The sequence below is a fragment of the Fringilla coelebs genome (assembly GCF_963513975.1).
Source record: "Fringilla coelebs genome assembly, chromosome: 1".
Taxonomy (NCBI): domain Eukaryota; kingdom Metazoa; phylum Chordata; class Aves; order Passeriformes; family Fringillidae; genus Fringilla; species Fringilla coelebs.
In genome coordinates this window covers 87,011,828-87,156,006 of record NC_140028.1, presented here as the reverse complement: position 1 = coordinate 87,156,006, position 144,179 = coordinate 87,011,828, and the positions used below count along the sequence as shown (strand labels likewise).

Below are 144,179 nucleotides of genomic sequence, written 5' to 3'. Positions count from 1 at the left end.
CACAAACAGATAGAAATTATGTGATAAAGCTGTCTAATTATTGCCTTCTGTTTCTTAGCCAGATGTTGAGGTGGGGAGGAAATGGACAATGCAGCCCAGCCCACTACATCAGGTTGGTGTGCAGTTTGTATTTGTCACTGAGGTGGTCACCATCAGCACACGGTCACTAAATGCAAAAATCTTCCTTGAGTTTGTTTTTAGAGGATGCAAAGTCCTCAAGAAAAGTGTGGTGGTCAATCTGGAGCATGGAGAGCCATAGCAGAGTTCCTGCGTACTGTCCCTTAGTCCTTAAACCACTCTCCCTTAGAAGAAATAGTACACCCTTTCCAGGCTCAATAAAAAATTAAATTGAAATTGAAAAATGGTGAAAATTTAACTGTGCTACCTTTTCTTTTTCTCTTTTGAAGTTTAACTGTGTTAAATTTTCACCATTATCTTCAGTCAAAATAAAGAAAGAGGCTCAAACTGAGCCCTTGTTCTTACAAGTTTCAGTCCTCGTTATACTTTCCCTGTTGGCACGTAACTGGACTAGGACCACATACCTCTGTGAGGAGGTTATCCAGCAGCCATTGTATCAGTGCTACTGTAGGTCATTGCCTCAGTGTGCTCCCTTTGAAAACGCTGCCAGAAAGAGAAACTTTAGCTGAAAACTATTTCCAAATAATTTTCACACGGTAAGGAATTATTCTTCATATATGATGTGATTTCCACGTGCACCTTCCTTCTGCTTTCAAGTTCCCAGGCTGGTTTGTCCCACAGAATCCAATAAAGAAAGTGTAATTTCTCCCTAGGGTCTTTTCTGGTCATGCTTGATATCACTTAACATAATGAGCTTTTTACTCTCACATCATAAAAGGTTTTGTTTGAAATTTCTCTTTTTTTTTGTACTTCAACAAAAAGTGTTGCTTACATCCCTTCTAAAGAATGCTCTGAGTTATGTGAAATGTGGACATGTTGTCTGGGCCAACCCCTTATCTCTGCCAGATTCAAAAAGTCTGGTTCAGTACAGTGGCTTAGACTTCATGTTTTTATTGTGTTTTGTTTCTTTTAAAAATATGTATGTGTGTGTCTTGTTAAAAAACATTGCTGCCCCCGTCTAGGAACAATGCAACACTCACATCATTTCCTGAAAGAATAGAGTTGGAAGGCAATTATCTACTCACCAAACAGGCTAAAACAACAGTTCCTGATATTCTTCTCAAATATTTCAACTTCCCAGGAATCCGGAAAAAATAATTCCATGAGACGGTGTTGTGAATGAAGGTATGACATTTCAGTTTCCTTCACTTGGAATCAGACATCCAGAGGTAATAAATTACCATGGGCTTGGCACTGCTGGGAGGGGGGTCTGGCTCTGGCAAATTATTTTCCTTCACAGCAGTAACAATGAAGTGCTTTTACATCCTCCTTTTTCCAGTGACAGGCAAAGGCTTCTTTCTTAATCAGCTTTCATTAGCAATCACATGAATTGCACACAGAAGGAACAGGAACCTGATGGCAAAGCACCTTTATCAAATCAAATTTATTTAGAGATAGAAAGGTACAATAAAGACATTGTTTTCCCATTTTATCTCTGTGAAGTGAAGCCAGTGACCTGGTCTCAGAAATGTGCTGTTCCAGGAAAATACATGGGGGAAAAAAATGAGTGGTGACAAAGCATTTTCACCTCTCTCTTTTGCATCTCAGTGTCATTTTTAGCAGCATTATCTGCTATTTATTATCCAGTTTCTGTCACTCAGAAATGACTGCATCTGCTTTCTGTGTTCATTTTATGTCTCTTCTTTTTGTTTTGTTTCATAAATGATTTTAATAATAATAATTGCTTTTGCAGGTTAATCTTCAGCTTACTCATTAATTTGTGCTTGAGTAGGTTTTAGAGGGGATTGCAATTTGGATTGTATGATAAAAGTTATATTGGCATATAAAAAAATGAAACGCTGCTCCTGGGAAAAGAGTTGATGCTCTTGATCTTTGAAGAGCTCCCTTTACATGTTTAATAATCAAGCAAATGGAAAATACTTCTGAAAAATGTGTATTTGGTTCCAAAAATGAAGAATCTTAGCAGGGCAGCACAGGGTACCTTGCACTATTAAATTTGTGAAGTGATAACAAGGAAACTGCAAGTCAATGCACATTAAAAATCAAATAACATTAAACCAGAAGCCCTTAATTGAATTTACTCTCATTCTTACATCTGGATGGAGTATGAAGAAAATATTCTTGAAAGGTGAAGGTATCAATTCCATTTAGTTAAGAAGGGAGATATTTCTGATTTAATGAGAAGGTATAGATATCATATAACCTTCCTTATAGTTGCTTTAGTTTTCTTATTTCTTTGAGAGGATTTGACAGAACTCTACCAGCCCCAGGGCTGTGTGGGATGACTTGTAGCACGGCAGCAGAGGCTGCAGAGTCTGTCTGGACTCAGCATCTGGAAGCACATTCAGCATTTACAAGGGATCCCTTGGCCAGAAAGACCTGAACTCAGCAGAGGGCTTTGCATGTCTCCACATTGTGTTGTGTTTGTGCCAGGGAAAACAGGACAAAATCCTGCTCCTGCTGAAATCTTTAGCAAAATTCATATCAATCTCACTGTAGCTAGAATTTATCTGGGGGTTTTGTAAACAGGCATGACTTCTTGAGGACAGAAGCAAGTAGTCCCTTTTTCAATAATGACCCTGAACTCTGGTGAGGAAGTCTGATTAATGTAATCACTGTTCTCATGCCACTGAACTTTCATGCCCCTGCTATTTAGACCTTTGTCAAATTGAATCTATTGTTGGAGGTTTTCAACTTATCTATTTATTTCTGCTTTATGAAATAGTGAAGATGTGATCCCGTTTGCTGTATCAAGATTTCATTAATTCATCACAACTCAAAACTACATTTTCCAAGCATTTAAAGTTGGAAGGCATCTCATGAGTAATGAGGTGAAATGCATGTTTTAGCACGTTTCATGCCATGTTTTATGAATAGTAGGCTGGTTGTTGGTACCTGTGAAGGGTAGGTAATAGGAGTACTTTGTCTTTTACCCAAAATGTCACAGTGGCTTTTACATGAACCAAAAAAGAATAGAGGGTAAATTTAGTTTATTGTTAAGTAGATCTTTCTTTTCCTACCTGATAGCCCTGGATGCATAAGCAGGCACGTATGAAGGTGAACTTCTTATTTCCATTTTGCCTTCTCTACTCTTGCTCATAGTGAAGAGCTGACAAGCTAATAGTTTCCACAATTGTTTTGGTAGAGCCCTACTGGCTTTACCTCCCGTCCTTTTTCACATGGCCTCATAGCTGGGACTGCCACTGGACCTGATGTTCTGCTTTCCACCAGTGCTGTCCCCTTGGCTTCACTTCAGCTCGCTGCTGAGTTGGCAGTAAAGGAGTAAAAAGGAGTAAAAGGCAGTAAATTATTTCTGCTCCTGGAACACCGTCAGTGCCATTAAGCCAGTTACAGATGTTTAACCGGAAGGTCAGATAATTTACAATGTGAAACATTATTTTGCTTGCCACCTTTCACAATTGGAAGTGTGTAGTTTACCTGCCTAATACTCAAAGGGTTTGTGCCCCTGTGCAATTAGCTAAAACCTGGGCTGAGAATCAGACCATCACTCCATTACGGGATCATAAGGAAGAAAAAGGAGGGGAGAAACAGTCCCAGAGAGCTGAGTGAAGCAAGTGAAGAGTCATTATGTCTTGGTATTCTATAACATCTATTCTGGTATTTTGCTAAGCCCTTTGATCAGAAGAAATTGAATGTAGCAATAAACAACTGAAGTTTAAATTAGAACACTCAAGTGTCAGCTTGCTTGGAAGCAAAGTATATTTTAGAATGTGTTGTCTAGAAACCTTAGGCAATCTATTAGATATATATTTTTTTTAAAATGTGGAATTTATTAGAGAGGAGTGAAGTTTTTCTTCATTATTTTAATAATGAAAAAACAGGATTGTCACCTTTTCTTAGTGTGCACGTAATTGAGTCATGAAGGCTCCAAATTTATTTTCTATAAAATTGAAAGAGAAAGAAAAGGTCTCAAGTTGTGTTTTTGTCTAACAGGTGACTTTACTGTGCATCCAAGCGTAATAGCAGGGGGAGTTGTAGGGCTTTTTTTGGGTTTTTTGTGGGGAGTGGTTCCTGAATATACTAGCTGTGTTTTGTGCTCTTGCTCCTGGGATCTGTGTAACTAAGAAAAGGAGAAAACCCAGACCATAGAGACAGAAATACTCCATAGATAAGGCATTGGCAGTTATGTTATTTTTATATATTTCTTACTATTAAATGCTACAAACAGAGAAGGGATGAAAGCTAATGCAAATTCAGAACAAAACCCATTGATTTTGCGTATTAAACGGATATCCATTTAATTTTTAGATTGGTGGTTGAGCCAGCGTTTAAGATAATTATTAAAAAATGAAAATGGACTTTCTGGGGGCTGCTGTGCTGCCAGCCCGTGGCCGGATGCTGGGGCAGACTTTCCCCAATTAGCAGGTCGCGTGCCCGTTCTGCTTGGCCAACTCCACAGTTTATGCATCCTACACGTTACCGCAGTCGAGACTCAAAACAGTAAACACCTCAGAACACCAAAAGTGCCAAAAGCCAACTTATTTTTGTTGTTATTTTCTGTAATTGTACCTGGGAGGACTGGAGAGTTTTAGCACATTTCTTCCCTCCTTTTTTTTTTTTTCTTTTTTATGACTTGGTTTTTGCATCCCATAAACCCTTGGCAATGGGTACAACAGCTGCCTTTGGACTCGCAGGAGATGAGGTCCTCGAGGACGTGCATGTTTCAGCGATGACCAGTCCCTTCTTTGACCATGCCAGGTGTTGTTGGTCTGACCAAGAGAGCGGCCATCGTTTGTATGGCCTCCTTGAGTGGTGTGGGACTCGCCCTCAGGGGTCCCAGAGGTTCACTCCTGTCATTTCTCTCCTCTCCTTTCTATTTTGTGCTTGGCTTCCTAGTGAGCAATGATGCCCTCTGAGCTCTAACTTCTTTCTTTTACCGACTTTTCTCCTCAACGAGCCTGTATCAGGGATTGCACAGTTTTGGGTTTTTTTTTTTCCTCTTTTTTTTTCTCTTTCTTTAACATGAAAAGGTCAGTTTGGTTTACTTTATGGTAGAAAGTATGAGGCTCAGCAGCGGAAAAGGTGGATGCAAGTTGTTTTCATAGAGTTTAATTAAGGTTGAGTGGAGTTCCCCCAAAGTTTGTGCTGGTGCTCTCCAATGTTTGATTTGGAGGAAGGCGCAAGCAGTGGGATCGTAAAATCAACACGTGCCCCAAAGAAATTACTCAGTCACATTTAGAAAGGAGGAGAAGGAAATGTGGAAGGACCTGCCAAAGATCAGGCAATCTGACATGATGATGAAGCTGCTATTGCAGTGTAATGTGATTTAGAGAACAATGTTGACTATTTGTAGATACTGGATTTTAATTCACTGAACACAGATGTGGCTGTGAAGAGCTGAGAGAAAGGATCTTTGCATCACACCACATTGGCTGAAAAACAAAGAGATACATGGGAAATGAGGTAGTATTAAGAGAAGAATAAAGAACAGTCCTAAAAAGAAAATAATGTAAAACCTCGAAATATAGGATGTACTTGGACTACTAAATACAGTCTGCTCTGCCTCAGAAGGAAAATGACTGAAAAGGGAAAAGGAGAGCAAAAATCTAATGAAGTTTTGAGAGGTGTGTATGCAGGGAGAAAGTTTTGGAGGCGTGGTGTGGAGTCTGAAGTTTTTAATACAGTTAACAGCACAAAGTAAATCATAGATTTATTCAAATTCCTTTATTATCCAAGAGTAGAGAGAAAATGGATTGAATCTATTTGACTGTTACAACTGATTAGAGAAATTGAGTTTTTTATATAACACAATTGATTTTATATAATAGCAATTGATTTGTTGTCCACACTATAGGTTGTCATTGGCCGACTGCTTTGTTGAACTTTCTGGGAAAATTGTCCACCCTAAGTGAACAATTTTAATGGAAAGTCAGGAAACTTTCCATTGGCTTTCTTGGCCTAATTTCACTGTGACCTTTCCTAGCTCTTGTACACTATCCTTTGCACAACAATTTTTAACACAGATGAAGGCATCTCATCAGACACCTGTCTTAAGGTATGTGGTTTTTATGTATTTTAGTTGTTCAAACAATTTATTTTACAATGTATACTGTGCAACAGTTGCTATCTAACTCTTAGGGAACTCTAGGAATGAATTAACAAAAAAATCTCACATTTTACTAGATGTGTGATGTATCCTTTTTCCTTTAAGATTCCCACATCCTACTGCACCTCGCTGTTTTCCTGGGTTGATAAACTTTCACGTGCATTTCACAAAATTCTTGAAGAGGAGAATGTACATATCTGGTGATATCTGGTTTATTTTCAGTGTTAAACTTGTCAGTGAATTTTGGGCAGGAAAAATGAGCAAAGCAGTTGGATGGGAATACCTTGTTGGAGGAGGGGTGACATTGTATCCTGCATGGCTTTGATAGGTCCCCTGGGGGGAAACTAAATGGCACATTGACTTGGGGGAGAGAGAGGACATGCTTCTGCTAGGAAAATACAAAGAATCCCATTTAATTTTTTTCCCTGTAAAGCAAAGGCATCCATGCCCTTAGAATTAATTTCTGGGCTTTCAAATAAATTTAACCATGCAAAGGTATTGAAAGGCAAGGTGGAGGCAGTCTGTGCCAAACTTGTAATACTTTGTTGCTCCTATTTATTAAGAGTTTGCTGCAAATAAGCTTTCTATCTGTGTGCCCATATTTGCTCTATGTGGAGTTAATAGTCCAGCAGCACGTTTGCCTACAGCTCCTTCTGCTCCCAGCCTCTCTGAAGTGTCACGTACCTGTCTTGCTCTGTTTTAGCACCACTGGAATAGTTGTGCCCTTCAGTGGGGACTGACTCCAGTGTCTGCTGGAGATCAAGACTGGCTTCTAAAGGTGGGAGAAGGGCATCTTGTAGATGAGGAAACTGTGAGGTTTTCCCAGGGCTGGCACAAGGTTGCTGTCCTTAAGGGTGGCATAAGGAGCATCGAGAAAGCTGAGCCAGGCTTTCCTTTCACCACTAAAATGGTGTTGCTGAATGAAAAGTAAGGCCCCATCCAAATGAAATTTTTCCTAGTCAACAGTGGGCTATGGACAAGGAGAAAATCCAAACATCCTCTCCTTGGAAAAAAAAATAAACTAACACAAACTAAACCCCATCAACCCCATCCACCAAAAAGCTGCAATCCCCCATCCTCCAAGTCCCATGGTCCTGAATCTGATCACATACTTCTGCTTCAGCAAAGAAGAGAACTCCCTGAGAATTTAATACTTCAGTTCTGAGCTTCCCACAGAGCAGCTGGCTTGGGTTCCTTCGCAGAGATAGGGTAAGCAGTAGGTGATGGAAAGTTTTCCAGTTAGCACTGGCATATTCCACAAAGCAGGAAAGGTATAGAAACAGATATATATTATTAATTAAAAATGACCCACTTTCACCACCAACAACAGAGAAAATACTTTCCATGCTATGTAAGTAATACATCAACATTTAAGCTGATTAAAATTTGATAAACTACTAACTTCCCCATTTTCTGATAGGAAGGCTGGGGCCCAAGATAAAGCAGTGTCATGCTGGGGAGGACAAATACCTTAGCATCCAAACTTTCAAAGCATTTATTTTGTTAAGACCGATCCCTGCTTCCTTTGTAACTCTTTGTTTATTAATGAGTTGACTCATCCAAAGTCCAGCAGCTTGTTTCCACACCAGACATGGATTTGCACCTCTGCCAAATGGAGTCAGAGGCAGAGATAACAGCCAGCAACAACAAAAGTCTTCCCTGGTCCCTTTGCCAAGAACAATTGGCAGAAAGGACTTGAGGAGTAACTTATCACCAGCACAGGGAGAGGCTGGAGCTCTGGAAGCAGAGGGGCTGCTGCTTGCCTGCCACAGATAAACAGCAGGCTGCAGCCCAGAGCCAGCACGCACTGCAGGCTTCACCTGGTGGAGGAGGAGGAGGAGGAGGAGGAGGAGGCAGAGGCACCCAGCAGTTGCTGGGACACTCTGGGAGAGCCAGCCAGTTATTTTAAGTGGCCTACTGTTAGCACCAGCCTGATGCAGTAGGCTTTCCTTGAGGTGCCAAAGCCACACTGACAAAACCCTGGAGATAACTGGGTCCTGAGGTAAGTGTTATCCACAAATGCACACACATCCTTCAGATGGTTGAGGTGTTCTCAGGTGCAGCGCTGGGTTTTTCACATGTGAGCAGCAGTCAGGTCCTGCAGTAAGGGTGCTGTGAAACAAGGTCACAGCAGTTCACATTCAACCTGTTTCTTTCCAGTGTTATTCTACAAAATAGTGATCACCTGTTCATATCAGTGCTTCTGTGTTTGGTCTGGATGACTCTTTTGCTCAAGGGTAAAAATATAGCAACACCTGAGGCAAATTCTCTTACAAAAGCTATATCAGAATTTGAGCTTGTGACTGCGTTACAGTTCTCGCTGAGAGGAGATCCATCTGCCAGCTAATCAGAGAAACTCAGGCTTCACCAAAATGCTAACTCTAAACTGCAGCTCTGCAGCTGATATTTGCATGGCTTTTTGGACAAAAGACTCATCTTACCAAACAGCATGTTGAATGTAACTGGAGCACTGATGGAGATAAAAGTTCCGTTACACAAATCTCATCATGATTAATGAAATACGACTCGATATGTTTAATTTTAAAAAAGGATTTAGAAAATCTGGGGGTTTAGAGTGGGCAGAAGTGGGAAATGGTGTGTTGTGGATTGTCTACTACAGCTGGCCTTCATACTGCTAAACCCATTTCTGATTAAGGAGAAACTGGAGCATGCAATTCTTTCTGCACCTCTTTTATATGCCTTAAATTAAATTTACTTCTTGATGTGACTCAATGTCAGAAACCATCTTTCCAATCTGGCTTGGTAGAGATTATTTTTTGTTATTATTCCCTCTTCCCTGTCAATACAGCTAGATTGTATTGAGATCCTTCCACTTTTTTTTTTTTTCTGAGGAGTGTTTATTTCCACAACTTCATCCAGCTTTCTCATTTGAGCTTTTATTGTAGCATGTGTTAGTCTTCAGCTTGCAACATGCTCTTTGCAACATGCTCTTTGCAAGGGTCACAGGGACACATGCTTCCCCCCCAAACAAGTATTCAATTCCAGCTCCACTTATATTTATTTGATCATGCTACTTCTCACTTCAGGTCTCAGATTTGGCTTCCATGAAGCGTCATATCTAATTTAGGACTCTAGTTCCTTCAACACAGGACAGAAAAATTGCTATCAATTTTTAAACTTTAAATTTCCTGGTATTTTGAGTTCTGAAGTTAGGCTTTACCGAACTATTAACAATATTTTTGTTTCACAGCAGAAATAACAGAGGTAAAAAAACAGCATGAAGATGGTTTGCAATGAAATTTTCATAACCACTAGACCAAGAGATGAGAAAGTTACTGATTTCTGAGGTATGAGTTCAGGATGGCAAAATAATGATTTCCTGTGAATCACCAAAATTATTATAAAAACTCAACGTCCAAAATGTACTTATGCTGTAATCTTGGTTCATGAGCCCATCTCAACCTCCAGCCTTCTCACTCCCACTTTACTCCATAAAGTCAGATTTTTAGCACCAGAGACCACGCCTTTCCCATATCTATTTTTTAAAGAGTTTATCCCATTTTTGCTTGCTCTATAAATAACTAATAACTAGTGTGGTGCCAAGGAAGGAAAGAAGAAAACAGGTACATTAGATCACAAGGCAAAATAATTTTAACAAATATAAATATTTTCCTTTCAAAATGCAACTGCTCTTGGGAGAAATCAACCCAGCCAGTGTTATGAATGAAATTCATCTCTTCATTGCTCCTGACTAAAGACACTGCCATGCCATCCAAGGACATTTGGGACCCCTAAATGGCCAGGCAGACCAGCACTGTGGGCTGGTGACTGAGCCACCTTGCAGGGCACTGTCAGGCAGTGGCTGCAGAGCCAAGGGCAGAGATGCCCCATGAGCTGCCAGAGCCCCTGAGGGGGCTCAGCAGTGCTCCCCACCTTGTGGCTGTGGTGCCCTTCCCTTGTGCCAGGTGCTTGGAGCAGGATTGGTGCCCCAATGGGCTCAGCCAGGTGAAGCTGTGCACAGCTGTGCCAGAGCAAGAGGGAAGGGATGAGCAGGGGGAAGGAGTGGTGGGGCCAGGAGCTGCTCATGCCATCAAGACTTTCTACTTACATCAGCCAGGTGAGTGGGGGCTGAGTGTCCCTTTGTTCCCAGCATTACCCCAGAGTCAACAGGTCAACCATGGCTTTAAAAACCCTTTGGTATTCATTCCTCTGAAGGTGTTGGGGGGTTCACCCCGTTACCTTATCTCATGTGTTTCTAAGCAATCAGCCATACAAGCATTAGCAATGCTGCAACCTGTTTGTAAGTTGATGTCCTTTTTTTTGACCTACTTTTTTTTTTCTTAGTGATGTGTTATAAATTCCATTTGCCTGTTGGGCTTTCACTGTTCCCCTTTCCTTCCTATCTAATATCTCTTTAAGTTTCTTTTTTGTGGCATCATCTTAACTTTGCCGAAGATTCAGTTCTGCTTTTCATTTGAATTCTAAGGCTTTTCACAAGAATTTGAGGAAGCTGGAATGCAGTTCTCCATCTTGAATGGATGCTATGTAATTCTACAGAGTGTTGTAGATTTCTTGTCTTATCAGTAGCAAAATATGGATGAGGAGCATGAACTGCACTTGATTCCCAAGAGAATGTAGGAAGAGAAGAAGCTGAACACCTTCCCATGTGATCAGAAGGGAGCATTGTGTTGAGACCCTCAGCTTTTTCTTTTAGAATTTCTTATTCATACACAGCAGTAACATTGGCTCAGAAGACTCTAAGCAGGCATCTCATCCTTATTCATGCCCTTTCTTACCACAAATGTTAACAAACTTAAAGACAACACCCAAAATGTGTAGCTGGTAGCTGCACCAGGTAGTAGCCTTCTATTTGTTGACAGAGTAAAGGACTCTAGAAGCTGGGTAACCCCTACAGCTGCTATCTCACATTCTACATGGGCAGATACAGCTGTTTGTGGTTTTACCCCCTCCCTGGAGTGTTATTTTGTTAGCACCTGGCAAATGCACCTGGTAGGGGACTCTGGGACTGAGGAACAAACAGCACCAAACATGCTCACTGTGCTGGCTGAGAAAGAGCCCATGATGTTACTCCAAAATTGCATTTGAAAGTGGCAAAGGCAAATAACCCTTCCTCCAGCTACAGGTTAAGGTGAGAACTATTCAAATTTAATCCAGATCTATAGGTTTTGCAGAATCTGTCCCCCAAAAGGATCCAAACAGATCAGAAATCTAGATATCTAAAAGATTGCTTAACTTTTCAACAGATACTTCTGAGCTGGACAATTCCTTCCTACTAATAATTAAATACACTCATGGACAAGCAATTTTCTTTCTTCTTTAAGAAGACACCAAGCGCTTTCCCAGAGTTTGAGACATGGTGCAGGCACAGCACCAGGACAGCCCCCACCAAAAGAAAGGCATGTGTGAGGTGACAGCTTGGTTTGGAGGTTTCAGTTCAGAAGGCGGAATCTGGAAGCTGCTGTCAAAGCCTTTGTCAGAATCTTAGTGTATTTTGTGAACTGATTCCTTTCCCATTTCCCTTTCTCTTTCTTTGACAAAGTTAGAAAATGCAATGTCTTAAGGTACTGGGCATGTCAGAGGTGCCTTGTAAGAATGGTTATAAACATGCAATGTTGTACAATATTGCCACGTGAAATTAATAGTTTACAAATTAAAACCAGGTCCATTTGTTTCAGCAGGACTTCAGGCATGTCCATGTGAGAAATGTGACACATAAACCCCCACGTCCTTCTCCACAGCATCTCATTTTCTACAACTGCTGGAGATTTAAGCAGCTGGAGGCAGTGAGGAGCCACTGAAGATGGGAGTGAGGCAAAGCCCTGGGTGTCAATGTGCCCTCCAACCTTGTGAAAGCTTGGGTAAGTATCTCACATTGATGACTGGGATTCCAACGAGCTGTAATTGCTGCAATTATAGTCCAAGAGCAGTAGTTGCTGTGCTGGAGTACCTGAAATGGTGAAGTGCCCTTTCACTGGCAGGTGCTGAGCATGCAGGGGCTTGGAGGGGTGACTCACTGCAATAAAGTTGGTGACAGGTGTTGACTTTTGGAGCTCTGTCAAGGAACTGCACTTCCTTCTTCTGCTGCCTGAACTTTATCTGCAAACAGAGGCCCCAAGCCAGGTGTCTCTGTGGCAAGAGATGTTAAGAGTGACAGCAGATATTACAAAGCTTATTTCTTAGCATGATTTCTCATAATCACATTGTAAAATCCATGTTTTCCTATTTTGCTACACAGTAGGAATGTCCAAGTGGAGTTAAGAGGTGTAACCTCACCCTAATTCCAGTGACTATGAAGAACAGGAAACAACAAACTTAAAGGAAGAATGAAGCAAAAGTTAACCATATGCTGGAAGGTGTTCCTGCATTTGCTAGCTAGAGTGCTCAATAAAACTTGTTTGTTATTTATATCTTTTTTCCAAAGTAATTTGCAAGTATTCATAAATCAATCCTTACAACACTCTTGTGGATTGAGCGCAAATTTCTTTTCAAACAAGCGAAAGTACAGACTTGTCACTGTACAGTGGCTCATTGGGAAGATGTTGAGCTGATTGTGCCACTCCAGACCTGGTAGCACTGGAGTCTCTGGTTTGGAAGCTTTGGCTGATGGCCACTGAGGTAGCTTTGCACAGACAGGGCCTGTGTGCCAGGAGTGCCAGAGGCTCGAGCCAGCTGCCTGTCAGTCATACGCTGCCGATAAAAGATCAGCTTTAAATGCAGGATCTGCCATTAAAAAATAACTTCCACGTCCAAACAAGCCTTATGTACACAGCCTTATCTAGAGAACCCTAGATTGCCTCCACTCTGAGATAACAGAGAAAGAAACCTTAGCCAGGACCACATCTCAGTGGATGAAACAAGTGCCTGTGTCATAGGTGCTGCTGCTCAAGGAGGATCTGCTCCGTATCAAACAGGATCCAGAGCCTGTAAACCCCTGGATAGCTCCTGCATGCCTTGAGGCACAGCCAAAATGTCTTTCTCTTCTCATGCTATGGTGAAAATGTTTTTTCCAGGCAGCATTCATGCAGATCCACCTCATTCACACATAGAGGAAAAAGGTGGTTTCGTGAATTTTTTTATGCCCTCTCATTTTAAGGTGGGTAGTTCAAAGTCTGAGATTCTTTTTTTTTGCTGAAAGCTTCTTCAGGTCCTAGAACCGGGTAGATATTTCCAATCAAAGGAAGTCCATCACATGAATCTCTAAATAGAAACATTCCTTGGCACATAAGCCTTAATGGTGAATGTTTAAAATTTCTTTGTGGTTGTTTTCACTGCAATACCTCGAAGCAGGGGTACTCTGTAGGCAGGACACACAACCCTGTTCTTTGCTTGAGCAATTTCAGATTTACACTAGAATTCATTCAACCTTATGTAGAATGGATTCATTATATCTGAATGAAGAGTCTAACTGTCAAGTGGACAAGTGTTTCACGTTAACCCTGGGCTTCCTCTCTCTCTCCTGGCCCTATCATACAAAACATGCTTAGCCCTTGCCTGTTATTTTCCTAATGTTTGTGGAGCACAGTGCAAAACTGAGATAGTGATTCAAAGCTGAGTCAATATTCCTGAAGAATTTAATATTCATTGAACTTAACTTAGTAATTGAACAAAAAATGTATCCACTGTGTAGGGTGTCTTGCTGGTGTGAGGGTAAAGGTGCTTTCCTTCCTTTCCAGTGTGAGAAGGGCACTTGGTTTATGGTTGCCTCATGTGCCCCATGCCAGCAGGAATGGCTGTTAAATGCCTACATTGTGTTGTTGACTTAGTGATAGGATCTGTTTGCCAACAGGGACTCCACGTAGTGCTTTGTACACATGAAAAGCAAGCAGTCATGGCTTCATTTCTTCTGTTTGCAGAGGTTGAGAGTTCTTTAGTGTGACAGACTAAATCAGACCCTGAGGCAATTGCTGGGTTTGAGTACATGAAATCATTGATCAGCATATAGAATACAAGTTCAGTAAGTGATATGTGAGGATACATGAATTTTTAATGTTGTAAAACAGAGCGAGATTCTCCACCCCCCCCCCCCCCTTTTTTTCAAACAGAAAGTTGAATAGCGGAATAGGTGGGGGAAAAGGCACTTTATTTACCTGGAAGGCTTTTAGAGAATGAAACTTTAGAGAGCCTTTTGCTGGTGACCTACTGTCTTTGAGAGGAATGTTATGACCTTTGACAGAGCATGAGGAACCGGCAGGACTCCCTGCTGAAGGGTTTTCAGTTATGGTGACTTCACAGGAACAGGAATTTTGGTGGGTTTATGCCACTGGTTGAATGTACCCAGACTACTCTTGGTACCTCCTTGTTTCTGATCAAATGGAATGTTGTTCTGCTTGAGATGGAGAGGAAAATATAGATTAAATTTTTCAAAGGTTGGTGGTAGGATGTCCTAAGTCATCAGTAACTTCTGTTGCTCCAGCCTCTTTGCAAGCTACTGCTGTTTTCCTCTAGGATGCCATATTGGAGTCCATCTGCCTCAGTGATGACTTCAGCATTATGCATGAATAATTGAATGTCTTTCCTTCATTTTCAGAATCTAAGTGGGAAGAGAAAGAAGAGTTAACTCTGCAATTTCAGAGTAACTGCCCTTGTGTGGTTGGTTGCATAAGAGTTTCTGTAAAATCTAAGTTCAAAATGTATAGAGCAGAAACTGTGTCATTATAAAACTGTGTAATTATAATATTTTAATTTTTCTACATGCAGAGCTTTAAGTGTGCTCGAGCTTACACCAATTGAAAATACTTATTTAATATTTAGTGTTTTCTAGTAGTAGGCACACATACAGTCTATGTGTCTTGGCAAGATGGCAATCCAGGGAGGGTTTGCTTTTTATCACATAGTCTGAGCTCTCACAGAAAAAGCAGCAGGTTTAGTTTTGTTAAACTGCTTGAGGTACCTCAGATTTACATTGAGAACATCAGCTCAGAAAATTAATTTCTCCCTAGCTGAGCGCCTAAAGCTACAGTCACTGATTTAGTAGTATTTACCCAAGGATTAGGTCAGAAATATAGACACCTAATACTTTTCTAGCAAACCAAATGTACTAGAAATATGGTCCCATTTCATGAAATAAGATAAGATTAAATTCTGTCTACAAAAAAAGCAATTTTTTCATTAAGAATAATGATTCCAAATTTGCTGATAGCTAAAGCAGTTTAGAGCAAACTGAAAAGGCAGGGACACAGCCAATGTTCCTAAAAGAGAAGTCTCTGCTTAGGAACAATTTAGACACACAGGAGAATGACAGAAAAGCTGATGAAACTGTACTGGTCACAAAGCATCTGAAAAAACTTCCAAAGATCCTACCACAGCCCCTCTTCCCATCTTGTAAAGGAGTAGTAGTAAAAAATCTGTTGAGGACAGTGCTTAACCTGCATCATGTTTTGATGTTCTTCTCACCAAGCAGGAGTTGAACAGATCCCTCAGAGTAAGCTAGAAGGACCTAATTTGGCTAAATCATTGTCTAGCCAAATGATTTATGTCTAATCACTGTTATCTGCCAACATCTCATGTTTTCTCTTTCTTAGAAATACAGTTATACCCATTTCCAAAGGGTTTGTGGACATCTCTCTGTGTTCAGGGCAATGATGGCAGGATTTTCTGTCACGTTTGGCCTGCTTGATGACTTCATCTTGTATAAAGATTTGCCTTTTCTTGAGTTTTGTGACGTTATTATTTCCCATTTCAACTCTCTTCTCCTGCCTTCTTTTCCCGTGAGTGCTCTCCCTTCCCTTCTTTCATTTCTAGGGAAAAGTCCCACCATGTTCTGTCTTTGGCCATCTCACTGTGTAGCCAAACGCTCCCCAAGTGCCTTGTGAAGCTCTTGCCTCCTGAACACCATCCTTTCCTCTCTAGATTAGGGCATGATCCCTTATTTTAAAGCACAAGACTTTTAATTTGCCTTTGCTAAAGTGTCCAGCTTACCAAGACATTAGCATCCTCTATAGTATTTGCCCCTTTGGTGAGTTTTTCCTTACCTGCCATGAGTAAATCTATCAGCAAAAAGGTGTAAATATTGAGAGCTTCTCAATATTTACTGAGAGCTCCTCTCCCTGCAGCCTGGTTGCTCCTGGTGGGTAACACTTTGCAGTGCTGAATGTGGTGTGTGCTCTGTGGTCCCTGATTCACTCAGCAGGCTCAGGTGGGATCTGCCAGCAGAGCAGGTTACAGCTGCTCTCATGCTCTTAAGAACAGCCAGCTTTGAAGGGAGTGACGTGCACTTAATGAAGGCATTTGTGTTTAGATCCAAAGCAGCTAGCTCCCATTTAAAAGGTTGGGTGTTTGTTTTATTTTTCTAATGTCTGTATATCCCTCTTTGCTCCTCTGAAGCTGTGAAGACTGCATTTGACATCAGCTGTTGCAGGGAAAAGAAGTTCATTAGTGCTCCAAAACTTCCAAATTAGATTATGTGACACACTGCAAGTATAAAACAAACATTAAGTAATGGCAGCCCTGTCAGTTAGGATTACAGTCCTTCCCAGTCCAGTCCTTACAGTTTTAGGTCTTCTTTACTAAAGAGAGGTGGTGTCAATGTTCAAATGAGTAAAACTAAGGGAAAAAAATTGTTCTTATTGGTCCCCTTAATTGCAGCTGGCTTTCAAGGGGTAACATCAGAGTCCAAATTTTCTTTGGGTGGATATTGGAGTATGCTGGTTATGAGCCACCAGAAGAGTGCAGGGCAGATCAGGGAGAAACTGCTGATTAAAAAATAATTAAAACCAGTTTTCTTGCTTTACAGCATGTGGAGCTGGCCAAAAACTATGAGTGAGTAAGTCTGTCTACAGATGTGCCTTTTGGGTTTTTTCCCCCTAATCTTCACTCACCTTCTCAATATGTCAGAGCATTTTAAAATTCTTCTCATGCCTGCAGCCACCACTTCTTGTGCTTCAGATTGGTTTTATTTAGGGTATGTGGAGAAATCACAGGGGCTCTGTAATGTGTCAAATATCACAATGGATCAGCATTTGTACTGGCAGATAAAAGCAGCTGCAGGTTACTTAAGAGGGTGTGTGCAGTGTAATGGAAGAGAATTCAACCATGGAAAAAAAATAGCCTCCAGTATTCCGTCATTAAGAGGAATACATTAAAGCAGCTGCAGAATTAATAGCAGGAAATTCCTTCTTTATGATCCATGAAATTTTCAATCTATATTATACTATTCTTCCTAACAACTTCTAATTGCAAACGCAAATTTCTCCCTTTATTAATTTTGCCACATAGTGACTTACAATTGAGAGTAAATTGCCTGAAAACAAAATTCAGTTTCATTTGACTGAACCATAAAAATCAGAGGACTATGGAGTGAGCAGCATTTCCAGCAATTATATATTATTTTCTTCAGACAATGAAGAGAGCAACCATTGAAACTGGGGTTTGTGGCCACGGTGGTCAGAGTCCCACAGAGACAGTGGTTGGACAGCACAATGAGAATATGTTTCCTCCAGAGAGAAGAGCCCTCACTTGCCATGAGACTGCTCTTTCCTTGCTGCCGTGCCATTTGCTAGGCTGACAAACTCGTAACATTTTGTGGGTGGCAAAGTGATGTCATTTTACTCAACAGCTTGTAGTAATTTCCACTCCTAACCCTTCATGAGAGGTACAAATTACCAAAGAAAAAGGTCTATAAGCTTACAGATGGCAGTATCGCTTTTCTTTTCCATTGAGATCACAACATCCTTCTTTCTAGCTGAATGACAATTGGGCTGCCACTAAAATTACATAATGCTGTGTCCCCTGAGGGGCTATAGTTTGGGATTCAAAGGACAGCTGTCAAAATACAAGTTGCTCTATTTTGAGCTTTAAAAGTCTCTTAGCAGGCTGCATATAAGAGTTTGTCTTTTTGTCTCTGTGTGTGAATTAGAGGCAGAGTTAACAATGGAATGTTAATGAAAAAACTACACTTACATGGTAAGTTAAATGATACACACAAGATACAAATGACACATTAAAATAACTAGCGTTTGCTGTAAATCATTGGCAGCACCATAACGACCCAGTGGATTTTCTCTTTGCTTTGTATACTATCACATCATACAATATGTAGTGAAATCTGCTCTGATTTTCCAGTTTTTTCCCAGTGTTTTGAAGTCAGCTGTGCTCTAATAGCATTTACTGCTGTACACTGAGTTGTCTGCAAATTACTGTGAACAAGCATTAAATCGAAGTTTCTCAGTACAGCCTTTGACAGTGACTGGAAGGTACAGCTTGGGTAGTTTTAGAAAACTTCTCCAAAATTTTCCCAAACAAGAAGGGGAGAAAAAAATAAAAAGGAAAAAGATTGGAAAAGGTTTCTTGGTTTGGGTAAACATTCTGGTTTGGCTCCAGTGGGGGCCTCCCTCTAAACACCTTCATGCCCACTCCCTCTGAGCGGGATGGAAGCGAAAATCAGAAGGCTCACGGTGTGAAAACTCATGGATTGAGATAAAGGCAGTTTAATATGTGAAACAAATATGTGTTCACAAGCAATGCAAAATATGGGATTCATTCACACTTTGCAATTGGCAGGAAAATATTCAGTTGTCTCTAAAAGCGTTGGGCTCCATCTACCATAACAGTGACTTAGGAAGAAAAATTACAGAACTCTGAACTTCCCTTTTTCTCCTTCTTTCACCCAGCTTTTATTGATGAGTACAACATCCTGTGGTGGATCATATCCCTCTGATCAGTTGGGCTCAGCTGACTGAACCTGGCATCCTACAGTGGGCAGGTCTACATTCCCCCAGTCCCCACCTTTGCCTTCTGTGACTCGAACAGTGTCACTGGACCCCTTGCAGGTGAGGACCAAGACAAAAATGTCTTCTGCTCCCTCAGCCTTCTCCATCTTTCTGGTAACAAGGTCTCTTGCTTCCTTCTGAAGAAATCCCACATTTTCCCTACTCTTCCTTTTATCACCAACATACCTATAAAAGCTTTTTTTCTTTTTGTTGCCCCTGATGTCCCTGGACAGCTTTAATTCTCTCAGAACTTGTTTTCCTAACCTGATCCCTGCTTGCTTGGAGAACTTCTCTGTACTTCTCCCAGACTACCTGTTCCTGCTTCCACTCTTTGTAGGCTTTGTGTTAGTGTTTTAGTTGGTCCAGGAGCTCCTTGTTCATCATGGAGCCCTCCTGGAATTTTTGCCTGACTTACTCTTTGTTGTGATGCATCATCCCTGAACTTGGAGGAGGGGATGTTAACTAGCTTTCTTGGGCCCCTTGCAGGGTTTTATCTCATGATATACTATCAAGCAGATCCCTGAAGAGGCCAAAGTCTGCTCTGCTGAAGCCCAGAGTAGTGAGCTTGCTGTTCGCCCTCCTTGGTGCTCTAAGGAGCTCCACGATGTCATGGTCATTGCAGCCCCGGGGGGTGGGGATGTGTCAGAGTGCCTTTTTCTGGACTCTATCAAGCAGGGCAGTCTTTTGCTGTATATTGCTTTAGCTGACAGCAAGAAAATGACATTTAAAAAACCCTGAAACAAAATGAATGCATACATAATATCACCTTTTCAGGTCTGAGTCACTGAGAGGAAGTAGTCGTCTGTGACATGAATGGAAAGGGAAACATCTGCAAAATAGTCAAACTCTTAGATTAGATGTTAGTCCCATTTCTGAAATGCATTTAACACTGGGGCTAAGACAACTGAGATGTGCAAGTGTTAGAACACACATTTGCTGCTCAGCTGTGTGGAAATGAATGAGAGGATGAAGATTGTTTTTATTCACCAGTCTGATTTGTGCAGGAGATTTGTGGGATGGTACTCAGGCATGAATGGAATGGGAGCTGTTGGCATTCCATATAGTATGTTTAGTATAGCAGAACAAAAGAGAGAAAGGATGTCATTGCTACCTGTAAATACTGTCAGAGGGGAAAAGAATATCTCATTGAAAAGACAATGCTGGCAGAGAAATGCCCTGGTATGAATGAGCTGTGAGTAAATATAGGCCAACTATGAAAAAGTTCATGATCCGAGGCAAGGGACTAACTTTCAGAGAGGGGTAAGCAAAAAAACCTCCAACCTTTTGCTTGTTTTAAAGAAGAGCTGAGACAGTTTACAAATAGGATTGTATGATGCTATTATCAGGCAGAATGAGGACTAAAATCCATCCACTCTGAGGTCTTTTTCAGTCCTAGGCTCCTTGGTTCTACAGAATATTTACATCAGACCTATGCATTGCACAGCCTCCCTGAGCACATACTACCCACCAAGGACTATCTTTGGCCCAGCACATGTGGATAAATAATTTGTTTTTCCTGTTTGACCTCTGCAGGTCAAAGTTTCCAGGAATAAGGTGGTACCTCTTAGCCAGAGGGAGCTGGCTGCATGAGGAGTTAAGAGGCAGCGGGCCAGGTTTGAGGTATCAGGATTATTTCTCTGCAAAATTTTGAGATTGTGCTTCCAGAACTGAGATCAAGAGAACGTTGGAAGGACGCTGGGAGATGGCATATGTGCACAGGGGCTGTAGGATTCACTGGGAGTCATAATCAGCAATGACTGTGACATCCCAACATCCCTGATTGCTGCGTACTGACAATTTCCTCTCCATTAGGACTTAGTTTAGATCAGTCTTTGTAACCATCAGCTACCATCTGTAGCTTTGTCTTTCCTCATGTTTTTTTACCTCCTGATGCATGTTCTCACCCAAAATGAGTTGCTGTGAGCTGCTGACCAGTGAGAAGCAATTGCAGCAAGCCCAAGTGGTTGATGTTGGTGGTTCTTCATCCTTTGGGCTCTTTGCCCTAAGTCTTACCTTCTCAACTGTTCCATAACATTTACACTGGGACAGGCAGAGGGAGCAGGGAGCTGGAGTGAGGTGTTGGACAAAGTAATTGAGTTTTAATCAAAATGCAAATCAGCAAGCAGGAAACACTAACTTACTTCATCAATATTAAACTAATTAGCATTTTATGGGGAGGAAAGAGGCATTCTCAGAGAAAGAATTATTCTAATTATTCTTATTGGCAGTTCTAACCTAGCAGTAGTTCTGGCTAATTCACAAGAGTTTAACTATAATCTGTACCTGTTCCTCTAGGGAATGTTATTACATATTACACATTTCTACTGAAAGTGGTGATGTATTGCTGTCCCTTTCTCTGTGGTATGTACCATAGATGGAAGCCTTAATTCCACACGTTCATTAAAAAAAAATTCTAAAATAGCTTTTAATTAGTCCATTTTTAATTAAGGTAAGAGGATCTGTAATTTAAAAGTCTATTTTTAAGTACGGTAAATGTACAGAGAAAAAGCTGATCAAAAATACACTCTTGGGGAAAAGAAACAGCTCTCTTAACAACAGGAGGTGCTTTCTGTGGTTAGACAACTCACCTGGTTGTATCGACACTTGTATTCCAAAAGGTCTGAGAAGTAGTCATTCTCACCCTTTCTGATACTGCCTTTTCCTTTAGGGGATTTGTTGACTTTTTTCATATGCTGAAGAGGGAAATAATCTGCACTTGTCTTTTTCTTTTTTTTTCTTTTTTTTTAATGCATAATTAGTCAGTCACTTAATTCGAACACCACAGAAAGAAACTTTGTTTAAAAAAGGGCTGCTGCTTTGTATTTAATCTCAGTGATTTGAAATTAAATTTTGATTCAGGTAATTAGCTACTTTTCTGGAGACTCTAAGTTTGTCCTTTCTTCTAGCTTGGCAATAAATGTAGTTTGAATCTTTTGTAGTTGTTTCATGTATACATAATAAAGAATTTTGGAAGAGTAATTTTGAGGCAGATAATAGCTTTAGAAAGCAATTTAAAATTTTCAAAGAGAAGACATCTCTGATTTTAATTTCTATTTTTTTGGGGGGTGGGAGGGGTTAAGAAGTGATTCTTGTTAGCTCTAAGGATGGCCTTTGCAGCATAAAATTGAGCTGAGCAACCAGTCAGCACAGGCTCTAAGCAAAAACTAGCCCAGGAAATGAAATGGATGTTACACAAGCACACGGGCAGCGCAGCCAGGTCCTTCCTTGTGTTAGTCCTGTGGGAGAGGTGGTGTTAGAGTGAAGCATTCAGTGATGGGATGATGAGGGGAAGAAGGAGTCTGGAGATAAAATCTGAAGTGAGCTCTGCCTGTCCGGGCACTTGACTGCAAGCAGCAGCTTGTCAGCGAGCAGAGCAGCGCCAGGATGAGCCTGTCTTGCTGGTTTTGAGTCCTGGCATTACACCAGCACAGACCACTGCAGGTACAAAGGTCAGATATGTGTCTGTGTGCTCATGTGCATGAGGAATTACTTAGTTTTTCATGGAAATGTACAAGGTGAGTCCCTGATCATCACCCACTTCACTATCCCAAGCTCAAGGACTTGAAGTTCAAACCTAAACTGAAAATAATTAAAATTGAAGCACATATAGGAATGCTCTGGGACTTCCAACACAAGAAAGTTATGGACCTATTGCAACAAGCCCCCAGCAGGGCCACAAAGATGCTGAGAGGGCTGGAGCATCTCTCCTATGAAGGCAGGCTGAGAGGGTTGGGACTGATCATCCTGGAGAAAAGTAGGGTCTGGAGACACCTTGGAACAGCATTCCAGTACCCAAAGGGGGCCTGCAAGAGAGCTGGAGAGGGACTTTTTACAGGGTATAGAATGATAAGACAAGGGTCATGGCTTTAAGGTGAAGGAGGGTAGGTTTAGATTAGATTAGATATTGAGAAGAATTTCTTTACTGTGAGAGTGGAGAGGCCTTGGAGCAGGTTGCCTGGAGAAACTGTGGATGCTCCATCCCTGGAAGTGTTTAAGGCCAGGTTGGATGGGACTTTTCTAGTGGGAGGTATCCCTGCTCATGGCAGATGATCTAGATGATCTTTACGGTCCCTTTGACTCCAAATCATTCTGTGATTCCATGAAATACAACCCCCTTCTCCCATGTTACATCAGTTTGCAGCTACCTCATACTGATCTCCTCCTCCTATTATTTGCTGCTACTATTATTACTGTTTATTGATTATCATTACTCTGTTGCAGCTCAAAAACCCTCAAGCAATGTGAAGACCCATTTATTCCCTTCCCTCAGAAGTAAGGGAACCAAGCCAAGGGAATGGAGACCTCTTTCCAGTTGGGCATGGAGCTGGGATTAAGAGCCTCAGGGGCCAGGCTTTCTCCCAGAGGCACAGCACCATTACTGACCTGGCTGGTACCACCACACCTGCCTTCTCATCACTCATCTATTGCAGAAAAAGCTTCATTGCATACGTGTGCACGTGTGCAAATATATATACCCAAAATTATTGTTTGAAATTTTAATATAAATAAATATAATTATAATTAATATAATTAATACCACTACCAATATACATAATATAATATGTAATAATTAATAGAAATATGATATATAGTTCTATATAATATAATTATATGTATATAATTAATGTATACTATAAAACAGATATTATATGTTATAAAAATAATATAAATAGAATATAAAGACATATTGTATTAATTATAGTATAGTATAGTATATTATATATATTTATAAATAATATAAAAAATTAATATTGTTTTAAATTCCAATATAGATTTAAGGATCAATATAATAAAAATAGAATATAAAAATAGATATTATATGGTATTTAAATAATTTTATAAAATTAAGGACTTCCAGAAATGAACATGTTTCAATATTTAAAAAGTATAAAATCTGCAATTATTTTAGACTTTAATATGGATGCGTAGAGCAATTTAATTAATGAGGGACATAAAAAATAGGTGTCGGGCGCTATACAGACAGCACTTTTCCGGAGCGGTGTATTTCCAGACGGGAGGTCCGGCTGTGCGTGCGGGGGTGCCCGGGGAGGCGGAGGGCGGGAGGCGGGCGGGGGCGGGGGCCGCGGGCGGGGCGGGGCGGAGGCGGCAGCGGCCGCCCGGGGCTTTGCCCGCTCTCTCTCCGGCGCTGCCATGGCTCCGTTCCGCTCCGGCCCGGCGTGGTGGCGCCTCCTGTCCCTGGCCGTGCTCGGCCCCGTGCTCTGCGGCCGCCCGGCGCGGGCCGAGCCGGAGCCGGAGCCGGGGCCGGGCCCGGCGGCAGCGGGGGACCCGCACGGGCGGCACCTCTACAGCGCGGAGATGCTGCGGCACGGCGCCGCCGCCGCCCCCCACTTCGTCATGTTCTTCGCCCCGTGGTGGGTACCGAGCGCGGCGCGGCCCGGCCCGCGCCCTCCGCCCGCCTCTTCCCCGTTGACGTGGCGGGGGAGGCGGCGGGGCCGGGCCGGGCCGGGCCGGCGGGGAGGCCGCGGGGTCGCGCTGCCCCGAGCCCCGCGGGGGGACTGGCGGGGAAGGGCAGCCCCGGGGGCCGGGAAGGGCTGGGACGGGGAGCGGGACCCCCGCGTGTGCGTGGCGCTGGCCGCGGCGGCCCCCCCGTCACGGAGCCGCGGGCTCGGTCCGGTTGGAAAAGACCTCTGAGATCATCAGGTCCGACCTATCGGCGCACGAAGCCGCCCCCGGCCGGGGCTGCCGGGCAGTCGCTCCGGCGTGCCTGAGAGAGACCGAGAGCAGGCGCAGCTTGGCCGCCGTCACTTGCTCACCCCGGGTCCCCCAGCCTAAGCTCGCAGATGCTTTCATTGCAGAATCTGTGTTCTCTTTGCATACGCGAAATTTAAGGGTAAATTTGCTTTGTTAACCTACCTGCTGTGTCCCCGAGGCCACAGGTATCCGTAGGAGAGCTGGAGAGTTACTGGGTTTGTGAGAGACCCACTGGGCTTTTGTTCTGGACTGGTACTTTTGGCTCGAAAATGGTTGAGACGAATGAGGGAGCAGTGCTTTACTGGCTATTCCTAGTCAAGAGCACAGTACTTCTCATCCCTGGGTCTTTCTCATGGTTGTTCATATTCTTCTCTTTTCTTTGCCTCTTCCCCTACCCTTTTTTATCTTACTGATATCGAGTAGATGTTATTGGGAGTTCTATTGTTAGGGTTGTTAGGTTTCTTTTTTTACTTTTTTTTTTTATTCCCCTCCCAAGTTTTCTTTAATCTAGATAAAATAAAGTTAAGGGAACAATGTGCAAAAGTTATGTTTTGATCCAAAGTTATCCATTGCTACGTGGTGCCATTTAAGAGTATGAGAGTCTTTGAAATCCATAGCAGGAAAGCATTTCCTTTGAAAACTTTTTTTTTGTTATTAACATTGACTTATTTATGCCATGTGAAAATGTTAAGTAAAAGCTTGAAAGAGCAGTTGCCTTTGTTCTCTGAAGATCACAACAGTGGATGACGCCTGACTTGCTGGTGAAGGACTTTTGCCTGAAAGTGCAGTAAGGCCTGAGAAGTGCCCGTGCAGAGCAGGAGTGCTGCTGTTCTCTTCTATACTCAGGTGGTGATATCTGGGTCTGTTCACGCTTTGACTGACTCTCTCATAGGCATCCCTAAAACCAGACGAGTTTTCTCTTATCCCAAGACACTGTTTGTAGGAGACCCTCTACCAAAAGGGCTGTTGCAGCATCCAGTGTATGCTGCGCATCCTCAGCACAGATCAAAGGGAGTGCTGGCCTTGCAGACCTGGATCACACTGTGCCCTTGGGAGGGCTGAGGATCTCTGCTCAACTCAAGTGTGAGGGAACTGTGTTGTTTACCAGATTTGTTGCAGCTTCTCTGGGTGTTCTCCTCATCCTTAGCAAATCTCTTCCAGATCTCTGGTTCATTGGCTTCGGGGCCCTTGGTCTGGATGTCTGCCTCCTGACAGGTGGCAATAGGGCCAGGGGGCAGGTGCAAGGGAAGAGAAGAACAAAAGGAGCATCCAACTGCCCGAGAGAGGTGCTTATACCACTACACCAGTAGTTTAATTGTCAGTGGGATCAGGGTGGGCTGCCTGACAGTCCTGGAGTCCGTGTTAGAGCCTCTTGTCCTGTTCTGAGGTGATGTGCTAGTCTCCCAATGCTTCCCACAGGCTGTTGTCTGTAGTTCCAAGGCAAACAGCAAACATCCCAGTGTTGTGCTGGGACTGTCTTTCACATCTAGGTGAGTGCTGCTAATGTTGCACCGTCAATGCTGCCAGTAAGAGCTGGGTTAGAGCCTGCACCACCCTTCTCTTCCAGATTCTTGAAACAAATGTAGCCGAGGGCCTCACTCAGAAACAGTGGTGGTACAGGTGGCGTTCTACATTTGTTTCAAAGATGGCAGACTACTCCAAGAAGAGAGCATTCCCAATCACTTGCCATCAGATGTCATAAGATCTTTGTTCAGAAGGCTGTCCCACTTGGTAGGTACACTTGGGACAGAACAGGACAGAACTCTTGGTGGCAGAAAGTATTCTTGTTTGCCATACCAGTTCCATTTCTGCAGAGGAGGGAGGTTCCCCTGTTTCCTTAGCTGGAAATCATCTCAACTGAATAGTTTTACTTCATTATTTTGACTCTTACAGGTCTTTTCAACACATGTTCTTACTTGGTAAACCTGGCAAGTCCACTGAGCTGCAGCAGAATTGATCACCAGAGTTTGTTGTTGTTGAATAGAACTCTGTTGGCTGGATTTTACTTCAGTTGTATTCTTCTGTGCAGAGCAAGACTAGTCCTGGGCTGCTTAAACCATGTTTGTGTTTTTAACTGGATAAGGATTTGAGCTATACCTTATTGTGGAGCTGCCCTTGCTGGCTGCAGATCTCAAGCTCTACTAGTGGACCCCAGAAATATCTGTGTTAGTCTCTTTTGGATCTTCATTTGTGCTTGCCAGTGGAGGTTGCGGATCCTTACAACAAGGGATAATAGAGCAGAACTCATCATTGACACCCAGGTCTCCACTGTCCCCAGCAGCTCCTCCAGCCCCACTGATGTGTCGTAGAGTAGAAGCAGTGAAGGACTGTGTAGCTGCATGGGGTTGAGGGATATTGCATGGTCTTGTTCTTTGATTTTGCCCTCCTAGGTTTTATATATATACTTCCTTGGAAACATCAGAAAAAATATTTTTGGGACTGTCCTGTATTTCCTTCTATATAATACTGTTTTGGTTTTTTTTCAAACTGGGAATGACTAACTAGTCAATTACTGACTCAGGCACATTTTTCCTGCTTTATTCCCAGTTTTACCTTCCATAATCCAAAGAAGAAGGAAAGGGGTGTGTATAGCAGAGATCACAGTGTTAAGTAGGGACAAGGCAGCTCTGTTCTGCTTAAAAAACAGGAGGTTAATTAATTGGGATTCCCTTACCTAGTTTTCCATGTTCTGTCCTCTAACACCAGCCAGTATTCATTTGGTGTTTTGAATCACTGCATCCACTAGGGGAAGGGATCAGGGTATCCAAAATTCTCCTCTTAATTCAAGCTCTGAAGGAGTTGACCATGGAGGGATGTCAGTCAGGAGTTAAATATTTAAGGAATACTTGATTTTAATAGAAACGCATTGTATCCCTTCACCAGGACAATTCAGAATAAGGTCACGTAGGAGATTGTATTTGGCCACATCATGCGAGCGTGTGCGACCCACTGTGCCTCAATGTTACTTATTAAGATCAGAAAAAATTCTTTATCTATCTTAAAGTAAATCTCAAGGGGGTTTTTTTGTTTGTTTGGTTGTTTTTTTCTCGCATTGATCTCAGGAGAGAAAGGTGTGAATCCATGCAACTTTTCTACAAGTGTACTCAAAATCATTTGTATGACTGAAACTATTTTAAGTCCAAGCAAAGTTCTCCAAAGTCCTACTGGTGATTTAATTGTTACTTACAAAGTAGATGTTGTAGGTCATGCCAAGCAATAGCTGCTTTCGTACTGTCAGTCTGAGAATGTTTTCTGTTACTCCAGCTTTGTATTTCTTAGATGTCTTTGAGGGTTGGCAAAAGCAGCCATTAAAGAGAAATTAAAATCCATTCCTTAAAACTTTCCATCATACTTTGAGGAATAGAGTATTGCTATAATGATTTGAAAGACTAGGAAAACAGTGAGAAGAATAATAGCTATTTTTTGCTTTTGGGGAGGTGCTGTTGTAGGAACTGTGTATGAGGCCAGTTTTCTGTGTGTATGCAGATATAAAGAGTTGATGGTGTCCTGCTGGGGCAGAGCATAGGATGGTAGGATTTTTACAGAATATTCTGAGCTGGAAATCACCCACAAGGGTCATCAAAATTTTGGGAAACTGTATCACGAAATTGCATATGACGTTTCTTGACTTGTGCGTTACAATTCCTCTGAAGCATGGAAGTGCAAGTGGCATTACAAAGAGGCTAGCAACTATTATTTTCTTACTACTTGCTCAAAAAAAAAGGAATTTTGAAATATTAGAATGTAAAGCAAGCTGGGCAATCTTGCAGGATTGTTCTAGAAAGCTGGAAGACTGACAGGGCTTTGTTTAATAGCCTTACTAAGTTTGGGGCGTATTTATAGGATTTGTACTGTAAAAGGAGAGTAGTGAGGGGTTCTCAAATCTTGATGATTTTTACACTAGATGTGTTTGCAGCATGCTGCAGTTCTTAACAGCATTTGCTGTTGCTTAGTATAATAGTGCTTGAGTATGGAAGATTTCTGATGTAACTGATTTTACTTTTGATTTAAAGATTTGTTTAAATTTATCAAAATCACCATTCTGCATATGACTTTTCCATGGGCTCATTCCCCTCTGAGTGGGAGCAGCTATTAAACAGTATCTTGTCCCTTCTGTCACAGGTGTGGACATTGTCAGCGCCTCCAGCCAACTTGGAATGATTTGGGAGATAAATACAACAACATGGAAAACCCACAGGTCTATGTTGTTAAAGTGGATTGCACTGTAGATATTCCACTGTGCTCTGAATTTGGCGTGCGAGGATACCCTACGTAAGTATAGAAAGAAGTCTGCTCCTATTTTTCTCTTTTAGTTTTCCATGATCCTCTGCCAATTTCTTGAAGCTGACTTCTAAGCTATATTTTTGCTGGATTTCTTTGTAGCCCTTTGGACCTGCTATGTTCATTTTAAGCCTTTTTGCAATGTTGCCAAGTATCATGTGATACACAGTACTCTTAGGCTTTTTCTTTTTTTTTTTTTTTTTTCAAGAAGCTGTTTTATGTCTTGGAAGGTGGCTGTGTTTAACTGAAGTCCAGAGTTTTCCTGTTCTTTTGTGTGGGATTACCTCTTTCTGAAGCAACAGTGCATTGTGCAGCTGTGATATGCATGACAGAGCTGGTTTCTACTAACAGTGCTTTTGAAAGTAACTTGCCACAAGTTTTTCAGTACACTGCATCCTTCATAATTACATGATAGGTGGTGTCTTAGATTTTTAGTGAGCTAAGGGCTCATAAAGCAATAAATGAATAGTATCACTTAGCATAGCAGTGGTGATACTGTGTGGATTTTTTTCTAGCTAAATTTGCTTAGATTGGTCTAGTATTTTAAGGTTGCTATGTTTATGCTGTTATCAAGGATGTATGTCTTACTACCTCAGCTTTGGTAGGCAGAGTATGGTCTAGAGTATACATGAGAGCTCAGTGCCTTTGGGTTAGATGTGTGTCCCTTTTAGACTGACAGAAAAGGAGCAAAAGGATTTATTTTTCACTCATCTTCTTTAAAGCTTCTTGCAAATATGGATGGATCCTTTCAGCTGCTTTATTAATTATTCATCTTAGTGGGGATAATTGGAGATTGTATCAATGATTATCTATAGCCCTTCCACAGCCTGTATTTTTCAGTTTCCTTCCCTTTGCTCACTTGGTCTGGTGTTTTTGCCAACCCCAGCAACAGCCTGAACTTTTCTTTCACTCCTGGCTGCACCCACTTGGATGCAAATGAGTGTGACTGAGTAGAAGTTGAGAGTTATAAATAGCACAGTCCTTGTTGAGGTAGGAATTGTCCTTAAGGGCAGTGTGTGTCTTGCTTCCACTACAAATAGCAAGAAAGAATTAATATTACAGTTCTGTTTTCATACCTCCAGAAGTGAGCATTGGCTGTCATTTCCTGTTTGCATAGATTATATTATGGTGCTGTTCCTCTTAAAATAGAATGGCAGAGATTTTTGCATAGGAAAAAATCAATGAATGTGTAATTGCTGGAGGGTTTTTTCCCCTCCCTCCTCTTTAAGGCCATTGAGTATATAGGAATAGTTAGTGCTTGCTTTTTTATCTGTTTGAAAAGTTAAAAATAATAAGGCAGTCATCTGCTAGGTATAGAAATATAGCAATGAAGGGGAATTCATGGTAACAGTTCTCTTTCTATTTGAGTCAGGTTTGAACTAGCTTGTTTCTAAAAACCTCCAGCAAGGGAAATTTCACAGTTTCCCCAGGCAGAGGTATTGTTGCAAGTCCAGGTTATGCTGATCCCTACGCTGCCTTCCTAAACACCTGTCAGAAAAAAGGCTGGATCCCCTTTTCATCCCCTCAGAGAAAAAGTGGCTGAGCAGGTCCCTGCACTTCCTATCACAGTTGACTCAGGTTTACTTGGTGGTGCAAAATAAATACTCTCTCAAGTGAACTGGAGAAAATTTACCCTTGTTTGCAGAAAATAAAGGTGCAGCTAGCTTTTTTTAAGATGTTACCTGAATTTGTTTTGTTACTTTTCAAAAAGTCTTGCCAGGATGTGTGCCTTAGATATTCTTCTTTTTCATTTTTTTCCCTTCCTTATTATTCTGACTTTCTGTCATCACAAGGAACATTCAAGAGTACCTTGAAAAGAAAAAACAGTGGGAGCTCCTATCTCTTTTGAATGTTTTTTGCATTATGTGGTTTTTAAACACTTTTATACGTTCATTTCTTCCAACTGTGGAACAAGAAGAGAGATAAAAACATTTCAAGAAATTAAAGAAGCAGTACAAAATGACAGCTTGTCAAGGGGAACTGAGAGCTAGGTGACAGTAGTAACTGAAACTCTGATTTGCTTTAAAAAATAAGACTAGGTCAGAATTCAGTGTCACACCTTTATTAAATCTACTTCCAATTTTAACTTAAAATTTAGTAGTAGAAGCTTTACGTAGTCTATGAAAATGTTTTGATAGCAATTAATGAATGTTGCAATCATGAAGTCTGGATGTCTACAAGAAGTCACTTATCCTCTTGTCTTATTGACTTGTCTCAGTGTGTTTTTAATCAGTTTAATACCACATGACAAGCCCTACACTACAACAGTAGTCAGGGAACAAAAGGTGAGAAAGAAATTTCTGGGAATTAAGTACTAGATATTTTTCCTTTGGTGATGGAGACAGGTGAACAAAACAAAATTGATGCTCTTTGAAAACTGAAATAGGATTCCTAGAACTGAATGCTGCAATTTTTAAATTGTTTTTTCTTATTGATCAAAGTAATATTACACTATGCTGATTTTTAACTTGGTATGTCTTATTTTCTCTTTTAAAAATCTCCTTAAAGCTTACATGGGAAAGAAAAAGGGTCCTAAGTTCTAGCCATGACACTTCAATCTGAAAGGGTTGCCTGATGCTGATGTTAATAGTCAAGAGATCTGGTACTGCAGCCTGAGATGCATTGCCATGGATTAGCAAAGCACATTACCTTTCTGAGAATGTTTCCTGTGTGAAAATGTTTGCGTCACTCTTCTCTCAATTTTGACCCTTTAGGCTAAAGTTACTTAAACCAGGACAAGAACCTCTGAAATACCAAGGCCCTAGGGACTTCCAGGCACTGGAAAACTGGATGTTGGAGAAACTAAATGAGGAACCATCTGTAAGTGAAAAGGAAATAATCTTTTCTGCTGGTTTACTTATCTATCATTTCTCTAAGTTAGGTTTCAATTTCCAGGAGGAAATCTGCTCCTGAGAATAAAAGTCAGGTTGCAGTATCAATCTGAAACAGCTTACATGTAAGTCAGAGTAGTAATTAAAACTGTCATCCTGTGACCTGCTCTCTGTTTCCTGCTTTTAAAATTACAGTACATAATGCAATTTTAATGCTTATACATTTGACATTTTAAGATACAGTCCTTGCTGTCAATTCATTTGACACCTGTAGGCCATAATGTTTCTGGAGTAAGAAAAGCAATTTAGCTCTAATACATTATAAATTGCATTTGTGTTGAATTTAATTACCTCTTTAAACATAGATACCATCTTTAGCTGAGTTACCTTCTGATAATATTGTGCCTAAAGAAAAGGTTTAAAATTGTCAGTTAAGTAAGATACGCTAATACCATCACTAGGAAAATCCTTAAGTTTAGGGGTATCATTCACATACAAGAGCCAAGCCTTGCCTAAAATTAAATTTTTGATTGCTGTTTCTCATCAAGAGAAAGCTGTAGTGATTGCTGAACCACAGTTAGAATGTGATTACATTTAAACAAACATGGTATTTTTAATAATTGAACATTAAATGCTAAATTATTTTAAGAAATACACTTTGAGGTTCCTAAAAAATTCTTTTCAGCTCTAGGGTTAGAGTCTAGAAAGTATCCACTTGCTTTTGCTGAACTGCTCGTAAGTTTCTTGCAAGTTACATATATTAAGTTTGCTCTATTTCCATAGTTGCTGTTTTCATGGCGCCATGAGGTGTACAGCGTTCCTTCCAGCACTAAGGGAGCAGAAAATAGCTTTTGCACTATTTTTAAATAGCCCAGAGACCACTGAAATGGGTGCGATGGCAGTCCTGGCTGATGTGTGATGCTCTGGAGGCACTATATATAATTTAAATGTGTTAATAGATGGTGATGCAATGAATGCTACAGCAATTCCTGTGCCCTGTGACTGTACTAGAGCACAGTGAAAGACTGGTATTCCACAGACTCTGCTAACTCTCTTTTATGTGGCAGTCCTTTTCACCTTTTGCTTTCATGTAGTTGTTTTTTAGGAAACATTAGGTACCTAAATCAAGCTAAATAAGGACATTGCTTTAGGAATTTAAAATTTCAGAGTCTATGGCACTATCACACAACGGTGTGATACAAGAAAAAATATTGTGTATTTGCTGTAGAAGAGAAATAAAAGTTAATTTTTCTCCTGAATAGGACCCTGAATCTGATGTGGAACCACCAAAAGCCCCTGAACCTAAGCAGGGAATGTATGAACTCTCAGCAGACAATTTCAAGATGCACATAGCAGAAGGTAACTGTTTTTTCCAAACAAGAGAAACTTGGCTACAAACACATTAGTAGTGGGAAGTCTACACCAGAAATGTTTGTTTTGAGGACACCTCCTTCTTACTTTTATTTTCCAATAACACCTAGTGAAAGGGGCAACTACATAGCAAACTATGTAAAAAGGCACTGGGTAAATTACTTATTGCAGACTATAAGAATGTTGAAGTACAGCACTCAGAAGGCAGTAAAATTATGGCTCCTCACCCCAGGGAAGAAGCTAGTGGGGCGTGCTCAGCTAAACTGTCTCTTTTCCTGAGCTCCTTGCTCACTCACAGCCTTGCCTCTGTGTTTTTGCAAGTCCCATATCCTCCTTCCCTAGGTGCTGGTTTGTTCTTCCTCCCAGGTTGTTATTCTGGATAAGGGTAATCCACCCGCTTCCTCCTGCCAGCCCCCATCCCACTCCAGTCTGGCCTTTATTTGATATTGTTTAGCTTCCTTCCTCCAGAATTAATGTGGGTAAAACACTTTGTCTCTTTGGCTATTTTAAAAAATATTTTGTCTGGAAGCTTTAAAATTAATGCCAGGAGGGATACCTAATAAGGGAAATTTCACCACTCACATGATGTTTTTTAGACAATGAGCAAAGTCTTAGAATACAAACATTGGACTGGCATGACAACAGAGGATCCTACTTTCTCCATCTGTTATCTGAAAAAGAAAGGCTGGATAAATTTAAATGTTTGCCCGTTTGAAATCAGTAGGGAGGTCAAACCAGAACTTCTTAAAGTAACTATTAGCTCATTAGAAATATTTTCATGTGTAAAACAGCACTTTGTGCAGCTAGCTTAAAATTTCCCAGCATGTCTGGCTTAATGTGGAATTCAATCAAAATTCTCAATTAATTTTCCTCTGAGCCATCCGGGATATGCTAAGCATTTGTCAGCTTAACTACCTTCTCAGACTGTAAAGTTCAGTGCATTGTAAGTGTTTTAAGTGTTTTTATTATGTATCCATTGGCCTTCACAGAGGAGACATTCTCATGGTCATATCTGATGGTTAAACAGGTTTATGATCATTTGTAAATGTGTTTTCCTTTCTTGACTTCAGTTACGAGAAGTTCAGTGCTTAAATTTAATGTGAGCCTTAGCAGTTACACCAGCAAAGTTGACCTCTGTTCTTAAATAGCCTCCTTTTACCTTTTTGCTGCTCTGGGACAAAAATAAATGATGTTATTTTCTATTGAGGAGAGTATGTCAGAGTACGTGGTAAAGAATAGCTGATTTTGACTAGTATTCTTATTAATTCATGGGAAATTTGATTTTGCAGTTTACTTGACCAATACAGAGTGTGTCTATCAGTTTGAAAGTCTTCCACATGCAGACCAGTTAAGTTAGAGTACACTATTACTGCAGTTTGTTTCCTGGTTGTTTTTTATTGCCTTTCCTCTGACCTTCCTTTGTGAACGAGCCTTCAAACTAGAAATTAATTCAAGTAATATAAGACCCAAAGCAGTCTTCAAAGGATTATGAATAATTCTACTAAAGCTGGTGTTTCCTGCAAATTAATTTTTTTCCCTTATTTTAATTAAGTTCACTTTTATTTCATTTAACAGAGCCTTGCCTTGATGTATGCAAAAATGTGCAGCAATTTGAATTAATTAATCTTAATTTAAAGAAATTGCACATTCTGGAACTCTGCAATCAATGATATATACTTTTAAACTAAACCTTAGGAGATAGCACAGGGACTGTCCTCTGCATAAAATGCCATGAACATCTAATAAAAGCAGAAATTTCTGAGTAGTTGACATGAAAATCCAAAGAGCAGGGCAGAAAAAGAAAAATGGAAAACCGAACAACATTTTTCAGGTAATTAATGGACTTAATAATTTCTTAGGAAACACCATTGCACGAAGTTGAAATTTAATACTTCAATTTGTGCTGTTATCAACATATATTCCTTGGTAGTTCTTTCTACTCTGTAACAGAGCAATTGGTAGAATTAAACACTAAGGTAAATGGTTAGGTTAAAAGTATCAGTTTTAATAGCTCACTTCTTGGCTTGAGATTGTGAAGCTGTTTGAATTTTCAGGAAATTTGGCAACGCTTTGGGACTGCATACAGTATTGAAAACCTAATTGCTGAAGTATTTTGTCCTGGCCTTTGATTCACAGTGTTTCCTATCTTTAACTCAGGAAATACCATGATAAATTTGCAGGCTGAGATTAGTGCCTCGGCTTTAATTGCAGCCAAGTTCATTCCAAATTAGCTAAATATTTTTTTTTTTTTTTAACTTAAAGGTAATCACTTCATCAAGTTCTTTGCCCCTTGGTGTGGTCACTGCAAGGCTTTGGCCCCAACCTGGGAACAGCTGGCTCAAGTCTTTGAGCATTCGGAAACTGTCAAAATTGGTAAGGTAGGTGAAGCGTTCTTAGTTTGAAAATATGGTTTGTGTCAACATATGTTTCAGCCAAGAATCATGCCTTTTGTGCTATGATTTGCAAATCACAATTGTTTTGTTTCTTACCTCTTAAATCCTTTTATAGTCACATTTTTTTTTTTGTTTTGAGATGGTCATGGCTTTTTTCGCACACATCCACAGTTTAACAGGACCTCCCCAGTTTTAAGCAAAGCCTTGTTGCAAAGAGAGCTGCCTCGCTGCATTTCAGAGGGCTGGGAATAAGTCTGATACTTCAGATGCAGGGAATAATATTTTGAGACTTGTTTTTTGTTATTCATTTGCTTTGTCACAACTTGATAGACTTCAGTATTTATCTTGAGTGGGAAAGTGACTTCCGATTTGTTCTTTGCAGCATTGGATTCCTTAGCAACCTTTAGCCCTGCTAGGTATTTATGATGAGTTATTTCTGTGCTGGTTTTGGGTTTTTTCCTCTTTTTCCCCATAAAATTTTAAAAGGTTTCGGGGGGGGCTTATACCTTTAAAATTGATATCTTGTCCTGCTTTACTATTTCCCTTAGGGTTGATAACCAGGTTCTGTGGTGTATTTACCATGGGAGCTTGTTACTTGTACGTGGAGTGACTACTGTGCAGAGGTATGGAGGTGGTCTGGCAATTGCAGTTACTGGCTTTATTTGCTGACCCATACCTAAGTTCAGGTGGCTCATGATGGGAATCCCTCTGTATCTACCAGCCATGTGTGGAAATCAGACCAGGCTCAACTTCCATGTCCCTAAACTTTCACAGTGGTTCCACTGACCTGAAATATTGCATGGCAGCAGTATTGTCAGTCCTGCAGAGGGACTCTCCCTCTGCTGTCTCCCCTGCCTCTGCCCTCACAGCACTTTCAGCTGCAGTAGGAGGGATGAGCTTAACTTTTTTTTTTAAATGCTTTTGAAAATCTGTTGATTCAGGTATGCTGTACATGTACAGCATAGACCAGCAGAGTTGAACTTTAGAGGAGACACACAAATATGTACATGTTCAGACCTAGTGGTTATAAAGTTAGATTCCCTCTGAGAATGAAATGTCAGAAGCTTTTTCTCCTTTGAATCTTTCTATACTTTTTGATACTCTTATTTGCTGTCTGATGAAATCATTGCTTAAGTATCTTTATGAAGTTACCATTCTCTGGTACCCAGAGAAAAATAAACAATAGATTTCCAAAATTTCTGTTTTAATCAGTTGTCTGTGGTGTTTGCAGTTTGTATTACTGAGAGTTGCTGTTTAATACTTCCACTAAGATTCGTCTTGATGCCCAGACAATTTTATGTAACTGTATAGCTTGTGAAATAGATCTTGAAGCATGTCTTGGCTAAGATTTTAAGTCTGTAAGTAAACAGGAAACACAACTGTTTCTAAGAAGGTTGAACCATGACCTTCATCTAATCTGGGGGAATAGTGTCTTAACACTGTTTAATCTTTAGAATTGATCTTCAGTGAAAAGCTTCTAAACAAGTAATTTTACAGACTATATTAGAATTGAATGTTGCTATGCACTTGGAGCTTCCCTTGGAACACAGTTCACTTGCTAACTGTTTACATGCCTTCTGAAGTCTTTAAAGAGTAGTCTTTTAAAAAATGGGTGAGCCAGTATGTCTTCACTTTACAGCTCTCTCACATTAGTGTTTTGTGTCTCATTGTCCATGTACTGATTTTATTAGCTGAGAATACCAAGTACTTTCTAATTGAAGTATTTAATTATGTCTTCATTGTTCTTTGTGACTGCTACTGCTTCCTTCTAGCCATACCTCCCTCCCCAATCCCTCCTTAAAAAAAAAAAAAAAAATCAAATACATACAGTATTTATACAATCAAACCACTGTTTGGAAGGCAGACATGATCATTCTCAAGACAGTACTTGGTACTGAGTTTTGCCAAGCCTTGTATTGCTTGTTCCTGTATTTTTCTGAGCTTTTAAACAAGGGAAGCTGTGATGCTTGCTGTATGTTTATTTTAGGCACTGAATAGTTTTTGATTTTATTCCCAAAATGTAGGTCGACTGTACCCAGCATTATGAAGTCTGCTCTGAAGCCCAAGTTCGTGGTTATCCCACACTCCTCTGGTTTAGGAATGGTGAAAAGGTGAGTCTGCAAGTTCAGCAAAAAATCACACCATTTTTCTCTGAATAATATTTGGACTATGCCTACATTCTGGAAAAAAAAATCTGCTTGTGAGAGAAACGATGTTAGATGTTCATTTGGGTACTAGAAGAGGTAGACTTTGTCCACAGATGAAGGTTTTTGTTCTCTGTTTTGCAAACAACTGATACAATGTCCATAAATCTGTAAGCAGGATCTCCAGTTATGCTGCTGTGTGAGAGAATTCTGGGTTTACTTTATCATAGTATTTTACTTCATATGAAACACAATAATATAACTGAAATAGAAATAATAATAAAATATGTAATTTTCACAACGTGTATCAGAAGGTTCTCATCTCTAAGTGGTGCCCATCTGCTGAGTGATGTCTAGAGATGCAAATTTTCTTTCTTATATAAACCCAAACATTTCACATGACACTGCGAGTGAGAATCTTGTGGGCCCAGTTGACATTTTTCCTTGCAGCAATTCAGAGAACGAAAATATTCGGAAATTATGGAGAGATAAAATATTTATAAATACCACATACCTGAACAGCAGTAAATAAACATAATATAAATTGTAGCATTATTTATACTATATTTTACAATTTCAAGATTAGTTAAATATATTCAATGGATATTCAAAACAGGCCTGGCAAGAGAACCCAGGACTACTCTTACCTGCTAAGTTCTTGGCAGGGGGAAGGAAGAGAGGGTTTACTTCCATTCATCTTGCATTCCTTTTTGAACATTTACAGTATCAGCAACGTTAAGTTTTGTTACTTGAAACAGTTTAGTGGCCACTGCTAGTGGCCATTTTCTGGCACTCTGAAGAGAAACTGGCTGCCAGTACATACCATATGAGGTTTGGTATAAGCACCCCTATAAGATCAGACACTAGGGAATTTAAATGAAGCAGCACAACTGGAACCCGAGGGAGTGCTCAAATCAAGAATGGTGGCATGTCCAAGGCTAGAGGTTTTTAGGTAATTAAACTTTAGTCTAATTGTTGTAATAATTGGAGTTCCTTGGAGTTATTTCAATCAAGAGTGCAGTGAAAGAAAAAAATAATCACTGCTGTTGTATTTGGTAAAGCTGAACATCAGCCATTAATCTGAACAATGTATTTCAGTTGACATCAAACTGTCTTTCCCCAGTGGCAGTGTGGCATTCCTTGGTAGAATACTGCCACCAAAATCACATATTCCTCCATGGGCTTATACAACATATGTGAAAAAACACAGAACAACCTCAACAATTTTCCAATAATCTGGCCCAGAAATTCCTGAAACTCTTTCTGGCAGCCATGGTACTGGTCAGTAAGGGGAAGAAGTGATTCAGTCATCCAGCCTTGTCTGTAGTACTTTCATGCCCTTTGCCATAACTGAAGTCTGGCATCACACCACTGCTGTTGGTGAGATGCAGCAGATACTCTGGGAGGAACCCTGCCCCTGCCCTGCTGACATGGGTACAAACAAACAGGAACAGGCTTCGTGCTCCTTAGGGATTGACTGACACCCAGCGCCAGGAAAGGGGCGGCAGTTACAGGAAACATTATCAATTACAAAGGAAGGGAAATGTGTAAAAGGAGCTCCAATGATAAAGGAAAGTTGAAGAGGTGTCTGTTCTTCCTTCTAATGTATGGGAGATTGTTTGGATGTTGTTTCTTAAAGAGTCTTCCTTGTCTGCCAGAGGAAATACGTTTTGCAGCCCACACCACATAGGACCACATCTCAAGAATTCGATCCAAAATGGATATGTAATGCCTCAAAGATATGATCTCTCTTCTGAACAGGAAAATTAATACTAATTTTCACAGACAGCCCTGAGGGCAATTATGCAAGAGCCAAACTGGAGAGGGCTGACAGTGGGTTTGAGGCTAAAAGCTGCTCACAAGTGCTCTGATTTCTTGTTCTGACAATCTCTTGACTGTCTTGTTCTCTGGATTTGGAAGGTATCTGAAATATGGGGAAGCATCCAAGGTAAACTGTGGCCTCTCAAAGATCTGGCTGGCTGGCTACTTCATGTGCAAGTTAAAAAATGAGATTAGACTTTTGGGAGAGTGGTGCCATTGGAAATGTCTGCCCTGCAGCAAGCTGCTGTTGTCTCTTGCACCCAGGTGAACCCAGGTGCCCAGAGTGCAATGCCTTACTATTTGGGTTTTCCAAGGACTTGTGGAAAGTGTGCAGGCCAGAGGAATGAGTGTGTAGTCCAGAGACAGGCAAGTTCAAGTTTTCAGCCCTGTCAAAGCACTGCCTAGAGCTCACAGGGTAACAGAGACCACACCCAAACCACAGTGGGTATTTTATTGTTCCTTGTAGTAGAGTTAGATTCAAAAAAATAAAACTTTTAAAAAGCTGACTAGGGTGAGACCAGAAGGTCAAAGTGAAAATGTTTCAAAAATTTGCTTCTATGTTTCTAAAATACCTGTCATTTCAAGGGAATGTTGGATTGTTCCCTTTGGGTGCTGAAGAATCTGTGGCAAAAGCTGAAGACGTGGCGTGAATGGAATGTCATAGAGAAGTTTAAGAACTAGATAATCATATTTATTATTTATTTGCTTACACTTGGTAATCTTATGTTTTACTAGTAATTATTGATTTGCTTTGTCAACTGCATATAGAAGGTTGCACAAACTATTTGCTAATTTTAGGGTGACCAGTACAAAGGGAAGAGGGATTTTGATTCCTTGAAAGAATACGTGGAGTCCCAACTGCAGAGCTCTGGGAAAGAGCCACCAGCAGATAAACCTGTTGAAGCCCCACAGCCACCTGCAGAGCCCACCCCTGTTGAGGTAAGTGCTCCTGCTCTCTGCAGCAATGTAAGGTGTTCAGACTGTTTTAGCTGCCTGTCTGAGTCTTCCATGTGTTTCTCTCAGATAGCTTGGCAATTTCTAGATGTAAACTGCATCAAATACTTCCCTGGTTATTTTTTTTTGAGTAACTAATGACTGGAATCATATCACAAATCCTAGAGATACTTTTACTAACCTGATGAATTGGAGAAGGAAAAAAAAATCTGATTCCTATTTTATGGCTGCAATAAGTTATTTAGATACAGGCATAAATGTGGTCTTTTTGGCCAGTAGAACTTCTGGCACGTGGGTCTGTGTGACAGCATATTTCACCACTGTAGAGTTGAACATTTCTTGCAAGATTATCACTTGAATCCAGGAGGATGGTGCACACCGCTAAGCCCCTAAAACAAGCCAGGGTTCTGTACTTAGGAATCTGTCTGCAGAAGCAATGAACAAAGATTATGAAGACCAGTACCAATATGGTAAGGTAATGTGCCCTATGACAAGAAAACTCCTTGGTGTTTGGAGACTTATTTTTATCTTGGTTGTCGGAGCTACAGGCTTATGTTGTGAAGAAATTGGCAGAAATAGCCTTTGTACAACTGTAGTTCATGTCATAAAAGTTTCTGTCTTTTCTAATCCCTTTGGCATTTCATCTGTCATTTTTCTTGGAGATGAATGAAAAATTGGTGAGGCTGAGAAATTAGGGATGGATTTCAAACATAATTTTCCATGAAATGTGCAGAACATAGTTTCTGCCTATAAGGGACAGGCATCTATACTCCCTTGTGCTATAGAATGGATTTAAATAATATATAAATACAGTTTCTATGCAGCTTCTTAAAGGAAAATACTACCTTTCCCAGCTGACTTTTCCAGCAGCATTACCCATTTTGCATAAAGTGGCTTACCAAACATTACAGACCACATAGATTTGCAATTTTCATGCTCTTCAATTTTTATTTTCTTAATTGACCTCATATTTGGAAGATCCCAATGAGCTGGTGTTAGTACAATGCCAAAAGTAATTAGTTGTCTTTCTATTTTTATAGAAATAACACAAACCACATGTGACACAAATTCCCATTTCTGCCTTGCATTCACCAGCACACACACAAGGAAGAAAGGATTGTTGGGGGACTTTTTTGCCAAATAATAGTAGACATAGTGTAGGACTCAGCTTGCCCTTACAACTTTTCTTATCTTCAGACCCCCTGACTCTTTGTTTTCATGAATTTTGAAACAAGGGGCCAGCCCGAGTAGCCAGCAAACATTGACTGCATTTGCCATCAGTTGACCACAGGCAGCAAAGGCAATGAGTTCCCACTCCAAATTTGTGTCCCAGTGTTGAGCCCCTACTTGGATTCCCCCATATCCTATATAGCCCAAGTACTTGCCAGCCCTTTTACAGAAGCTGTACTTTTACATCCATGAGACTTCTCTGCTGCCAGACATGGCTAAAATCATTCAAAAAATTATCCCAGTGGACTAAGGCAGTGTGACCAGCTGATGCTCAGATTATGTGATTGCATTAGATGTCTTTTTTGAGACACAAAGCTAAAATTGAGATATCTGATATTAAAATTATTTTTGTGGTTATATAGTTTGCATTGCTATTCTGATAGTAATCTACAGAGCTTTACAATTTGTTTTACTGTGCAAATCATAGGGAAGTTGTTACTAATCAGGTTTTCACATTTTGTATCTTAGATTGTATATTATGTTTGGAACATCAGTTTTAGATAGCCTTTTAGGAAAATCAGAGTAGAAGCACAGTGCTTACTTTTTGCTTCATTTAATTATTTCTGATTATTTAATAATTAGAAAGTATAAAAGTATAATTTCTAATTTCTTAACAATTATTTAGAGGTAATAACGCTTCAGCACAATGAAATAATTCCATGAACTAACACTTTTTTACAAAAATGTAAAGGTACTGGATAATTTGAATTTTCAAATTTAATTTTGGCTTCGCAAAACTTACTGGGGTTAAAATAGAATTGATAATACTGTCAGCTGTGATCTTGTTTTTCTTTTGCTTTCATTTGATTTCAAAGCTTTTACAGGCATGAGGTACATTTATTTGTTTTTAATCCCTCCCACCCTTAAAGGTCTCACACAAAAAATGAAGTTTCAGCTCCATGCTCTCATGTGAGACTGTAAGCAATGTGCTTTCCTCCCATCACTCCCTTGCTCCTGATATTATCAGGAGTAGAAACATTTCCTGGCACCCATGCAAGTGTGGTGCTGTGATGTCCTCTTGACAGGCAAGTCTGTGTTTCTGGTAACAGATTTTTCTGTAAATGCAATGCAGGAGAAGAAAGAACAGAGAGAGCAGCTCTTGAGACATCACTTGTGTGCCTTGAATACCTCATTAAAATCTCAGATGGCCATTACCTGCTTGAAGCCAACTCCTTTAAGGGCTGTTCCTTGAAACATAGTGTATTAAAATTAAGGTGATTTTTTACAATTACTCAAAATCTGGATACAGGCAAATCCTTTGAAAATAGGAAAGCTTTGTTTCTCCAGAGAATGATGAGATTCAGTGTAAAACACTCTTTTCTCTGCATGTCTCTAGGGAAGGAAAGTTGCTGAGAAGTAAAAGGCAGGTCTGCTGCTGCTACTCTTGTTTATATTACCAACAATATTATCTTTTCCAATTCCAGTTTCCCTTTTAGGAATGTAAAAGCTCAGTAGACTGATGTTGTATATACAAAATGTTTTGACTTTTTTTCTCTTTTTCTTTTTTCTGGGGGCAGGCTGCAGTGCTCTCTCTCTCTGAAAAAGACTTTGATGCAACCATTGCTAGGGGGATCACCTTTATTAAATTCTACGCTCCATGGTAAGAAGTTTGCAGCTGTTGCTGTTCAGAATTATTGCTGGCCTAAGATGTGAGTGCCATAGTTGCTGTAGGTCTTTGAGCTGTAGTACTGTATTTGTTGTCTTGATCTAAACTGTGAATTAGCTGAAGAATGTGTGTGTTGGCAAGAGTCACAGCAAAAAAAAGCTCAGCCTTGTTTAGCTCCCTTGAGCTGCCTCTCTGTGGAAAGGCTGACACAGAAGCTTTACCATGTCAGCCTCCAGGTACTGCTGGGGTAGCAGGGAGAGTGAAGCTTTCTTTGCAGGTGCAGCATGTTCCTATCCCTGGGTTAGGGTAAGATGAGGGGAGTGTGTCACCATATCTCAGTGCTGAGAAAGGAGAGGATGCTGGCCTTAGGGCACTCTCCAGCCTCACTTGGAAGCCTCATTGGAGCACCTGAATTTTGATACACGACAGTTGAGCTGGATAATTAACTGCCTGTTACTCTTCAAATAACTGTCCAAAAACTAATTTGCACAAGTGACAATTTAAAGATGTTCTTAAGAGTGTATGTTCATGCAGTATGTTCTTAGAGGGACCCAAGGTAGGAGTGCCCAGTGCAGATGGTGTAGGCGTAGATACCCAATGGAACACGTTGGAGGGGGGAATGAAAGTCACATCTGGCATCTGCCATTCCTACTATATCCAGCAGAGCCTGGGACCCCAGATGGGTTAAGACCTCAGTATTACAAACTTGTAGAAGAAGTATTTCCCCCTTTTTCTTACTATTCTGAGACAAAAAGAAAGTTTCACACTTCTCTCTCTGGTTTATAGAATTCATGTTATTTGCCTCTACAAATTTAATGAAACTTGCATGCCATCTTGCTCATCCATTGCTGGTCTTTTAGCCAACAGAAGGAAGCCTAGTGTAGGGGGAGAGATTAAAATTAAGCTGTATTCCACTGTGTAAAAGATAACACATCTCTGATTTAATCACTAGCATTCCATTAACACAGTGTATAAGATATAAAAAGATCTTTTGTTTAGGTTACAAAAGGTCCCATTACAAAGCCACACCAGCAAATGCCACCCATATTTAGATTTGCTCAGGCATCTCAAAATATTCCCATTTAACTTCAACAGTAGGCATGAATATGTTTCTTAGTGTAGGCAAGAAACACCTGGGAGCATTTCATTTCACTTAAGCTCAATGCTGCAGGCTTTTCCAGTGTTGTCACCCTTTGCTGCTTGAGAACCACTGCTATGCTCTCTTCCATCAGTAAGATCTGCTTTTAGATGTGAGCAAGTATCTGCCACCACTGGGTTAAGACATGTCCTGCGTGCACAGCCCTCATCTTTTACTGCTCTTTCCTCACTGCCTTTATCCCCTCCGTACTCTGGGAGGGACTTAGATTGAGTCTGTGCCTGTGCTGCTTCTGCCCCACCTGCAGAACTGGCTGGGAAATACAGTTCACACCTGTGCTCAAGAGCAGCTTCCAGTCTGATTTCTGAACCCAGGGCATGTTAGCATATCTACTAGTTTGTTACCTGGAGCAACTTTTTCTGGGAGAGTTTGAGATCAAGAAATTCTCCCCTTTTGATTATCTCTTATTAGCAATACCATGTCCTCATCTCCTGAGCTTATTGTGGGATGCTGCTGGATCTCACAGATAGGATCAGTGCTGGATGGCAGGCTGAGAAACAGTGGTCTCAGGATGTAGAGTCACCAGTGTGTGCTGCCTGGCTGCAATGCTCAGAAAGCCACCATTTAGGAAAATGCTTCCTATATTTATGTAACTTGTATCCTAGTTTTGGCTCTGAAAGTCACGCTTGTGACTGCCTGTAGTGCTCTGCATATAAATGACCATATTCTATTCTAAGTGGATTAACTTATGTAGGGCTCAGCAAACACTATTATGTTGCTTTCTAGTTCTGCCCTTCAGTTAGTTTTGGATAAAAATTAATGTTAACTTGCATCGTAAGCACAAAATCATCCTGTTCTAGTAGTTTTTGTGCATGGTCAGAAATGCTTTTATACTGTCACTGTATATTAACAAGGTAGTTTAAATATGAACTGGCTTGCATTAAGAAAACTTCTGCTGAGACATCTTTCATTATTTTTGTAAATGCCCTGATCCAGCCGCGAGGCAATTATGGGTCTGTTTTAATAACCCAATTAAGGTGCAGCTGGGTTAGAATAGTATGAGCAATGCAGATTTAAAGTCTAAAGTGCTTTGGGAATTCTTCTTAAAGGCAGTAAGAAGTTCACATTAGGAACTTGACTAAGCCAAGTTCAAAAAATGAACAAAATGAATGCTAATGGTCAAGGAGGCCATTAGGAACTGGAAGAAATTTAATAGGGAAATTAAAATCTCATTTAACTAATTAAAACTCGGGCTGTGTAGCTTTAGCCTGACTGGCATATGCTACCTGAAAAATTAATTCTACAGACATTCTGTGTCTTCCTAAAAGCATTTTTGTTTCCAAGAGATCTTTTTTTTCCATTTAAATATTCTCTGTGCTTGTCTTTATTTGGCTTCATATTCCTCTGTGGGATAAAATGTTAATGTACCGAGATCTAGAATACCATTCTAGGCAAGACTAACAAAGGCCAAAAAGTACTTCAGTGCTTAACTTAAATAAAATCACTTCTTTTCTTAGCTCATTTACTGACATAATAGTGCAAGGGAGTTAGAGGGCCAAATCATTAGGGGATAGGAAAGGCTGCTAGTTAAACTTACAGCAATTGCAGCATGACAGTAGAGATAAAGTAGAAAGTGTATCTGCTAAACAAATCTCCCTCCTTTGTTTCTAGGTGTGGTCACTGTAAGAACTTGGCTCCAACCTGGGAGAACCTTGCCAAAGAGCAATTTCCAGGTTTGACTGATGTCAAAATAGCAGAAGTGGACTGCACTGTGGAACGTAATGTCTGCAACAGATTTTCTGTAAGTGTGAAAGTTCTGAAATGAAGGGGACAGTATCGTGTACCAGATGCTGGAGGCTCCAGAGTGCAGCCCAACCGGCTGCTGCACTCCAGGTGCCTGGTGACAGTACAGCTGTGGTCTCTGTTGGCCAAAAAGAGGCACCTGGTGACATCATTTTGTTCCAGAACTGTTTGTTTGGGCTTGGCCATTTTCATTATTGGACAAAGCTGAAGAAGTCACTACTTTAGGAAACCTCTCTGAAAGCACTAAAGCTGTCTTGCGGTATCCAATGCCGAATTCTGTTCCAAGAAAAAAAAGTCTTTAAGAGCTGTTAGGCAGACAATTGAAGACAGAGGGCTGTCATTCCAAGAACCTAGAGGAACATATATTCATATATTACCCCATTCCCTTAAAAATGTTCAGAAATTGCAGGCTGGCATTGAAAGTTCTGCTGTGGGTTTGTTTTTTTAATTTTAAATGGCTTACTGTTTTAGAGGAGTTTGATGGCTTTTCAGAATCAGGTAAATATGAGTGATGGATACAAATTTGAACATTAATAGCAGCTTTCTTTTTTTGTGTGTGTCTTTTGAAGGTACGTGGTTATCCTACACTTCTGCTTTTCCGAGGTGGAAAGAAAATCAGTGAACACAATGGAACGAGAGATCTTGAATCACTGCATAACTTTGTCTTGCGTCAGGCAAGGGATGAACTGTAATAAAAGTCTGGATGCTCTGTCCCTGGCTGCCTCTGTACAGTACCTGAGGGATTTCTATCTTTGCTAATTTTCAAATAGTGTATTTGGGGGTGGGGCTTTTTTTGTTTCTTTGTTTCTAGGAAATTGAATGTACTAAACTTTGGTATCTTCCCCTTGTGCGTGTGTTAGAGACACGTCTCTGTGTGTGTGAAGGAAAGCTAACAATTAGTTACTGTGCAAATCAAGAGTATTTTCAGCATTGGTAGTTGCACTGCATTTCTGCATTCCTGCAATGAAGTGTAAATGGTTTCCTTTGAGACCAAAATACGTTAAGAAAACCAACTGAAGGGCAGCAGTAGAATATTTTTGTCTTCAGGTTAGATCTGGTTAAAAAGTAATCCTTACAAACTGCTTACCATTACTAGTAAGGCAAAAGCTACAGCTGTGTTGAGTCACTTTTGCCTCTAGAATTGTACTTAATCCTTATTTGTCTTAATATAGCTGCTGAAAGGTTGAAAACACACACACCTTTGGAAGATACCAGGCCACCATGAGCTGGTTGTTTCCTGTTAATCCTCTCAGCATGGGAGGTCTAGCCATAATGAAAGTGATGGTACTGTAACATGTGCCTGAACATTACTGATGCCATGGTGTACATGTGTCAGGTGCATTTCCATAGGCTGCTGCCATCCAGTTCCAGAGGCACAACTCTGCTCTACTTCTCTAGAGCCAGAGTGAAAAATAGGTGCTGTTATAACTGCCCCATTAACGGCAAATGATCAGACTCCAGAGCTAACGACATGTTTCCTACCCCAGCCTGAATCCAGACATTGTGCTGACCTGATCCTTAGTCAGAGTACCTAGAGAACAAGAAGTAATACAATGTTTAATTTTTTTTTTCCATTCAGCTCTTCTGCAGTAGTGTGAAATAGTTCCCCCCCTCCCCCCCTCTTCTCGAGCCTTAACGTTTTTCCAAGCTGTAAGCGTCGATAAGTTTGAATGCTAGGACCACACACTTTGTGGTGTCTTGGATTATAATATGAATCTATTCTTTGGTGCATAAGATGTTCCATGTTAGACTTAACTGAAAGCCAAAGAATTTACATTGCAGAGACTGTCATGATACAAAGGCAACAGCAAACCAAGGATTGAATTCTGCTGTCTCATGTGCACAGAAACTCATGAGGAATGAGGATTGCTACAGGCTAATTTGACTAATCTGTCAAGATGCTGGGTTTTGTCCATCATATGGAGTAAGTTGGGTTGCTTTTCTTTTTTATTAAAAAAAAAAAAAGGCAAAACATCAATGAACTTTTAAACCAGTGAATTTCTCCTGGTTCTTCACTTCACTGTCTGTCCAGAAGTTTTGATTCTGTTCAGTCTGAAAATGTGTGACGGTGAAAAAGCCACAGTGAAAGCTAAGTGTTGTACTGGCAGATGTATTGGATCAACGTGTGTACTTCTGCCTTTCAGGAAGCCTTTATTATGTTTTTAACAACTTTCTAGTGAAGCACAATCTCATGAGTTTCTTGTATAAAATCAAAGTGGTACAATTGTTTACACTGAGATTTTTTCTAAATAAAAACTTTTTAAAAAAGCAGTCTTTCTATAAATGGTACAGCACAATGAATATACAGTGACAAGTGCAATAAATTATAGCTTGTATTTACAAGAAGCTTTTTAAATGCAAGTAGAGGTAAGTGCATTTAATACAAGTTTAATATTGATCAAAACAATTTGCTATTAGCTTCTTCTAGACAAACCATGGCTCTATGCTGCATTTCCTTTATACCAGTTTGTTAGTTGAAAGGGAAAGATTGCAAATGTTGTTGACATTCTGTCTTCCTGTAAACAAACTGTCCAGCTAGAGAATGAATGGCCCCTAAGCTTTTACATCTGAATTACAGCTGAAGAAGTGTCCTAACTTCCTTCCTGGGCAAGTGGTAGTAGATGAGGCAGCTCCACGAGGAGAGTGGAAGGAAGTTGCATAAGAGCAAGTGTATAAATTTGTATTGCTCAGTCAGATGGTGAACTGGGAAGATCAGCCAGGGCCTGAATTCATGGTAGTGTTTCTAACACAGGGTGCAGCCATGCCATCTTACACTTGCAAGATCAGAGTTAAATGGTGCTGGGAGCGTAAGAGAACTGAAACATCTGCTTTGGCACAATTTTAGATGCTTAGTGTCATGACAGATGTCAGGAGAAGACTGACAGCCTAGGTGCAGTAACTGGTCCTTCTGGCCAAAAGGATCTTGCACGAGATGTACACTCTACATCTGAAGTGCTAACACCACTTTTTTTAGCTTCTCTGCCTCTCCCTCTCACCTTCCCTCCCTGCCCCCAAAGAAAAACCTGGCTTGTTTTGGGTGTTGAGTGCTCATCTGGTAAAACTGCAGCACATATCCAAGCACCTGCTACAGGTCAAGCTTCTCTGTGAGATTAAGACCATCCCAGCCAAATAAAGTGTGTGGGCATTTTGCTGCTGCTGCTGCTGCTGAGCTGGGCACCCACCATGGTGTAGGGTCAGTCTGTAAGAAGTCCAGCAGTTTGCTCCCACCCTGGGGGTGGTCCCCACACCCCTTCCTCCCACAAGGCACATACATGGTGTTCTGAAGGGTGGTTCATCATGTGGTTTTTTTTCCCCCAAGGTCCTGAAAACAGTGAGGGTTGTATCCAAGTTCATGGCAGCATCACAGAGTCCATGTGAAGACTGTTTGTCAGTGACATCCACAAGCTCTTACTACCATATTCCTGTATTTCTTCAAGATTACATTAGAATTATCGTCGAAGTAAAGGACAGATATGGCATTTAGTTTGGTAGGTGCACAGCATGGTTTGGGGACGTAATCAGGATTCATTAGATGAACCTGTTGCCAAGAAAGAAAACACAACTGAGACACTGGTATATTGTTTACAAATTCACCTGGTGCTTTGGCACTGAGCTGCCTGGAGACTTACCAGAGTTTGTACAATGGCATGATTGGTTGCGTTCATATGGGCGTTGAGTGGGAACGAGCACTCCCCATCACAGTAGTTGGCTGCGTAGCCTTTTGGAGCGATTATCCAGTCCTTTTTAGGGAAACAAACAGAACGTGGTTCAACAGACAACTGCACACAATTAAGAGCAGCTGAAAATTTTCCACTAACTTCTTCCTTGAGGGTGAAAATGTGTTTTCACTGAAACTGCTCGGGTTTTAGTTGGGTTTTTTTAATTTCTTTTTGTGTGCCAGTTTTTGTGTGTCACTTTTCCATGGACCCACTGATTTTAATGTCCAAAGCGTGATGCACATCTACGTACAGCTCAACTACCATTAACTAAGAGGGCTTTGCCCCTAAAACTCTCGTTGGGTTGCATTGTGGGGATCGTGATTTGGAGGCCTTTATTTCCAACCTTTCCTGCAGGCCCTTTGAAATACCTTTTCTAGGTTGAGTCACAGGCACAGCTGGTGTCCCTCAGAGAGAGCCTAGCTTCTACACTCTTATAGAGGGATACTACTCTGCTAAAGACACTGTGAGAATGCTAAACAGCTTCTCCACATCTGCAGACTCCTAAAGGAGGGGCAGGACACCAGCCTGAGCTGCATGAACAAGCAGGTGGCCCCAGTGGCAATCTGAGTGCCATGCTAGGCAAAAAGGGGGCTCTTCACCAAAGGAAGCTTGTCTGCTGCTGACATAAAAGAGCCAAAGGGAAAGTAAAAGAAGCACCATGGAACAGGGGACACTTGGCCTCCCTTGGTGCTGGGCTCTGCAGGTTACCCTGCAGAAGGACATACCAGTATGTTTCATGTGCATGTATCAGGCAATTTCCACTCCACCTGAGAACCACCTGAGTTTGCCTGAATTTTGCTACAGCAGGGCCGAGCAGCCACACACTGTTGCTGTAGCTTTGCTAACCAAGTTTGTTCTGAAGGAAATAGCAGTGCCCAGCAACTGCAGGGGGCTCTACCTCACCTGGATCATTTTCCTACAAAAAGTAGGACCTGGATTCCAGCTCTTAGAATGTGCCCTGCTGGCCTGTGGCCTTCCTTTGGCAGCATCTTTTCTGCAACTAGAATGGTGAAGGTAGTGCCTTCAAGATCATGAACTTCCCAACTGGAATCCACTTCCTGCCCAAAAGTAGGGCAAGGAAGATTAAGGAAGAGGTGGAATGTCTCTGCTCAAGTGAAAAGTCACCCATAAGTAATGGGGAATGGAGTCAGCACACAACCACAGTTGCAGCTACTGGGCTGGAGTTGACACATGAGCTACAAAAAATGCTGCTATCCTATTAGCTGAGAGAGGACTTGCATGTGTTAAGTGTTACAGAAGCAGCAGGGACAGCCCTGGCACCCTGAATTATAACCTACAAAAACATTACTGATAGCTATGAGAGTACTCATGAGTACTGAATGAAAGAATGAAAAAAAAATTTAAAAAAGAGAAGGTGAGGGCATTCTTTGAAATATGATGTTTGTTTGCACTATAGCATGGTCCTAAATAACTTACTCTAAATGACTTCCTGGCCTCATGATGTTGCAACTAAACTCAGTCTTCAGTCTACCTACCGCAGGCAGTGCTAATTGTGAGGCACGGATTGTAGCGGATTTCAAACAATGGCCAAGGTTAAAATCAGGGTGATCACTAGAAAAAAATTTAGTTAAAATCACTGCTTAACATCAGATTGTTTTCCTTATCATTAGAGGTACACAGATATAAGCCCTTGCCCGTACCGTGACTCCCATGAGTGGCAGAGAATGACTGTATACTTGAATCCCATAAAGTATCAAGCTTGCTCTGGGTCTTATCAAATGTCACAACTATCAATATTTATTTGCCCTTCTCTGTGACTGGTTTTAGTGAGGAGGCACAAGGGACATTTTAAAGCATAATGGCAGACTCGAGTGGAATTACTGTGACACTGTTTAGATAACATTTCATAACAAAATGTCTGGTTTACCCAGAGAGAAACATCACACACCTGCCATCCCAAGTCTTGGAAGCTAACGTAAAGCTCATGCTTTCTGCACGCTGTTTTTAAGTCACTGCTGTTGTAATCTGTTAAAAGAAAAAGAGCAAAACAAGAATTTAGAAAGTAAAACGAGCCAAGCATTGCTGGAGGGCACATCTGGCCAGATGTGCGCATGCTGCGGGCTCAGCAGTGAGAAGTGACGAGCTCCCTCAGCAGCTAAAAGGATAAGGGTGTTGAGGGACATCCAAAGCAGGGCTGAAGCTTTTAAGATGCCTGGGGGAATGGAGGAACCCAAGTAACAGTGACTCAGTTATAGCAACTCCGCTCTCTTTAAAGTGCTTGGGAAACACCTCCACTAAAATGACTTCTTAAAAATAAATCTATTTCAACCCTGCATAGGCTGCATGCCCACCGGGTGCTCACACTCACCCCACTTCCTCAGCTCCCATTTCTGGCATGTGCTGCCCCAGGTGGGGAGCTCAAGCTGCACACACTGACTGAGAGAGAGAATTACAGCCCCAGGAAGGTTATTCATCACCTTGTGCCCCTGCACCAGTCTGCAGAAGTCCTCAAACAGCTAAGGTGTCCCATAGGCAGGGAAACCATGTCCTTGTTCCTCTCTGTACCTTACCCCAGCTTGCCCCACACAACTCATGTGACCCATGGCACCCCCTCTGCCCTTGGAGCTTTACAAACCATGCTCTGAAAAACACATTTCTCCTTTCCATAAACTGCTTATTTGCAGATGACACAGCACTTGACATGCTTTCACCATTCACTTGCTCCTTATTGTCAATAAAGTGGGGACACAGGATGCAAAGCCCTGACCAAGACCTTCTCCCTTGTCATGGCACAATGCACGGGGATGTTTCAACCATGCAGGAGCTGCTCCTGATGTTCCCACAAAGTACAGCCATTGACAGCGAGTGGAATTTCCCATTTATATTTGGAAAGAGAGGCAGCTCGGCATGTGAACACCTGAAACCACAGTGAGCAGAGCAGCTGAGCTGTGACAGAGGGGCCTTTCACCCCCAGGTGGCTGCACAGATCCACCCTGACGGGTGGCTGCTGATTTTGTCACACCTCAGGTGGCTGCTGGACCTCAGCAGAGCAGCCACAGAAACCGCCCTTGCAGTGAGGTGACTTGGCCACCAGCTACAGCTGCTGATCCTGTGCTTTGCACCCGATGGTAGGCACGAGAGAAAGAGATAGCAACTAATTCAGCCAAGAGGCTTGGGAGCCCAGGTCACTGCCCATGTTTTCCTCCCGTGCCTTTCCACAGGGGCCTTCTCCTCCCTCACAGGTCCCACTTGCAAGTAAAGGCACTCCTGTCAGCAGGCAGATGCCACAGGCTGATGCCCCTGCCTCCTGTTGCCCTGGATCTTTCAGCTTACCAGCCCCCTGGTGCCCCTAACATGGCTTGAAAGGGCACCCTCCCAGTGCAGCTTTCCCCAGATGTGGCAGCTGGGATAGAAAAATATTTTTAGGGATTTTTTCCTTGGCTCTGAATAAGCCTTTCTTTTTCTTCCCTCCAGCACCATTCCCCCCCCCCAAAGTTTGGGAACTACAAATGCAAATATTTATTCAGAAGAAAAACTATAATACTAAAAGCACATCCAACTGACATTAAGGGCAGCACAGCAGTACAGCTGGGTACAGTTAACACTGAGGGCTGAAAAAACCCTACACCTCAAACCCAGCTTCCCAACCACCAAAGATTAGAGAGTTGTTTTTAGAAGCAGTTGGGTTTTAAACTCTGAGGATTGCATTTCAGCCTTTGAATAGCTTTGCTTCAATCACGGATTTAATCAGGTGAGCAGAGCTGGTTAACAGCCTGCTGCAGCATAAACATTCGCTCTTCCAGCAGCGCGCGGCGGCAAGAACGGAGGCGAGTCTCTCTATTCAAGCTTTCCATTTTCAAACCAGACATACCCAGTAGAAACCAGGGTGTGGTGGTTTATTTCGGATGAAGCTTCCCAGTCCCTGGCTCAGCCCAGGAGCAAATTTCTAGCATGAGATGTTTCAAAATGATTTGGTCATAATGAGGGGGAAAAAAAAGAGAAGATGATTTTAGCGATCAACGGCTTTCATTAAAACACCTGAGAACACAACTTCATTGTTCTTAATGGGATATATAGATTGTTCAGAGGAAAACCATCTATATTTGACAGTGGAGTGGATCTATTCACAACTGAGTGGGTAAAATTGTGCTACGTTCCAAATCCAGCTACAATTTACCCAGATCTGCTACAGGAAAGGGGAGAAGGCAAGGGAGGCAGAGAAAACAGGAGTGGGAAGGAAGGCTGCAAGCAATCACAAGTTTAAGAAAACACAGGGGTGGAAAAAAAGAGCTGCTTAACAAGGTACACCAAGCAGAACATGTTATGAACGTGTCCTCTCTCACACTACCCCCAAAAACTTGCCTCAGCTCATTGGTCAGTCACCTGATTCACACTCTGCATGGAGCCCTGGCTGCTCTCCATCGAGGGCAGATGCAGACAGCTCTACCTCCTCACTTGCCCAGCCTCAGCCTTTGCTTTTCTAAATGTCAACACATTAAACACCCCCTCTCCCTATTTAACCCTCACCCAAGATCCCCTGCCCTCTTTTCTTGTTTTGTGTTTGCCTACTATGGAAGCTATTTTAGCCCAGCTTTAGGTAAGTCACAACCCTTACCAGTGGCTTTCTGAATTGGGGAAAAGATGCAGTGGTACAGATGCACAAAATCATGACCCATTCCCTACAGTTAGGGGTTCAGCATATGCCCTACATTGGGCCTACATCCTGAAATCCCATCAGTTATGGGAAAGAAGAGGAATACAAAGAGTCCCAGGGTTTTGGCAATGAGCTAAAGCTCACTGAGCTACTGAAGTTGGCTTCCTCGACACATTTTCTGCAAAGCCTGGAAAGCAGCATCAGCTACCCCAGGCCAGCATGCTCAGCTGTTTTAGCCCAAATTGCCACTCGGGGTGGTTTGCAGTGCAAGATCCAACTGCCAAGAGGCGACAGGGATTGTGTGCCTTCCTGCCAGCCTTGCAGCAGGGAGCCTGGAGGGCCAAGAGCAGGCAGCCTGCAGAGGGGAGGTGCTGCAAACAACTGCCACAGGGCTGGCTCACACTGCCATGGCACAATTGGCAGGGACTGCTCCCCAGAGGCCTTCAGCATCTCTGAGAGTTTAGGGAGCTGCTTTGGGAGCTCCTGTAGGCTCATTGTGGGTTTAGCAAAATTGTCTATTTTTTGCCCTGAACATACCAATTCAGAAATGCTAACTTGGCACTTACAAGGCACTGCATTTAATCATGCTGCAAACAATTTTGCCTAAAACAGAGATTCAAAAAAAGCTCAAACCCCTAGTTCTGTGCTTAAAAATAACTCCCGGAGCAGCACAGTTAAAACAGCACAGCTAAGACAGCTCGTCTCTGCGGTGTGCTTGCACTGAATATTGTCTGCCTTCACCAGGACCCAGGTCTGACTTTCTGCAAGCACAGATGTTTCTCTTAAGGCTGGACACTGGCATGTGTGTTGCTGAAAAGGGTGAGAGAACAGCCTGACCCTAATGGTCTTCCTCCTACAGATACTTATGCACCCACCTTAGATTTCCTATAACCTCTCCCACGTTAAGTGCTGGCAAAGAACATATAAATATTTACTGTGGTCGATCCATCTGAGAACACCCTCGCTGCTCCCAAGGTGCCAGTTTACCAAATTCCACACAGTAATTAATTGCTTCTGTGATTCAAAATACCTTTGACAGAGGTCTCCAAGGCCAGCCCCTTCTTCTTGGTGTTTGACTTTGGTGATTTGTCCGGATAAAGCTGGTGTAAACTGATCACACAGTTAATAACAGCCCACTTCACATGAAAGTGATCTGCCTGGGTGGGAAGAAGGGGAGATGTCGGGCTGACGTGAACCCGCATGCGAAGGCACACACAGAAATGCTGGCCATGCTGCTTCAGTCTGCATCCAAACACAGCACTGAAAGGAAAACTATACTGGAGGGAAGATTGGCTGCCAGATAACAAAGTTTATTAACAAGGCCCTCGCCATCACAAAGGCATTTGGCCTTATTTGCCTTCAGTGTTTGTGCACGCTGCCTTTTGCAATATCTGGTTCCCTTACACATGGGAAAATCTGTCCGGTGCAGCGCGCATCTGCTGGAAGGAAAGGGCACTTGAAGGGCCTCTCCATTTTTCATGGAGCACCTCACATCAGTCCAGGGGGCATTAAAGAGAAGGACCTGAAAAGGGACTTGGCTTGAGTTTCATTCAGAGCAGCAAGTGCAGCCCAAAGTCAGGCATTTAAGTTCTCTCCACGAGGAGGGGCTGACAGGCATGGATGTGCCTGGAGGCTGACTTGCAGAAGAGAAGGATTATCGCCACTGGAGAAAGAGAGAGCCCTGTGCAAAACCCATAAATCATGGAGCTGGCTGAAGGGCAGAGGTTCACTGCCTGTTACACTGGACAGTCCCATCTCTTTGCTCAGCTGGAAGGTCAGCACGAGTCTGAGAGCACGAGTTCACGCCACTGCAAGATTCAGCTGAGCCAGGGCCTGCAGACAACAGCAGAGAAACACCTGCGGGCTCCTCCCACCCACACCGTGTCCCTCCACGTCCGGGGCCAGACCTGGCATGTGACTTCCTGCCTCAGCAGATGAAAATACTCCCTTTTCTTCCTGCTCATCCTCCTTCTGCAGAAGAACTGAGGCTCCAGGCATTGACGCAGGACTCTATGTCAAAGCAGTTTGTAACCATGGGGGTGTTGCTCAGTTCTGCTTCATATAAGCCAGTGATAATTACGTGTTTATAATACATGGAAATAAACATTCTTGACAAAAAAATACAGACCACTGAGAACCTTGTGTCACAGACACAGCCTCAGCATCTGAGCTCTTGGTACTGACTGCAGGACAACTGCACATCAAAGGGAGCAGAGTGGGCTCTCTTTGGGTCCCTTTCCCACAGTGGCATGCCCTCACTAACTCCCTGCCTCCCCAGGTCCAAAACCAGCCCTGCATCACACTTCACACATGCCAAACTGATTGAAACACTTACCATATCTAGACAGTAATTTGGGCTTTCAAAACGTACTGCCCCAAAACAACTCACAGCATCTTTTGGGAAAGGGGTTCCTTTTTGGACTGTGTATTGATTAACACAGAGGAAGGAAGTTGCAGTCTACAAAAGAAAACGCATCAAAACTAAAACCTGCCTTGCTCTGCAGAAGAGAAACTGCTCTCAAGCCCTGGTAGGGAGCAGCAATCCTTTTCCTTAGGGAAGAGCACCAACCAAAAATCTGACAAAATGTGAGATACAAGAGGAGATGTGCAGGGGAGGAGAGGCACAGAAGGGCACGGCAGCATCCCAATTCTGCACCCCCTTTGGGTCCAGATGCATCAGGGCACCCTCAGAAGAGCTAGGCAGCCTTGAGGATAATCCCTGGGCTTGCCTTCTGCTTCATCCTGAGGCGAATGCTTCCTCAACCCCACCATCCATCAGGACTTTTTTAACCTCCCAGGTTAAAAAAAAAAAGAAAAAAGCCTTGTGATCTCTAATGCTAAAAACACTTTTTGGTCATTGGTGCCTCTTGGGCTGTTAAATCAACCACTTCTTAAAGAGAACAGAGTCTGAGAGCGCCATACTTAGAAAGGAAAACAAGATGATGTAGTCTCTCTTTTCTAAACACAAAAACCAACCAAACATCTTAACTTTAAATTCCCCTCCTTTCCCCTGCCTTAAATCCACAGTCTCAACTATACCTTGATGACTACTGTGCTGCCAAATTCCAGGTTTTAAATTAAAGCTGGCCCAGAAAAAGCCCTCGAGACCACAGAATGCCAGCTATTTTCCCTTTTTGTCATTTTAGAATTTTATGACCTGATGTGTGGTGTAGTCAAGAAAGCAGCAAAGTACAAATAGCCCTTTTTGCCCAACATATCTGCTCCCTCTGGGACTTTGAGTCACATCACCTGATTTAATAGTGTGAAAATTTTGTTTCAGCACTATGAAGCTTGCAGAGCCAGGGAGAGAAAGCTGGAGTTTATCCTGGCTCCAAGTGCCACTAGCGCCACAAAGCAGCAGTGCAGCAAGTAACTTTCCCAAAGCACCGTGAATGCATTAAAAAATTGGCTCTTGTGAAGGGAGCACAGAAGCTGAGCCTACCTAAGTGGGAGAACTGCCTGCATAACAGCTGGGCTTACAACACCCAGCTGAATAAACTACCTGTGCCCCTGGCAAGCTCATCAGGCAGGAAAATAACTCAGCAAGCAGCTACGATGCCCAGCTGTAAAGCAACACGGAAATCTGAAGGAGGACCAAAGCAGGTCTCAGCAACTTAGATCCAGAGAAGGTGTTCCCATGGCAGATTAGATGATCACTCCTCCAGAAATGCCATGCTGGCCCTGGCCAGCCTCCCCCAGGGAGGTTGGGCTGCAGTACCGAGTCTGGCACTTGCATGGCACGGCATTGGACCCACAGCCACGCTGCAGTGCGCACCACAAGGACATGCAAGGGCCACCAGTGGCCAACTGCTGCTGGCACACACTAGCCCAGAGGGCAAGGCCATCACCCCAGTGGGCTGGAACAATTGAGCTGAGTCAACACAGCCTGGAGGCGCTCCCAGCCTGGCTCTGCTCCCTGCGGCATGGAGCCACCTTGGGATCAAGCATGGCTCACCCACAACCCAAGCATGCAAGAGCAGGGAAAAGCCTACATATTGCCACCAGCTAAGCATCAGCAATGCTGGTTCATCTCCCTCTGCTGTGTTTGGACACAGACTAAAAAATGCAATTGCCTCTCTTCCTTGGGGCATAGTCATTTCTAAACACGAGAAAAGTAGGGATACTATTGGAAATGAAGGGGGCAGCATAAGCAAATTAATCAAGCAACTTGGAATAGGCTGAAATGTTTGAGAGGAAAGAAAGTACTCAATGAATGATGGGCCTGTAGCACTGTGGTAATGGAAAACAGACAAGACTTAGAAGACAGAAGACTCTCGATTTTTGCCAAAATGTTATTGCTACTCTATTGCCCCACCAGCCCACAACAGCACTCACAAGGCTTCTGTACAAAATCTGCAACATGCAACCTCTCCACAGCAAAAAGGCAAACTTCTTTGCCTTCCTGGAAAGGTACTTCACCATGTGTACACTGATGTTCTCACAAGATTAAAAAAATAAAGCATCTTGTGCTGATCTTCCATGTTTTTTCCAAAAAAACCTGAAAGACTCTGCTGGGAATGCACACATGCAACACCATCAATCTCAGTGCACACAGAGATAGAGTTTTTGAAATACCGCATTTCACAGGGCATAATTCTAGACAAATACTGCATAGCAAGCAACCTACGAGCACAAGAGTTGTGATTAAAATACCTCACCACCTTGAATTCAATGGATGCAACTTCACATGGGGGTCTGGACTCGATGCTGGATCCAAGAGGACTCCTGTAAGCTTCATTATGGGAGACCTCCTCTCCTACAACCTTGCAGATGTAACCTATTTCCCCAAGGAAGAACATCCCACCTCACAGCCCCCTTCTTGCTTCTGCCCTCCAAAGCATCCAGAGCCATTACAAGACATCATCCCAGCTTGTGCTGCATGATTGATTATCCCTGTTCCGTGATTACCTGTGACACTGGACACCCTGGAAACGTCCTGAGTCTGGGTGGAGCGGTTCCGGCTCTGCTGCCTGCGCCTGCTGGTGGCTGACCTCGTGGTGCGGAGGTGAACCTCGCTCACTTTGAAGAAGGCCACCATGAAAGGCTGCTTGTCGTAAGGGCCATCTCGCCCTACCAGCCCTGCTTCTCTAGGGTTTACACTGAAACCTTCAAGCCAAACAGAAAAAGGAGAAAAGTCAGAGAAACGGTGCAGTTGCATTGCTCCTTTCAGCAACCAGTGTCTCCTCTCTTCTTGCTCATACTTTTCTTTTAACACCGAACATTCCTTTCCTGCCACCACGACCTACGGACATTTTTATGACAGCTATCCACCCATGCTGGACAAGACTTCACTGCAGCATCTGGTTCCTCTGTTCCCCTTTGGCATCTCTAGTCCCATTTTGGCAGTGAAGTTATATAGATATATATGTAAAACACTGAACTTGATGTGTTATGACATCGGTCCTGCTGCCTGTGAAACACAAGAAGCAGACATGAGATTAGGAGATGTCTAGGCACAGCAGAGGGCAAAAAGATGGTGTGCTTTTGTCTGGAGCACGGTGATGGACTCTCAGCTGAGCTGGGAAGGTAGAGCTTGGCACTAACATTTCCTCAGGGAGAAGTGGACGGCCCCTCTAGTCTTACTTGACATCAGAGGTGTACTAAACTGCAGCATGAAACAATAGAAAAAACAAGGTTGGAGATTGGTTCCTATAGAAGACAGATGTCACTGTCACCTTCTGCTCATCTAGATCCTTTCCACTGCTTATCTTCCAACACTCAATTTCATGCTCCTTTGCAGTCTCTTATTTTCTTTTCTTCCCCACCTTTCAAAGCTTCTGTGAAATGCTGCTATTACAGCTGCCCTACACAGCAACCACATAGTTTCTCCAGCAGTGCTCCCATGTCAGCTTTGATGAGATCAACAGCAGCCACAGCAGCCAGGGCAGCTGACACAAACCCACACGGGGAGGAGGTACATACCTCTGCCTTTTCTCTTCTTCTCATCCCCAAACCTCACCCCGCATGGCATCCCGGTTCCATGTGCCCTTCCACCTCCAACCCAGAAACTGAGGCCCTACCCAAAGCCATCTCCACCAGCTGGCCTGGTACTGTCTAGGGACAGCTGACCTCACTTATGGGCAAACACATGTCCATCACAGGACAGCCAGGGACTGACAGCCCACCACCTGAGCCCTCAGACATCTTGCTCCTGGTGCTGGCTGCAGCAGCCTTAGGAATGCAGAGCGCCCGCCCTGCCCCATCCCAGCAGAGTTCTGCTAGCACCGCTGCTGGACAGCATCCAGGAGACTGAGGGGTGCTACCTGGCCCATGACCTACCATCCCGGGTCACCACGCTCAGCTGCAGTCCCATGTTGTGCTGGGGGTTCATCACCCACATGTTGCTGGTGGCAGTGACGTCGAACTCCAGCCAGCCCTCCTCCGATGCCCACACCGCCCGCGTGTCCAGCAGAAACAGGTCAGAGGCCCTGCAGAGAAGGGTCATGACAAGACTGTGAGGCTGGGGATTCTCTCTCCTGGCTTTTGCTGTTACAGAAACAAAATCTGAAATAGTTCTGAGTTATGCTAATGTCTAAAACAAAACAATGTCTCAAATCTGCCTGTTTGTATCCAGAGTTTTGCAATGAGATGCACATACTTCCACATGTGAAATTCAGGACTATAAAGGATTATAAAGGTTTTCACCATTTTCTAAGACAGAGGAAAGCAATCCTGCTCCTCAGGGCTGTCCATTTCTCCACCAGGAAGGGATGAGTAAGGCACTCTTTTCCCTGAAGAGTGCACTGCTAGCCCTGACATTACTTCATTCATACGTTTATTACATTAATAGCCAGTGGAACCACCGGCACGACCAGGCATTCAATGGCTTTTGCCATAGGGGTGTCATGGTTTAAGCTCCCCACACACAAACACAGGCTTACCTCAACTGGCCAAGATAAAGCACCAAAAAAACAACTGGCCAAGCATCAAACAGTGAAGAAAAATGGACCTCTAAAGGTCTTTAAAGACATTTTTCTGAGGCTTATCAACAACAATTGGATGCTTTGCTCCAAGGCTGCTGGTCTTGCACCACCTTCATGAGCTTCAGCTTCAAATGCTTTTAAGTCAATAATTTTTTGCAGCACCAAGTACTCACTCAAACTCTATTCAATGAAATCAGCTGCAGAAGCACCCAGAGAAATCCCATGTACATTTTCTTACTGTATTAGAGATGTAACTTTCCTGTGCAAGAAAGCTACAATTCCTACCTGTTACCTGTGGCCATCACCACAAAATGGACACCAGGTGTCAATCCCATCTCCATATCTTTTCCCCACTGGATTTTTTTTCCTAACATATGTAAATGAGGAAACAGGGTACCCATCTCTCCTATCCACCAAAGGTTAAGTTCAGAAAAAAAAAATTGATTAAGTTACATTTTATTTTTGGCCAACTGCTATGTCATATTGCCCAGCAGCTTGGTTTGCATGAGATCACACATGGAAAAAAAAGCACTTAAGTGTACTAGAGCTCCTAGTGCAGCTATTTTTACAAGCATGGAGGCTTTCCTCCACCTCACTGGTAGCTGCACACTGTGGTTGACTCAGCAGCCTTTCCCACAGGAGTCTTTGCCACCGTTCCTCCAGCAGGAAGAGGGCTCAGGATCAACTCTGACCTTCACCTCCAACAGCAGCAAGCAGCTACGGCCAGTCAGCTGCTACATGTTTTGGAAATCCTCAGGTTGAGAGATTTGGGCTTTCCCAGGCAGGGTGTTTAAACTGAAATGTTGCTTAAAGGCAAGTGCAAACAGCCGCTGCAGCTGTGACCGCTCTTTCCCTCTCCAGTTTTAAGAGAGGAATGAACTTCTAGATCATTCCCACCTCTGAATATGACCTAAACATTGGGCCTCTCCAACGCCTGAAGTCAACTATATCTGAAAAGGGGTTTTCCTAGCACCTGTTCTGACCTACCTCCTCACACCAGTTGCTTCCTGAACTCTGTAACTCCTCTACACAAGGAACTCTGTAAGAGCAAACCCTCCTGAACATTGAAACACACACACAGGAGTGGTCAGGTCTAAAATAAAACATTGAGAGGAGGTTGAAAGTTTACATTCCCATTGCCTTGACCTTTGGGAAGGCACCTGGACATCAGAAAGCTGTAAAGCCAAAATGGTCCACATGGCATCATGTAGCCCACTCCCCTGAACTCCAGGCAGGATCACCTACTACCATGCTGTTCCTGAGAGATGTTTGCCTGACATGATCTTGTATATCTCCAGCCTCAGGAACTCTCACATCTTTCCAGGAAATTTAATGGGCTTCATGTGACCTTTCTCACCCTTCTTTTATCTAACTTAAATGTCACAACTTTTTATTATAACAATACCTTCAGTCTCTCCTTATCAAGCCCTGTTTTATAGACTTTGACTTCTCTCATTGCTTTTTATTGACCCAGCTCAGATCAAGACCTCACTGATGCTGAGTACAGTGGAAGGATAATCTTGATACATCTCACAGACTGTGCCTCTACTCACACACATCAGAATATGATTTTGGCCTCTTCACAAAACTCACACTGTTAACTCATGTTCACCTTGTGATCTGCTATAATCCTTGGATTCATGCTGCTGAACCACAAAGGACACAGTAATTCCCTGGTCATTCAAATGTCAATGATTTTTCATGTCCAAATGCAACTGTCCTTTCCACCAAATCGAATTTCCCCCCACCCCACCTCAGACTGAACCTCCACAATTATTAGATTACTTAAAATACAGACTTGCCTTCCAATGGGTATCTCCCATTTTAGTACCCTTCACAAATATAGTAAGAAAACTGCCTGACCAAAGAACAATTCCACCAAAGAAGAATGAATCACTTTATCCCAGTCTGTCACTCTCCCTTTGGAAAGATTTTGATTCCTTTGTAAAATGAAGACAAATGGGCTTTCCAGTCCAGTTAAGTCTTTGCAAAAAGTCCCATACAGGACTGGTTTCCAATCAGCTCTGCTATTCAGATGACTTTTGCATTGTTCAACTGGATGAAGGTTCACTCCACAACTATTTCAGGGCATAGGGGATGTGTAGGCAACACATCTGAATACCTCTTCTTCAAGCCTCTTTTCAATCAACATTTGTTGCCCAAGCCTCAGCAGGCTGTGGAGAACTCTGTATCATTACTAGTTTCCATTTTGGCATGAAGGTTTTAAAAAAATAGTCAGTCACCTATTTCCAAAGACAAAATTAAGGAGGAAGAAGGGGGGAAAAATTTACTCACATATAAAAACCTCCCAACTATTTAACTGTGTGTCTTTAACCACTCCTTTATATTTTTCAGAACAGAAATCTTGCATGTCCCTCCTGCCCTTGAGAAAATCACCTCAAATTTGGCCAAGATGTAAGTACTTGAAAATTGCTGCCCACAAAGGCTCAACAGAGATTCAGCTCTTAACAACAAAATTCTCTGGACTTTTTGCATGTAGGGAACATATTTTCCCCTCCTTCCCCCCAAATACCAAATACCATGAATCACCTGAGGAGAATCTACTCTTTCCTACAACTGTGTGGCTAAGAGATACACCTGCTACTCCTGCAAAAAAAAAAGCCATATGATGTCTGATCTTGAAATGGACAGTGGGAAATCTCCCAGAGTAGCCTCTGGTCAGAGAGAAATAGGAAGGGAGGTTAAAGGGAAAGAACATATTAGACAGGGAAAGGTGGAGGGGTTTTTGTAGTCGTGGGTGACAGAGACATGCAAGGACTAGATGGAGAGACCTTGGATTAAAAGTCTGCAGAGAAAAAGGGATTACAAAGATTTTCATCTGCACAACAAGAATGAGGCCTTATAGCCATGTTCAAAAGAGAAATAGTTTAGGAAGCAGTCAAACACCATGCTGAAGAGCACTACACATAAGTAGCTGCAAGCCCACAGTCGAAGCAAAATTTAAGAGTGAACAAGAAAACTGGAAATACACTGAACAAGTCACACAGAACAAAGTATTGAATTTCTAGTAATTAAATGACAACACTGATCCTATGCAGTGAGGCAGGCAGTGGCCTTCCAAGAGGAAGCAGTAACTGTGTACATTCACATTCATGGAAGGGTGTCTGAAAGTTTCAGCTTTTGAGAACAAGAGAGGCAAGATGGAACCTGAGGGAAACAGAAGAGAGCGTGAAGAACAAGAAAAACTAGAAAAATAAAGGCTGGAAGAAAATTTTGAGCCAACATCACTGAAGAGAGAGGAAGAAGTATTGGCTCTTAACGTAGGCTGAAGGAAGCAGAGTCAGTCCAAAGGTTTCATGCCCAAGCAACCCCAGATGTCAAGGACATCAAAGGACCTCTGGCACCTCCTTTAAAATTCAGTATACAGAAGATGAAATTTCATCAACAAAAGAGGCAGCTTCTTCATACTCTCTGTCTAAACGTGCCTCTGGGTTTTTACACAGCTACTGCCACCTCATTGTCACTAATGAGCCCAACAGTCTCATCTTTATTTTCAGTGTGCTTGACCACCTGGATGAGTCCAGACACTGATTTCCATAGGAAGGCTGCTGCAGGTGTATTATGTATTAACCTTTTATTATTAAAGGGAAGCAAGTGAATGGGAGAAACTGAGGTGATGAGCTGAAACAACTTTCCTGATACAAGAGAGGATATTAAATAGGAAGATGCAAATTAGAGACTCCCAGCTCAAAACAGGCGGTCTTGGTTCTGCATCAAGGCCCTGAAGTATGGCTCAAGTCAAGAAATAGAGGGGAGTGTTTCCATGGCCTTCAGAAGACTGTGGAGGACAAATAAGCAAAGGTCAACAGAGCAATCACAAGTGGCTGCACTAAACAGAATGGAGTACACAGTTACTGGAGGAAATATGGCCTGTGTAATTCAGAAGGCAGGATTTAGCTGCAGTGTCCTCAGAGAGCAGATTTGTCAGATATAAATATCAAATATAGCTACTATTCTTAATGTCAGCATCCCAACCATGTGCTCAGGGCATTTGTAGGAGAAACAGCTTGCATTTAGCTTCAGTGCTTCCCCCTCTAAGATAAATATTTTGTTAACTGAAACCTCTGTGTAAACCTTTCAACAGGACGTCTCTAGGTGTTAATTCTTTTTAATTGAACACTAATTAAATTAGAATTCAGTCAAATTAGTAACCAGGTCAAGTGGTTTCTCTTAGTTACTATACTTAGTGAAATGTTCACATTAAAATAATTTCTCTGTTCTGGATACACATTACAACATGGAACTTTGCTACAGGAAAAACACCAAAGCTATAAAAAGCTAAATTTAAAGAAGCATCTGTTGAACTATTTTTTTTTACTTTCCCACTCTCCCTGGCCTTCTTTCCCTGAGCAGACAGAAGTTTTACCAGGGAGACAGTGAGAACAAACAGAAATCTCACCTTCAAAATGACCAAGTTAAAGGTCTCGTATTTGAATTACATGTCTTGGAACAACATTTTTAGCCCAACTTCAAAGCTTGCAATTACCCAGGTGTTTAAAGGATTGTTACACATCAACAGCCATTTACCAAAACATTAATTACTATAAGTCTCTAAAACTTTCCTCAGCTCAACCTTTTTGTTTACTTTTCTTCAAAGACAAGTTGACATAATAGTCTAGACTGCCTAGCAGCAGTTTCTCAAAAGGGAATTTTGCACAGAAGTGTGTGGAATCTACATTTTAATTAATACACTTTCCAAATACTCTTCTGCATACCTCAGGATCAGTGTCTTTAGTTTGCAGTGACATCAACTTTCTGTAAAAATTGTATTCTATTCTGCATATAGCAAACTAGCAAAATTATTTGCTCTTACTGCTTTCAATGGTCAAATCACTCTTACCCACAACTGACCTGATCTTGCAGAGTTGGATGGAGTTCCACACAGATAAAACTTTGAAACTGCAGCCTCTTCAGACCTGTAGATCCCCCATCTTGCAGTAGATGTAAGCACTACTTCAAATTTAAAAGTGTTTATTATAGAACGGACCTTATGTGGAGCTCCCATGGCACAAGGTACTGCCAAGAGATGCAATACAAAACCTTAACAACTCAGTGTGTCCAAATGACCAGCGCCCCAAAGACTTAACAGCAGCATAGGAAATTAAATCTATCAGTGCTCCCCTGTACAGAGAGCCTCAGGCAGGGGAAGGCCAGCACCTGGGGTGAGCTGCCATGGAAAGCGAAGGCAGTCTCTATTGTTTCATGAGAAGAGAGGCTCAGTTCAGCTGTCCTGAAGAAGCAATGCCAGCTGTGGGCCAGAAGGTGAGTAGAGAGGTACACAGCCTGTAAGAGTTTCTCAGAAACAAGGAAGGAAATATGAAGAAATGTCAACCTGCAAATAAAGTTGCTTCCAAGGTGGAAGGGAAGACCAGCAGCTGGGCACTGATTTGCAAGGACTGAGAGCCAGCAGAGGAAAAAAGCACAGAATGGAGATGTTGGAACAATCTGGAGGAGGTCTGCAATTCAGCACAGGGAGGGGAAAGCCATCCTGGATGCATCCAGACATGGAAAAGCACAAGAAGAAATGGATAAGCTCAGCCTCGCACCTCCACTGCTCTGTGTAAAGGGTAACCCTGGGCAGAAAAGGCTGTTCTGTAACACTGAGTCCATTGCCTCTGGCAGCAAAGTCTCCTAGGGCAGAGGGTTAAGTCTTCCAGCCTCACCAGAGAGCAACAGGGGGAAACCCAAGTTTCAGAGCTCGCTCTGGCAAAGGGTGGAAAACCAGAGCCTAGAATTAGAAGACACCAAGACTACGGGAAGTTCAACCTACAGGTCCATGATAATGCCCAGTAAAGTCAACACAAATATCTGGGTGCAAAGGTGTGCCAACCCATTCAGCTTAAGGTCTTGAGCTTTACAGATATGAGGAATTAATATTTTACTAACTGGAACAGTTAAAGCAAAGAAAAAAACCATCCCAAGTCATAAGAATAAGAAATGTATTTAACTTTTTTTTTACTTTTTACTACAATTTTATAAGGAAAAGGGGCATTCCAGCTGTAGTGACAGCTATAGTACTACATTTCAGAGTTTAAATGCAGTTTGAGGCACAAAGATGGGGGAGAGGACAAAGAGATAGTATTTATCTTTGTCCATTAAGTAAAGAAATAAGGCATTGATATGGCATTCTTTAGTTTAGATAGAAAATGCCAGCTGGTTATGGAACCAGTGTGTTTTACCCAGAATAACTCTGACTTTCAAACTACTCTAAAGCAACCAGCCTAAAACACAACAAATCACATACCCACAGTGGGAGCTGAACTGAGATGCAGACAGATGCCTCTCTATAGCATCATGGAAACAGCTCCATCATATACAAATATATGCACACTATATACAAATCTGACCCCAGCTTGAAACAGATTGATGCTAGCTTTGTCATTTGTATTACACAACCCATTCCAAAACCCAGTCGAGGAGGGTTATTTATTTTCTAAGCTATAAACACTGCAGTTGAATCAATTTGCCCTTTAGATTAGAAGCTCGGATCACATTTGTATAAATATCCTGTTGCAAAGAGGAAGACTTTATTACCACTATAACTGGCAGCTAAAACCAACAAGCGCCTTAACCCTTAAGGAATTGTGTTCAGTAGAACAGGAACACGGTCCCCAGGCAGTTGCTCTGCAGGGCACATTTACGTCCACACGTGTCTTTTCATGTAGGAGGAATCTTCCTGACCATCATGTTCCCATATTTCATTCTGGGTGCAAACGAAACTGTTTAATAAACTGACCATTAACGTACCGTATCTTCCTTTGATCACTAACACAGGCCACTGTGTTTTTCATAGATCAGTTGTTTGGACAGTGTGGGAGTGTTTTGAGGCCTGCATTAGCAGGATATTTACACTTGAAAACATACTGATGATCCAAACCAAGGACTAACATCTTTGATCAACCATAAACTGCCTTCCCTAGTCCTGACCTGACACCTCTCTGGGTGAGGGCATGGAAGTTTCGAGAAAGAAACTGTTTAAATAATGATCGGCTTTCAGGGACAAACTCATTTCTTCCCTTCCTTTGTAAAGGTCTTGTTTACATGGCATTCCACTCCCAAGAGGTACCAGAAATCACAGAGGTCTTTGCTGGTTCTTCCACAAAATCAGTCCTGCACTTTAGACTCAAGTCCAGGAGCCAGGTTGGTACCACACAAGGGAGGAGAGTTGAGGCTGTGTAGCTCCTGCCTGCTGAAATTAAACAGTCTGTCAGATACAGCCAAGGTGGGACAAGCACCTGGAAGCTGACACCACTTGCCTTCCTAAACTGGGGCTTTGGCAAACACCCCTGTTTTCTGCATGTTCCAAAGGAGGGGGAAAAAAAAAAGAAGAAGAAAAAGATCCCACCCTAGTGTTCAAACAGCCCAGTCTCTTAAAACTCTGGGGGGTCAGAAGCTGAAGGGCAGCAACATCGCCAGACGTGTCGCCCATTCCCTCTCCCAGCATCAGCCCCTACAGCCCACTGCTTGTTCCAAAACCTGCCCATCACCCTCCAAGCAAACCAGATGTCGCCTCAGCCCTGCCTGGTGAAGCCTCTTCTCCTCCACACAATCCAAAATGCATACCACCGATGGCTGGCCACAAGCTTGACCCATCCATCCTGAGGATTGCATTAATCTCCTCGCAGCATCCCACTGACAGCTCCAGCAGTCTGTGTTATGACAAAATGTGGCCGTTAACCACGGTTTGGTTAAAAAACAAAAGCTTCGTTTCTAGGCACTATTTTTCTTACCTTAGAAAGGGTGGAAGGAATGGGGAGATGAAAATATTACTGACACAAGTGAGTCAGTATTAAAAATGTTTTCTTTTTTGAGAGAGAATGTACATAGACCACACTGTCCTCAATGTGAGTTTAACTGCCTGGAGCCCCCACAAGTATATTTTTCATATTTCTGATGGGACAAGGTCACATTTCTGCCCAGAGGTTTTAGGCTATTTCAATCAGCATTGATCTCTGATCATTCATGCTCTCTTTCCATACACGTCTGCCTAGAAGACAGCCTCAAATGGGCCCATATAGTCCTTGATACTAGCCTTGTCTACAGTGGCAAAATTCAGTTTGGTAATCCAGTAACTGGCAGAAATTTTAGCCTCAGGCTTGGTTCCATTTTTAGCCATCAGGGAGCAGCCAGCAATGCCTCGCGAATCCGTGCAGCAGCGCACATCTGGGCTGGAGTCACACGCTCTCGCTGTTACTGTCCAGATGAGCTTTTTTTTCCCTTTGCTCAAGTAATACTGAATTAAGCCACTTCATTACACTTAATTGGAGCCAAGGGATACTTCCAGGCTCTGAGCTTTGGTGAAGATTTGTATTTACTGAACATTTTTCTTATCTTCTGCCCTGCCAAACTTGTTTCTTTGACAGAAGCAGGCAGGATCCTTTTTCTTTACATTTTTCCCCCAGAGGTGCATGCTCCCTTTCCATTGTAGACTCCTGGTTTAAATCCATACATGCCAGCTACCCTCTTAAGAACCATTTGTGCCCAAAAGTATTTTAGGAGCTACCAATAATTGCCCTAGATAACTGTTAACCTCATAAACACCACAATTAACATGGTGTCTTTGAACTTTCTCTGCAGACTGGAAATCTTCACTGAACAGGCACCTTCTGCAGCCCTTAGAGATGAATTGTCCTGACCAGAAGGAATATATGTCAGCACAAAAAGATGAAAAAAGATGTGATATCAACTCCTCTCTCTCACCTGCTAGTTCACCAGCTAGACTTCAAGATCTTTACAGACTTCTCCTCATGCAATAAAATGTCATAAAATGTCAGGAAATATCAGGCTGTCATTCAAAACCATTAATCTAAAGGAAGTCTGACCCAACTTTTTTTAGTAGTTTTGGGTTTTTTAAGTCAAAGGCAGCTGTTAGTTTCTGGCTCATAAGATGTTTTCTAAAATTCAATAGAAGCCTTACAAATATTTAGCAAGTTCCTTCAAAACCCAGTGCTTTCTTTTTCTTACAATTTAACCTTTCAGTGTTCTGATCTGGAAAAGCTAACAGTGTATTTCAAATTAATACACTGAAACAAGAGGGGAGAAAAAAAATTTTGGACTTTTTTTCCCCCCAGTAAAAGCAAGTAAGTGAATGGATGATCAAAACCCATAATCTCTCAAATATTAGTTTTTTCAGACATACCAGAATAATCTGAGGCATTTTCCCCCTCCATGCAGAGATCTTAGCAAACAGCTAAATGCAATTTTTTAGTATTTGTTTTCAAGAATATTTAGAGGCCAAATTCCACCAGGTCACCAGTGAGGGTGAATGTTTGTAGCCAATGGAGTCAGACCTCAACTGAGTGTAACATTGAATATACTATATGCAGCTTCTACTATCTTAACTCTTTTAACATCTGCATATTTTTAATATAAAGGGGACAATCAATAAATATGTATACATTTTTATATACAGATAGTTTATATAAAATAGAAAGCCTACAGCCTAAAATAGAAAGCTGTACAAAAAATAGAAGCTTATCCATGTCTACACATACATGAAAGAGTCCTTTAAGCTGAAAGGAAAAGAAGAATGGAAAAGGGCATGTCCTTTCTACAGCTGCAGGAATTTGTGAGCCACATCTTGTCCACCTCTGCGAGGATGATGTGACAAGTCCCACAGACTCATCTGAAGTACAAAATGCTTCAGCCAAACGTCTCCCTCCTTCCCACCAGTAAAAGTAAATAAATAAAGCAGGAAAAGAAACAAAAAGGGAGCCTTGAGGGACCGGATGAGTCAGGGGTTAGTAATGAACTACAGACACTCATCCCTGGGTCAGCGGTTCACACCCAGCCCCTGTCAGGAGGGACAGGGAATTGCTGGCAGCCCGGCCCTGGAGGAAGCCACGTTAGGATTCCCAGTCCCAGCAGCGGGATCCCCTCAGCGTGACTGCCAGCGACGGCAGAAGGAACGCGGCAGAAGGGACTGGAAAGACCCAAAACACTCGTCAGCTCTTGGGCAGAGACCCCCCTGGGGATCCCCACCAGGTGTGCTGTCTCTGCTCTGGCCCTAGGGAGGCCCCGAGCACCCAGGGATGCCCAGGACACGCAGAATACAAAGGACAGGTCACAGCTTCGCAGGGCAATCCCATTTTGGCACACTTCTGCTATGGCGTGTGAAAGAGAGATACACGTCCCAGCATCAGTGTTGCACACAGCCACTTTCAGAGCAGAGAGTTTCTAAATTTGTTAGGAACAGGTTGTGCTAGGGGCCAAATCCTGTACTTTATCCAATACTTTATTCTCTTTCCCACATTGCCTTGCTTGCTCAGTTTACTCCAACTTTATGTTACATCCACATAAAAGTTGACAGTTCTACTCTGTGTCCTGCTTCGGTGACTTCACAGAGCAGCCTATCGATTTCTTCCACAGACACTTGGCAGAGGTTTCCTTCCTGCTCCAGAGGAGGTGGGATCTCTACTTCTGGAATCTGAAGCAGACCAACACTCGCTATTTTTTCTGCAATGTGTCTCCAAATGAACAATATATCTAACATCTATGAAATCTGCATGACTGGCTGGACTTTGATCAGTTCTTCAACTGGGCAACAGCTGATGTAACATCCTAACCAGCACGCACAACACCCCAGGAGGCACTCCAGCAATCTGCAAGTTGAAGCACAAAGGGAACACTGATCTTCCAAAACCCACACCTTCTTCCCCATCACCTACATACCCAAGTGTTTCTCTCTTTTCCCCAGAAGCCACACTCCCCACAGAACAACCACGAGCTATTTGATGTTGCCCTAAGAACTGCCAATCATCAAAGGCTGATCCCTCCAAACGGTACCAGTGGAAACACTGGAGAAAGAAGGAGCAGAAAGGAAAACGCCCATGAAGCCTTCAAAGAGAAAACAAATTGAGCTTTTTTCAAACACTGCTGGTCTTGATTTTTTTTTTTTTTAAGCCTGCAGCAGAGGAACAGTTACAGTCCTGACAAGTTTCGGTAGAAGTAATGAAACACTTTGGTACCACAGCATTACTCTGACATTTAATTGACCATGTATTTCCATCTTTTAGCCTTACATGATTCCTCCATCTGAAACATTACTCTTTTAAAATTAATCACTCCATTTACACTTGTTTGGATTTTTGTGTCACAGTTTCTATCCTGCCTCTCTCACTTTTCCTCTCTCATTGCCACTGAAAGACTAGAAATGATTTTGTACCTGTGGTCAGCGTGTTGAATTTTCTTCTGCTTTATTCACTTTAATATAAATCCAGCTGAGAGCAGATCAAGTCTGAGCTAATTACCAGTATTTTTCAAACAGGCTGGTAGTATTAAGTTGAAAGGGGATATGTGAATTTCACTACACAACAGCAAAGCCAGCTGTGCTTTAAAAATCTACTGCTTCTCAGCAGGTTCTTTCTTTATTTAAAGACAAAGCTTTCAGCTAAGTCACACCCTCATTCACACCCTTCCATGCCCATTTCCCATAAGAAGGGACCGTGCAATAACATAACCCTGTTAACACGAACAAACCTATATTTATTTTCAGCCTTATCGATATTATTGCATAATCCCAGCCTCCTCCAGGACAGTACAGAGGAAGCCCCCTCTTGCATACCTGTTCTGATGTTCCTGCAGCACCTGGTAGATGCTGATAAGGAAGGTTTGGTTTTTAAAGCTTCCCAAAACACAGTCCTTGTAGATCCGAAACTCAGCAGCTGTGACGGCCTCGCCCTCAGGAATCTGAGACAAATTAAATTTGAATTCCTTGTGGTGCCGCTGGTGAGGCGTGAACTCCTTGTCATACTCAACTGCAGATGGGAAAAGGAAAGAAAAGGAAAAAAAAGGAACCATGACTAAAATTTAACAACAAAAGGTTTCTACATGCTACCACCTGTTCCTTCAAAAAAACCAAGAATCTTGTTTTTTTCTCCAAAGATAGCCCTGGTGAGTGTCAGGAAAACTTATGCAATTAAAGCTTTTCAAATACAGTACTAAGTGAAGATGAATGTTCCTCCTCGCTAGCCAATTCCTTTTGGATTTCCTATTTTTTTAAAGAAAAGCCAACTGTGACAGGTGAAATATGACCATGCATTTTGCTCCTGTGTAAAACTCTGAAGCTTGTGATCACTCCCAGCATTTTCCACCTGTGGCTCTCCAGGTTCTTTACAGCATTTCCCTAAAGTCTCATAGTTCTCTTACAAGCAGGGAGACACATAGTTCCATTTGCTTTAGCACACACAGGCACAGGCAGAACCAAGTTAACAGCACCAGGCACTATTCCCTAAGTGCCCTAACACATCCTGTTTTCCGGTTCCCAGGTTTGTACACTAGCCATTGGACCACCTTGTGAGTGAATATGATTAACATAACATTTATTTTGAGGGTTAAAGCTAACCAGAGCTCCCCCTCCTTTGCAGAAGCTTATTTTAGAAGGAGAGAGCTGAAGAGTGACCACTTGTAGTTTCTGGTCCTAGACCTCCTTGGATATACTCTCAGGCATAGGATTTAAGACAGACACAAAGCAGAATTCTTCCTTCTTTAGGAGTCAGGATTTGCATTTTCTCTGTCTGAGGCTCCCTTTGCAAACTCTGCTTGCAGTCCCACTCTTGTACTACTTGATTACATCTCAGTTTAGTCTGACTTTGATTAATTGTTTGTTATTTTTTCTAATTTTCTACTAGAAATTGCTTAAAACATTAACATATTATATAAACATACAAAATTACATCTTTACAAGCCTGAGGGGACAAAAAGCAAAAACAAGAAGCCATTCCCACCAGTGGAACTGGAGGAGTCAGTGATGAATAAGTCACCATTACATTATCATTAGGGACATGATTATGTGCACAGGCAGCAAAGGAAGAACAGATCCCTTTTAATGTTTGTCTTTGTGGTCACTTTGTGTTGTTCCCCCCGCCCCCATTTAATACATCAGACTGCACAGGCATCCATGAGCCTACTCTCACAACATCCCCATGAGGTAAGCAGCAATGCCTGCTCTCCAGCTGGGATACTGAGTCACCGGGAGAGTGACTAGTCCAAGGACAGGCGGCGGAGGCTTGCGGCAGAGCCAGGAACGACAGCCAGCGTGCCTGAGGTTCGGCACTTTACCCACAGGTTACCTCCCTGAAGAACAGACATCTCCCAGCTGCTGGAAACAGCCCATGGAGACTTTCCCCTCCACCTTGCCCAATTGCCTGTTCCTCCTCCTTCTCCAGTCACAGTTTCATCCGTCCGCTCCCTTTCTTTTGGCAGCCCTTCCATGTGAGCTGCCTCATCTGGCTGGGTCCACCTCCTGGCTCCCTGTGAGACAATTAGTCACATCCTTCTCTTTGAAGCTCACCTGGAAATCTTCTCACCTCTGCATGACTGCTGCCAAGCGTTCTGTGGGACACCACACTGGGGAATGCAGTGTTAGGGGCTGCCACAAGGCAAACAGGCAAATTCTCGAACTGCTGTCAGAGTCAGACACCACTGCCAATCTTGTTAGTCTTGCACTGCATCTGTCTGAGCAGCTCATAGGTCAAACAAGAGACAAATGAGGGCGATTGGGCTCTATGGCTTCCAGAAATGAGGTTGTGACACCTAGCATCTCTGTCAGGGACTGCACCAAGGCCAATGATGGTAACACACTCAATTCCAGCTCCACCAGGAATTACCTCTCTGGCTATTGGTTATGGGTGATCCGGGCTTCCCTTTGGAGCACCTGCCCCTGTATTTAATGGGGACTGATTCCAGCAATACCGGACTGATTGTTGTCACTTGCATGTATGCCCTCCGAGACAGGACCTGAGCTGCCAAATCACTTCCCATCCTGAGGAGAGTCCCACAGGGTGCACTTCCCAAAAGAGGGGAGTCATGTCATGTCCTTTGAGAAACCTGTGAGCAGCCAACCAACGAGAAACGGCCTTGGGCTGCTTGCAGCAGGACATGCCCAGCTTGGCCCGCTTACTCGCTGCTAAAAGACGAGAGGATGTAATTAATGGTGAGGGAATGTCTAAATCCAGGGGTTTGGAGAGGCACACATATGAAGCAACAGCTCTCGATTTAGAACTCGCTACATCCTCGCTCAGGGCTGCAGTGACCAGCTGAAACCCACACCCCCTTCCGTGCTGTCACAGGGATGAGCTGACCTACAGGAGAGGTGCAGCGAGGCAGCTTTTCCTCAGGCTCGTGGCTGAGGGTGATAAAGAAGAAGCAGGAAGAGCAAGGGGAAGGACACAACTGGGATAAGCAACAGAACTCCATCAGGGTGCCAGAAAGCTAAAATTACACCAGAGGCAGCAAAAGAGTTATTGATGCTTCCCGCCAGTTCTTGCCCCACATCCAGATGTGATATGGTCTCTCCTTGTGCAAGAGAGAGCCTGGAGCTGTCCCACAGAGCCCAGAGCTCAAAATGAGCCCAAACATCAATTTTTGTTGTTCCTTTCTGACCTCAAGCCAGCTACAGTGGCCTGACCTCCACTCACCACCACAAAATGTGCACTTTAAAAGTGATGTAACCAAACTCTAGTCCTTTAAATCAGTATTTTCCCACACTCCTCTCCTAAAACGTCAAACACAAGTCACAAGAGGAAGAAAAGCCCACCAAAACAACTACTAGAGAGCATGACAACTAGCAGCAGGTATGATGCTTGACTCCAATTACCCTTTCTCAGTTTGTAACTTGCCTGATATATTCACAATAGAATTTTCCTGTTTTTTTCAAACTTTCTTCCTTTATCCCTGTCCTTGCCCAAATACACCACACAATCATAGAAGCTGACTAAACTGATTACAGGGGAAACATTCAGACTGATTTCGTTATCAGGCTTGGCAGAATAAACAACCCGAAACGCACAAACAAGGAAATCCTTTTTTAATCCTTCAGATTAAGCAATTCAGCTCATTCTGTTATAAGAAAGGCAGGTTTCTGTAATAAGAAAGAAATACTGCTAAGATGATGGTGTCCTCCTCCACTGGGATAGTTCAGAAGCAGCCCAACAACATCACAGGATGGAAAAAAGCCTACATTAAGCTTGTATGAAGCAAGTATAAAAGTTTAATGAGTTGGAAAGTTTTTCTGGCTATGTATCTTCCCATGATACAATGGAGGGTGGATTTTTTTTTTCTTTGTGGGCGTGGTGAGATATTTAAGTTCTATATACTCATTGTCACCCCATCAAGCTAATAATCAACTGTTTTCATTCAGCAAGACAGCTTAAAAATATAAAATGCCAACAGTCTTTCTCTGGGGGCTTTTTGCCCCCTGGAAACTCTTCATTTTTAACAAAGAAGTCAACTTTTAGAACAGTAAAATTTGGAAAGACAAGATTCAAGCTGCTGGTTCCCAGGATTACCCAGTCTGGATTGCTATTGCGTTACAATGCATCCGATGAGCTTGTATTCAAAATACAGACAGCACGCACCAAAATGCAAGGCAAGAGCAAAAAGCAGAAATCATTTCTCAAGCTGCTTTCCCGTTATTATTTTTTCCACATGAATACATTTGGGTCAGTCTGACCGGTGATGTGAAATCCAAAGCTAATTTCCGTCTGACGATGGACATAAGAATGTCCCAACTGTGCAAAGCTCCTGCAGGGAAAATCAGGCAGCTCACAGCTGGGGCAGGTTGGAAGGTAGAAGCCCTGAGTGGTGTTGGGCCCCCATAACCTTTTCCCAGAGTGCTGGCTGGAATGTTAGGACCAAGCCAGGCAGAACCAGTCTTTGTGAGGCCACGGCATGAACTACAGCCTATAAAATTCATCTTCATGGTCAGACTGTATTATCCCAAACATTACTATTCTTTTGCTGGAGTAAGTCCTTGGAGGTTACAAATCCAGGCCTGCACGTATCAGGGCAAGTTGGAAAAGAGATGGCAAACAGATTTTAGCCCATCAGGAGCCAGAGGGACTGCCCACTCCACCATGGGGGTCTGCTGGCGGCTGCTCCTTTGCTTGCAATGCAAAGGAAGGTGTGAGCTCTGGACATTGGACTCACCCCTCAGTTTTCACTAGAGCCCATTTCTGAGCAGACTGCCAGAGCAGGCAGAAAGAGTTAACAGAGAAGCCTGCCAGTAGCTCTTTACATTCCCCTTAACAAATATTTTTAAATACTATACAAACACAGCACTATTGTTGAGCAGTTAAAAAGACAAAAATGGCAAAATTAGGGTTACTGTGGTTTTGAATTTTGTGTATTCTAATTCTAACCCAGTGTTGCAATAGCCAATTTCAGCACAAAATGTCCCTGGTTTAAAAATAGCATGCTGCTTACAATACTTGTTACTTTAAAAACACTGCACAGAAAAAAAAATTAATTGAGAAATTAACACATCTATTTTGGCAACTATACCATCCTACTTCCATTTGACTGTGAAGGGCACACCTTGGACCAAAGGAAGCAGAAGTCTAATGACAGCCATGGAAATAAATTCTCCTTCTGCATTGGAATTTTAAGCATTTGTTTTTGGATCTAAATCAAACCAGTATGCAGAAATAACAGGTCAAGAGCCTTTCCTGAGGAAACACAATTTTCACTTAGAACAGCAGCACCAAGTATGATGATATCTGGTGATTTTCTCCAGCTCTCAGCTGCTGAGAAAAGTGTTAGGTCAAGGGCTCAGGTGAGAATTAAAATACTGGCTTAAGGAAGTTGCTAGTTCAAACTCTAATAAAACAAAGCCAAAAATACCAACCTAGAACTCTAGAAGTAATTTTTAAAAAATAAATTTCCTATATAAATAATTATTATTTCCATGACAATTTGTGCCTTGGAGGACACAGGGAAGGAGTGGGGTTGCAAATTAAAAAGACAGGACTATTTAGGACATTCTGCATTTGTCCTGACTCCAGCAAAGCTGAAACTACCATGGAATCTTTTGCACATCAAGATCTTTAATGGTGACTTGGTTTTGCAGGGCCACATGCTCCAGGAAAAGTAGCCAGGATTCACAACCTGCTTATGCAAAGTGAGTTTTGCATAAGTGTTCCTGAATTCAGTTTGAGAACAAATATAAGTAGTTCCTATTTATTTCTTCTCAGCCTTTACACGTGACCCACTCCCAAATAAAATGAGAAAACATCTGAAAACTGGAATTACTAACAGGAGATTCACCACCACATCTACATAATCAGCACAAAGGCAATTCCTCTGTATTACATCACCAGTTTCTGCTCTAAGTCAACAGCATTTATCACATCTGGAGCAATGAAGCAGTGTATTATGTCTCAAATGCTTTAAGCATTACTAAAGCTCCAACAGTCCCCTCTAATAAATGGACCATGTACATATGTGACTGATCTACTGCTGTGAACTTACAGTGGGCATCACCAGAATTTCTTCAATACTGGCAGACAATAGCTTGCACAGAACAAAATTCACGTAAGCTTAAATCCTCCCTCCTTGATCTTGGTCCACAGTTGCTAGTTGCTTCTTTTGAAGCAAAAGAGAGTAAGAATATGGAGGTTTGTACACCCAGCCTGAGGGATGTCCAGCTTTAGAGAAAGACTCAGTCTTCATTTGGGTCTTACAATTTCTGTTTCACAGTGGATCTACATGGATGGGGTCTGCAGTGCATTTACTCGGAAGAGATGCCTGAAGGCATGTGCCTGAAGGTTTGTTTGTGTTTTCCAAATCCATCAGGTCAATCTAAAAAAAGATACCAAGTCTCCCAAACAGTCCCACATCTCTGACAGATGATCACAACTGCAGAAGCATTGTTACTGTCAAAGATTAAAGCTGACATTTCTTCCTCAAATAAGCAGCATTTCCCAAACACTGTTTTAAAAACTGCAGAGTACAACCCAAAGAGCACAAGGCACCAGTTTAATATCTTCAAATAGGAAGGAGAGAAGACTAATAGGCTTTACAGGTACTTTCTGCTGTTTAACAAGGAAACAGAAGTTACATTGCTCTAGGTGGACCTGCAGGTTCAAGAGCAGGTCAGCAGCAAAAGCAGATGTCTCCAGAAGGTAGTGAGGATGCCTCAGAAAAGGATCACTGCTGCCCGTTTTTCACACTTCCATGTATACAACGTGTGCCACTGTCACTTGGGCACCAAGATAGAGATAAGTGGTCCATCCCACTGCAGCAACATCCTAAATCCACTACGGCTTATGGACAGGACTGATCACCTTCTTTTTACTGTAAAGACTCAAAAGAAAACAAAACCTTCCCCTTTTCAAAACTATGATTTATTAGCAAGCCATTTCACAGGTGGTGAGAAGGACAATTCTTTAAAAGTGGAGAAACTCAGATGAGATATTAGAACACAAGTTCTGAAAGCAAACCTTTCCCTGCCCAACATGCACAAGAGGTGCACCACCCACCTTGGTCTCAGCACAGCAACTTCAACTACTTTCTGCAATCACAGTAAATCTACACAGGCCCCCAGAATCTCCTAAAAATGACTGTTTCTTTTGTTTACCCCAGTCATGATGAGGGATTCATCACCTACATCGAGTCCACTGCCCATTGCTCCTGCTGCTGCTCTTCTACATGTCAGATCTTCCCAAATTCCCCCCTCCCCCTTCAGCCATTTCTGAAAAGCAGAATGAGCAAAAATAACTAATTCCAAAAAGAAGCAGTCCCTCTGCTTCTCAGACATCTCCCCTGGATTTTCAGTACAGTATCCCAAACAAACTGACCAAGGTTTGCTCTCATGAATAAGAGCAGGTAAAAGTTTGCCACAACTCCCTGATGAACTTGTCCCACAACCACAGGGACAAAAGGCAGTTTTTAAACATAAAAAAAGGTCAAGATTCCTATGGTTCAGTCTGGCATTGTACCACTTGGTGATCCCTCTGGTGGGTTAGACACAACAACCAGCTGTGCAACCATAAATTTAATGCAGTTTTAAGTTAATGCCCAGACACCTTTACAATAATATGAAGATTCAAGGCCAACAAACTCCAAAACGATGCTCTCTTCAAAACAGCTCTAATTTCACATCTGGGCCAACACAATACAAAGTGGAATTATTCCACTGGCTTTGGTGGAGCGATGCCAGTTTACAGCCAATGAAGACCTGGCTTTATGCTCAATAGCTGTGTGTGCCAGAAAATAATGACTCAGAAAATAACCCATCATTAATCCAATCCCAATGTAATTACGGAGATTAAATTTAAACAATAGCAAATCTCTCTCTAAACATAACACTCTACAGAAGAGCTTCAAAGGAGGAGGGGTTTTTACTTTTGGATGAAATATGCAGCAGAGCTCTTCTTTGTTTCTTTGTGCTGGGAATCAAGCTGGAATCAGCTTGTAAAATCAGATTAAAATAGTTGCACAACAGCTTCCTTTCAGGATTCTTGAACCAGAGGCAGTCTAAAAATCAAAATAATGCCCTAATCAAATACATAATACCCATGGGATACCAGAAAGTACTAAACAGGCATTTTCACATTTTCACAAAGATGCCTACTGTATGGCCAGCAAAGCTTTTCCACTCTGCAATGGGAAGAGGCAGCGGTGGGGACCAGCCTTGCTCTAGCACACGATGGGAAAAGCCAAAGCAAAACTGAGGAGGAGGAGTGCCCTTGGCAAAGTGCTCAGGGGCAGCTAAGCCAGGAGGCTGACTGGAGGCCACCAGCACCTCTGCCACCAACACTCACTTTTGGGCTTCCTGGGCTGTCCCTCTTGAAATAACAGAGATCACTGTGCAACTGCTTCCACAGCCGCCTCCTCCATCCCTTCCCCACAGCTTCCCAACACAAATGTTAACAAAGCTGGTGTTTTCTTTCCATATGCTGGCACATATGGCAGGTCCCTGCACTGCAAACAGCGTTGTATCTTAGGAAAACAAAACATCTTTTTGCTTAAGAGATGCCAAACTGCTTTATCAAAGGCACTACTGTTTGCATTTTTGTGGCAATATTAATGCAGTTCCCACTGAGAAGCTGATAAAGACTCTGACTGCAAAAACACCCCTCTGGAAGAAGCGATCTGAAGCTATTTCTGTATTGCGTTTCCAAATAATTTGTGATTAAAATAATATTATGCTTTTCAAAAAGCATTTCTATTTCACAGCCAGGCTTCATGCGTGCACAGCCAGCTTGCGGGAGGGGAGAAGCCGATCCTGCCAGCCCGTCGGCTCAGAGACACCATCAGAAGTGCTCTGCAGCTGTGCACACGGTGGGAAGAGAATTCTCCTACTGCTCCTGCTTGCTTCCTTGGCTTAGCACCGGCTCCTGTGTCCATACCCACACAGAACTGCCTGGGACACTCGGAGCTGCCCACAGAAATCTTCTCGCAGCGTTTCCCACCCTCCAGGTTCGCCACAGGTCACGCTGCATTTCCTGCTGGCATGGCCACTGGCACGCAGCTCCCTGGAAGCACAGCTGCCCTGGGTGCACCCACTGGGCCTGGAAATATTTCCAGAATTTTTTAAATGGCATAGTTATCTCGCACCATCTCTCAAAATTATTCGTCCTTCTGCAGGAATTTAAGGCAGGACAGACCAATTCAGTTGCAAGTTTGAGCTAAATTTCAAAACACAGGTTGTGCTAAGTGGGGAGGTTTTTTTTTAATTTATGGGCATTACCCTCTCTGCTTTTCTTGCAGGTGAGGTTTTATGTTTGTTGGTACGACTGTGAATCAACCAGCAGCAAGTAGGAAAGCAGGCAACAGATGAAGGTTTGCAATTTAAGTTGCAGGCTTTCATTTTGTTGAGCACTCATCTCTTGGCATCACAGGCAGGTTTCAGCTTTTCATTTAATAGCCCAGCTGAGAAAAATATCTCCAGAGCACTATGCAATCACTCCCCATAAAAATACTGTCCAGAGCATTTATAAATTTTTGGAAAAGTTTAATCCAGCACTCAAGACTCAGCTACACAGAATTCAGCCCTGCTCCAGAGGTTGTCAGGCTGTCCTGGAGACTACACCACCACTGTAAGGGCATGGCCATTGCTGACATGACTTGTGACTCCAGCTGATAGCACAAAATGCTGTTGCCTCACTTATTGTTCAGTATTTAGCATTTTACACAGGGTTCCAATTTCAAATGACTGAATTAAGCAGCATCCAAAAGACCACCAAAGAGCATGGGCTTTGGGGAACGGGCAGGGCACTCTGTGAGACAGCATGAAGGACACCAGACCTGACGTGAGCCAGAGAACAGAAGAGACAAGAAAGGATGAAGCACTGCCCCTAAGAAGGGCAGAAAGCAGCTGCAGGGATAAAAATAGTAAAATCAGGGCCGGGAGACCCCACAAATTCCCAACCTTTAACATGACTACAAAAAAAAAGACTCTTTGTGACGGTCAAGGCAAGCAGATGCTACAGCTCTGAAGCCTGAGGAGAGCAAATGCATGAAGTGCCTGAAGAAACAATGAAGTGTTTTGAAGACTCTTACTCCTGGCTATGTACATTTGTCCACGGAACTGCACAGTTTGTAAGCCAACCTGCCCTCCGTGCATCCATTCGCTATGCGCTGGCTTGGCACGCTGATCCAGAGGAAGGGGTTCCAACATGCCACTGGGATGGGAGATTCTCAACCACCACTGGGCTGAACACCACCACAGCGTTAGGACAACTCCCAGCTGTGTCACCTGGAAGACACAGCGCCTTGGACGACATTGATCTACACGGAAATACCAGAGCACCTTTAGCAAACCTGCTATTTCTCTTGCCACCCTTCTTATTTATCACTTCTTCCTCCCTGCCCTTCTGTCCTGGTCATCCTGACAGGTTCCCTGAAGGCTCAGGCAAGACTCTCTCAGGCCCAGGAAGCTGGCAAAGAGGGGATGGGCAAAGGATGGAGGAAGGCAAAAGAAAGTCTCACCACTTCCACAGCCTTCTCCAGCAAAGGCAGGAATGTCACAGACATGCTCTATGAAAAATTCTTTCTTTAGGATTTTTCCTCCTGAGAAGCTGAGAAGCCTCAGGAACAAAATGTAAGCAATGATTGTCTGCTGCTGAGGAACGCAGCAGGTGGATCTGTGACTGGTCTCATGTGGTTGTTTCTAATTAATGGCCAATCACAGTCCACCTGTCCAGACTGTCTCAGTCAGAGACAAACCTTTGTTATTAATTCTTTTTCTATTCTTAGCTAAGCCTTCTGATGAAATCCTTTCTTCTGTTCTTTTAGTATAGTTTTTAATATAATATAGATCATAAAATAATAAATCAAGCCTTCTGAAACATGGAGTCAACTTTCTCATCTCTTCCCTCATCCTGAGACCCCTGCGATCACTGTCACACAGGAGGGCCGTGAAGTCGCTCACCGTGCAACCCTGACACATCTGGGAAGTGCTCAAGAGCAGCAACCATGAAACCAAAAAAAATACCCAACAGAAATCATAGAATATTCTACAGCCCTTACAGCAATGTGAAGTAGGTGTTCCTCTTTCTGAGGCAATACCATCTTGCAAAGCACTCTCCCCACACTACCCCTGTGTCATGATTTACCCCCACCATGCACGCAGCCAGAGAGAACCGGAGGGAACTCTTGGCACACCTTGCTCATAAAAACCGAGATCTCCTGCCCTGCCATGCCACTAAACTCCCATTTTTTAATCTGTCTACTGGCCATGCCAGCAGGGTGCAATTTGGGAAGTGACTTTTTTACCTCTGAAACCTCATCTGCTGTCAACCAACATAATGATGCTGCGGAGAGCCAAGCAGCCGTCAGACGTTTAAAAATTTGCAGCCGCTGTGGGCGGTTGGAGCAGAGGTCAAAAAATGGTCATTAATAGTTTTACCTAACCTGCAGCTTTCAGCTGCTCAAAACACAGCCTTAAAAAGAAAAGAAAATGACATCACACAGCTTTAACAATCTGCTTAGGAGTAAAGAATTTTCACTCTTTAAGAACAGAAATTTAAAAAAAAAAGCCTTGACAAAAACGCCTGGTTTGACTAACAGCTTTGGTCTAAGCCGTCCTTTTTCATTATTTTTTATATTCCCATATCCCACAGTGACCAGAAGCATACTTGGAATGTCTCTGTCCATCTGATAAAGCCATCAGTGGCAGCAGCCCTGCGCCGGGCCTGCGGGGGACACAGCTCCTATTCCCAGCTGCAGAGCACAGTGCCCAGCCCGGGTGAAAGGCAGGCAGATGCAATGCTTTGGGAATGATGGGAGACTCCCAGGCAGGGTAGGAAATCCTAGGGAAAAAGTAAGACTTGAGGAAAAGCACCATTAAAAGAACTATTAAAAGGGGATTTGTGGAATAATCCTTAGTTCCACATAGTTGGCCTGACTTTCATACAGTAGCATAGCTGGTAGTTCACCTGAAAAACATCCAGCAGGAAAAGAGACAGACTCTGCCAAGTACTACTTTTTTTTTTTTCCTCCCCTTTCTCCCCACCCCCTTCACTTTCACCAAATACCCAAAGCAATCCTTGGGCTCTAGGCATTTAAAAATCAAAAGTTGTCTACATATGTTCTTAAAGTAATAGCACATAAATTGACTCCAAAAGGTCTCAAGTTAACAAATAGGAAATTAATAAATTTCACTGGTTTAAAAAAAACAGCCTGGTATGTTGGCATTTCTGGCTTTCAGTTTATCTTGCCCTTTTTTCAGTTATCAGGTTCTTGGAGACAGAATTTAAAATGAAAAAAAAGAGAATGTGTTAAAATTTTCAGCAGAGCAGCTTGCCCACAAATTAATTTTTAGACATTTGGCTTCTATATCTTCACTCCTTGCAATCATGTCCTGGCTGTTTGGCTATCCCAGCATTTCTCTGCCCCACCCAATCCAGCCTTGTCATCACTGATTTTATTTTTCCGCTCTTCTCTCTTAGTAATGCCCTCCTCTCTTGCCTTGGCTGGTCACATGCCAACCTTGGAGAAAAACAGCAAAACTCTTTCAAATATGAGTATACATAAATATATAGAGAGAAATCAATTTAAATAAATGCCTACAAGACATTTCTTCTTAAAATACATCTTTTATCTTTTGTTGTGCCTGAAGTTTTTAATGTTGTCAACAACTAAATTACCCAGACACAGATTTTAGTTTATGACTCAGTTTATGATTTAGTTTGTGACTATTTATTTTAGTTTATGACTTTAGGCACATTGGTTAAAAAAAATTACTTTTTTTTTCCTCAAGTCCCTTATTTTTTCTGTTTTTAAGTTACAGCAGGAGGGTAATGCTATGTATCTGACAGTATTAACAAGACTCCATGGAGACAGCTGCCATACCTACTCAGTTTTTATTTGTGTTTTAATAAGAAAACCATCAACCATAAGAAAGTTTGGATCAGGTTAGCACATCAAAGCACACTTTTTACAAACATATAAATAGTGGGGAGAGTTGAAAAGCACCAGACTTTTTTAATGCAAATTAACAGAATCTTTTTCATTCCTGCACACGAAGCCACCCTAACAAGTGTGGTTGTGGCTTCAGCAAGTGAATCGTTTTATGGCTATTTTCTCACAGACACAGCAAGACTAAAGCTTTTATAATGTTTGCATGCAGAGAAAAAGGCAATTAATTATATGGCATGTCCTAGTGAAGAACTTCCTCCAGTCAAACCAGGAGAACAGGAACCTCAGTGTTATATAATTGATGTTACTAGCTGCAGCTGCTATCATACTTGGAGAAATCTCCAACTCAGAAACAGCAGTGATGAAGTGCTCCAAGATGAGTAATAATATGCTTGATATTAAGGGAGGGGGATAAAAAGGATTCTAAAAAGTGTACTCTCTGGTACAGTAACAGTCTCAGATAATTGCCAGGCAGAAAACACTGAGAGACACCAAAAAGAAAAATGCACCACATTTAAAGTGTTGTCTCCCTGAAACTGAAATTGAGCAGGGGAGAAGTGGGTAGAGAGGAAACCCCTTATACTTGCCTAACCTACATGAATGCTAATGCTCACACGTGTGTTGTAACAAGATTGGGGGCTTTGAAAGCTCCAATCAGTAGGTGCATGAGCAAATATTTATCCTGATCCATTCCAACTCTCTGTGGTTTGTAAATCCCTAAGAAAAAAAAATTGCAGAACAAACCAGTCTAGACCACAGAATTTGGCTACTGTATGCTAGTTAGAAAATTACAGGAAATAGACCAGCTCAAGAAGGGATTATTTGGTGGACTTTTTTGTTTGTTTTCTGAAGACCTGATATATGTGCACTTGTTCGGGTAGCTGAAGAGAATTCTTTTGAGCATTATTTCAAGCATAATCACTGCAATATTGAATTCCACATGCTTGATGTCTTGGTGAGGTGTTGATGTATATAACCTTCCAGATTCTTTCTGACCCAGACTTTTCATCTGAAGGCATTATAAAAAAACCAAAAAATCCAACCCTAACCTGAACAATATCGCCTTTGTATTTCAAGATCCTGAAGAGCTTGTAGCAACATTATTTTTCAACCTGGTATTCAAATGCATGGAAAGAATCACTCGATATCTTTCCATCAGAGGAAAATCTGAGATGGAAAATATTTTAGATAGGAGGTTTATCTTACTGGGGATAGCATCCATTCAAAGTATTAGAAGGTCTTTCCAACCAGTGTTAGAAAACCTTTTCTATGGGATGAAAAGAAAAATTTCTGCCTCTACCATGTGGAAAATATCAACAGCTTGAGCAACTCTGCTTTACGCTGAGCCAGAAAGAGGCTGGGTTAAACAGAGCTCTCAGCTTCTACTGTAGGCACTGAGATAAGGCTGGGGACCTAAAAAAATCCTGGCAAAGACAAAATATTTTCTAATAAGTATTTCCATAAGAAATACTTTTCTCATAATTATGCTTTTAATACTTTGGAATCTGAATTTTTTTTTTTCCTACTAGGGAAAAAAAAAAAAGCACAGTTAGTTTTTTTCTCAGTGGAAAGAAAAGTTTTTCAAAGACAAGATTTTATTCTCTATATAAAAAAAAAAAACCTTGATACTCAACAACAGCAAAAATTATACAAACCTTTTTGAATAACTATTTTAGCCCCATACGTCTAGCTCAATTTTAGGAAAAGTTTCTTTCCTCTGCCACTGCCTTTCTGCTGTTTCTTCAGCAGAGCAGCAGCAGCTGGGATGGCTGACCTGCATCCAATGCATTGTCATAGGACCAACCCAAGTTGCATCTCACCCAAAATGGCTCAGAGCATGGGCAGTGAGCAGATAACTAACCTTGAGATAAGGTTATTACCCTCTGTGATTTGCTACACTCAAGTGTTTGGTTTGGCTCAGTGGGTCACAGACCAGTCCTGTTTGGGTACCATGGGATTACGAAGCACAAACATCAAGGTCTTTAGTCAGGTATCTGAAGCAGTAGGACTATTTAATATTTTAAAAAGGAGTCAACTGTACTCTGCACACAGAAGAAAGTGTGATTGAAAGGCTCTGAAGGGACAGCCAAGTGTGAATTCTGCTTTCAGAATGGATCGAATGGAGAAATATTATCTAGTCTATCCATAAATAAATGCAAGCCTAGCTGGATTTGCTAAAGTTTTTAGTTTTGCTAACAGCAAAATGCGCACTGATAAACTTCCCCAACTAATACATATTTAAGTGTGGAATCAAGTATGAGCCAATTAGCTTTGAATTAAAAAAAAAAAAGTTTTGCTATTTTAAAATAAAGAGAAACATGAATGCGATAGTTCAATGCCTTAACACTTACAACCTGCTGCTAGATACAAATAGCCAATGCTCAAGTTAACATTCTGCACTCCGTATTCCCGATGTCCTGCATGCAGAACAGCAGCAGAGGCTAAAGTTGCACTTCTGCACAGCTCAGGTAAAGCTGTGGGATGTATGTATTTTCACTATATTCTTCTTCAAAGACTTGCATTTCTTCTATATGCAGTTTTAATCTTTCATTTTCCGACATGGAATAATTTTCTTCTTTAAACTAAAAGTTTCTGAAAGGCTGCACACTCTCAAATAACCAGCTCGGGCTGAATCAAAAGTCTTTTGGACTGATATGTCATATTCAGAATACAACAAATATTCCTTCTATCCTTAGCTTTCATTCCTTGTCCAAGGAGATACAGCTTACAAGCTCAAATATTACAAGTTCATGCATTAAGCAACAGCAAGAAACTGCCCCTCAGAACCCCTTTCAAATGCAGCTAGAAAAGTTACGGTCTTGCTTGAATTCCACATAACCGGAAAACAGAGCTTCAACAGGGAATGTTACTGAATGAGGAGCGAATATTTCTTATTTAGATTCCAATTTGAAATACTTTACAAACTTTATGGCTACCATCACAGCTCAGGTGCCTTACAGGGAGGCATTAAATGATGAATGTCACAGGAACACACCCAGGAGTCTTGGGATCCTGGAGTTATCATAGGGCTAGAAATGGAGCTTCCATTTCCAAAACCTCAACACTTCCAAAAGGATGCTCTTTAATGTCAGACTGGAACCAAAACTTCCCAAAGCGAACCAAAACCACTGAAATAATTTTTCAATGAAGCAAAAGGTTTCATGCTAACAGTACATAAAAACTCCAGCTTGTAAGAAAACACAAATCACCACATGGAAATATACAAATGGCCTAATTTCACCTCAATAGAGGGAAGAGCAAGCTAAGAGAAAGAAGTCAAGGAAACCTGACCCAGTTTCATCAGAAGCTGCTGCTCTGCCAGGTAGAATCCAAAAGTACACTTAAGCCATTCCTGGTAATTCACAAAGAACTCAGCTGAGCTGAAACAATTATTGAAACACAGATGGCCTTGGCCCTTCTGGTTTGAGCAAGAAGGCTCAACCTAAACCTTGCCTGACACTCCTGAGTTATTTGAACAACTGCAATCAAAACAGTGCCCCACTTAAAATCTCTTTAGGACAAGTTATTTAAGTGATGGAATACCCACACCTTTCACAAAACTGCAAGGGGCAGGTAAAGACTCATGAAAACCCCTTTCCATTCTTAAGCCACTGTTAAGAGTCTTGTGAAAATCCCTTCCCACAAAAAAAAAAAAAAAAACCTCTCTCCAAGTTATTTTACCAACTGCACTTTGCTTTTTTTTGCCTTTTTTTTTCCCCAATAAAGACCTTGGAAAGACCTTGGAAAGCTATAATGTAAATTATTTTGAGCTTCCCTTACAATGCTCTTCTTTCTACAAGATGAACTATTTTACTGGCACCCATAGCAAATCTATATTTTTAATACCAGTAGCATGATGGAGAAGCAAGGCAATTTAATGGTGGAAAATATTCTACTCGATTTTCCTCATTTCCCAATAAAATTGGCTGAACTTTATTTGGCTGTTCACCTCCACCAACTCAAGACTAACATCTGCTTTTTGGCCTATGTAGGTAATAGAAAGTTTCCATATATTTGGAGTTCATTTCACATTCCTATAGATAGCAGAAAAGCGTAACAAAAGTTTGCATTTGCAGAAAATAGCATCCCCATCACAAGGTACAGGAGCAGGCATTCAGAAAGACTAGAAAATACATAATCAAATACTGCATAATCTACCTTGCTCAATAGCTATTTTAACTCCTAAAAATCTACTCTCCGCTGCTCATTTAGTATACATGCAGGCACTTGCTAAACTTTTATCCAGGTTACATATGTTACAGTGTAAAAAAATGTGGTTTCAGGCCATATCCTAATTTTTCCTGTAGATGTAACTGTGTTTCATAGCTGGGAAAGGGCTCTGAGGCAGATGGCATTGCCAAGTACCAGTGTAGGTGCATTAGCCCCAGCAACAGACACTTGCCTGCATCAGGAAGGGAGAAGTACCTCTGTGGCACATACACCCCCTCCATTTCTCTTGCCTCTCAAATAAGAGGTCAAGACAATTGTTAGAAAACTAAATTTACATCAAGTCCTCCCTTCATTCTGGCTGCATGGACCAGGATGTTTGCATTGTCAGAGACCACTGGTGAGACACTGGGAGGAGAGGATGTGTGCTTCTCTCTCAGGCACCTGAAAAGTGAGAGAGGAAAACAAGTTGTTGGCTCCCCAGTCACCCCAGCACATTCATCCTGAGAGCAGTGGCAAGGACCCAGCTTTTTCTTACCAAGCACAGAGGTTCATCAAGGAAGTAAGAATTTTGGAAACATGAACTTCTCCTGCATGTTAGATTTAGCTTTCATTTATTGGACAAGGGGAAAAAAGCTTCTATGATATATACAAACCCAGTTGGAAAGCACATAAAATAGAATTTATAAAGCTGACGAAAGCCTCTGAGTGTGAAAATGTGAATTTTAGCCTCTTTTACATGTGATCAAGGCTAATGAGAGGATTGATGCTAGAGTCTGTTTACAGAAGTTGGACTGGCCACAGCAGTGTTCATGCAAGATCAGGGTGATTGGGAGGTGCCAATGCTCTGCCAACTCAGCACAAGGCTTTGGCATGCTGGAGTGCCAGGACATGGGCTGGAAGCACCGGCCCAGGTCCCAGGAGGGTAGAGCTTAACTTCTAACTGCAAGTTTTAAGTGAGTTAGAAACATATGACGTGTTGGAGCTGAATGGGGTTAAGCCGCTTGTCTAGACTTAGCCAACCACACTTTGAAATAAAGCCTTTTAAGACTGAGACTATTCAGTGCAGTATTTTGAAAGCTTTATGCTACTGTACTCAAAATGCTGGGGATGGAGTGAAAACAGAGAAGACAAATCCCCTTCCATAGGGCAGCTGAATCTGAGGTTTAGATCTACAAATAGTTTAAATCCCCAGGAAGAACTTGCAAATGCCCAGAATAAACTCCCTATTCTTTGTCTATGGAACCTTTCCCACCCCGCCCCAGCCCAGATATAGCCTCAAGTTCAGATATAAACCCAACTCACCAGCTGCAAAAGCTTAGAAGAGATACTCACAATAAACTGCCCCTCATTAAAAAACAAACAAAAAAAAAAAAAAGAAAAAGAAAAAGATAAAAACTCTACAAGTCTCTTGCCATTGGCTTGCTTTTGGACTCTGGAAATCCCTAATGGGTGATGAGAGGGATGTGGTCAGTGGTCAGCAATGTCTCCTGCACACACACACTTTCTATGCAGTCCTCCAAGGAGAACAGAGGTTGTCTGTGTTTGATTTCTGAACCACATTTTCATCCTTTTCTGCCTGCACCCAACCACAAAGAAAAAAACAGCATCCACACAGTGCATTCTTTTCCCAGCTTGAGAGCTGCTCTTCCCTTTTTCCTTGGGACAGCTCATTTGCTAAAAAGTGCTTCATCTCACAGCAAGGTAAGCTGGGCTGCAAAAACCAGGAACACAAGCTTTATTTTTTGGGGACTGCCAGTCAAATTAGCTCTTGTAGGGATGTAGATCTATTTCTGTCTGCAAAGGATTATACACCGAAACCACTTCTGACAGTCCAAGTTAAACTGCAAAGAGGAGGAGGGTGGGGATGGGGTAGGGGGTGAGGCCCTTCCCAATGTATGGATCAAAGGCAAGAGTGTATATCCTGTCATTGCTTGAAAGCACTGGAATTTTTGCCAGATTATATGTGGTTTTCAAATTTAAAAAGACGAAGAAGATTACGCTTTCCTTACAGTCTCAAGATTTCAGAAGTTTAAGGAAGCATCAGAAATAATGAGAAGCAGGTGATGCTGGTTACTGTGGTTCAGCCAATTGTCCAATTTCCCCTGCCTCTCAAAGTAAATAAAAATAGACAGCTCCAGTGTTGGCAGGGAGGGGGAAATATCAACATCTTTCTAAGCCTGTTTCCTAAGAACAAATGTGCAAATAAAAAAAAAATTCAAAACCAGGATCTCAAACTGAGCTATTTGTTCCACTGAGTCCAGAGTAACAGATTGTGACACACCAGCTAATGTTCAAGACTGTGAAAAAGGCTCCTAAAGAAAGATTTATAAGATTCATAATCCTGCTTTAGAAGCATCCCTCCATTAGGCCCTGCTAATATTTCCTAATATTTCCTAATATTTGCTAATATTTCAGAATATTTCCTTTGACATTCAACAACAGAAGCTGTAAGAGGACCTTAAGAGATGATACACTTAGAAGAACAACATTGATCTTAAATTTTGAAACATTTAATTGATTGTGCTTCCTTTTACTAAATCACATAAAAAGTAAGCCACAAAGCAATATACACTAATTTAACTGATCTTTCCACTGTTTTACACAGCCACAAAATCAACACTGACATGATCTATGCCTTTCTGAAATAAATGTGCCAGTAGTCTAGGTTAAAGGAAAGGTCTGAATGAAGAATGTTACCACCATAGAAATGTGTTCCTCTTAACATTTTATACTGTAGAGACTATTGCATTCCTTTAAAGTTATGACTAAGGCAAATTGTCCACATGCCACTCCAAAAAAGGCAGTATATTAAGCAGCTTCTTAGCCAGTCTTTCCTGAATTATTTAGACTTAACAAGGAATGATAAACCATCACCAAAAGTGATATTTCTGACAACATAGAAGAAGACACCAGTTTCTTTCAGCCACTCATTTTAGCCATCTACCACTACAGTAACAATGCCAAAAGTCACCAGATACTGTGTGGTATGTTGGAAAAGCTCATGGAAGGTTTTTAAACTGTGGGCCTTAGGAGGGCACTCCATCACCTATTTTTTTGTGACTAAAATGGCAATAGAAACTGCAACCTTCACCATTCTGGATAAGGGCTTTTGGGGGCTTTGGTTTTGTTTGTTTGGGGGGGGGGGGGGTTTTGTTGGTTTTTTTCCCGTTTTTTTCGGTTTTGTCTGGTTTGGTTTTGGTTTTGTTCGACTGGGTTGTTTTTCTGTTTCAGTATATGACAGAAGGAATGTAGAAGGTAAGGTCAGAAATGGCAAACTCCCAGTTGAGAAGTAGCAACACTTTTTTGCTTGACTTAGGTTGGACACTTACTCTCCTCTCATAGCCCAAGACTAACATGTTTGTGCAATGTAATTCATCCTGGCAACCTTTAAGGATGCAGGAGAACAGAGACTGCCAGGACCACTCTGTGAAGAACAATAGGGTTTGAAAAAAATATGTTCTTCTGGCTTTGTTTCAGCCCTCCAGTGCCAGCAGTAATAGCACACTATATTCCTTGAAGCAGCTGAATACCAAGAAGTCCCAATCACAGACGTCCACAGGGTTAATTTTGTATTCTCAAGAACTTCAGTTTAAAATGTATTAAACATTAGTCGTTTGAAATGTTATGAGCCATAGCTTTGACCCGACCCATTAAAACAGAGCAATCCCTAGGGGTGAAAAGCGTGTAGTCTTTTTAACCTGACACTTCACACTTCAGCAGTAATGAGACTAAAACCCAAATGAAGTCATGTGTCGCTTTGACTGGAGATAAACAGAGCTAGCTCTGCTTTATTTGATGACCTCCCATAGTGTGGGAAGGCTCAGCCTGAAATTTTTCACATACATATCTAAGGCATTGAAGCTCTTGTGACATTTTTCATTGTACAGTATTTTATGCTCTCATTTCAACCCTTTGATACTTCTCTCTGGGATTCTATTTTGCCTTAAATGGTTCTGCAAGTTCCTTTTTGAAACAAGGGCTGCTAAACTCACTGTTGATGCCATGTTTGTTTTCTTTAGTCATAATGAAGTCCTAAGTAATTGATCCATAGTCATTCTCTTTACACAAAAACTTCAGCATGACCCACACTGGGAAAGATCTGGTTTCATTCCAAAGTATCTGATCCATCTGTATAATTAAAATGCCATTTATTTGGAACTATTTAAAACAGAGATAAGCTGTGAGAAGAAAAGCAACCTGAGTAATGCAAAAAAAAAAACCCCAATATCAGCATCCTAATGTCTGAACTCTGTAAAGTTTTCATAGGGAAACAGTTAAGTCCAGTCTCCTATTCAAGCTAATCACTGTCTAGATAACAATCTCACCTGTACTGAAAGGATCCAGAGCCCTTCTCATACCTGTATATCAGTATATGATTTCATAAGTCAAAAAACTTGAGGCATGAACTAAATAGTGTTAGATATTTACAATGAGCCCATTTGTGGCAGTCCAACTCACCAAGTGAGTCAACATCTGACAAAGGCCAGTTTGTTGTAGAGGAAAATATACATCTCTCCCTTCCTGCTTGCAAAGAAGGAAAAAAATAGGGCACTAAATATCACAGATGATTTAAGAAACAGCCAGTTTTTATAATCATCACAGAAAGAAAAAAATAAAGGAAAGCCCTCAGTGACAGCTTCCACTAACACAACCACCAAAGCATCCTTCATAGAAATGATGGAAGAAGCAAAGCACAGTTGAAGTGATGCTGATTACTGTATTTCTGATCAATTAATGGGAAACAACAAACGTTTTTAAAAACCAATGCTTTTGAATGGTACAAATATGCGCGTGCAGCATAGTACAGACTGTGTGCGAAAAGTGGTTTTGTTTCTTTCAAACAAAGTGAGTGAGGCAGCTGCTCTGCTCTTCTCCTGATACAGAGAGGAGTTTCAGGAAGCTCAGTGGGTGATAAGAGGCTCCCCTGCCCAAAACATCACATGTCTCCAGGATTCAGGAAAACCACATCAATCCTCCGTCCATTACTCCAAAATGTTCTGTTCCTCATGTGACATTAGCTAGGCAGGCTTTTAACTGTCACTCAGACTTTGGACCAGCAAGGCAGGCCAAAAAAATGAGGAAGGCAAAAACTTTGTTGCGACAGAAAGCAGCTTCCAGCTGAATGAATGACTCTTCCCCATTGCTCTGCAAAGAGAAGACAGAGCAGTCAGTTCCCCAACCTGACAGCAAACAAGAATGGCTTCCAGGAGTTGAACAGGAAAGCCAGAAAAGGGATGAGCCAAGAATCACAGGTTCAAAGGGCAAGGTCCCTTATGTTTCTTAGGGGAAATTACATGATTTACACAAGGTCAGGAGGGAGCCAAGGTCTGAGCCATGATCCAAATTCAGATGTTTTTGGACGCTTCATTTTTGACACAGTTGAGAGTGTTTCATCTTATCAGAAGAGAGTCTGAGAGTCTGCCTTGATGTTCCCAAATTATTAAGTGCTCAACTAACCACATGTCCTGCAATTCCTCTTTTCTTTCTCCCTTCAGGACTTTCAGGCACAAATATTTCCCAGGACCCACAATCCCAGCTGGCAATAAACAAAGCAGGAGCGGTACCAATCTCCTGCACTCTGGGAAAGCACAGAGTAACCTGCTGTTGGGGGTAGTCTGTAGCCCACATCACGGCCCTCAGCTTCCCCCAGCACCAGCCAAGCACTAGCACACTCTGGCTCTGCCATAAACCTCCCAGTGCAGCCCTTCATGCCAACAGGGGAAGGTTACAAACAACAGACACCCACAGCTGCAGCAGCACGGGCGACACCTCAGCATCGGCACCCGGCATCAGCACTGACGACACAGCGCAGGGGAAGTTCTCCTGCCCTTCTGAAATGTAATCCTAGCACGTCCAAGCAAAGCCTATGTGCTATGGCTCTGCAGAGCAATGAGGATCCAGTCCTGGGGAGCAGAGAAGTCACCCATGCACTCAGGGCTTGTTGCCTTTTTACAGCCCTGATGTATTGAACATTGGAAAGATTTCCTTTTTTCCTTGGGACTTTTTTTTTTGTGTGGGAGGAGGAAAGAGTGCTTGTTCTTAGGAAAAAATCTGTAACAGATTTTTGATGTAAAAGACTCTCAAGCATTTAATAAAATGGAAAGTTAGTCTTTTTTGGGAAAAAAAACCTCACAACGTTTATAGCCTTCACACATCTATGCCAAAGTTAGACCTGTTCAGAAGTAAGCTTGGTGTTCATCAGGCAAGGATTAGGAGATCACAGAGAAGAGTGGGGCAAAGATTCCTCATTGCATCTCCTGATAACTATGCAGCTAGTGCAATTCAGTGTTTACTAACAGTATTTTTACAGGTCATGCCTGAGTACAGCAGAGGACACAAGTGTCATTCCCCAGCGTGGGGCCAGGACACAGGAGAGGGGTGATCACAATTTCTTGTAACATTCTCTCCTTCTCAGCCTACAGAATACAGTCTGCAAATGGAGATAACTTTGCCCCTGTTTAGCCTGCATTCTGCCCCACCGTGTCAGTGGAAAAGCTCCCTGGGAGGTGCCCTTAACCATCACGAGGCACGGGAAGGTACAGCTGATGCCTGAGGAGAGCACCACATGGGGTATGAGGACATACCATGCCAGAAACCCAGAGACAAGACCCAAAATTCTTGTCTCAAAATGCTCCGCATGACACATAAACAGACTAAAAGCTACTTCAGCTCTCAGCTAGATCAAAAGCAAGAAAAACTTTTTGGCACAATAAAAGAGAAAGCAAGCAAGGCTTTATCATATGATTCCAATCACAGACAAGAGGCCTTTCAGCCCTGCAGAGATTAGCTTGAATGAGCAGCGTAGGTTTGGGGCAGAATAACTCTCCATTTCTTAGGAAGTTAATCTGTCTAATTTTGGAGGGGGCTGGTGAGGGGGCTCTCCTCCTCAGGAGATAAGCTGCTTTTATAGACTTGGCAATTCTTACAGCTGCCAGGGGCATTAGCAAGGCTCATAGACACAGCGTGATCCCCTCTGCCTGCAGTAAGAGCAAAGCTAGAGCTGCTGGCAGCCCACTTTACAGCCATCGGGTCACACCACTGACAAGCAGGTTCCCAAGCATTACCAGATTGTTTGCATTAGTTTACGGGAGACTTTCATTTGTGGTTTTGTTGTTTTGTTTTTTTTTTTTTTTTAAATAGGAGGCAAGGAAAGTATCAGCATTTCCCTCAAGCATAACTACATTTCTGACATGTTAATTGCTGCTCAGAAAGCCTGCAATTAGCCAAGCCTAACTTCATTGCTCTCCATGTCTATCATCGAAATCATAATTTCAGACCAATTAAAGGAGCCCCTCACCCACCTGATGAATCGGGTCAGGCTCCTCTGACACAAAATCCCTTTTGTGGTGGATACGATTACTTGAGGGATGATGCTGGCCCTGTCACCAGTTAGAACAAGTCTCTTTCTTCAATAAAGTTTTACTGACAGAGAAGGTCTGCTTCCTGCCCTGACAGAAAGAATACAAAACTACTTCAAGACCGTCTTTGAATGCCATCCATCCCACCTGCTGACCGGCTTTGCTTTATGAGCAAAACCCGCCAGTTCATACCAGCTAATGTGAAAGGCTACTCGCATTCAAACCTCCCCATATCATTTGTGCCTTGCCATGCTCCTCATAATCATCTTCCATGTACTAGTGACCTAATATTTTGGCCACATCCTCATGACAGGATCTCTGAACCGTGGAGGTTAGAGAAAGCAGCAACACAGAGGTCTCTGAACAGATCCCACTACCTTCCCATGCCTACTCTGAACAAGAAGATCTCCTAACATAATTGCATGCCCAGGTGCTGCTTCCCTGCTGTTTCTATCACAGTTTTCTTTCCCCTTGTGCGTGGCAGAGTGCTGCCAGGATGACCACAGACGGAAGAGAGACCCTGTTGGCAATATCCATTCGTATCAGAGGATTAAACACACAGTCCAATCACGGCATCGACCCTTACTCACTGGATACTCACTGTAATGAGGATATCAGCAAAATTTGTCCATGATCGCTCTTTAGCTGCCTGAAGTACATAAAACACCCCTAAATGCATTTGCCTCCCACAAACTCTCATCTGTATCTCTTGATCCAGATTAAGATAATCCTCGAACTAGGTAGGGGGTTTCAGAAGCCGCTGTCAAAATACAAGGGATTATTTTCAGCGACACATCATTTCATAAACGTGGTTGCAGTACCTGCCATAGAGAAAATAAGTTTCCTGAACAATGTACCCCCCATAAATTCTGCTTCCAAATTAGAAACCACTCCAGGGAGGTGACTACCTTTGTGTTATTACTTCATTACTGCAGTTGATATACAAAGCAACTGTGGAAGGGTAGTGAGGTACAAAGTTCTACTGCTTATTTTGTCTCTTTCAAAATTCATATAGTGTTTTACTCCAAATTGCCTGAACAACAGTAGTGTAACAATAAACTTACATTCTGGGCCTTTTCAGCCATTTCTGAAAACTATTGATGAGTATATTAGAAAAATAAATATGCAACATGTGACCGGGAAAAATCCATTTGAACCTTGTCTCAAAGTAGATCAGAGCATCAAAGCCTAAATTCTGTCCCCTTTTGCCATGGGAGTAACAGGTACAGCTGAAGGTGAAATTTACTCCTAAAACATGGTAAAGAGGAAACAATTTTCACTTCATCTGGATTTGCTTCTCTTTAAGAAGCACTCACACCTAACCAGGCAAAGAACAGCTTCACAGGGCAAATTCTCACAGGTTTCTCTCTAACACATTTCAACAGGTCAAAAGACAATAACAAAGAGCTCAACTTCAGTCTACCAATATAACAATCAAAACTGAAGCCTTTAAATAAAACAGAAACAAAGCCTTCCACAGCAACTGCAGCCTAAGTTTGAAAAGCAGAAGTATGTGGCCATTTTGATATAGGGAAAAGTAAGAAGGATGCCAAGGTGCAGCCTTAATCAAGGTACACGGCTTCCCTCTGCAAGCAGGGGCAGTCTGACATGTGAGAAAAACTGCTGCTAAAACAAGGGCCTGTTTTTGTTAAAGCAAAGTAAAAAGGGCCCCCAGTAACTACAGCATCACTCTGGAAACCCCCATTGGGCTGCTGGCCCACCAGTAGAGTCAGGAACAAACACAGCATGGCAAGCACAGATACAGCAGAGCAACAGGAGGAGAAGACCTTCCCACCTGCTCTGGGTGGTACCAACAGCAGCAAGCCAAAACTTCTCTTCACATCAACTTCCTCAGACAAGGCTGCTCAGATGCCCAGACACCATGGGGATGGCAAAACTCAGCAGGAAAAACCAACAAGAAGAAGAAAGACATGAAAAGTCTTTAGCTAAAAAAAAAGGAAAAGAATTATAACAAAACTATATTTACTGTGAATTCAGGAACCCTTTTTTTCTTCCTCCTCCTCCAAAGGCTTACAAACAAAAAGAAGAAAACTTCCCATGGGTCAGTTAAAGGCAGCATGGTTCTGTACAAAATGCAGGTGTTAGCCTGGGGGTATTCCTGTCCCTGAGCCTCACAGCTGAACCACAGGGGATGCTGCACTGAGGATGACTCCTCCAGTTCACTGGAGAAGCCTAAGCAGAAAATACCACTGTTCAATCATGCCCTTTCCTACATATGACACACCTGCTTCCTCCTGTGACTAATCCCCTTTTCTGTTGTGGAAACATCTGGTTATGAAGACAGCGTGGGCACGGAGAGGCAGCTAACAGCCCACGGCACTTGCTGACAGTCCATAAACATGGGTAATGGGAAGACTGTGAAGAACAAATAGGCTGTCCTGCAGTGACAGCATGATTAAGTACAGCCTGCCAAACACAGGGTCTAACCCAAAGGCCAACAAAATGAACAGGAGCTTTTCTGGACAAAGATGCCACAGGCAGCCTTAGCAAGGGCTCAGTTACACATACCTGGGGCAGCAGTGCCGCTTGCAAGCCCCACTGCCACCAAGCATGGTCACAGGAACCCAGCACCTCCTTAAGTCAATCCATCTGGGCTCAGCTTCTGGTGCTCTTAAATATCACTCTATACAGAGTCTCATTTGAAGTCTGGGCAAGTGAAGCAAATCAGAGGAGCAACCATCTGCCTGCAAGCTGCTGCTGTCACAGAGAGCCTGGGACTGAAACAGCTTCATGACAAATCTCACCACTTCCTAGAATTCTGTGACAGACAGAAGGAAGAGGTATTTCAGAGGATATTTTATGGGTGGGATTTTAAGAACACCTGATGCCTTTTCAAGGAGTTCCCTACAATCCCAGTTGACAGAGGCATTCATTAATTCTCATCTGTGCATGTTCCACATCAAAAATCTTAAATCAAATCCTACCTTACTTGGGACCCAAGATACTGTCCTCATTGTTCATGGAAGCACATGTGAACATTTAACACACAATGCAACACAAAGACAGAGTTATACTGCAACTTGCTCTGCCTAATGAATAAAACGTTCTCTGACCAGACAGTCAGGATGATAACAAAAGCTCACTTAATATGCTAACAAAAACCACCATGAATTTTGCCTTTGGTTTCTTTTACTATTGTTAAGACGTGCTTAGGCCAGTCTTCAAATACTTTTTCTGATCTCCATTTACTGCCTGAAGGCATCTCTCCAAAGAGAGTTCTTTCCTCCCCATCTCCAGTAATTGTCTATATTAAAAATACTGGGGGTTTAACTATAAAAACTGAACGTAAGATTTAGTTCATACATCCAGAGTTACAAGAAACTTCTTACTTTTCTTAGTGACAGTAGGTTTGTTATGATGCAGGTGTTTCCACAAAGATTTCTCCTTACTGGCCCTGCTGTGCTGAAGCGTGCCCTGAACAAATAAACTCTCGATGAAACATTTGCAACCTTTCTAGAGGGGGACAGGGATGGGAAGGGCAGTGGTTTTTCCCAGTTCAGGTTCTAGAAGAAATGTCAACTGGAAGCCATCTCAGAAGGAGTCCTCCTTCCCAATCCCTGTGGAAAGGCTCCTTAATAGGCAAGAGGGATGCAGCCACCATGATGTCCCCAGGTGGAGGAGAGAGGACACCAGTGGAACAGCACAGCAGAGTGTGTATTGCTGCTGCTCATTCCAAACCTGTCCACAGGACTCCTAAGGAGGATCAGGTGGTGGTTTAACCCTCCTGCTTTACAAGGCAACACCTACATTTTTCCAGCAGGGCTCACTCCTACCAGTAACTTGCCTGTAATCAGAGGCAGAGAGAGAACTAGGAGCAACCTGGAATCACGAACAGGTACTACATGTCTGGTCAAGGATGCCCAGGGGCAGTGCAATAATGCAGAGACTTCTGTTAGTTTTCTGCCTGTGTTTCTTTGCAGACTGAGCTGCTGACAGTTGAGGCTGCAGCACTTAGGTCCAAGATTCCAACAGATGTGTCTCCATGAGCTTTGCACTTGTCCAGGCTCCCACCAGGAGATCTTTCTACCACTGCAACCTTCAAACCTTCATCTGAACACAGCTGTAGAAATCCAACTGTGAAAAAAATGCAAAGTGTACCAGCAAAACAATGAGTTTCATAACTTAAAATACTGCTTTCACAATTTCCTATGAATCTGGGGGCTTTTAAACGTGACTCCAGAGACAACAAAACCACCGTGCTTTACCATTTCCCTCTTCCCATTCCCTTTTGAATTTTTGGCAAATCTCACTGAATCTAGTTTTAATTAGACTGTGAACTCTCCTAGAGAAGGATTGATCCTTATGTACGGTGCCTTGCACAACTGGAGAACGCCAGTTCAGATCAAGGCTTCCAGATGTCAGCATAAACCAAAGAAAACAGAATGTTAATAAATTTCAATGCTTGGAGTAGCTCTTAAGGCATAAAAGGCCAGTCATGTATGCACTTCACCAGGAAATGTGCCTTTCCAGTTTTAAACCTCACAAAAGCAAAGGTAGCCCCTGAAAATTGCTCAAAGTCTGAGGAGTGATAAGATACACGGTCATAATTTTATAGCCATCAACTGACATTTTCTTAGCTAATTAATATGCCTGCTACCGGCATAAGTGAAAGATACTAGAGCATACATCAAACTGTAATAAGCTTTTACAATCAAACTGTTTGGAAATGTAGCTCCCAAGTTCATATTTAATACGCTATAATGTTTCCAAGAGGGAACAATATTTTCTACTCTAATTCTATTATGTAAAAATATGTTTTCCCTGCCAGTGAAGCATATGGGACAGTTTTTCTGTTGTTAATAAATGAAGTCATGCAGTACAGATTTTCACATTTAGTATTCTGAAACTAAGCCCTTTTTGGTAAAAAAATCTTGGCCAAAAATAATCCTAAACAGAAGGGAAATTAAGTGCTTTCCCATAATCTTCTCTAAAGGGTGAACTTTTACACAGTGTTTTTAAATAGCCATTGAAACGCAACGATCATGGGTGACAAAGCTTCTCTGGATCTTTCACTGAAGTCAGTTGGTAACCACTCTGTAACAGGAGGGGGTTGCAGAAAGAGGCTCTCAGGAAGATGCATGGTTATGCTTCTCAAGCTACACAGAAAAAAGCAGTGCTCTCATTCACTTGGACCCAAATGCTTCATCATCCCTCCAAAATGGTATTCACATACACAGCTTTTCAAGTTGTCTGCATTCCACTCAAATTTTAATGAGTCTTTTCCAAGTATGCAGGTTTAAGTATCAGCTTAAGCCTTTGTGGTGTTCAAACCTAAATCAGAAGCAAGTAAATTTCAAAGGGGAGCTGTCTACCTAAGCTATCGTATGGGCAGGAATGGTAAACCCACATTAACTGAAAAAAGAAATCAGGCCTCTTATTTATTGGGAATAAATGTGCCTCACTTCAGGATGTAAAAAAATCCCAACTCTTACTGTTTCATTAACCTTAAAAAGTGGTTTTGTCCTAAAGAACACCTTCAAAAATATGAAAGCCAAATACACCTTTCTATCCTTATAATATTTTTCATAGCACATCTCCTAATACTGCAAATGCTGTAATAATGATAAAATAATAGGAAAAACTTGCTATATAACTTTTTTGCTGATACCAAACTGGGTCTCACCACGCTAACTCTGAAGAGTTTACTTCAGCAGCAGATAAACTCTGAAACAAATCAACCACTACAACAGAAAGAGAAAAGAGCTCAAATCTGCCAAATACCCAAAGCAAGGAAATAAGTTAACTAGCAAATGCCATCCCTGTTCTTGGTCCTCCTGACTCAGCAGGCAAAGAAATGGCATTTAATTTTGCATGGCACCACATGAGTCTGGCATGTTCAGCTTTAACCCACTTAACCTGGCATGGGAGATGCAGATCAGTGACAGTGATGTAGAAAGGGCAGTATTGAAAGGAGTGACACAACTCAAATGCCAACAGAAAGCAACTTTCTCTTTCAAAAACTAAGCTGGAAGGTGTTTCAAATGAGAAATCACCTCCAACCACTTGAAGAACAGTAGTCTGCTCAAGTGAAAGAGAGGGAAGGGTCCATCTCTGATCCAGCTGTGTGCAGAAACTGGGCAACAGGCATGAAGGACAGACATGGCATTGTCTCCATAATGATTACTCACATGTCATTCTCTTTCATGGGCACTCTGACTCCAGCCCAGAGGGTGAGTGCCGCCAGATTCCTGCCTCGACCCTCTTCTCAGGTATCCTTGCAACCTTCTGGCTTCCCTGATGCACGAGCACATACTGAACAGGAGCCCAACCCAACTCCCCTCACCTCATGCATTTCCCCACTGCCCCTGGACAGGAAGGACCCCAAGCAGTGGTGGTGCCCTCTGACCGTGCTGCTCCTCTGCCACAGGCAACCTCCCCTTCACTCTCTGTTGAGGATCCCCAGAAATCAGCTCAAGCAGACAACTATCCTTCGGGCCCCATTATTCCTCTCCAGGACACAAAGCTCCCTGCCAGCCTTCATAAAAATCTACTCTATTCAGATTTGATTTCTCAGTGCATCTTCCTCCCACGCCAGAGCTGCCTCCACTCCCTGTGCTCTGCAAGAAGCCAGAGCACGATGGCCATTTATTAAAAGAGAATGGCAGTGTCTTGTACTTCCTTTTGCAAGACCACACAGCCAATTATCTCGTCATTAGGGGTGGCCAGCTGAGCCCTTTTACAAAAGAATCGCAAAATGCAAAACCATTTTACCACTTGTCTCTTTATCCAGCAAACTCTTTGGTTTGGCATCCAACCTTCCAGCTGCTGCTCAGAGAGTCTGAACTGAAAAAAAAATCAACCTTATTTCTCAGAGTTGTGAAGATGTCACAAGTAATTATCTGCCTAGCCCAGACTTGACAAAACAATGACAAAAGAGCTGACAAGCCTTTGAGTTAAAAAAGCTGGACCCTCAACCAACCAATTCCATCAGCATCCTCCAGTCACGAGACATCTGAAATCTGCTGTTATAAAACTTGAAACCTTGTTGGGAAAAAGCAGCCCCGGATTTATTGGCCCACACAACAGAAGCAAACACGGCTGTAACAACCCTGGAGCCTTCCAACAGCATTCACTTCTCCTGCACTCCAGTGAAGACAGGAACCACCAAAAAAAAATTAAAAGAAAAACAGCAGACGAAATATATTCGTGATTTTGCAAACAAGTTAAGAAATAAACATCTTTGTTAGAAGGCAAGTGCAGAAAGGATTCATCTTTGGACTTCTTCCCCCAAAACGATCCACAGAAATCTGCCTGCTGAAAGGGAATACGAATGGGAAAAATCCGTCTCATGAGCCAAGGACTGGTTGTGAACGCCTGGGGATTTTTGTCAGCTGGCCAAATTGGGCCCTCTGGTTTGTTTTCATTCTTCCTTCTGCCCACTACCTGCAATCAAATATTTTTGTTTCAGTAAGGACAAATCTCTGCTGAGGGCACATGAGGGAGCACTGGGGGTGGATGACAGGAGCAGGTGAGCAAGCGTGCACTCCTCTCCAGGATGACAGACAGGGTACGTGCCTTGATGCTTTAAGCCAGGGAGCTCATTTAAGGACCTGCAGTTGGACAACAGCTATTCAGACGTCGCTCTCTCAAGGCAGAGAACAGCTCCAGCCACCCTAGAGAGGCCCTGGCATGACTGACCCTTGTCTCAAGTGCTTTTCCATCTTTTTCCCAGATCATTTTAGGAGAAGCTGCAGGTACATTGGCCTGTCTGCCCACGGCTGAGCCTGCAGAGCCCCATCCCTGGGCTCACTACGCCCTGCTGAAGTGACCCCCCAGCAGTAGCAGGTGCTGCCGGGGGTCTGCCCCAGGGCTCTGTGCTACAGCGCTTACAGAGGGACCCCTGCCAGGGTTGTGAGCAGTCAGCCTTCCTCGGGGAGTTGATAAATAAAGGAAAAACAGACGAAAGAAGGAAAAAGCAGCTGTTCGGAAACGAACTGTAAAAACATCTGTAGTGCACCACCAACCGCTTCTGGCTGTGGCCACAGAGCACTTTAAAGGGCCATGAAGTTCCAGCAGAGAACTGGAACATGAGCACCCTGACTAGAAGGACCCCAGGAGCAAATGGCACCCCAAAACAAACAAAAACAGAGCGAAACTGAGTCATGTTGCCGCAGTGAACCCTCGGCTTTTGGGGGCCAGGCTAAAGAAGGAAAGACAAGTTAAAATCAAAACCAAGAAAAAGTCCTTAACAACACTGTAGTTCACCTCCCACAGCCCCTGACAGGTGATGATCTCTATAGAGAGTAGCAGAAAGGGGAGATTTAAAAAGGGCTTCGTGACGTTTTAGTTGATTAAGTTGCTGGAAGGCTGGCAGCAGCACCACTGGAAGTGGTTAGTTCACACACAGATGAACTCCATCCTGCCTGCACTTCACTAGCTGACAACATACCAGAGAAACATTAAAATCAATCTATTTGGCTTCGGTGCATATCATTCCAGCACAAATTTTATGCATTTGCTGCAGACCCAGCAGGAGGGGGAGAAAAAAAATAAGAAGGTTCAAGGGTCTAAGTAGCTCAATTTATTTTTCAGTAACTAAGTTACCAGAGACTTGTAGGGCGATTGTATTTACTTTCTGAAGGAGGCTCCAAGTTGGCAGAGAGGTCTTTGGAAGTACATATTTCTTCACGTTCTCTTGATCTCAGTGTGTGGAGATTCACTTAACAGCTGTTTTATGTGCAAATATTTTTTCAGGCATGTCCTCCTCAACCATAAACAGATTTTTAAAGGAAACCCTCTTAAAAGAAGTTAAGAGACAACAAATCTCTGAGCCTGTTCTCACTCAGACCTGGAGAAGAGACTTGAGCAAAGCCCAGAGGGTCTTCACAGCACAGAATGTAGAGGGGATATGGAGGGGATTTGAGTTTTTTGTTTGGGATTTATTTTTTCTTTTTTTTCTCCTTTGTTTTTAATGTATCAATACTGATACAGAAAAAAACAAGGTTCTGCCTTCTGCACAGCTGTACTTCATTCCTTTTTCTACATACACATGCATGTACATGGATTGATACACGCAATATCTATATTAGGCTCGCCTATATTTAATCTTAAAATTACAAAATCAAAAAGGTTTTCTGGCAATGCAGAAGCAAGAGAGACAGTCACTTTACAAGAGCTGCAATGAAATCATGTAAACATAGCTGCCACACAAGCTAGGCACATCAGTAAATCTGTGCACATGTGTGCCTACAAGCAGGAATGAAGAGTTCTGGAAAGACCAAGGCCAACCCACCCTACCATTTTCTGGGGCACAGATTTAATAGAGAACATTGGGGGTAACTGTTTATGAACACATCTAAGAGCCCACAAAAAAAACTTGAAGGTTCTTACCTCATACTACAAAATCATTTATATCACCTTCTCCAGGTTCATTAGAACAAAAAAGGATCTGTAGACCGGGCTTCTAAACAAATATGTAATTTGTGATTCTAAGGACAAACTGTCAAGAATTCCAGAAAGAAAAAAAATACACAAGCCTGGTTTTAAGCACAGAAAGGGAAAAAAAAAGAAACCAAAAAGCAAACAAAAACTCCAAAAAGAACAGAAGAAGAGGAAAGACAAAATGTATTTTGAAAGGAGTAACACTCAGCACCAAAAGAAGCACCTCTGAAACCAGCTGGAAAGCTGGGATGGCAGATTCTAACTCCGAGAGGGGAGTCCCACAACCTACATCCCTCGGTGGCAGAGACAGTTTGGAGGTTTCTCTCTGCCTTTCTACTTCCAGGATGCCATCCTAGACATCACATCCTCAATGGCTCTTGCTGGCCCCTTGTTGTGCTGAGTGAAGTGTGTGTGAATCCAAGCTCCAGGTCAGATCTGCAAAACAATCTAGTGAAACAAAATACTGGTTTACTGGTATGGTAAATCCAGTTTTAAAACTCCTACTACCAAATTTTAAAAAAAGTGAAAAAGAACCAAGATACGGGAAAACTCTCCTCTGGTGGTTGAAGCCTGCTCCAACTCCTTGCTACCTATTTGACTTTGTATTGGCAGGATCCTGGCCAAGTCATCTGTCAGTCTGTGCCTCCCACAGGCAACATAAGGCCAACATAAAAGCACCGAGGCAGCATTACATCCCACATCATCTGTTCACAGCTGATCCGGATCACATCCATACTGCAGAGTGATCCAGTCTGAGACAGGGACCTGGGGCCAGACCACAGATCCACAGTGGAGTCATTGCCTCACATCAATGAGTAGGCAGGGCAGTTGACAAAGCCCTGATGAAATCTCCTTCCTGCATTTAGCAGTGCCATTACCTCTTCTGTCCCAAGCTGTCAGCCAGTAATTAGGATCTTGCAGGTTGTTTCCATTAGGAGATGAAATTGGAGCCAGGTACAGGGCTGGCAGAAAAACAGCATTTCCAGTTGTCAGGAAATTTTCATTTCTTTTGAGTATGGTTTTGGGCTAAATTTGATGTACTTTTTCTGCAGCTGGGGATCATGGTTGAGATCCTCCTGTAATACTTGTGCTGGAATTGGGGACCCCAACACTCCCAGCACCTCCTGCCGCAGGGGAAGGCTGCCACATGCAACACATTTCTCCTGGACTCTAGATTCAGCAGCAGCTCAGCAGCCCAAGGTATTACAAGTGAAAAAATGTAGGTCAGCTACTGGTTTGTCTTCCTTGCAAGTATCCTTAATCCTTGCGAGTATTTCCTCGAGGCAATGCACCTGATCCACAGAGAAGTTATCCCTGTGCAAAGCCCTGCTGTCCTGAGCAGACCAGAGGGCTCGGCTGAGTTCTCCAAAGTGCCTTTCACATCCCCCAGACTGCACTCCAAACTTGTACCATCTATATTCTGAACTCACAGGAGTAATGGACAGTCAAAACTCAGCATCTGAGATAAAGTGTTTGAAAGATCTCAGAGAAGTGGGTATGGAAGAAGTAAATCCTCCATCTTGGAAACCCATCAGCCCAGTGAGTGAAGAGGAATGATACATTTCAGATGGCTCACAGGTGAACCAGAGAATCACAGAATATGTTGAGTTGGATGGGACTCATCAGGATCATTGAGTCCTACACCTGGCCCTGCACAGCACCATCTGCAAGAACCACGCCATGTCCCCAGAAGAACTGCCCAAATGCTTCTTGAGCTCTGTCAGGCTTGGTGCTGTGACCACTTCCCTGGGGAGTTTGTTCCAGTGCCCAACCACCCTTTGGGTGAAAGCATCCAACTTGAACCTCTCCTGACAGAGCTTCAGGCCATTCCCTTGGGTTCTGTCACTGGTCACCACAGGAAAGAGACTGGCATCTTCCCCTCCTCCCTCCTGTTCCCCCCACAAGGAAGCTTTAGACTGCAATGAGGTCTCCCCTCAGTTTCCTCTTCTCCAGGCTGGACAGACCAAGTGACCTCAGTCACTCCTCATATGGCTTTCCCTCCAGATCCTTCACCATCTTTGTAGCCCTCCTTTGGATGCTCTCTAGTAACTTAATATCCTTCTGGTATGGTGGCACCCAGAGCTGCCCCCAGCACTGGAGGTGAGGCTGCCCCAGCTCAGGGCAGATCAGGACAATGCCCTCCCTTGCCCGCTGGCCGTGCTGTGCCTGATGCCCCCCAGGCCAGACTTGGCCCTCCTGGCTGCCAGGGCACTGCTGGCTCCTGTTCAGCTTGCCACTGACCAGGACCCCCAGGTCCCTTTCCATGGGGCTGCTTTCCAGCCTCTCATTCCCCAGTCTGTCTGTACATCCAGGGTTGTCCCATCCTAGGTGCAGGATCCAGAACATTCCCTTGCTGAATTTCATACAGCTGGGGATTGCCTGTCTCTAGTTTGTCTCTCTGCAGGGCCTCTCTGCCTTCGAGGGAGTCAGCAACTCCTCTCAGTTTTCTATCATCTGTAAACTTGCTCAGTGTCCCTTCCAGTCCTGTGTCCAAGTCATTCATGAAGATTTTGAAGAGCACAGGACCGAGGATGGGGCCCTGTAGAACCCCACTAGTGACAGGTCACCAGTCTGATGTCACCCCATTCACTGTAACCATTTGTGCCTCACCTGTGATCCATTTGTTCACCCATCACATGATGTGTTGTTTCCAGCTGTGAGCTGGACATTTTATCCAGGAGGATTCTCTGAGAGACACTATCAAAATCTTCACTGAAATCCAGAAAGGTTACATCAGCTGCCTACCCTTGGTCCACTGCATCGGTGATCTTGTCATACAAGGAAATCAGGTTTGATAAGCAGGACTCTCCTCTCATGAAGCCGTGCTGGCTGTGACTGATTGACTGCATTTTCAGGTGCTTTTCCATAACTCCCAGAATAATCTTCTCCATAACTTTGCCAGGTACTGAACTGAGACTGACAGACCTGCAATTTCTGGCATACTTTTTCTTGCCCTTTAAAGTCAGGACATGAACTCTCAAAATCATCAAGAGACATTTTGAGATTGACAGCAGCCAGCTCTTTGAGGATTCTCAAGGGGATGAGGGCAATTCATATCACACTCACTTTTCCTGACAGTTGCTGTCAAAGGTATCTTTCCAAATTTCAACTTATGAAAGGGAAAAAGGCAACAAAAACTCTTGAACTAGTTTCTTTATTTATTTGAAGCAGTCATCCCACCCATCAAGCACTACTGTTCTCAAGGTTAATAATCCTTCAAGGATTTGACCAGCCAAAAGATCTTATTTTATTTTCCAGTTGTCAATGAGTAGCTTGTGAACAACCCAGATCTGTTAGTCAGAATAATTCATTCCACTCTTTTTTACAACTAATTTCCAGGGCCTGTCAGCTGCAAACAGGCCATTCACTGCCATCCCATTGACTTGTTCCATGGACACTAAATCTGCAGCTCCTTTTCAATCACATATACAACCCTACTAAAATCTTACACCAGCAACAGACTTCTAATTTGTCCACTCACTTGACTGCAAAAAAAGCCCCAAAACAACAAAATTCTTGCAGGATCCAAAAAGCACACAGAAACACAGCATTGCCTCCCAGAACACCATGCACAGCACATAGACCAGGATCAGTAAAAGCAGCCCCACTGCAGGACTACTACTTGGCAGAGGCTCAGCTTCCCTGTCCACTCTGTAGGTCAGTGATGTCCATAGGTATCACTACAATTTATGCTGGTGCTCATTTTTTGAGTAATTTCAGGGCTTTCTAAGTCAGTCGCAAGATCTCCCACCTGCCTCGAACCAGAACTTGGCCTAAAAAAACCCTGAGCTAGGACTGGATACTTTAATTCAAAACAAAACAAAACCTCAAGACATCTGTTTGCACATTTTTGTTTTTCTAATTGTAGGTATGTCCAAACCAAACAATCTTGCCTCAAAAGCCCGGTTTGTGCTCTCATAACTCAAAGTCCATATTGATAATAGGTTTACTTCTTTCCTAGGTCTGTAGTTCACCACGAGGGTATCTGCTCAAGGACCTCTAATGAACAGGTTTAGAGCTGAAATAGCTGTTACTGGTACCTACATTTTCTCATCAGTGTAACACAGCTTGCCTGGCGCACAATCTGTTCAGCAGACCAACAGGAAGGGGTTTCCTGCAGCCACAGTAGAGCTGATGCCTTTGGACCATCCATATCGCACTTCATCCCATTCCCATGTTGGGGAGTTTTATCATGAGTCTTATACTATACACTTACATTTGATGTCATATATTCAAAACCCTCGAGTCAGCCACTAAACTAAACACAACTCCTTCTGGTATTAAATGACACATATCAAGGTATCTTTCTGGACTTCTACAGAACTAAAGACTGAAAAGCAAAGAACAAAGATAATAATCAGCTTCTTCTTTTCAGTCAAGACAACAACATGAGCAGCTTGATCTTTTTTTCTCATTTCTGCTCTAGAAATACATAAAAAAGAAAGGCTGTCAATCCACTCCCTACAGTTTTCATGTGGGAATAGGCTGATGGGGGCAAAATTCACAGAAGAGGTTGTGGGTCCCTGGCAGACTTCGCACAAGCTCGTGCCCTGGAGGCAGGCACTGTAAGGCAAGAAGTGAGCAAAGCTTCTCAGGAAAGAAAACCAGCAACACGCAGGCAAAGGGACAATTTCCAATAGAGTCTCTTAATACTGTTCCATGACAAGCTCAAAACCAGAAGGATCTTCCTACTTTCAATTTGCTCAACCAAAATAACAACAAAGGCTGATGGAGGGCTGAGGCTGATCCTTCTGAGTGTGATGCGGCACTTAGCAAGTCTCACTTATTTACAGCCCTAACCAGACAGAGTCAGATTGATGAAATCACAGAAAGAGCTTTAATAGACCAGACCAAGAACTCAGGAAGCCCAGGGCCTTGTTCCCAAAGCCAGCAGGGACAAAGGCAAGACAGCACAGGAGGATCAGCACCCCATCACATTCCTCTAGCCATCAGAAAGCTTAGCACTACAAAGGGAGTCTTGGAGGGGAGAGTTGGGGAGGAAGGGAAGGAGAAGAAATCACACTCATAGGACAAACTGAACTGGAACTGATCATAAGACACACACAGATACAGTGTAAGCCAACAAAAAATTGGTAAAACAATGAAGGTATAAGAATGAAATTAATGACAAAAACACATGCTCAGAGATAAAATCAGAGAAAAACAGTAAAGGAATTTTTGAAGGGCTGTGCAAGAAAAAGTAATGAAAAGGCAAGGTCAACACTAAAATACTTATGTGTGACTGTATGAAAAGAACTGATTTTTCAATTATTTCAAAAGGGAAGCAAAAAATTTGCTCCAAAGTGCTGCAATCTGGTTATTTTATTTGCACTCTACAAGGAACCTTCAGAAGATGATACTTTTCACCCCTGGTGTTTTTCACAATGCATGAGATGCTTGTTTTCTGCATAATTCATCTGGACTAAAAGTTAAATCTATGCTCACTCTCTATCTTTTGGATGATTCTTTCATTCTAGTCCTACTCTGGCAAAAAAAGAAGAGGGAAACTGTTACACAGAGATCCACTGACAAAAACAGATTCAAGAGACCAACTAGGTAGCTCTAGTTGGTAAACGGAGCTTACAGCAAGAAAAACCCTACAAAATTCAGTAAATGAAAAATCAAGTTAATTAAAAAGGATGTTTTATGTTTTCCATATTTAAAACAATTTCTTCAAGAAAAAAAGGCTGGGGGCTCTTAAAAAAAAATGAAAGAAACTTTTGCAAATAACCATCACATATGCCAGTAAAAGGATGGAAAAAAGAATCTTTCTTAATGGAAAAGATGCTATTTTTTTTTCCTCTTTCTTCCCTTTTTCATTTCTATTTCAATAGAAAGAAGAATAATGTCCTTAAAAAGTCCAAACCATAACACTTTAGCTCTTTTGCAAAAAAGCTAAAATGTTAATTTTTAAAAAAAGACTGACCAACAATAATGCTGAAACCCAGCAATGCAACTCATGACAAGTCATACTTACATAACACCAAAATTGTTATTTGCTAGAACTAATCAAAAATACAGGAGAAGGGTAACTTTCAAGCCAAATTGCATTTGCTCACTGTTGGCACCTGTGAGCTAACTCAGACTCCAAAATAAACGCAAGCTGGTGGCCCCCAGCACTTCCAGAAGAAGACGCATGCAAAGGTCATGCCCAGCCCTCCCCCCAGTCACACATGCTGCTACAAAGTTTGGAATAATTTTATATCCGTGGCAGGGATGCTCAGGCTGGTCCCAGGAAGTGAAGGGGATCATGCTAGGACCCAGTTCATCCCCAAGGAAGACTGGCCACAGACAGGACAAAAGACAACTTGGAGTAGGAACTCTGACACCCAGTGTTCAGGAGCCTTTTCCTCCTCCTTGCAGACATGGTTGAGATTAGGTTAGAGCACCACTGAAAGTCAACAATAGCAAAATTACTCCAACTTTCTTAGCAAACTTGTCCACTCCCTCAAAATATCACTTGTAGGGTAATTCAGTATCTCTAACTCTTAAGAACACTCTCTCAATTTCTTCAATGCTGCTTTCACAAACAGCACTACATTTCTGCAGCACTGTGCCAGCTACAAGCAGAAGCTCAGCAGCAGCCTTACGCCCCAACTTGCTCACAGAGCACATCAGTAATCCACCTCACTCACTCCTCCACCCAGGAATCTGTGCAGAAACGTTCCTGCCTGACTCATCTATTTCACCAGTCCCACATTTCTCTCCCCTCCAACACTGACCAATGCAGAGTCCTGGCCCCAGCCTCTGGCCACTTTTTCCACTTCAGCCTTAGTACTCATCTGTTCTCACCACCACCAGCCAGGAACGCGATTTACCATCTGAATTCTTCACTGCAAGGTATTTCAGAGGAGTCCACAAGTGTCCAAACTCACTCTGGCACCAGCCACTCTCACCCATGAGGGCTAGCAGATCATCAGTGCAAACCACAGTGTGTATGAAGCCAACCCAGAAGGCACATTGTGAACACTAGCTGGACTGTGGTGGAGATTGCTGCTTTCTTCAAAGTTAAGAACAGGAAGATCCAAAAATTAAGCCCTAAGACTGAAACCTCAGCATTTGTGTAATCAGTGAACAGGAGGCTTAAATGGTAAAACCCAAGACAGCAAGGGTGCGACGTGGCACACAGCCTCCCAACATTCATCCACAAAAATTCGACCACCTCAGAATTACTCGACCCCTTGCATAGCTGAACAGAATTATGAGCCCTTGCATAGCTGAAAAGACAATGCTCCTCCACTGAGGCATGGGCTGCCTTCAATTGCTGCAGAAAGTTCACAGCAAATAAACTCAGAGCTGAGACCAATACCCACATTACTGTAAGAAATGTGAATGCATTTGCATTTCCCGACTTCTCAGGCAACTTTTGTCCATTGTTCAACCCACTTGGTCTCTGTGTTTTCACAGTATGCACATCAAAATGGCCAGAAAGCCCATTTAGCAGACACAGGAAGAATGTGCTCCCCTCACCTCCAGGGAGTCTAGCTCCCCTGTAGAATATACCAAGAAATGCAAAGCCATGCCTACAAGCTTCTGAAAGCCACAGCAAACAATGTGGGCAGCAAATGACAGGTTACCCTTACCTCAGTGACTGCTTCATGTCACAAACCCTATACATCCTCCCAAAAAAAACACCTTTAAGGGGAAAGATTCCTTTCTAACCTTCTTTGGGTTTTGCACTGAAATAGAAATTTCCTTGCTTTTCTCCTGTTCAGTTAACTGACTCAATCCCTACATGTTGTTCTCCAAAATGCCAAGTGATTCTGAATGTTCTGCTGAGACCAGCCATCAATACAGGTCCATCACTCAACATGAGAAATGATCCCTCTGCTCTCCACCAAGCAGAGAGTTCAAAACATCCATTTATGAGCAGATATCCAACTTCTAAACCCAGACATCACTGATGTTTCATTTTCCATTTCAGCTGCACCAGCCTAAAAATGATTTCCGTGTACACGTGCCTCCCAGGGACATGGAAGCAAGATTAGGTACAGAAGACTACTCTGCCTGTACAGAAATAAACTTTGTAGAATCCTTAGTTTTCCTTAAAGATTAAAAAATACACGTAAATCTCTAAATGCAATATGAAATACTGTAAAATGCATATTCCTGCATATCGATACATAACATAATGTATTTCAAATAATTTATTTAATGTGGGTAAACACATACTTTTCTGTTCATCTCTGAGCATTTTGCTACTCTGTCCTCCACCCCTTTTGTTATTCCTGTCATCCCGTCACGTCCTCTTAGCAGTCAAGGGCAGAGCTGCCTTCTCTGTTATGTATTGGTACAACGCCCAGCACAGACTTCTCATTATGAACTCCAAGCCCTGCTGTAAAAGAAATAGCAATTAAACCCATGAATAAATAGATAAATTTCTGAAGAGAATGTACAACTTACATAATGACACAAAGTCACAAAAATGCTGGTTTTGTGTCAGTCGGCGCTGCAGACGCCAACTCCCTCAAGAACCTCCATATTTTATAGGGCTTTTTATGGCACGCTGGGACAGAAGTGAGAAGACGACTGCCCAAAGCCAGCTCTTAATCAAATGCAGATTTACCTATGGAGCACGGACCAATTATTAGCAAGTTGCATTAGGAAACAGCTGGGGAACCAGAATGATTCCTGGTGGTAATGAAACCTCTGGTCACCTGAATTTAAAATAAAACTCTTCAAGAAAAGACTCTTCAGTTAGCCATCATTTTTTTATTACCGGTATGTGGGACACTCCCTGCTAAAAATTCCTGCTTCTCTGGGTGGAGACTGATCACTTCTGAGCCATTTCTTCACTGAGTCTGAACCACCCACATCTACCAGGAACATTTATTGTGATGAATAGACCTATTAATACCAGCTTCACCCCACCCTATACTGCTTCAGAGTATGGAAACTCAATGGATGTATCTGGTTTTGGTTAATATGCCATGACTCTCAAGTTTACAATGGCAAGAGGCAGAGGAAACACATTATGTATTTTATTGTAGAATTCTGGCACATTCTCCATCAAGTGGAAAATTCAACCTATCAGGGATGCAATTTTCAGTCTTTGTTTACCAAATCTTACATCCTTCTTCACCTTTTTCTACAAAAAAATATTTTCTCCTTTGCTCTTTGCCAGAAAGAGACAAGAGCAAGCTTTAGGTCCTCCAAAGCTCAAGTTGAAACCACATCCAAAAGGACAAGAAAGGGACAACTACATGTGAGGCTTAGTGTGGGAAAATATTTCAGGAGCAGTTTTGCATGTGGCATCCATCTCACTTTTTAAATCCTTCCCACATCTAACATCCCTAGACATCAAAAATTAAATGCTGATGTAAAAATCAAAGTTACTGTAACCTGATGAAAAATCTATGCAGGTTTTTTTCACTCTGAAGAACCACACCCAAAAAGGCAACACCTTGGATTGCTGTGAGCTATCCCACAATTACAGATCACAAATTTGGAGCAAAGAATATGGAAATAAGTGAGACAGGGCAACCATCGTAACGACACAGTCAACTCAAAGGACAGCAGAAGTGGGGAAGACACTGAACTGCTTTAGCTATGAGCGAGAGGGCAGGCATACTAAGCCTAAGATGAGGGGAAGAAAATGCAACAGTCTTTCAGACCATACACACTTTTTACATAAAGTCCAACCCCTCAGGAAAACCAAAGAGTGAATTTCCTTATTTATAAGACAGCTGAGGCTGCTACAAGGCAGGAATCCAACACCACTTCCAGCACTTCACCAGAATGGCTTCTGGACAGGGATGCCCAAAGTACAGGACCTGAGGTGAGCTCTGTATGGAAATCGGTCATTTGTCTGCCTCCAAGGTACTAGAATAAAACCCTTACTTTTCCATGTTTCCTGGCACCGCAGGAGATGCTTGAAGGGCATCTTGTTCCTTGGGGAACAAGAACTCCTCGACAACCTGTTCCAGAGCAACTTTGTTTTCACGATTACTGGTGCGATCAGGTCAGGTTTGTCCCTCCCAGCAAGGCAACTTCTTAACTACTTTGGCAACTCTTGCTCCTCCCGGTGGGAAGCACCAAACACCCAATGCAGGGAAGGGCAGGAGGAGCCGCCAGCGCTTCATCTACATTTCAGAGCCAACCAGGACCCTGGATCAGGGGAGGAGCAGCATTGCAAGGACTCCACCTTGCCCAGCACATCTGAGAGTGCCATTAGCACAACTGGCTCCCAGCCACCTCAGTGAGAAAAAAGAACAACTGGATGCTTGTGAGGAATGACCAAATAAAAATTTAACGTCTAAATAAATGGGACAGAACACCTGGCAGAACAACTGAGGTCCAGCCACAAGCACTGGCGGCTCCAGCAATAGCTCTGGTGCTGCTCAGCACTGCTGTGGTGGGGAGAAGCCTTGAGCTCAGGCTGGTTCCACTGGAGATCCTGTAAACAGTTTTGGTCCACTTCTTGGCAGAGCTCTTCAATTTATTTTAGATTTCCAGCACATGCCAGAGGGAACTATTGCGAGGCCCATAAAAATTGAGTTTCCTCTCACAGTGTCAACTGATGAAGTAGTCTTTGCTTCCTGGCCTCAGTCATTGTAGAGTGCTACCGCCTGCTGTTGCAGAAAGTTGCTGTGTGACAGTAAGCAAGCTGACACCTAATTGTTACATTTGACCAAGTGTTTTAATTAAGGGCAGAGCGTCTTTAAAATAAACTCTTAGGAGGCTTTGGCCCACATTCAGGAAAGCACTTAAGTATAAGCTTTAGACTGTCTCTATTCAGGAAAGCATGTGCTTAAGTGCTTTCCTGAATGCAGATATATTCCTGTCCTGGGGCCTTAAAAGTGCACTAAACAATAACATTTATTGCAATTTGACTTCACTGTTTTCTTGAAATATTTATTTAGCTGTTTCTTTATTAAGAGTAAAGTCACTTGAATTTTGTATCTCTTTAACAGCCCTTACTGCTCGCTGATTGCATTCCAAGAGACAATCTGTAAATGCTGTTCAGTTAAACTCTAGGGCTTTTTCCCCCACAAGCATGAAGCTGTCTAATTTTCTTGACACACCAGTTACTCTCACACAGGGTACTTACTGGCCACATAGCATACAAAATAATTTTGCATAGAGTTGGAGATCTTTGAGGCTGTTCTCCACCAAATGCCCAAGAAGGATATAAAGTCAAGCTTTATCTAAACCAGCGCTCGTGCCTGGGGCATTCACTGAACACCACTATATACTATTGCTCCTACCAATAGTAATGCCTGTATTGTTTCACCAATATAGACATCACAAGTCAGAACAAAAAGCCAAATTTCAACTAGCAGGTCCTTCCCCACGCAGACAATACACAGTACCTGTGTTTCACATCTCTCACAAGCCACCTCCAACACCTTTGCACTGCAAACTTTAGATTTTCTTTTAGATAGAAAGCTGAGAGGGCTGAGCAGAAGGGGAAGAGCATGTGAGCACAGCATGCACACATCTACATGAAAAACTGGGAGAAGAGACGGGGCGTGCTTTGTCCTACTTAACCACTGCTCCTGCCGCTTCTGAAACAGGAACTTGAAACTTGGGAAAGGAGGACAGAGGCGTCAAATTTGTCAGTACTGCTGGAGTACAATGAAGTGGAAGGAGAGAATTCTTTTTCCCGTGCTCATCTGGCCCACAGTTACACTGTATCAGTCCCACATTTTGTGACTTAGATCAACAATCTGAGCTTTTTCCTGTGGTCCTGTGAAGAGGCATCAGGTATTGACTGACCCAATCTCGAGAGCCTCAGTGACTCTTGTGGGCCAAGAGCCCGCTCAGACCCCATTACCAAATTACTGACAATCTCTCACATGCTTGGGCTAGGACCAGTGATGAATTTTTTCCTTAAATCAAAGCAGCAGGAGGAGTTTGCATGTTAGGTTTTTTCTCTTCCCTCTGTAACATTAAGAACATTCACATCCACCTGGGAACACCACCTAACAGCTGCTGCACTGCTGTGAGGACCCCGGACACCAGTGACACTGCTGATCTCTCTGCTCCCAGCACATCTTCCCCAGCAGCTTACAGCTGCAGCTGCTGGTTTTCACTTTTTGACTCCTACTTTTTTTTTTTTCCAGGGCAGCTGGCAGAAGTTCTGTGACCTGCGAGACTTGGAGGAAAACTGGAACAGATTTCTGTGGAGCTTGCTGGACAAAATGCCTACAACATCTTTGTTTTCAATAGCTCTGAGGGTCCTTGCTAGTCCTAACATGAATTTACCTTTCTAGTCAAGACCTGGGTGTTTTGTGTACCCACCACTACTAATGAAAGTACCAACTGTTGTACTCAAGCTTACTACCTCTGCGCCCCAAGGATATAAAGAAATGCCAAAGTGATGGAAAAACAGGACATTAAAGTGATTTAACATAATCTGCACAATACACAAAAGAAGTTTTCAAAGGCTGGGGAAAAAACCTACAGCATTAATTGTCCTCTGGCTACACAAAGAAGCAGATGCAAATACAGGTGTCCCAGCTGGGACCAGCAGGTACTTCATTAAGGGAACACCACACGTGCTTAATTTATTCAGGTGGCAAGGTTAACAAAATAAGCTCAGGGAATGAACGCAACACAAGCAGAATGACTTAAAAACTAAGAAAAAGCTAGTCAAGATGAATCACACATCTCAGTCAAATAAAGGAATAGTCTGCTTGCTTTAAACTCGTCTTAATTGGTTTCCCCTCACCTTCCAAAAATACTTTTAAAAAGGAAAATAGTATTTACAGCTCAAGTTAAACCACTACCACTTTACTCATCTGATGTTTCAATTTTTCCTTGAGGCTTGTATTTAAAGGCAACCTGAAGCATCTCAGCAGCCTTTTCACATACACTGCATTTAACAAGAAAGAATAAAAGCCATTACAATGAAATTTTGTAGGAGAGGACATTGCAAGAAAAGAAAGAGCATAATTTTCCCCAGACTTCTCTTCTGGGCACCACCAAACAGAGATATCCGACCCCACACTCCAGCAGCTGCTTCAGGATGCACAGGGGATCTCATGGACAAAAAGGCTTTCAGGACAGATCTCCTGCCCCGTGAACCTTGCCTTTCACTCAGCACTGCTCTCACCGCAGTGAGGCACCATTACTTGTGTTTATATAAGTCTGAATCATGCAAACTAGGAAAGATAGAATAAGAGGTAAAATAATCAAAAGCTGCATCAGCAAGAGCTGTGGTTTCAGTCAGTGGAAAGCATTATTTTTAGAAAACCAGAATCTCTTAGTCACCATCCTTCAAGTTCACTTGCCTGCACAGGCAAGAGCCATGACTCTCTCTCTGGTCCAGTTCATTCCTCCCTCTCCAGAGTTTCTCCTCTTTCATGCCCATGAAATCAGGCAGGGCCAGCCCACACGATCTGCTGGACATGACCCACCCATGACCAGCTCCTGCATTTACCACAGCTCCGGTGGAGTCTTCCATATTTTGCCTGTGATTCCATCCAACATCCCCAGTTGTGCTCCACATGTACTTCAGCCTCAGATAACCAAAGCAGCTTTCACAGCTCAGCTGCCCCAGAAAGCACTCCAACATTTTGTTTTCTCCTCGAGAACAGCTTGGGTTTATTCAACAAGAAAGGGCATAAGTAGAATGTGTGCCCTTCGTGCCACACACAGGCAAATACCCTGCAACCCAGCCAGAAATTATCTGAATTGCTGAATAATTGACTTAAAAGCTTGAATTGGAATCTAGGATGGCAAATCACATGCAATTCTGCTGAGGATTCCCCTCTTATTCTCTCTGCTTCTTTGCATCCTGGTAAGCCTGAACACACCCACATGCTCATGGAATTCCTGCTGCAGCAGAGGGCAAGGCAAAAACCAGTGGAGACCTCTGCTACAGCAGCTCTGACCCTGAGCATGTGGCAGGGAGCAGCAAGGCGGATACCACCAGGACACTGTAGCAGAACACTGGCCACGTATTCTTCAGCACACAGCTCTTGTCTGCATCACTTCCTGATGTGATTTTCCCACCTCATCTTTGGGATCCAGAACCGATCTCAAGTAGCTTCCCACAGAATAGAGGGCAGTGGGGCAAGAAAATCCCTGACATGGAGACAAACCATGAAACCCACAAAGGACAGCAAGCGTCTCTTTCCAGGCCACTACGGCCTGGGCTTACCGCACAATCCCTAACCTCAGCTGAGGTTTTGTCTGTATGTGCTGAGGGCAAGTTTTGCTGTCCTTACTCCTCAAATAGCAGCAGTGAAATCTTCTCTCTGGGTAACTGCTGCCTCTGACTCTGCAGTTCCAGCAGGAGAAACACATTAGAAAACCACTGTTTGAGATCAAAGATCCAGTCTCTTAATAGTCCTTCATATTTTTTGTAGCTTCATACAGCTTTAGAAAATTTTAATTTTAAAATAATGAGTTTATTTAACTATGATATTTCTCTCTTCTTGATTGCTGAGAGGATCTGTAGTACAAATCCAGGTTTTCTTCCATCTCAAATTGGTACAGTGCAAAGCCAAGAATACATATGTTGCTAGCTGGAAAATAAAGTGCCCTTGATTCCTAACTTTATTTTGGACAGTTCACTCCAAGTTATTAAAAGCCAAATTCAGTAGTGAGAAAATATATATAGCTTCAACTGTTTTGTGTGGGCTTAAAGTACTATTTGCTTTATGAGTAAGAGATTCAATAATGCATATATTTACATAAAAATAGTTTTGACATTTAAGTTAGCTTCTTGCCAAGCTGGTGCAAAAATGGAAATGTAAAAAGCATAAGCACAGAAATAAGCCCCTATGCTGTAAGTCTGCTATTTACAGGTAATTTTTTTTCCTTGGCAATAATACCTGAATGGTATGTTTTATAGCACTAGACCTAGCCACTCTGAGTCAATTTAGTGTTTATGGAACGTGCCAGACCGACAGTTTGAGATTTAAATGCTCCATGCCAGCCTGCAGTTGAGCTGGGGTAGGGGCTAGGAGAGTTTCCAGAACCCGGGCCACTGATGGACCCCAGTCATGCTCTGCAGACATGACAAAATCCAGGATGGCACGAGTCCAGTACACAGCAACGCGAACACCCAATTATTCCTCAGGGCCCAGGAGGCTTCTGAAGAGGGTGGCACCAACCTGTGCTGTGCAAGAGTATGGAATGACACACCTAGCACAAGCCAAAGCCCCAAAATGGCTATAAAATGCCCAAAACTTCAAAACCGACGCTGTTCAAAACTGCCCTACTCTGCTAGCTCTGGGGATGACCATGCAGCAGTCCCTAGATAATGGATTTGATGGACAGAAGAGGTTGGAAACTTTACTACTGCAGTAACCAAGAGTCTTATTTTTCCCCCAGAGCAATTAGTCAGCTCAGGGATGTCAAAACATATAACTGGGCCATGAGACAAATTACAGTGTAAGTGCTGCTACTTTGCCAATGACCTAGCAGGCTTGACCCTGAGATTTCTAATGTTTGAAGTCTCACGTTCCTTGTTCAGTATTGCTGTACTTCTAAAGACATTTTAATTAAGATGAAGTGACAGGCAAAGCTACCTGCATGGATCCTTCATATATATAAACAAATAACAACAAAACCCAGATGACCAAAGGAGTGATTTGTAAAAAAGAGAGAAATATAAATAAATACATACAAATTCATCAAGCCTCCGGTTGCCGATTCACTCTTTTGCAAAAGTTCATGACAACTGGATCATCAATTCTTAATACTCTGTCCCAGCTGAATGGTCTAACAATCAACAGTAATGCAGTAATCTTTACATTCTAAGCATCATAAACAGATGAACAGAAACAATTATTCAGAGCTGAGGATAGTCTTGATCCTTACTGCAGCCTCATGTGTTACAGATTTTTTTTCTGCTGTGATCTCACTAGCAATGCATCACTGTTTTTAACCACTCTGAGCACTGATTCTACGTTCAGCAGCTGTGTTTGTTTACAGGGCTAGAAATTAGCACAGGACAAATGGACTTCATCCAACTGAAATTTTATTTTGGCATTTTCCACTACACTTCACAATATATTGGTCCTCACAGACCAATTATGTATTTGCCACTGACGCTGGCCAAGGAGAGTGCATAAGCAAAGATGGTGCTCACTAATACGACACAGGGATGATCTTATTGCTCCAAACGTGGGCTCCCTAATTACTAAGCACAGCCCAGTCACTTGTAGCCAGGAAAGTCCACTACTGTACTGTCCATACTTTTTTTTCACTAGGAACATAAAGAATGTCATCATAATCCATCCTGCACTTTGCACTCTGCCAGCTCAGTAAGAGCGATGAAATGCAACAATATTTTATATTTAAAGGGACCTGCCTGTGCCCTTCACACTTATAACTGAGCTCCCAAAGCCAATTCCAAAAGACTGTAAACAAAATTCAGACAAGTCAGCCCCAACATCATTTTCCATTTGAACATTCACGTGCTTTCGCATGGGCATGTATTTCAAAACGAACAAAAGCCCCTATGCCCTTTTCATCTCCTTGACCATTACCTTAGCACAGAGCTGGGGGGTAGTTCAGTTTTCGCCATCCTGCTCTAGAATAAACTGTTCAAGAGGAGTTACTGAAATCACTGGAACATGGTGGCAAACACACCTGCCAAGTTCTCACACACCTGAAGTGTAATTTTAAATGTTCGCCCTAGTTATTCAGAATATGTTTGTAAGCAATTCCTATTTATGTTAGAACTCACACAAGAGACAAACAAAGTGCATTAAACTGTAGTTTAGAGACTTCATGCTGCTAAAAAATGTATTTTAGAGAAACTACCAAAAAGTTTCATAGGCACCAAACAATTTCTTCAGGCAAATATCCACAGCTAATCTTTCAATTAAACCAATAAGTCCTGATCAAGCACCTCTCTGGAGAGAATAAAGTTAAAAGTACGATGGAAGCTCTTGAAATAGGTTTTTTTGGGGACTGAAAATGCCAGGAATATTTGCACAGCATTTTATTTCTGAGGAACTGCCTCTCACTATTTTTAACTTTGTTTCACACAACAAACTCTGATAATTTAAAATAATAGCAATGATGATGTTCTGACATCACAAGATGCATGAAGAACCCTGTCAAAGTAATATATTGCACTCTGCTGTGTAATTATGTTATGTTGGAGCAGAGTGTTGGAAAACTTAGTATAATCATTAGCCGAGCACTGAATGTTTTGATTGTCAGACAGGTTGTATATGATGCAAATATATGACTCAGAAATGATTTCACATAAACATTTTGGTAACAGTATTCTGACTCATAACCTCCAACATAGAAAATAACAAGCTGCACAAAACATCTGTGCGCTCCAAGCAACCCCAGCTTGCAGCAACCTTCACAAGTCTCCCGGCACAGAGAGACCGGAGGTCCTATCCCTGAAGACCTGAAACTGAGAGATTTTGACATCTACCTTCCCAAAAAGAGTCAGAGAAGGAGCAAGAAGTGCTGTCATTCCCACCAGGGATCCCTGGCAGAGAGCTATGATAGTTCATGCCATTTGAGAGCCTGCCCAGTGGGCATTGCTTGGTTTCAGTCCACAATTAACAGGGCTAAGATGGGAGGAAAGGTTTGCTGTTATTCCACCCCGAAGCTTCACCGTGTCAAATACGACACAATGCACAGTCCCTCTTCTATTTATTTTTTCATTCATTAGGAGATGGACAGCTTCTTTCATGGCCCCCTTCTGAAGACAAATGTGCAGTCTTGAGTGACAAGGAGGATTTACCGTCTGTTATTTCAGAGGAGGTTTGCCATGTTTATTCTGGAAAGTGCCATGAATTAATGAACTATCTCTTCAAGCCTCAGTGCATCAGAGCTGCCAGCTCTCCGGCTGCCAGAAGCAACAGACTGTTTTGGGACCCCATAAAACTGCTTTTACTGAGACTAGAGATAGCAACAGTATCAGGCAGATCCAATCCCAATAGCTTCTGAAACATAAAGGAGTCATTATACCAACTTCAGCTGTTACACTGCATGTTTATGGGGAGTTTCCCAACAAAACTCTCAGTTAACTCAGAAGAACATCTACTATTAGCTTCCCCGCAGCGTGGGCTTGATCAAAAGTCAACCAAACCTTTATTAGGATCTCTAATAGTTTCAAAGGGAAAACGTGCTAGCCTGTGACCTCTTTCCTCCCTCCTATGTTCAGCTGTTGGCAAGCATGCCTGAAGAGCCATGTCCCTAATGGAGCATGGCTGCAGAAGGCACAGACTGGGCAACACCGGTGAGCAAGGTTCACAAGCAGGAAGAACTAAAGCTTAAGCCAAGTGAGAACCTATAGGCTCCAGCTGATTCATGCTGCCACCTGAAAAAAAGCCAGGTTTCACCAGATAAGACCCTGTTGTTTCACTGGCTCCGTGAGCCCCTGGAGGACTGGCCAGGTCAGTAAAATGTGTGAGATTGCAGGACCAGAAGCAAGAATCTCAGGGATCTCATCACAGCCCTGGTCCAGTCATAACCCCTGAGCCTCAGCTTAGCTACTTGGAAAATCAGTATAAGAGCGATTTACATTTGTCAGAGCACACTGTGAGAGTTAAATGCTTATGAAGTGTTTCGCAGTTCTGAATAAGAGACAGAGTAGTATCTTGATGTTGTCTAGCAAGTAATGAGCATTACATATCCTGCAAAATGGAACATTTTTGGACAGGACAGCTGCTACAATCATTAAAGTGTAAAAACTATCACATGCAAGAGACAAGACACAGACATCTCAAAGAGAAAATCTACTGTAGTACGTTAAACAAATGTATTTTCTCTCCGGCTATCTTCCATAGCATAATAAGTTGGAACTTCCTTAAATATGAGAACTCTCTTTTTTTTTTTTTAAATCTCCCTTCATTTCTCTTCATTCTGTTCCCCCTCTGCATTTTTTCTTTGTGGGTTTAAAAAAAAATTAAAAAAAAAATTGAAAGAGCAAGCCAAGAGATTCACAATCACCAAAGCCTGCAGAACATACAGTGAATTTTGGCAGGACATGCTTGTTTATCCTTTTCATATGTTGTTTAAATTATTTTTATAAACAAGTCATTATCTTGCATAGCCACTGCTTGGTCCCTTTCATGTCAAAGATGTTTGATGTTACAATAATTAAGCAAAAAGGTCTGCATGTTTGAAATGCTGTCTCAGGATGACGGTTTGTGGGCAAAAGAGGCTGCTGCTTTTCTAAAATGAAGGGTTTCTTTGCCAGCCTTCATCATTGAAGTTGAACACCTGGATTCTGTACTTGTGAATCAAATCTTTGTGTGGAGATTAAAACATGAATTTCAAACCAGGCTTAAATTTTAGAACTATCCTCCTACTTTTTTGCATCAAAATTGTGCATACAAGTCAAGGCTTGCAGAGAAGCCTCTCCCTGTTTGCACACAAATGTTTTGAAGAACCAAGCCTGGCATCATTGTGAAGACTCAGGTACATTAAAAGTGTGTAAGGCCTCTTCCTGCAGCACACCACCAGTGTGGCCAAAAGTAGTGAAGAAACATGAATGGGAAGCCCATGGTAAGTGACATAGGAAATTCTTCCACCTATTTTCCTGCAGAGCATCTGCTGATTAAACCCTCTACCTCTGCTCATCTGAATTTGGACTGAAAGAGGGAGCTTGCGCCTCTGTGCCATGAGGAATTAATGCTGTGGCCACTTCTTTATTGCCTGATAGAGAACACCTTTATCCAGATATTTTAAATCAGTTTGAAAAATATGGAAGTTAGGCTGCAGCAAGTGTTCGTGTTCAAACAACTTTGTATTATTACAGAGTTTACAAAGGCAGAGGCAGACAAGTCTTTTGCATCTTGTATGCATTAGTTACAGTTAAACCTTATTTTCCAACTTATTTGGATAATTTTACTCCCCGTAAAAAGACTGGAATTGACTGCTAAGAGCTTTACTCTTCTGGTTTTCTCTCTCAAGTGGTCTGGAAAGCCCAGGAGAGACAAGGATGCAAGGAGGCACATCTGTTTCACACCATAGCTGTTGACCCTTTCCTCCCTCCAACACCTCTTGGCTTATGTGTGCAACTATCAGACCCTGCTCATGAGCTCTAAGCTGTTCTCATTTTTTAAGTGCTCTTTGTTGCCTGGTGTGGAGCCTAACACTTGTGCTTCAATAGACATTATGTCACCCTTTAGCCCTTGTACAAACAGAGTGTCTAATACCTTGACCATACACACCACACAAACGCGATGAGGTGAACGACAAGATAAGAAAGCTGCAGCAGTACACTTCAACATAAACCTCTCTGTGCATGCTTTAAACATGGCACATTTTACAGCCTGCACTTGAAAAAAGAAACTGTAGGTCTCAGTTTGACAAGATTTTGGGTTGAACAAATATATATTCGTTAGAAGAGTGTTTCAAATAGCCAATTCACACTGCAAACCACCATTAACATACATGGAATAACACATCTTTGGAATACTATTTGAAAACACCCCCTCATTTACTATCAGGAAATTTGACTCTTCAGAACAAGTGTTAACACTGTCTTGTTTAATTTGTAAAGCTATTCAAGCCATGAAGTACATCTGCACATTCAGTATATTTCCAATACTGCGCTTCTGTTTTCATTTTCAAAATGTTTTTATTTATACACTAATATTTGACCTATGAATGTTCCAAGTTTATATGGAGCCAGCTGTTCTAAATTCTGGTTATACAGAGCATTAGTGCAAAACATCAGGTGATATCATTGGATATTTTTAAGGGGAAAGTTCACAGGAAAGCAGTTATGTATTCTTGTGATTAACACCACATTGGATCAAAACAGTCATGTCTAGCTCTCTGAAAAATACAGCTACTGTTTTAGTTAGCAGAACACTTCGGCTCTGTCTACATTATCCTTTTTTGCCAAAAGTTCCCACTGTTGCTACCACTGATTCAATTCTGTCATTGTGCTATGATGAACACTGCTACGTAAAATAAAAAGAGCTGAAAGCAGCGCTGTCAAAATCTTTGTGCCCTTAACAACAAAACAAAAAAAATAATCTCATTACATCACCAAAAAAACCCAACCAACCCAAAACGCAAACAAACAAAAAAATCCATTCCAAAACTCTACCCAACACTACAAGACTGTTCCTTAAGTAACTGAAAGTTCAGGAAATGCCAGCCCCAATCCACTGCAGTTTTTAGGAATCAAAATCCATTACGAGGTATTAAACACCCCTGCAATCCCTCAGGGACTCAGCTTCTTTAATTAAGCTTTTTTCTCCTTCAGCAGCCCCGCAGCAGCTGCAGCCACATGCCCTTCCCAAAGCCCCTGTGTGGGAGCCTGCTCTGGGTGCAAAGCACCAGGCCCCTTAGCGCGCTGCTGCCAGCCACCCCTGCTGCAAGGGCTGCAGAAGGCACCACTCCTCATCCTCTGCCAGCCCCGGCTGAAAACAAAGGTGGAAAGGAACGACTCACTGAATGTTTTCATGCATGTCTCCTCACCCTCAGCATACCATAGCTACAGCATCCCAGTCCAAAGTGCCCTCCCAATTCCCACTTAGAATTCCAGGCAGTTTGGGCTGGACTGGATCTTCGAAAGTCATCCAGATCAATCCCTGTCATAGGCAGGAACATTGTTCAGTAAAACAGATTGCTCAAAGCCCCATCCAAGCTGACTTTGAACAGCTCCAAGGATGGGGCATCCACAGCTCTTCTGGGAAACCAGTTTCAGTATCTCACTACTGCTGTTTGAAAAACTTATGCCAATCTAAACCTACCCTCTTTGAGTTTAAAACTGCTGCTCCATCAAACAGGGAATCAAGGTGTGACCCAACACCAGACCCCAAGAATCAGGTGGGCAGCAGACAGTTTTCCAGTCCTTAACCTCCAATGCCCAGGCTCTGAGGTCTGATACTTGCTGTAACAAATGGGAATCTCTCATCCATGAGCCATTTTTCCATTTGGGCAATAATGCTTGCTCTTTGCTTCACACTGCTATATAAAATATAAATGGTGAAGTGGCAATGTTAAATGATTAGGAGGTGGGTTGTACCTTACAGCATAGCTGTGCATCTGCTGGGATACAGCAGAAACACACAATGGGGCTGTTTATATCCCAAGTAAATCATACCTTCCTCTAACCCCCTACAAGTTAGCAATGAGGCAAGATGACCTAAAAAGAATCGTGACTCCATGGCATGGAAAGTCTAAACACCACCTTCCTTCCTCCTAAATCACAAACACTGCTTAGAAGTTTATATTTAAAACTACAAGAGAGAGTGTAACCACTGCAATGCACTGGGCTAGACCCAGCAAGGATCCACAGCTCCTTGGCAGAGGTACAAGCCTAAAGCAAGCAGTCTCAGCAGGAGCTCAGCACAAGACATCCATGACAGCTGCCCAAGAGATTTTCTGCTAAAGCCATGTTGAGCTGGGAAAAAATTGCCAAAAGAAAGCCTTATTATAAAAAGTGGTTTAGCTTCAATTTTTTTTTTCTGAGGGAAAGAACAAGGAAGTTGTGCTTTTATTAAAAAAAATATATATATAACCACAAAAAAAAACCCCACCAGCCCCACACCTGGGTTTCTAATTCAAAATGCAACTTTTCATTTATTTACAGATAAAAAATTTGGCTTGAAGAAATCAAGACTGGTTTGGCAATACTAGCTTTTTAAATTACAATAAATTGCTGTCGTTCTTGCTGTTGCTGGAAGAAAAATTTGTGTGAAATGTTGAAGTCTAAGACTGTAAATTTTGAAGCTCTGAAAAGCTTTCACAAGAGAGAGAATAATCCTACTAATGTCACACTGTCTGCTCCCAGTAGCTTAGTCCAGATGACAGTCAGACTTGGATAAATTGCTTACATGAACATGAGCCTCCACTCATTTCAACAGTACAGGTTTTGAAGAGCAGCATTTCCAGGAGCCACACATCTTCCAGGGCTCCTAGCCAAAGGCAGAAGGATCACTACAGTCCCTCAAATTCCAAGTCCAGAGGAGCTGATGACTTCTAAAAGACCATTTGCCCTTTCTTTAACTGTGTTGTCAGGCAGCTCCACACTAGCGGGCAGCTTGCAAGCAGCAGCTACTTCAAGGGGATTACATAAATGAGGATCTCGAGCTGCATCAGTTGAACAGCAAATATTAGGCTGCTCTTCAGCACTTGGGAATCTGTCTTGGAATCAAAGCCCACTATACAAGGCTTGGCAGAAGTCAGTAAACTCATTCCCATCATCAGCTTCATGATTTCTAGTATTGGCCTGCTCTGGACACATGTGGAGGACACTGCTCACATGCCGAGCAAGCGAGGCTGTACGCAGCCAGCTGGCAGCACAGCCAGACCTGCAGCATCACACACTCCAGTTATTCCCTCTGAGTAGATGTCTTGACCTTTACAACACGTGGCCAAGAGTACAAACAGATGGGATGACAGTATGAATGGCACGGTCCCATCAATCCAATCACGCAACATCCCTGAGACATCTTGGTTGCCTAATTTCGTATCTCCCAACAGCAAGCATGGTGCTGGGAAAAAGGCAGGTGGGCTGATCAAATCCTTCAGATGAAAAAATTCACCTGCTTTAGAAACACATGTAAGGATGCTGGAGCACTGCTTCCCTCCTGTGAAAAGCTGTGCAGAACAAAGGCATGTTGCTTGTACCTAAGGTGCTACGGATTTGTGCAAGATCATTCCTAGAAGGAAATATGGTAGGACACCACTGCCAAAAAGATGAAAAGCCTGTTTGTAAAACATCACATCCATAAAGTGCTGCTTTATAGGCAAGGAGAGAGAGTCTATTTGTACAACAAGTCCTATATCTACCACCAAGCAACTTCCTTGCACTGAAAGGGAGCACCCTTGCCCCAGCTGACACTTGAAGTCTTGCAGGGAAGGGGGATTGCCTGGAGTTTGGACATTCAAAAATAAAAGAAGAGTCTTTCCACCCCAACCCCAATTCAAATAGTGTCAAAGCTTCAGGGCTGACTGCAGGACTGGCTGGCAAAAGGTGAGCTTCCCCTCAACCTTTTGCATTAAGCCCTCCCAAGGAACATGTGGGTCTTATGATAAAAGGGAAAACCCTCTCTCCAAAAGCAGATGTACAGTGAATCAGTGCTGCTAGTCTGCTACAAAAAGCCACAATGCTGAATAACCGGGTACCACACCCCAAAGCACACTTTTTATGATCCTTATCTCTAGCGGGTTTGGTGGGTTCAGACTTTTCCTGAACATCTATCAACAGTCCCAGATTCGGGTCACGGCAGAAACTCAGACTGCCACTGAATTCCTTGGGTTTGATTGTAGAAGTGCATGGCTGTTTATCCTCTCAGTGTGGATGCCAGGATAGGAAGACATGGGTGAAGACCACTTCTGACACAGGATTGCTTCACAGCACCTTCATGATACACAAATAATTCTGGATGCTGTTAAAGCAGCAAAGTCTTTGAGAGTCTTGTTTTCTGCTGCTTCACACAGCATGCACCACTCTGAAGACACCAGCTGGTGAAACAGAGGATGCAGTGCAGATCCCCTTCACACCAGCACTGATGTGCCTGAGAACACTGGGGTCAAGCTGTCAATCCAGCATCACTGCCTCAAGGAGTATCTCCATACCAACCCCAGGCTGTTCTGCCAGGAGGAGATAACCTTATCTCGTGCCATGAGGAAGGTACGTTTTCCAGATAGGAAACATTAATAGATGTTATTCTCCCAACAGTACTGTGTCAAGACATACCACATATTTATATCAAGGCTGTTCCTACAAGAAGAGCTGAACAGTTTCACAAAGATGCCTGGCCCACAATGCATTCCCCCGCCCCAGCCCCACAACCCTGCTGTACAGCCATTTCCACAGCACACAAGTTTGGTACCCTGCTTCCTCAGTGAATCCATGCAGATATTTCCATCTGTGCTGGCTATCCAGACTTCCTATGTGTGAAATGAAAAGAAACAGGCACTTGTCGGACGCTTCATCCTAATGAAAACACCCAAAACAGACACTTCTAGGATAGTCTTCCCAAAAAGATTTACCAAGGACAGGTTATGTTTTCTGTCAAATTATGTTTTGGTATTTAACCTGATAGATTAAATTTATTATCTAAATTATCTGAACTGGTTTATATCTCATGAGATTTTGCTTATAATGGGAACAAAAAAATATTTCTCCTCCCTGATACTGCTGTCCAGGTCCAGGTTTTTTTCATAAAACTAAGTGCTAAGCATCTCCTGGAAACCCTGGACACACTAAGCTCTCCTATAACCAGCCCCTCTGGGAATCATTGCCCACACCACGATACAGACACCACCAGGTAAGCAAGATAAATCCCAGATTTCCCATTTCAAAGACTGATATTTCTTGTCCTCCCTGTAAGACAGCAGCAACTCCCTGTGCGTGAAGAACCACCACACCTCTGTGACCTTCCTGTTTCACTTTAAAAAAACCCCAGAATGAAATAGAAACCATCCCAAAGAACACCATCACCTATGAGGCTGAGAACAGCCTGCACTGCCTGAATAATCCAAGACCTCACCAAGGTCCCTCAGCTTTGCAAGACCTTTGCAAAGAGGACTCACACCCCGAGCACATAAGGAAACATAGCCTTCCACAGAGAGAAATCACATCTGCTGTGTCCCCAGACTGAAGGATGTAGGTTGGTCAGGAAGGGCTGGAGCCCGGCAAAACTAAAATCAGCAGTGACTACAAGCTAGTGAATCTTTTCGGGCTACAGGGCTGGAAAAATTAAATGCACTTTTATAAGAACATCAACACTTGCAAACTTTCATGACAAAGTAGGACTCCTCTGCACAGCTGACCTAGATGATGGCTTTCAAGCACAACGGGATGCGTCAAACTTTTGTCTGGTTCTGAGCTGCAGCTGAAGCAACATCAGCACCTGCAGGCAGGTCACCCACACTGACTTGACACCCACACAGCCACATTCAGCTGCATATCCAGGTGATACCATACACCCCCTCACCCTGAGACAGCCACAAGGCCCCTCACATCTCTTTGGTAGACGCCTCTTCAATAACAGAATGGGAAGTCTTTAAGGTTGAACACAAAGTTCTTCAGAAGTCAGTTTTAACTGACCAGAAGTAACTGCATGTATGGCCACATGCAGAAAGCCCCAACTAAAATCATTCTGGCGGTATCCACTTAGAAGCAGACTCCAGCTGTGAGTTTTCAGGGTTGACATGTACTTCATTGGATTAGTCAGTGTGCTTGAAATCAAGAATTCTTCCCTTTCTGCTGTGATCCCACCATCTTTTGCTGCATTTCTGACTTCATCTAATAAGCTACTTTGACAGATCACAAGCTGGCTTTCTCCCATCAAACCTTTGGTTTCTACAATGGAATATAACCTTAGGTTTCCTCTATTTTCCAACCTGAACTACCGTTAAATGGAAAAGAAAATGTCAATACACAGGTGAAAGACCCCAAAAAATCCCTGGTATGTCAGAGAAGCCACAGAAAACAACCAAACAGCTGTTCAGTCCCAGCCCATCGATTTGTCAACACTCTGGTAACAAACAATCACGTTAAATGACATTATGGTTTATGACTCGGGATTTGGAAGTTGATGAGAAATTTCTACAGTTGATTCATGCTTCCTGAGACGCATAACTAGCATTTCAATTGCACTATTTTGCTACATTACATGAAAAATTTTCCTTGTTGTTACATAAGGGTCTAGATCCAAATTATCTGAACTGATTTGAATCATATGAGTGGAAGGAGTTGTTTTCAAAAGAAACACATACTTTCAGATTATACCATCTAATAATACTCTCCTGGTGCTTTACAAACTGCTAATTACCTTCTTAAACACCACATGCTCACACTTATCCCGAAATCAGCTCTTTAGGGAACTGCCTAGCCCCTTGCAGGCACCTTGTTTCACATCCCTCAAGTACAACGTGACATGGGGGTTGCTTATAGACAGCTACAGTCAGCACCACACTTCTTAAACTCACACCTCCAAGTATAGGTCCTTAAAGTCCCCAAGGCAAAGAAAAGGGACAGCAGCTCTGTGAATTCAAAGGACATATGGGTTTGGGGAGGCGGGGAGGGAAGAAAAACAGGTGCCCTTTGGATTTAGAACCTTTACAGTATTTCCCAGATCTCGGCTTCTGAGCTGAGACCACAGATCATGCCAGTTTCACTGATAGACAATTTCAGGATGTCTCAATCAAATACATCTGAGCTCTGAGATGGCAACACCACCTGAACATCCCAGAGCTGACTTAAAACAAGGCAGATGAGACCCTGACAAGTACACACCTGCAGTACAAGGAGACAATAGGGCTCCAGGAAGGTCTGAGCACCTAAGGCAGCTCAGCTGTACCCTTACGAGTTGTGGCTGCCTTGGTTTCAATGCAGACAAATCCTTCAACAACTATTTGCAACTCTTCTGACCTACCACGTGATTTCCATGAGGTACAAAAATTAATCAGCTCTTGTTCTAGGTGCACACAGTATGGCACAAAGCTATTCAACACCTGTACCAGCACCGGGAGCTCTGAGAAATTTCCTGCTGCAGTGACATATCCCTGCTCCAAAGGAGTGAACACACAACAAATTCGGTTTGGTTTGTTTGTTTGTTTGTTTTAAACAAGACAAGTTGTTGTCATTCTGGCACACAGCTCTGGCAGCACAAGTAAAAAGGCAAAGTCTTCAGCTGACCGGCTAAGACACTTGAGCTTCACAGGAATTCCCTAAAAAAAGGAACTGTTATTTGCCAACTGAAATATTTTCATTATCCACATTAGGCTGAATCTAATTACACTGTTTCCTTACAATAGCATAGTACTAAGAGCTCCTCTAAGTAAAAAACTTAATGATTTTCCCACAGCAATGCCTGCCTCAGAGCTCTTCACTTCGCTGACAGGATGATTTGTTTGAAGAGCAGGTTGACGTCTAACAAAACTTAGTTTAAGATTTCCCCATGATACAAATTTTTTTCGCGTTCCCGTGCTCAATCACCAGAATAACCTACGCAGAGTAGTACATATATTCACCACCACACTAGCTCTAAGCCCTTAAAACAAAAGCAAAAAATATTTTAAAAGGAGAAGACGAGGACACCGTGAAGTAGTGTGGCTGTGCTTTGTTCAAGCCCAGAGTTTTGAGTCCGTCATCTCTGTGCTGCTGGACCTCGCAGAGAGTGAGCGCAACCTGTACGCCGGCACGAGCACAGCTCTGCTGCCCAAGAAGCAGAGGAAGGTGTGCTTAATTCTGAACTACAGGCTCTGACTACTATCATCAGAACAACGACTACGAAAACAAAAAATTCTTTTTTTTCTTCCTTCCTCTCACTCTCTCCCCACAAGGTTTTACATGCTGGGGTATATTCTTCTTTGACTGTTTGCGAGAGGTTTTGCCCTTCCCCAAAGTGAGCTGCCCTCCTGGCCGAAACCCGCGCAGTCCAAGGTGGGTCCCAACCGGCAAAGCCCCGACCCCGTCGCGCTCCTCAGGGGAGCATCCCCACTGCCCGGGCCAGGGGTGTCCGCGGGACGGACGGACGGGCGAGCGGCTGGGTGGGCTCCGCGCATCCCAGGACTCCCTCCCTCCTTCCCTCACTCACCCAGGTTGACGAAGCTCATGACCATGTCGGCGTCGTTGAGGAAGGCGCTGTCCTGCGGGCTGGGCAGCGGCGGGGCAGGGGTCGGCGGGCGGCCCCCGCTCTCCGCGCCCGCGCTGCCCTCCGCGCCCTCGGCCAGGGAGTGGTAGAGGTCCAGCATGAAGCGCGGTGCCGCTCTCAGCCGTCCCGGCGGTGGGGCCGGCGGCTCCCGCGGCAGCGGCCGGGGCCGGTGGGGCAGCCCCAGCACCGAGAGGATCTCCCGCTGCATCTCCCGCTTCTCGTGCGACTTCAGCCGCCGGTAGAGGAAGCCCGAGCCGGCGGCGGCGGGCGGCGGCGGCTCCCCGCCCTCGGCGGGCAGCGCGGGTTCGGCGGGGCGGCAGGCGCCGCTCAGCAGCGCCCAGCAGCAGCACAGCCAGGCCAGCCGGCGCGGCATGGCGCTCGGCCGGGCGCAGGCGGGCGAGGTCCCCGCTCCGCGCTGTCCCCGCGGGCTGCCCGCCGCCCTCCAGCCCTGCCCCCCCGCGGCGGGTTCGGCCCGGGCCGGCGGGGGGCGGCCAGGCCGGGGGGGCTCAGCGCTCGCCGCCGCCGCGCATGGCCGCCCGCGGGGCAGCGCGCTGCGGAGCCCCCCGCGCCCGCCGCCGCTCAGGTGCGGCGGGGCCGCCCCCGGCCCGCTGCGGCCGCTCAGCGCGCCATGCCCCTGCCCGGGGGATCCGCGCCGGGCCGCGGGGGCTGCGGACGGGGGGAGAAGGAGCAGGGTGAAGAGCAGCAAACTTTTCTCGCTGCCAGGGAGCGAGGCAGAGCGAGAGCGAGCGAGCGGCTCCTGCGGCTGCAGCCCCGGTCCCCGCGGGCTGGCCGGAGCGCGGCTGCTGACAGCGAAGGCAAATCAGCAGCGCGCCCGCCTCTCGGCGGGGCGGGCGGCCGCTCCTCCGGGGCGGGGAGCGGGCGCAGGTAGCGCGGCCCCGCGGGGGCGGACGGGCGGGGCGGGGGCGGCGGAGGAGCAGGTTGAGGAGCGTCGGCCCCGTCGGATGTCGTGGGCTCGCTGCGCTGGAGCGGCGCTCCGCCGAACTGCGGCTCCCGCCGCCTCTGCCGCTAGACTCTGCCGGCTCGTTTCTTGTTAAAGGAAGGGTTTCGGTCACCCTTTCTGCCCCCAGCGGGTGTTGGCTATTTGTCCTGAAAATAGGTGGAGTTTTCTAAATGTGAATAAGCGTTGCGGTTTATTTTAGCAGGTTACGACATACTACACAGATCTTTTTTTCTGGAGTATCTCGGAGAACTGAACATGAAACTGTGGTACATGGCTGAGACTACCCAGGTACCCCACGCCAGCCCTGATTGATGGAGTACCGGTCTGCATCCTGTGGAGCAGGCTCTACTGCCAGAAAATAACATACCCCCTCCTTCAGTAATGCTGCAGCTCTGATTTCATCACTTTTATCAAAGAGTGGGAAAAAAAAAAAGGCAAAAAAACCAACCAAACTCAAACACCACCCAACACTCCAATAACAGCAGTTTGGTTGAGTGAGAGGCAGCTCTTCCATACCCTGATCTCTGACTTCATAGATGTTCTTTGAACTGGATGAGTAAAGCCAGTCTAGTCTCACTGAAATCACTGCAATTGCTCTAGGTTTGAACTGGGATAATTTCAGAGGAGTTGGCCTGAGAATAATATCTGGACCATTTGAAGTCACTGGCAAAATTTCCATTAACTTTATTAGAATCAGAATCTGGCAATAAGTTCATATTCAGCTTCCCAGAGACACAGCTGAGAATATTCAGGACAGAACACAGTATTTTCAGAAGTGGAGGTTACACTGAGCCTTCATGTCTCTGAGAGCAAGGTTACAGATGTGTGCTTTAACTGCACCAGTCAAGGAACACTCCAATATAATGCTGGATATTTAAAAGCTTGTTTTGATAGGAAAAGGGGCATCAATTAGGAGATTTGAGCATAGCAGTCATGGGGTGGGAGGGAGGAGTGCAAGTTGCTTTTGCCACTTTCCCCCCCCCCCCCAGATTGTGAAGACACTCAGAATTTGAAAATGGGGGTGCATGTGACAGCACAGACCCAACATGCTCCTTTTGGTGTAGTAGATCCCACTATCTTCATGAAAGAGGTCTGTGTTTCCCAGGAAGGACTCAAGAAGGCAATGTCCATGGAAATTTTTGTACTGCTGGTTCATTTATTCACTTTTCTCAACACAGAGCAATGGGGCTGCTTTTATTAGATGAGACTAGGGCTCACTCCCAGAGAGGTGGTGAGCAACACATCTTTCCTTCTGAAAGGCACTGAGGGATCCTGGTGGGAAAACCCAGGTTCCCAGGAGTAGAGCTCAGTGCACAAGCTATCTCCTTCATGAGCTCAGAGGGACGCAGGACACTTTGTAACCCCTTAGGAAGGACGTCTGGAGGTTGGGAGAAAGTGCAGGAGCCCTTAGGTGAGTCAGGGACGTTGCCGAGGCAGGTACTTTTCCCGCAGGTGGTGGGGGAGGAGAGCAGCCACTTCCCGCAGACATTCACTTCCCGGTCCCTGAGCTTGTTTGGCTGTAGCTCCTGTCGCTGTGTCCAGAAGAGCTTTGAAAACTCGGCTTCCTGTTTTGACAATGAGAAGGGGAAATGTCCCATTACACAGTTATTGCTGAAAAACGAAGCTTTTAATCCAAAGTGTCCCCTGCTTCTCTCGAAGATAAGAAGAGATTTAGCAACAGACGGTGCCAAACTCTGGAGCAGCTCTCGGGTGTTCCTGCTGCTCTGATTCTCAGACATGTATCAAACCTTTATGGTTTTAATCTGAAATAGTGGTTACTGCAATAAACAGCAGCTGTTCTAACAGTTGGAAGCATTTGGGCATCTGAGTTTAAAGAAGTCTGAGGATAGGGACGCACAGCAAACCTTCCAGTAGTTCCCGTTTAAATTACTTTATTCTCGAGGTAAATTCCCTCGTGTAGGTGGGAAGATAGTGCCCCCCTTAAGTCATTACACCTTATTGTGTTCCAACTTTTTTTTCCAGAAGTGCTTTCCAGAGTTGTATGCTACTTATGCCTGGAAATGCCCCTTGCTTGTGGATGTGAATGCTTTCCTGAGGGATTCAGTTAATGCTATCAGACCTACAAAAGCTACAGCGTCACTCAGCACTTGATGAGGCTGAAAAGGACCAGGTCTCCTTCCAGGGGTCACATGCAGTGACTCTCTCAGATATTCCTGCCATCTGAAAGGGCAAGTTTCCCAAAAGGATTTTAGGACTTTTGATGAGAGCTGCATACCTAATTCTCTGGAGGAGCGCACAGGCTCTGTATTCTATGACTGCTGCAGGCTCAGACACACATTTTGAGAGTTAAACATATATTTTAGAGCTACCGGCGAGACTTTGGATTTTTCGCAGCATACCTTGCCGCCCAAAACTCTATGGTAACTCGTAATTACTTTCGAGTTTTCGCTCAGATCTTCAAAAACGCTGCCTTTCCAGGTTTCTGGGTATCATGCAAGTCACCAGCTTTCCCTGCTCATGACGGACATCTGGTGGCAAAGTGGAGAAACTCGGGTCTGTTCCTCGAAGTTTCCCTCGTTGGCAAGTCAGTAATAAAACATTTCTTTGTCTCTCAAACAAACAAACAAACAAACAAAAACAAAATTAAACCAAAATAAAAGAAACCAACAAAAGAAACCAACTACCCCAAACCAAAATAAGCAAAACCCCCTCTATGTAATACAAAAAGGTCTCCTCCCTCCCCCAGACCAATCCTTATGTAATTTTCTGTCCTCAAGCCAAATTTTAGTCTATATTCAATCCCACACCTCGGTGCTTCATGAAGAAAGCTGTTTATACATGACCATGAACAGAGCCTGTACCCCACAGAACACCCATCCCAAGGTGTGGCATGGGGCCAGCAAGGATTGGCTATGGCAGTTAGTTTCTTCTGATAGTGATAGTGTTTAGATAATATGCAATTAAAAGCTGGGCTACCTGTTTCTAGTCAGAGAGGATTTACTGGATTTTCAGTTGTCTACTTTTATCAAATCATTCCTTGCTCTTATTTAAGTAAATTAAGTTTCCTAGTTGTTTCATGCAAAAGTTGTGAGGAGCAGTTCAAGGCACATGAAGCACTGAAGAAGTAAAGAGGTAGTTCACTTTAGTTGGAAGCCTTCAGAATGAAAAGAACCAAACAACAAAACAAACAAACAAAAAATCCAGAACAAATAAACAAAAAAATATAGAGTTTTCATCACAATGCCTTAAAGTACACTACCTCATCTGTACTCATGAGGAGAACTATGCAAAATCTTCATCAATTGTCCCAGGTACCTACTGGGATTACACAACCCTAGCAGAATGATACACATTAAGTTAATTTTTTTTCAGGATTAATAAAATACTGTTGAATAACGTGGAGAACTTACTATTCTAGTGATCCCTTCTCCATCTCCTGAGCAGAGAAAAGATACAACTTTGCCCCAGATGAACCACTGGCTACCAGAGTGCCTGTGACAAATGTAGGCTCCTATGCTCATGGGGTCAGCAAGGACACTCCAGCAAGGGCAGCTTCGGTCCCCACACTCATTTTGCCAAACAAAGTGGGTATTTTTTTTTAAGCAATGTGGAAGAGATGTAAGTAATGACATTTGCTTTCTAAAAAAAATCCCAAACCCTATGTTGTACAGTAATGACATAGCTGGAATGAGCTATTTGCAGCACTGCATTTGGAGAGGTTGAAAATGCAAACATGCCTCCTAATTTTAGTGTATCGGTTTCCAAAGTCTGCTTGTGCAATGAGAAAGAGTGGTTGAGTATAATCTTAGTTCAAAGATTGGAGCAGGCTAAAAACAGCATTTGCTATAAAGGCTCAATTTTTTCTTTTTGCTTGCTGAACGAACTTTCTCCGCTGCAAGTAGAGTAAGTTGAAAAATAGTAACATCATCTTATTTGCACATAGCAAACCACTACTCTCTTTACTCAGAAAACTGATCTAAAAATATGCAATGGTAATTTCCCAGATCAGAATGCTTTAAAAAATTATTATTAATATCAATTTAATAACACGGCTGGACTGCTATCCCTACAAAAGCAAACAGTTAAAAGTGAAATAAGTCCCAGTGTGAGGTTTACAAACAATTCCAACTCTGTTCCAATACTGGCCACCATCTTCACCCTACTGAGGATGTACTTATGTATGAACAATTGTGCCTTATATTTTATTTGAAGTGAACAGTATCAAGGGAATCTGACCTGAAATTGCAGCAATTAAGTAAATATGAATATATTGCATCTTTTCTGGGTATTTTCATGGTATTTGTTTTTACTTTCATTTTTGTAAGTGGTATCTCAGAGAAAAAACTAAATTTCTTCTGAACAATGAAAACTAGAGAGGTACCTGACTGCAAGAACCTGAATGCTGCAGAAAGAGATGACAAGAGGGGGAGAGGCCCTCACTCCATCCTCTGCTGGTGTCAGCTGGTGAGCCATCAGCCAGTGTCCCTCCATGAGCATTGTCTGGCATACTGATTAGAAAAAATGAGCAACAGTGTTAGTAGCTCACAACATGAGAATGAGCTGTAAGACTCTGGTTTTAGCAAGTGGCACTTTGCAGCACTCTGCATTAGCCAGTTACTAGAATCAGTGCGTAATCTCTACCTCAAGGTGGTAAGGAAAGGATCCAACTATATTTCCCACATCATGGTGCTTGGGGGCTGGCTGTTCATCCCTCTGGCTATCCAGCTCCCCGTAAACACAAGAGGAGGATTGGGCAGTGTACTTTGCTTGAACAATTCTCTTTCATTTTTGCCTCGTCCTGCTGCCAGCTTTGAGCACACACATCCCTCTGTGGCTGGTGTGCTGCAGAGAAGCACTTACAATTGCTTCCCAGGGCTGAACACCTGAGCTCACTCACCTGCAGAGGTGCACATTTCTATACAGACAACAGAAAAAGTATTGGGGGTGCAAGGGCCTAGCAACCACCTTCTGCCTTGGGTCAAAAAGAAAAAAAACAAAAAACCAAGACCAATGACAATGGTTAAGGAAAGAACAGCTGTTAAAATTGCTCACAAACACTGCAGAATGGGGCTGGAAAATATCCTGGAGATAAAAAAAAAAGAAAGATTCTGAAATCTTATTTAAAGTAACTCCAATGAGGTCTGCTCTTACCAGTGCTCAAAATATGTCTTTTCAACAACACTTTTCAATAAAATTGGGATAGACTCAAGTAGCATGGGGCCACAGTGGGGACTGCCAGATTATTAAAGTTTGAAAATACAAATGCCATTCCCAGCAGTATCCTATTGTAAAGTCCACTGTACTCAGACTGCCTTTCCCTTACCTATTTGCACACGGGGCAAGTTTTCAAAGACAAAGGGTCCTAAACGTCCTCCAATAAAAAATGTCAGAGACCGTTCCCAACTGCTTTGGGCTCAGTTGCTGTTTTGTACCAGAAAGCCAAGTGGCCCCACACCCATCCCACCCTGGACATCTCCTTCCTGGGTGGGGCAGCTGCAGGAAGCCTGGAGGCAGCTTGGTGCCTTTTCCCATCCTCAGCCATCTCCAAGGCTTCCACTGCCTTCCACTGCCACCATTACCCCTTCTTGCTACAGAGCTGCCACCAAGGGCTTTTCTGCCTTGTGGTCTCCTCAAGCTCTGGGGAATAAAACCCATTTCCTACAGTTCTTTGCCACTTACTAACATTCAGTAGACACCACTAACTTTCATTCACTTTTGCTTTAAAAGGCACCTCATACAGTGCCAAATCAAACATGGTATTTTAGGAAAAAGCAGGGTCCCAGAAGACACTGCACAGGGCAGCAAGTCTACAAAGGCATTTTTAGACATTAAGAACTGTAGCAGCTTAAAAAAACTTTTAAACCCTTCTCGTCTTATAGCTGAGCCTTTTCTTTCATACATTTTTCTTTTAAACACTCCCTCATCCCCCAAAGAGAATATTTTTCATTACCTGTACTTACTGTGACAGCTAATAGCCTTACAAATTAGTTCCTTAAGGGAACTGATTCAGCTAAGAAGAAAGTGAGCATGAATTGTTCCCAAACACAATTTAACATTTAAATTTAAGAGGTGCACATTGCAATAATCATTTTGTTAACAAATCAGGAGAAGAGCTGAGGTAAGCAGCAGCCATATAGCAATTTTAGCTTAAAAGATGCAGCTGCCATTGTGCATTTAACAAGTTTCCATGCCAGTTCAAGATGAGGTAACTCAGAAAAAAGAATCATCTTTTTTCTTTCTACAGGAAATGTTTAGAGGCTGATAAAAGAAATTTTATACATATGCCTTCTGGAGGTAGGCAGAAACCACAGAGAAAAGATGTGGTTTCTTTAGACACTTTCAGAAGGAAGCCTTGTAAAAGAAAAAAGAAACAATTTTTCTGTGTCCTTAGTGTTCTCTAAATTAATAAATTTCCTCCTTGGTGAGGCAGAAGTGATAAGCAGCTAGTAATTGCATTGCTTTTGAGAGGCTTCAAGTTTCCAGAGCAACAGCACGCCTGTAATGCAGGGCTTGTCTTTGTTGCACTGCTGGCCCAGAGAAGAGCTCAAATTTTCTGTCTCAGCCAGCTTGCACACAGCTCTGAAGCCTCTGTCCCTCTGCAGGATATCAGCATCCCAGACCTTGCTGGGTCCCCAGGGGATGCAGGCTGAGGAGCCATGGCTCCTTCTCAGGATAGGAAGAACCAGCTGGGACGTGGCCACCCGGTGTCATTGGGCTGCATGGATGCTCCCTGGAGCCAGCACTTCCACACAGGTCAGCATGGCTGTGGGCACAGGCTCACTGGCACTGAAAAGCAGGTAAAACCTTCTCTTGCCAGACCCAGCCCCTGCAAGCCATTCAGAAGGGACTTGGGCAGCTGATCTGCTCCAGGTCCACATAGGTCTTTGTTCCTATGTAAAAGGATGACTCACACGGGGTGGAAAGAGTAGCCCCTAATGTATTGTTACTGTTTTCATATTTGACAAGTACAGTACTATAATAAATAATGTAAAACAATGAATAAATAATGCCAACGAGAAGATATGATTAGCTTAAAACTCAGTACCTCCAGTGTGTAGGATGCCAGAGGTCAGACACCAGAAGCTGCAGAGTTGTGTTGACGTGGTGCTCTGCTCAGACTTTCTAGATGAATGGAGCGCTGTGACCAGCCTCTGTCTCACTGAGCAGGGGGGTGGGACAGCCTCTGAAGGCACACCAATGCCTGCAGGACTCTCACTCTGTTCTGAAATTAAATGTTGTTAGGACTGCTCTCTGGGACTGCCCTGCCACCAGACAGGGGAGGCTCATGACCATGGCACTCCTCCCTTCCTCCCCAGGACTGCCTCTGGTCAGTCCCAGCATCCACCCACCTCGGGAACCACTTGAGAGGGCACTGCCTGGCCCAAGCTGGAATAACACCCGAGACCACTGTGCTCAACCACAAGGACAATCCTGCCCCAGGACCCAGCAACATAAGCAGTCACTGCTTAATGTATGGGAACAGATGCCTGGGATGCAGGCTGGAGGCTTCCTGAGCAGCCTTCATAGCAGCCTCTGGAAGGGCACTGCTCTTGGCCCTGGGCAAGCAGCAACGTTTTGTGCTGATGTGAATTAAAAACACTGTTCATTTCAAAATGCTACCTGAGGTTTAGGGCAGTTATTTTCAAACTGCTGAGCAGAGCTCCCAGTAGAAATACAGCATTTGGCTTGGGAAGGAAACATTTCTAAGCTAACTTCTGGCTTAGAGTAATTCTATTCTCTTACGACGTCTTTATTTCACTCGGCTTTGAAGAGATAGAGGAGTCTGATAATTAATTATAAAAGACAGTTTAAAAAAAAAATAACCAGGCATTCCAGAGTCTTGAAGCCCCAAGACAAAACTGATACACCAGTGACAGCATATGGGCCCTTGTTAGTGTGGAACCAAATGCCTGCATCTGATCTCCATTAGAGAAGCCTCTGTTCACTTCCCTCACCCAAAACGATAGGGAAATCCATTTAATCTTCTTCAAACCATACGACAACACTTGATGAGCTTTGTTTCCTCCCATGTAAAATAAAATAAAGCAGTAAAATATGATAACAGTCCATCAAGTGATGTTCCAGTTTCATTTATGTGATGTTCAGAACAGTTTGTGGCAATAAAAAGGAATGGGTACTCAAATGAGGTATTATGGTCAGCAGCCTGTGGGAAGATATATTTAGTTTGAATTCTAATAATAGCCTAATAGCATCAAAGCAAGATAATGGAATGTGACAGATGTTGGATGTTCTCTCTTTGCAGTGTGCCAGATGTATATTTTAAATTACTGTTTGCATGACAAAAGGGC

At 42.8% G+C, this 144,179-nt stretch overlaps 2 protein-coding genes across 3 annotated transcripts; one reads left to right on the top strand and one right to left on the bottom strand.

Moving 5' to 3' along the window:
* Window positions 1–23,956: 23,956 nt before the first annotated feature.
* TXNDC5 (thioredoxin domain containing 5) lies at window positions 23,957–46,809 on the top strand. Its single transcript, XM_084210821.1, has 10 exons — window positions 23,957–24,227; window positions 28,690–28,839; window positions 31,563–31,668; window positions 32,942–33,038; window positions 35,313–35,428; window positions 37,468–37,554; window positions 40,207–40,347; window positions 43,110–43,192; window positions 45,966–46,095; window positions 46,667–46,809. The coding sequence occupies exons 1-10, from the start codon at window positions 24,007–24,009 to the stop codon at window positions 46,787–46,789; spliced, it is 1,254 nt and encodes a 417-aa protein (XP_084066947.1). The 5' UTR covers window positions 23,957–24,006; the 3' UTR covers window positions 46,790–46,809.
* Window positions 46,810–49,295: 2,486 nt separating this feature from the next.
* BMP6 (bone morphogenetic protein 6) lies at window positions 49,296–135,401 on the bottom strand. 2 transcript variants are annotated; one of them, XM_084210816.1, is made up of 7 exons: window positions 134,892–135,401; window positions 72,939–73,131; window positions 60,711–60,859; window positions 59,340–59,537; window positions 51,726–51,802; window positions 49,727–49,837; window positions 49,475–49,635 (listed from the first exon to the last, which is right to left on the bottom strand). In XM_084210816.1, the coding sequence occupies exons 1-7, from the start codon at window positions 135,319–135,321 to the stop codon at window positions 49,486–49,488; spliced, it is 1,308 nt and encodes a 435-aa protein (XP_084066942.1). In that variant the 5' UTR covers window positions 135,322–135,401; the 3' UTR covers window positions 49,475–49,485. The 2 variants fall into 2 exon arrangements, with proteins under 2 accessions (XP_084066943.1, XP_084066942.1); XM_084210817.1 differs by lacking the exon at window positions 59,340–59,537 and having other exon boundaries at window positions 49,296–49,635.
* Between the last annotated feature and the right edge of the window lie 8,778 nt (window positions 135,402–144,179).

Excerpts from the sequence above, each read along its gene's own strand:
- BMP6 (XM_084210816.1), bottom strand. The coding sequence starts at position 135,321 with ATGCCGCGCCGGCTGGCCTGGCTGTGCTGCTGCTGGGCGCTGCTGAGC. Across the intron at positions 73,132-134,891 it reads CATGAGCTTCGTCAACCTGG|TTGAGTATGACAAGGAGTTC; the intron begins GTGAGTGAGGGA and ends TCCCATCTGCAG. Across the intron at positions 51,803-59,339 it reads CAGGGTGTCCAGTGTCACAG|ATTACAACAGCAGTGACTTA; the intron begins GTAATCACGGAA and ends TTCTTTTAACAG.
- TXNDC5 (XM_084210821.1), top strand. The coding sequence starts at position 24,007 with ATGGCTCCGTTCCGCTCCGGCCCGGCGTGGTGGCGCCTCCTGTCCCTG. Across the intron at positions 33,039-35,312 it reads CAAGATGCACATAGCAGAAG|GTAATCACTTCATCAAGTTC; the intron begins GTAACTGTTTTT and ends TTTAACTTAAAG. Across the intron at positions 40,348-43,109 it reads CAGAGCCCACCCCTGTTGAG|GCTGCAGTGCTCTCTCTCTC; the intron begins GTAAGTGCTCCT and ends TTCTGGGGGCAG.